Below are 144,179 nucleotides of genomic sequence, written 5' to 3' on the forward strand. Positions count from 1 at the left end.
GCTCTAACGGAAGATGGCGACATTACCCTAGAGGCAAGGAACAATAATTTTATAGATATCATTACTGAGTGCGCGGTAGAAGTAGGCGGTAGGATAGTTAAAGAGGATACCGGTAAGCTGTCTAAGGAGACGAACGATTTGATTACGAAACGCCAGAGTATGAAAGCTTCCAATCCAACAGACCAGATCGAATTGGCCGAGATATCAAAGCTAATCAATAAGCGCAAGGTGGCCGATATAAGGAAGTATAACATTGAGAAAATTGAGCATGCTGTAAAGAACGGGGGAAGCCTTAAAGCGATAAATAAGAAATTGGGGATAGGCAAAAACCAGGTGTATGGGATAAGGGACAAGACGGGCAACGTCATCACTAATATGGACAAGATAGTCAAAGTAGCGGAGGAGTTCTATACAGATCTCTACAGTAGCCAAAGCAGTCAGGACCGTATTGAGATTGGCGGTAGGGAAAAACAGTCAGACGTTCCACCAGTGATGAAGGACGAGGTCAAGAAAGCACTAGAAACTATGAAAAGGGGGAAATCAACTGGAGAGGATCAGATAAGTACAGATTTGCTGAAGGACAGGGGGATATCGTGCTAGAAAAACTGGCCACCCTGTATACGCAGTGCCTGGTGTCATCGACGGTACCGGAACCATGTAAGAATGCAAACATTATCCTCATTCATAAGAAAGGGGACTCTGAGGACCTTAAAAATTACAGACCAATCAGCTTACTATGTATTACGTATAAGGTATTTACTAAGGTAATCGCTAATAGAATCAGGACAACCTTAGATTGCAATCAAGCTAAGGATCAAGCAGGGTTTCAGAAACGGTACTCTACAACGATCATATCCATACCATCAATCAGGTGATAGAAAAATGCTCGGAATAAAACCAGCCCTTATGCATAGCATTCGTTGATTACGAAAAAGCATTTGACTCAGTTGAAACCTCGCCGGTGATGCAGGCATTGCGAAATCAGGGGGTAGACGAGCCGTACGTGAAAGTGCTGGAAGATATATATAGTGGCTGCACAGCAACTATAGTTCTGCATAAAGAAAGTAACAAAATTCTCACAAATGAAAGGTGTTAGGCAAGGAGACACAATCTTCCCAGTACTATTCACAGCATATTTAGAGGAAGTATTCAGAGACTTGGAATGGGAGCAGTTAGGGAGAAGGGTAGATAGAGAATACCTCAGTAATCTGCGATTTGCTGATGACATTGCCTTGCTAAGTAACTCGGGGGATGAACTGCAAATAATGATTGATGACCTAGACAGGAAAAGTAGAAAGGTAGGCTTGAAAATCAATATTGCCTCGAAACCTTCAAAACTGTATTTGTTGTTTTTTAACAGCCGCTGGCATACAGGCTTATCACTCTGATTTTGGACCGCGTACCAGTTCCGTAATCTTTGTTTGTTAATGATCGATGTCGCGAGTCACACCTTTATCAGTTTCGTTGTAGCGCAAGATGCACCGAGATCTGTCTCGAAGGTTCCGGCCACTCGGGTGTCTTTCCACAATGTTCCAGCCCGTGCTGGTAGCTGTTTGCGACGTTATCTAGATGGTTCGGTGCAGCCTTTAAATTGAGTGTTGACGAGTGTGACGAGCATTCTTTGTTCGACGATCGACGAGCGCGTTTGTTTCTATCGCCGCCGCCGAGTTGCTTAGTTCTTTTGCGGGCGCAAGTCAGCCCAAATAAAGAGTTTCTTTAGTGCAATCATCGACCCTTCATTTGTGTCGTCGACCTCGTCCCCACTACGTGACATCTGGTGGAGGTGCTGTCTTTGATCCTTCAAGCGAAGACCCAAGCCGTGTTCCTGTCGCCCTGGAAGACCAGCCTACAGGTCACCAAGCCAGCCGCTGACTTCAAGGCCTACAACTCAAACACGGTGTACTGCCTGACCGAATTCGATCTCGGAAGGCATCGACGAAGGCATCGACGATGCCTTTTTGGGACCGGTAAGCGCCAGCAGTTTCGCAGAACAACAGCGATCAGACCCTGAGCTGAAAGCGCTAGTCGATTACTTGCAAGGAAAGACCGCTTCCCCTCCTGGTGTGTTCAGGCGACATTTATCATCCTTCACATAAGGCAATGGCCTCCACGTGAAGAACTTCGCATCCAACAAGACCGCGCAGCTTCTTGTAGTGCCTATAACCCTTCGGCAAGAAATTCTGCAGGCGTTGCACGATGAGCCCACTGCAGGCCACCTCGGATTTGCGCGCACGTTGCGTCTAATCTAGGAGAAGTATTACTGGCTGCGACTGCCTGCCGAAGTTGCCCACTACGGGAAGACGTGTCGTGAGTGCCAACGACGCAAGACGCCGCCGATCAGACCAGCAGGACTACTAAACCCGATTCCGCCCCTATCCTGCCCTTTCAACAAATTGGGACGAATCTCCTCGGCCCCTTTCCATCTTCGTCTATGGGTAACAAGTGGATTATCGTGGCCACTGAATACCTTACCCGTTACGCCGAAACAAGAGCACTACGAAATGGTACCGCGGCAGAAGTCGCCAAATTTTTTGTCGAACAAATTCTCTTGTGACACGGCGCCCCAGAAGTGCTAATCACGGAATGGGGAACGGCGTTTACGGCAGAGTTGACGCAAGCCATCCTGGAATACAGTCACACAAGCCATCGATGAACAACTGCGTACCATCCCCAGACCAATGGCCTTACGGAGCGCCTGAATAAAACGATCGCGGACATGATCGCCATGTACGTCGACGCTGAACACAAGACCTGGGACGCCATCTTGCCGTACGTGATCTTCGCGTATAACACGGCAGTCCAGGAGACGACCAGAGCGACCCCGTTCAAGCTTGTGTATGGTAGGGAGCCCACGACGACGCTCGACGCAATGCTACCGCACGTAACCAACGAGGACAACCTCGACATCGCCGCCTACCTGCAGCGTGCAGAGGAAGCCCGACGACTCGCACGGCTACGTATTAAAGACCAACAGCGCATCGACAATCGACGATACAACTTACACAGTACAATCGAGGAGACCAAGTGTGGGTTTGGACGCCAATTCGCCGTCGCGGAATAAGTGAAAAGTTGTTGCGTCGATACTTTGGGCCGTACAAAGTCATTCGCCGCGTCGGACCACTGGACTATGAAGTCATTCCCGACGGAACGTCAGCATCACAACGGCGACGTGCCCGCCAGAAATTGTACATGTTGTACAACTGAAGCCATATTACGCGCGTTAAAGAATCTGTAGTGTTTAAACTTCACAGCGTTTATGTTTAAGTTGCTTTGTTTTAAAACATCGATGCGATGTTTTTTTAAGGGGGAGTAATGCCGCGAAACCTTAAAAACTGTATTTGTTGTTTTTTAACAGCCGCCGGCATACCGGCTTATCACTCTGATTCTGGACCGCGTATCAGTTCCGTAATCTTTGTTTGTTAATGCTCGATGTCGCGAGTCACACCTTTATCAGATTCGTTATAGCGCAAGATGCACCGAGATCTGTCTCGAAGGTTCTGGCCACTCGGGTGTCTTTCCACAATGTTTCAGCCCGTGCTGGTAGCTGTTTGCGACGTTATCTAGATTGTTCGGTGCAGCCTTTAAATTGAGCGTTGACGAGTGTGACAAGCATTCTTTGTTCGACGATCGACGAGCACGTTTGTTCCTATCGCCGCCGCTGAGCTGCTTAGTTCTTTTGCGGGCGCAAGTCAGCCCAAATAAAGAGTTTCTTTAGTGCAATCATCGACCCTTCATTTGTGTTGTCGACCTCGTCACCACTACGTGACAATATGCAGAAGACTAAGGTAATGTTCAACAGCCTCGGGAAGGAACAGCAGTTTGCATTAGGTAGTGAAACACTGGAAATAGTAGGCGAATATGTCTACTTAGGACAGGTTGTAACCGCAGTTCCGGACCATGAAAAGGAAATAAGAATAAGATTGGGATGGAGCACATTTGGCAAGCACTCGCAGATTATGACTGGCAGCTTACCGGTATTGCTCAAGAGGAAAATATACAACAGTTGCATCTTGCCTGTACTCACATATGGGGCTGAAACGTGGAGGCTAACCAAGAGAGTTCTACTTAAGTTGAGGAGTTGAGTTCCAGAGGGCTATGGAACGAAAAATGTTAGGGGTAACATTAAGAGATAGAAAGCGTGCAGAGTGGGTCAGGGAAATAACTCAAGTTATCGACATTCTAGTGGAAATTAAGAAGAAGAAATGGACATGGGCAGGACATGTAGTGCGAAGAGAGGATAACCGATGGTCGCTGAGGGTAACAAACTGGATTCTAAGGGAAGGAAAGTGTAGCAGGGGACGGCAGAAAGTTAGGTAGGCGGATGAGATTAAGAAGTTCGCAGGGGTCAAGTGGATGCAGCTAGCACAGAACCGGGTTAAGTGGAGAAATATGGGAGAGGCCTTCGCCCTGCAGTGGGTATAATCAGGCTGATGATAATGATGATGATTAATATTACTCATACTGAGATTGTACGTACAGTGTTTTCTCTCCATTTCTTTCTAATACTTTTAGAGCGTCAACGAAGCAGGAAGTGTCGATACGATTTGCCATATGTGGGAACGTCCATGCATGCGCGGACCGAAGTTTAATTTACCGCTCAATAACCCAGCTTTAATTTAGAACACTATTGTTAAACCGTTTAAGCGAAAGTATATGTTGCGATGCTTTGTATTAGTATAGCTTAAACGGCCTAGTGTATTTTTAAAGCGTATTTCGATGGAAGCGCGCACGCCATAGTCAATCTGAGTCACGTACGAGCCTTATTAAGCCGACGCTTATCGCTCATTAATTGCATCGCACTGCATGCGTGTCCTGCGCTAATTGTCTGTTTGAAGCCACTGTTTTTAAAACTAATACACTCGGGGGCAAAGAAATTTGCTAAAGCTTATGAAATTCTCTTCACCGAGAGCAGCAGGAATCGCGACGGGAGCAGCCATGGAAGAACCTAGACCATTGCCGAATAGAATACAAAAAATAGCAACCATTGCCTATGCACGATATATGACATGTGGTTTTGATTATTTATAATCTCCCGGTCGGCGTGGAGCTATTTATCGCAGCTGCCGCCCTGACGGACAAGCAAACGGTGGTGAACTTTTGTTATTTGCGCCATTGACCAATCGTCGGTCTCATCCAAATTTGTCAGAGTATACATGTGCATTGATTACAGTGCCAGCTTAAGTCAATGAAGATCTAGTGTTAAAGAACATGGTGTAATCCCAAGCAACATCAACAACAGCTAGGTAGGATTAAAGCAAACACGACGTAAACCAGCACCGCGGAACTATAACTATTTAGACACAAGATTTCCGAAGCATTTAAAATTGCAAAGGTAACCTGAAAACATCGATTATAACAGCACAGTTAACGACTCCAAATATTAAATGAGCCTAGCAACCGCAAAAGCAAGCTAATGCGGTTTCCCGCAGAATATTTCCACCAACATGCTAATTTGCATCTGATATTGACCAGTAGGAGAAATAGACAAGACAGTGTTGACTAAAGTGTAAGCCAATGCATCTGGCAGAACATGGTAACAGAACTGACAGTATTGTCCAGCATATGCCATATATTGGCCAACGTCAGTGGAGTAATGGCTAACGCTGTTCGATATGCCCATCCTTATGAAAGGGCAATGCCAATACCGTTGACATGTAAGGTATGCCAGTGTATTTATGACATTGGCGGGCCTATGTAACAGAGCTCAAATTCATCATCATCATCACCAGCCTGATTATACCTACTGCAGGGCGAAGGCCTCTCTCATATTTCTCCACTTGACCCGGTTCACATTATTGCTCACATTATTGTCCAGCATGTGTCGAATATTGGCCAACATCAGGGGACTGACGGCTAATGCTGACCGTTATAGCCATCTTTATCAAATGGCAGCGCCAACACCGGTGATACGCCTGATATCCAGGCCCATCATTGCCATCCTCGTATAATGGTACCACCGATATTGTGAGGGCATCGGATATGACGGACCAATGTTGTTATGATCATAATTAGGTACGACCAATACTGGTTACCAATGGAATCCTCAGGGCCAGTGTTGGACGTGATATAGAATGGCACAACCAATACCAGCCATAACATGGCAGCGCTGGGCCTACATAGAGCTGATCTCTGCCAACTCACTGACAATGTTGGACCGGGCTCTTGTGCTGCCTGGGTAGTAGTAGCTTCGGTGACAAAACTCCCTATTGTAGTCGGTGGATTTCTTATATGTCCACCAAAAATCTCATTTCGTACGCCTCTCATCAACGCGCGTACCTTTTTCTCCTCTGTAGCCCTAGGGTCGGCGCGAGAGCTCAAGGCCAGGACGTCTTCGACGAGACTTATCACGCTCTCCGCTGTGGCCTGAATACGAGTTTGCAGTAGCTCTTCTGCATGCTGACAAAGGTTTTGGTTCGCGAATGTGTGTAACAGTTCGCTATTGCACGTCTCCCAAGATGTCAACGAAGTTTCGTGGTTCTCGAACCAGTACTTCGCCGGTGCCTCCAACGAGAAGTAAATGTTTTGCAGGCATTGATCCGGTGTCCACCCGTTGTGGCGAGCAACCCGTTCATAATGGTTTACCCGTTCTTCAATGTCATCCAGGCCATTGCCAAGGAAAGGGGAGACAGTCCTTGATGTTACAGGCACGTATACTATCCGTGTCGCAGTCGCATTGTCAGGCTGTTGCAACTGGGAGGCCATGGTGACATTGGCCCGAAACATGTTCCGCTCGGCGAGGAGTCCAACTTCGGGCGCGTTGCCTAGCGGACGTCGGCTAGCGCGGATCTCAGGTGGAGTGCGGACTCCAAGAAAATCCAGCGGCCAGGACTTAATACTGAGCTCCAATTTCGTGTTGGGGTGCACTGCATAAAAATCCTTTCCCAGCACCGCCACCAATGTCACGTCCTGACACACAGGGACACGACGGCAGCAGAGACCTCGGGTCAAAAGGGCAACGGCACAGTGCAGCACTACAGCAGCGAAACCAGCCCGCGCGTGAGTCACGGCAGCAGCGTCGTCTTTTCCCTAGCGAATATATATATATATATATATATATATATATATATATATATATATATTGTTTGCCTTGCACTCGTAGACGGTTCGTTCCTTTAAATATATATATATATATATACCGGGTGTCCCAGCTAACTTGAACCAAGGAGTACAAAATAATATATTTGAGGTAGGTCAGTGAAACCAATTGCATTCAACTGCCAGCCTCCTTGGGCACTACAGGCAATTTTTTGTTTTGCAATTACTTAATTAGCTAATTATGTTAATTTACCTAATTTATTAAATATCAACTTTAGACCAAACATGTAAATTGGAAAGTTGTAGAGCACCTTCAGAAACCCCCATTTCATTAATTGCGATAAAGAAAGTCTCACTTGTATCGTTTTTTCCGGGCTCAGAAGAAAGCCCGCGAAATACAAATAATACCACGTGACTAGCGCATTTGTGCGCCGCGATTGTGGTGCTCTCAGTCGTGGTTTGAGCGAACGAAATCAGCTGCGGCCGTGTCTTCTTGGCCCCGTTAAAGCGGCAGGCCGATATGCCTGCGATGGCTTCTTCGCCCGCGTCAGACAGCCGGCCCACGTGACGGTGCAGTAGCAGCGAGAACGGCGAGCCGACACCACCGACATTCTAACACGGCCTCCTTCTCTCCCATCAGCGAACGTCGCGACAAACGAATGAGCGATAAGGTATCAGCCACTGAATCTACGCATACAGGCTTGGGTAAAGGGGCGAGATGACATCATGTGACTCGACTAAAATTAGCGCTGCACCTTCATTTGCCAGTTTTTATCGCCATCCGCCTGTCGTGATGCAGGCTGCTGCGGTGCGCAGGCGTGGCCAAAATCACGGTGGCGACGGGCGAGCTCGAGCTCGCTCGAACCATCGCCAACATTTCTGCCTGCCACTGCAACGGGACCATCGGGTCACAGACGCAGCTTATCGTTCGCTCAAACCACGACTGAGAGCACCACAATCGCGGCGCACAAATGCGCTAGTCACGTGGTATTATTTGTATTTCGCGCGCTTTCTTCTGAGCCCGAAAAAAAAGATACACGTGAGACTTTCTTTATCGAAGTTAATGGAATGGGGGTTTCTGAAGGTGCTCTACAACTTTCCAATTCACATGTTTGGTCTAAAGTCGATAATAAAAAAATTATAGAAATTAACATAATTAGCTAATTAAGTAAATGCAAAACAAAAAATTGCCTGTAGTGCGCGAACAGGCTGGCAGTTGTATGCATTTGGTTTCACTGACCTACCTCAAATACATTATTTTGTAACCCTTGGTTCAAGTTAGCTGGGACACCCGGTATATATGTAAAGAACGAATAGTCTACGAGTGCAAGGCAAACATTAAGTTTTCTTTTTTTATGTTTATACTGGTGGCATTGACAAGAATTAAGCTTTAGGGTGATTGGCGTTATAAAGAACAATAAATGCAACGCGGAAGAAAAAACAACGCCCCGATATATATATATATATATAAAGAAACAGGATGTCACACAACTTTCCCGATTATCTATTTTATTCCAACAGTTTCGGACAGTGGACCGCCCTCCTTTAAGGTAGAACTGAGAATGGAGAAAATATCCGCACATTACGCCACTGTTAGGAGAGGGAGAAGCAATTCTCGCTCTCCGTCTTTGGAGAAGCAAACATTACTGAATAGATAGAAAGGGTGAAAAGCTCCCGGTGATTATTGGCTGGTAATGCAACAAAGACGGAGAGAGGAGAAAAAAAAAAGGTAGGGGGGTGGGGGAGAGGGGCAAAAAGAGAAAGTGGAGAGCCGACTAATGTTAGATACGCGCCGTGCTTCCCCGAAGACGACACTAAAAGCAAGACAAGTCTCCCTCGAAGGAAGCCAGAAATTGACCGAAGATTCAGAATAACATTTAAAAAAAAGTGAAAAACAGACAACGCGAGCATGCATACCAGGACGGCCCGCTCCCCAGCGGTGCAGGTGTTCAAAAAACCGCTAGGATAAGAGTTATGTGTTCTAGACGAAGTTGTTCCACCCCGCGACGAGCCGGCAATCGGAGCCAGGGCAGCGCGCCGCCGCGGCGACGAAAGAGCCGTCGGCCAGACGCGCCCTCCTGAAACCCGATGCCGAAGCCGGGCATTCGCGTCAAGTCGTTCCCGCGAGCGTGTCCTAAGTGAAGACGTTTGTTGCGGCATAGAACACCGAAAAGAGGGGGGAGGCCAAGGAGCTAAATAACGAACAGTATAGTTTGCGTGAGAAGGAGGAAATTCATAGGAGTGGGCAAATTGAGATAAAGGCCTCGTCTATTAGTTGTGAAGGCTTTACAGAAAGGTAAAGTTGCCCAATATTTCATTAATTCCATGGGTTAGAGTCTGAAATTTCTGTATGAAGTACGATTCTCTTTGTTCTCTTTGTCGACTTTTTTGGAAGCCTGATTGAAGGAGAATGACCCGAATGTTTTCGACAGTGTGGGTTGGAAGGCACAGGTGCTTAAAAAGGGAGATTTGGCAGCGTGTGAACGTGGGCCTTGTGGATATTGAAACGAAACCTGACTGGTGTTTCGGTCTGGCCGACGTATGCCATGCCGCACACACCGCAGCTTAGCATGTATACCACACTGGCACTGTCGCAGTTCAAGGATTCTCTGATCTTAAAGGTGAAATCAGAGAAGTTGCCTTTTACAATATTTGTCGCCTGTACATGATTGCAAACTTTACAGCGTGGTTTTCCGCACGGTTGACATCCGGGGTTAGGGTTACTATTGGCGGTCGTTTTAGATTTAACTAAGCTGTCATTTAGGTTTCTAGAGGGCCGATACACTGCTCTCAGTGGCTGTTTGAAAATGGAAGACAAGTGACTGCTTTGCTAGATTATATTGAAACGTTTCGAGAGGATATTAATAACCCGTGGCATGTTTGAGGAATGTGTCAAAACAAGGTTTGTTGGCCTGTCGTTCTGCTGTGATTTTTCAAAGTTGATTATTTCATTTCTGTCGAAGCCTCGAGCTTTCCCAATAGCATCATCAACAATGAAGGGGAGGGGGTATTCTTTTTGCAGATTTGTTTTCAGTTGCTACGCATGGCGGTCAAAGTCCTCTAGCTCAGAGCAAATCCGTCGGAATCTATGGGCCTGTGAGTAGGGTATGCTGGTTTTACAGTGGTGTGGATGGCTGCTTTTGAAATATAGGTACTGCTGGCGGTTGGTAGGTTTCCGGTATAGGGTAGTCTTAAGAACGTTGCCGTTTCTCTGTATTGTAACGTCCATGAAGTTAATTAAGGATTTAGAAAAGCTGTGAGTGAACGATATGGATGGGTGAAATGAATTGTAATTTTGTATAAATGTTAACAGGCTGTCTTCGCCGTGGGGCGAAATGAGGAAAATGTCGTCAAGAAAACATTTATAGAGGAGGGGTTTCAGAGACTCAGTGTCCAGGACTCGCTTCTCGAGGGCCGCCATGAATATATTGGCATAGGCCGGTGCCACCTTAGTTCCCATCGCCGTACCGTTAACCTTAAATTAGAAGGTATTGTGATTAAGCACCAGGCTATGAAAAGTGGAGAGGGTTTCTTCATCCAGGTTCACGGAGGGGTCCGTCTTAAGATATGCATCCACTGCCGCGCGTATGCCGTCTGAATGGGGGATATTCGTGTACAGGGATGGTACGTCCATTGTGACTAAAAAGCTTTCCGTCGGAAATTCGAGGTTGGACACGACCCTGAGGAAATGATTTGTGTCCTTAATGTAGGCAGGGATAGTTGGTATAATGTCCTTAAAGAGGAAGTCAAGGACTGCGGAAATATTTTCGGTGAGTGTACTGTCACTTGACACAATTGGGCTGGCCGGGACGGTTGGGTTTGTGAATTTTCGGGAGGAGGTAGAATCGCCCGGGAACCGTTTTGATGGGCTTCATTGCTTTAAACATATCCTGGTATATCTTCTGCTTTTGAAACAGAGATTCTAATTGATTGTTGATTTTGGTTTCAAAATCTATTTTGGGATCGCTATCCAATTTAGTGTAGAAACGTTTATCCTCCAATTGTCGAAAACCTTCTGTTAAATATTCTGCCTTGTCCATAACAACAATAGCGCCGCCTTTGTCCGCAGGTTTGATGATGACGTCGGACCGCTGACTCAAAGCGTCGAGGGCTTGGCGCTCTTCAGGTGGCAGGTTGTTACGGACTGCATTAGGTTTTGATTTTGTATACGCAGCCAGAATATCCTTTTGAACAGCAGCGATGTACATATCTAAATGTCTCTGTATTCCCGTGGTGTCCATGATTTATTAGATATCCCAGGTATATTAATTTTGACGCTTCGTTTCGTGGTTACTGATGTATTCACGGAGACGCAGACGCCTTGCAAAGTTATATAAATCTTGCAATAACTGAAATTCATTGAATTTTCCTGTCGCAGGGCAGAATGTTAGACCCCTAAGGAGCAACTTTCGTTCCGAAAGAGAGAGCGGCAGACTCGACACATTCACTACATTATCAGTAGCCATGGTAGACTGGTTTCCAGCAGACCCGCAAGGCTGGCGAGGAGCTACTTTAGCCACAGGTGGGGCTGGTTTATCCTTGGCCACAGGCGGTGTTAAAGGATAGCTAGGCGTAGGGACCACACCATCCCGGCTGAGTTTTTTTATTTTCTTTTTGTTGATTTCTGTTGTTTTGCGATTTTCAAATTCGCGGAGCTCAATTAGTTCATTTTCCGTGAATGATTGTTCGCGGCGGCAGCATTCTTCCATATGTTCAAGTTCGAGAGCTTTTCGATGGCTGTGTCTTATGATTAGGTCCATAAGGCGCAATGAGCTGTCATGTAGAATGCCATTCTACTCCGCCTCTTCATCGTCGATCAGGATTGTCATAACCGGGGATAGCTGTAGCTGCAAACCCTTTGGTATTGTTTGCGATTCACAGTACTGCGCTAGTGTTGCAACGTGAGCGCGGTATCGGATGCGTTTTTCTGTAATCTTGTGGATTTTTAGGCATGAACGTGAATGCGTATTTGGAGAGCGGGCTGTACCTGTGGCAGTAGTGAGTCAATCGCTGCGGTGGCCGTGTAGTGCCGCCTCGCTGCAGGCCTTCCTGGTCATGTATCGGCGGCGGGGTGGCACGGGAGGTGTCTCGGGTTCCTGAGACAGCGGGCGAGGCCCAGTTGAATTCACTACTATCCTGCAGCCACATGAAGTCCTTGGCGTCGAATGTTGACGGAAGTTCCACCCTGTCGTCGGGGTCGAGGCGCCAAGTGTGCGTTTCACGTGTTCGCACACGATAGCCACGCCCTCGAAGCTCAGGTGAAACCCATCAGCCGCGAGGACCCTCCACGGTGGCAGCTCCTCGATTGCGTGGTTCAGGTATACCACACCTCTTCCGAGCTGTCGTCGGTGACACAGACGACGCACCTGGAACACATAATGGTGTATTTGTCCATTGAACCAGGTGACGAACCGCCGGTTGGATCCGTGGCGTCAGCGGTTCTGTGCACGGGGGAGAGGGAGGCTCATGCAGAGCCTGATCGAGGGCCGCTCACGGCTTATCCTTTTCACCAGCTCCCTCATAGATGACAAGGCATCCGAAGCACCGGCTGCAGCGATGTCCGCTTGTCCGACATGGAAAATCGCTTTCTGGATGGTCGTAGGAAAGTACTCCAGAAGGGCTGGGACATCGGAGAATGTTGCTCCCTTATAGATAATGAAGCCAGGTGTGTCAGGATGGTCCGGGTAGAAGTGTTGATATAAGTGCTTGAGAATTTCGCCACCAATAATAGCTGTGCGGGTGGGGCTTCTGGCAAGTGAATTGACAATCGTTCAGTTGTGTTGAAGCTGGCAGCCATAGCAGTGGAAATAGACATGGTTTGCTTGTTACTAATGGGCCAGAGCTAAATTCAAACAGGATGTCACACAACTTTCCCGATTATCTATTCCATTCCAACAGTTTCGGACGGTGGACCGTCGTTCTTCAAGGTAGAATTGAGAATGGAGAATATGTCCGCACATTACGCCACTGTTAGGAGAGGGAGAAGGAATTCTCGCTCTCCATCTTTGGAGAAGCAAACATTACTGAATAGATAGAAAGGGCGAAAAGCTCCCGTTGATTATTGGCTGGTAATGCAAAAAAGACGGAGATAGAAGAAATAAAAGGGGGGGGGGGAGAGGGGCAAAAAGAGAAAATGGAGAGCCGACGAATGTTACATACGCGCCGTGCTTCAACGAAGACGACACTAAAAACAAGGAAAATCTGCCTCGAAGGAAGCCAGAAAATGAGCAAAGGTTCAGAATAACATTAGAAACTAAGAAAGTGAAAAACTGACAACGCGAGCATGCATACCAGGACGGCCCGCTCCCCAGCAGTGCAGGTGTTCAAAACATTATTGGGATAAGAGTTATGTGTTCTAGACGAAGTAGTTCCACCCCGCGACGCGCCAGCGATCGGAGCCAGGGCAGCGCGCCGCCGCGGCGACGAAAGAGCCGTCGGCCAGACGCGCTCTCCCGAACCCGATGCCGCAGCCGGGCATTCGCGTCAAGTAGTTCCCGTGAGCGTGTCCCAAATGAAGACGTTTGTTGCGGGATAGAAAACCGACCAGAAGGGGGAGACCAAGGAGCTAAATAACGAACAGTATAGTTTGCGTGAGAAGGAGGAAATTCTTATGAGTGGGCAAATGTAGATAAAGGCTTCGTCTATTAGTTATGTGGGCTTTTCAGAAAGGCAGAATTGCCCAATGTTTTATTAATTCCATGGGTTAGATTTGTGAAATTTGTGTATGAAGTACGACTCTCTTTTTTCTCTTTGTCGATTTGTTTGGAAGCCTGATTGAAGGAGAATGACCCGAATGTTTTCGAAAGTGTGGTTTGTAAGGCACAGGTGCTTAGAAAAAGGGAGATTTGGCAGTATGTGGACGTGGGCCTTGTGGTTATTGAAACGAAACCTGAATGGTGTTTCGGTCTAGCCGACGTATTTCATGCCGCACACGCCACAGCTTAGCATGTATACCACATTGGCACTGTCGAAGTCCAAGGATTCTTTGATCTTAAAGGTGAAATCAGAGAAGTTGACTTTTACAATATTTGTCGCCTGCGCATGATTGCAAACTTTACAGAATGGTTTTCCGCACGGTTTACATCCGAGGTTAGGGTTACTATTGGTGATCGTTTTAGATTTAACTAACATGTCCTTTAGGTTTCTAGTGCGCCGATACACTGCTCTCGGTGGCTGTTTGAAAATGGAAGACAAGTGACTGCTTTGCTGGATTATGTTGAAATGTTTCGAGAGGATATTAATAACCCGTGGAATGTTTGAGGAATGTGAAAGAACGAGGTTTGTTGGCCTGTCGTTCTGCTGTGATTTTTCAAAGTTGATTATTTCATTTCAGCTTATTTCAGCTTCCTCAGGGGGTGAGCTCGGAAGTAGCTCCGCTAACCCTGCTGCGCCGTCCAGGGCACAATCAGTCTCGAACACATCAGCCTGCAAAGGTGGTTCGAGATTCAGTTGAGATTGATAACGATATGTTGATGATACCGGTGCCATCCAATACTCTAGCTGCATTCAGACAAATAGTGCTAAGCACAAAGAAAAGCGACGCACTACAAGCTCAACGTTAGCCGCACCTACTAGACTAGGTTAACGCGGCCAGAGAGCGTGGCGTCCTCTTCTGTTTGCCGTCATAGCAGTCACACTATGTCCTCTATATTGGTCATGGGTAATGCGCGGTAGCCTTTGTTAGCTTTAGCAGCACTTTGTGTGTGTGCTTTATAAGTTCACGCCGTGCAGTAAATGATGAAATGCGGCCGCACGTGACACTGTCTTACCCAAATTCGGGTAAGTACGGTTCATAAGAGTGCCTGTTGCCTGCTTGTTTTGTTCAGTCAGCGCTGCTATGGTTATGTAATGCCAGTCGCTCAGACAGGCGTACCAGTTTACCGACCGCGATTTGCCGCATGTGTATCCGAAATGTTCAGCCGTAGAGACTGGCAGAAGCGCTGTGGAGGTTATGTAACACCAGCCGGAAGAGCAGGCCTGTCGGGTACTACAAGGAACGGGTACAGCAAGAAACGAGCGGGAAAGAGTGAGCATTGTGCAGCAGCAGTTGCGATTTTTGAAGGAAACTGAGGGGAGGAAAGCCGGCTGTGAAGAACGAGCAGAGAGAGAAACAAGCGCGATATAGTACGAGAGTGCCACCGAGAATTCTGTACTGACAATCGGGGCAACTGAGAGAAATTGAGAGGAGGAAAGTTATTGAGGAAATGTCAGCAAGGGCTGGCTGCATGAAGCGGGAACAGCAACACTGTGCCAGTCAAACTTAGCTCTGTGTTTCGACGTCGGTTAGACAGGCAGTCCGGCAACAAGTTATTTACGCCAACTAAAACGCTGCCGATATGTGGTTTCCTCGTTGCCTCAATTGGCTCTTGCCGATGCGACCTCCTCAACTAAATTTCCCATCTGTTGAAAGTTTGCGGTGTGCAGCACCCAGTTTTAGTTCCAGGCAGGCCAGCCTTTGGCCTCTGTTTTGGCCACACTGCCGAGGAGAGCATATGGTCATATATTGGTAAGCCCCGCAGAGGCACCCGTAGTGTGGACGATACTTTGCGTGAATATTTTATGGATGCAACCGAGGTATTGGATGCTTTTGGTGCCACATCAGCCGTTGCTGCTATTGAATGAGTGTGGCCCATCATAAATAAATCGAATCACAGGAAAGTAAGCAAGCATTATCTGTTCAGATATGTGGCGCAAAAACACAAACACAGGAGAAGATACACAACACACGCGCACTACCAACTGTAATTAGAATTTGAAAACACTTCCTCTTCACCACGCCTCCTCTTCTACACTCAGGCATATATCATCCTCTTCTTCTCATCTTCCTCTTCTTTGCCAAGGGGATAATGGCAGTCTCTTCCTCGCAGACCTTAACATCGTCCAAACATGGTATTGACCAATCTCATCTTCCTCTTCTTCTCTTCTTCCTCTTCTTTATCAGGGGGATAGTGGCACTTTCTTCCTCACAGACCATATACCTCTTCCAAACATTACAGTCACAAATTCTCACTGTCTTGTTACCGCACACCTCTGCTTTGCCCAGTAACTCATACCATGCTGGAGAAGCAAATATCACCACATTGTCACATAGTCTTACACTAAACACCACCGCCACACATATCCAGTAGGTCATGTCCATCCACACCACATAACTTGTGTCCAAGAATAACAACTTTAGGCCAAGAATAACAGCTTGAGGCCCGATAGTAATCTCGTTCTTTGCATTACTCAGGAGGTTTGCTCAATAAAATTAAATTCTTTTCTACGTAAACTCAACGAAGCTTCACTAATGCATCTCTCTTCTTTCTTCTGTATCCAATACGCCTCTAAAATTTCGCATGCCATCTTATCCCGACTCTTGCCTAAAATGTTTAGCCTGCTAAAGAACGGCTCACACTTGCACTTTTGGCAGTACAAGGCTAAATTTGACCCTTTGCCATTTTCTATGGACTTCTCGTGTTCCCTCATTCTATCATTAACACATCTTCCTGTTTGCCCAATATATACTTTACCGCACGTCAGAGGAACCTCATAAATCACTCCCACCCGACATCCAATAAAACTCTTAACATGCTTCTTATCGCATTGGCCTATCTTTTTCCTCCCTATTAATGCACATAACCCACCCAGTTTTTTGGGGGCAGAAAACACAACTGGCACCTCAAACCTACCAGCCACCTTTTTCAGGCAATGTGCAACTCTATGTATATAGGGAATCACTTGTGGTCGTTTATTTCTCAACTTATCTGGCGATCTTCTTTTCCCTTTCATTTTCTGAAGCAAAGACTCTGCCACCCCACATATAGTCTTTGCTTCAGAAAATGAAAGGGAAAAGAAGATCGCCAGATAAGTTGAGAAATAAACGACCACAAGTGATTCCCTATATACATAGAGTTGCACACTGCCTGAAAAAGGTGGCTGGTAGGTTTGAGGTGCCAGTTGTGTTTTCTGCCCCCAAAAAACTGGGTGGGTTATGTGCATTAATAGGGAGGAAAAAGAAAGGCCAATGCGATAAGAAGCATGTTAAGAGTTTTATTCGATGTCGGATGGGAGTGATTTATGAGGTTCCTCTGACGTGCGGTAAAGTATATATTGGGCATACAGGAAGATGTGTTAATGGTAGAATGAGGGAACACGAGAAGTCCATAGAAAATGACAAAGGGTCAAATTTAGCCTTGCACTGCCAAAAGTGCAAATGTGAGCCGTTCTTTAGCAGGCTAAACATTTTAGGCAAGAGTCGGGATAAGATGGCACGCGAAATTTTAGAGGCGTATTGGATACAGAAGAAAGAAGAGAGATGCATTAGTGAAGCTTCGTTGAGTTTACGTAGAAAAGAATTTAATTTTATTGAGCAAACCTCCTGAGTAATGCAAAGAACGAGATTACTATCGGGCATCAAGCTGTTATTCTTGGCCTAAAGTTGTTATTCTTGGACACAAGTTATGTGGTGTGGATGGACATGTCCTACTGGATATGTGTGGCGGTGGTGTTTAGTGTATGACTATGTGACAATGTGGTGATATTTGCTTGTCCAGCATGGTATGAGTTACTGGGCAAAGCAGAGGTGTGCGGTAACAAGACAGTGAGAATTTGTGACTGTAATGTTTGGAAGAGGTATATGGTCTGTGAGGAAGAAAGTGCCACTATCCCCCTGATAAAGAAGAGGAAGAAGAGAAGAAGAGGAAGATGAGATTGGTCAATACCATGTTTGGACGATGTTAAGGTCTGCGAGGAAGAGAGTGCCATTATCCCTTTGGCAAAGAAGAGGAAGATGAGAAGAAGAGGACGATGAAATGTGCCTGAGTGTAGAAGAGGAGGCGTGGTAAAGAGGAAGTGTTTTCAAATTCTAATTACAGTTGGTAGTGCGCGTGTGTTGTGTATCTTCTCCTGTGTTTGTGTTTTTTGCGCCACATATCTGAATATGATCTAGCACCAACTAGCCCCTCAAGCCGTTATTTTAAGCATTATCTGTCACACTTGTTTCTGTGGGCACATGAACCGCGTCGTAATTGCCATACGAGGGAAATAGTGCGTGGTTCCGTTGCTGCGGTGCAGCATAAACCTACACATCATTCACAGGCTGATCAGCTGTCTGTAGATGTCGAACTTCAATGCCTACCTGCTCGACAGGAGAATGCTTCGCCTGTGACACGTGAAACCACTTTGAAAAATTCAGGGCCTCGGAAACAAGCGGGGTCCGATACAATTCCAGACCCATATTAGAGGCCCATTTAGGTTCTCGAACTGTCTGTGTAGGCTAGTATCACTTTGTAATGTAGTTCTCCAATTTTTACACAATATTTATGCATTTTGCATAGTTTCGCTACAGTACAGTATAGCGGACGGGAGGGATTACCCATGGGGCACGTGTCCTCAAAAATAGGGAACGAAGCGACGCCTCTGCAGTTGGCCTCTCTTGAACGCGTTCATAGGCGTTGCTATGACGTTTCCGAGTTCGGTTGCGAACAGAAGCGGTAAATTGTGCTGGACTGCGTGCGTGGAACGCACAATTGCGAAATATGTCTGTCTTTGGCTTGGTGGTAAGTACTCCGACACTGTTTTGAGAGCAAAACAGCAACTGCTCAAGCCCCATTGCGATTCATAAGTTTCTAGCGGCGCGTTAATCGCATTCTTGAAATTGGCACAATACAGGCAGCGTTTCTGGGGACGCGTGGAGGTTCCCGTTCGCTGTGCTAGATATTGCCGCGTGGGCGAGTCTCATCAACACCACCTAGACTACTACAAGGCCTGTGCAAGCTTATGTGACGTAATCGTAGTGAGATCATACTGAAAGGCTGCTTCACCCTACGAGGTTGCGTTTTTTTTTTATTCAACGCTGTTCTGGAGCTACCACTTGAAAATTTTAGTGCTAGCAATGAAGAGTGTTATACTTGTGTTGCCTGTGCTATCTATTATTGCCAGTCTTTTGAAGTATATGAGAAGTCTGACACAATCCACTTGGCATTTAGTTCAACGGTAGATATGAATTTGCGAGGAAATTTTCACCTTCATTTAGAGTTACTTGAATGAACACTAAGACAGGCACAAAATTCATCTGAGAGCAAGCTAAGAATGGTAGGCAGAGATATTACTCAGAATGGTGACCTTGATAACACTCGGTGTAGCTTGTCGTGAATACGAGGTCGATTTCACGGAAGTGCTGGTCAGAAAGCTGTAACGTAAATATAAAAAAGCTGCTTAAGCTGAGAGCAGCGATTGCCATCGGTATATTAATGCAGTGGACAGCTAACTCGGCTTTAAACCACTCATTTACTACGACAACTACGATTACGTGGCCACTAGTGAAATAAAATTGCTTACATCAGAAAATAATTTAGGTTGAAAAACAATTTTGTTCCGCACTCAACAGAGGGCGAATGCTACTCGTTTATTAGTAACTGTGCTGTCTAAATTGTGTGCTCGATATGAGCACGCCTACACTTAATTACACTGAGCTAAATCAAATAGTGGTGAACAGCAGCACGAGTATTAGGAAGCAATGCCGAAAGTTGGGCGAGTTGGTTAACATTCATGATGGAAAATAGCGCGAAAATAGCGCGTGTCTTACTTCCTTCCGTCCTTCGTGTACTTTCGCGCTATTTTCCATCATGAATATTAGGAAGCAAACAAGAACGCTTTCTTACCACAGTCACTTCATCGGTAATACGTTTTTCCACGGCACAGCCTTTGTCCATGCTGCATTTTGAGCCGAGTCCGACGAATACTTGTACACTTGCGCTTTGGATCCAGTGGCATAGTTACAGCGACAGTTTGGCGCACAAACCCAGACATTGTAGATACCTTGCTCGCAAGCGCATATGGAGCACGGATTAGGAACAAAGCAAACACAGGCTGAAAACACGCACACTCCGGCCGAGTCGTTTCAGATCGCCTTGCTTGCGTACGCTTGCGCTTGGCGCAGCTTATCTATCCTCAGATCTCACTGTCGTGAAGTAGGACTAGCGGAAAAGGGGACTTGTGCTGGCCTTCTCTTAGTCTAGAAGATGTTCGTCTTATGCGCCAACGGGAATGAGTCGACGTACCTGACATTCGACGCGAAGAGGCTAAATTTCCGTTCTGACTATCCCTCGGCTGTCTTGGCGTGCTTTCCAGTGCCGCCTCAGTCAATCCCCATTAAAAGCTTCTCCTTAGGAGCCCAAATGACCACGTGACAATGAGCTGGTTCACTGTAGTTCGGCTAAGCCCGCTTGGCTTCGTATCTAGATTCAGCGTCACGTTGGACAACTTTACACAGGAAAATTCATCGCTCTATTCTACAACCTTCCCCAATACGCGTTTATCTTCCTTTCGAAAACATATAGAGTTCAGAAATTCATGTCTTAAAACATAGGAGGGCGCTTAAGCTTCGCTTTTACGAGTTCAACGCGATAGCATTTAAACCCATATGCTTTGGAAAGGATGAATGTATGTACAAAGGTGCGAATCGGTCGGCGCCGCCCTAATCTGTTGCGGCAGCGCTGTACCTTATTCGTTTCCGCGGGTTTCCGCCTTTATTCTTCTTTAGCTTCTGATCTTGGCGTTACAACTACAACGCATACACCGGCTCTTCTGCGACACGGGACCCTTAACGCTATCGCAATAAAAATGCTTGCATGGCATCAGAAGGGGCATAAACGGTGACATACGGGAGACGATGGACGACTCTGCCATTATTATTTCGTCTCCGATCCTTTTGTTTATGCCTGAGCTGACGCCAAGCCCTCAGGCACATAATTTTTAATGTGCCAACCAGAACAGATCTGTTTCATAAACGTTTTTTTTATTTTTTTTGTGGTATTAGATGGCGAGTTGAAACTGTCCCGAGACATTTGGATTTGTCAACATTGAAAAGAAATATTGGTGAATAGAACTGAGACTGTCTGGCAGAGCATTTATTTAGCTTCAGAAAAACTCATTACGGTTCGGTATCAGCGACTTTATTGACGAATTTCACAGCCATACAATACTTTTAAGATTTACACTGTAAGATTTGAAAAACCCCCCTATTAAGTTTCATATTACTACAACAACTTAGTTTGGGTGACGTGTACGAATATTCTCTTGGATACGAGTAACAGGCTGAGTTAGCGGAGTGTTCAAAGTTAGTGTAACACAAAAAACTATATTTGCGTGTTTACTTGGGGCAGTATATCACTTCTTACGTATTCATCTTTAAAGCTTATTGCATTTTATGCTTTAACTGCACTGAAACGAGCACATAACACTGAAAAGCGGAAATATTCAAGGTTACTTGTTAAAAAACAAAAATATGAACAAAATGAAATACTAACTAGCAGTTCTGCATCAATCCCCCCCCCCCCCCCCCTCCTCCTGACTCTCACCGAAGCAATTTTTCAGAGTCGCTATAATAATCGAAACATCCAAGACCAGGTTCCATGTCATGGTCACCCGTACAGAACACAAATTGCAAAATGATTTTAATGCATGACATATACATGATAGACACTTTGGTGGCTGAACTTAGTGGCTAGCAAAAAGAATTTTTATTTAAAGGGCCTTCTAAATGCTGCTGGATGTAATAATCTAGCACAAGAAATCCATACAGGTGGTACTTATGATTATTTGAGTGAAACTGGAAAACTTTGCGTGGAGTATAATGTACAAAAAAAATAATTTAAATGTTCTCCTAACGACCGCTCGCGACCTACAGGGGCGACATCCTCGCGCGCGCCGCACGCAAATTTCCCATGTGCCCTCACATGGGCTTGCTGGGCGCGCCCATTCATCGCACCCAATGCTAAGCGGGCAGGACGGACGTACGTGATGGGGCGCCGTCGCCAACTTATTTACTTCTCTTTCTTGAGCGCCGGCGTGTGCTTTCAGAGGGAATAGGAGGAATGTCATTTTTGATCGCCCATATCTTTCAGGGCTACTAAAGGTAGAATAAGAATTTTTCGTTGAAGTGACGCATGATGGTATACCTATTGCTCGTGTCTGTTTTCTAGTTTTCGTACTTAGCTTTTAAGGGTTGAGTACAACAAAGAGAGATATGAAACGGAAAAGAGACAGGAAGCGTGACGAGTGGGTCAGAGAAATAACTCGAGTTAATAGCATTCTAGTGCAAAATCAAGAGAATGAAACGAGCGTTGGCAGAGCATGTAGTGCGTAAGGAGGATAACCAATGGTCGAAAACGGTAGCAATCGAATACCAAGGGAAGGAAAGCATAGCAAGGGGTGGAAGAAAGTAAGGTTGGCGGATGAGGTTAAGAAGTTCGCAGGGGCCAAGTGGATGCACCTAGCACAGGATCGGGTTAATCGGAGGAATATGGAAGAGGTCTTCGACCTGCTGTTGGTGCAGTCCGGCTGATGATGATAATGATGATGAGACACTTTCTCAACACAATAAAAGAGCTTTCGTTAGGCACAGATGAGAAACACTTTTCTCCATTTATGAGGGAACTTTTCGTCATCCTCTACAGTGATCAGATACCGCAGCAGCTGTTTGCGCGTGCGCAGATTATCCGGATGCGCTAGGTGTGGGCGCACAGCTGACAGTGCGCAAGCGCGGCTTGGTGCGGATCACAGAAGCAGAACGCAGATCGCAACATGCTAAAACGCCATTTTCAGAACTGTGCGATTTAACCAAATGACGCTCAAAATAGCACATCAAATATCAGTTCCGAGCACATGAAGAACTACAGAACAGCAGCAAATGAAGCAGGACAGATATAGGAGAAAGGTCATGGTCAGTAGCTTAAACTTTCCCGACTTGGGCCAGGCGTGCCTTCTGCAATTCAAGCATACACTAAGCAGGGCCAATAAATATATGCAGGTGAAATTGCCTAGGGACTTGACAAAACAAAAATGTTGATTTTCGCTCGATTCTTTGACCTCACTGATCTCACGCATATCGATGCATTTGGCAACCGGAGTTTTTTTTTTCTTGGTGTTCCTCCATCTCGAATTTGCTAACCTTTTTTTTTTTCTATTGTACAGAAAAAACGTCGATAAACATGTAATGGAAGCTTTTTTTTTTCTTGGCTTCGCGGCGCATTTTGGTCAAAGTTGTTTCGAGCGGCGTTACTTTATTCTGCAGTCCAGTGGCTCTGAAGGTCTCTTGCCTCAATGTACTTAGTCGAGGGAACTACAGAAGCGGTTCCCCTTCTCCCCTGTCCTAGCAGCATTGCGGATAGTCTTCTTCAGAGGATTTATGGCGTGCGCGCACATGGCGTCTAAGGTAGTACATGTCAGGCAAGCCGATTCCACAGTGCGGGCATTGCAGAGAGTACTGGCGTCGATGCACCAGTCTCTCGTGCCTGTTGACCTTATCGTGCCGCTTGAACGTTTTCCCGCACTGGGAGCAGGAATAGGGCTTTGCTGTCTTGTGTATCAGCATGTGCTTGTTAAGGCTCGTCCGCAGAGGAAACCGCTTTCCGCAGTGGAGACACGCGAGAGACGAAACTCCGCCGGCAACCGAGTGTTGCTGCCTGCGGTGACGTGTCGCATGATATGCTTTCCGGAAGCGTTGCCCGCACTCTGTGCACTCATGCGGTTTCTCCCCTGTGTGGATCAGCTGGTGGACGGCAAGACGCTCCCGCCGTAGGAAGCGCTTCTGGCACACACTGCACACGAAAGGGCGCTCGCCCGTGTGGGTCCGTTGGTGTCGTACAATGCGGTTCCTGTGTGACACGGCATGACATGAGAAAGGGAGAATGCCCCCCTTGAGCATATATTGACACTCCACTGACGGTGCGATGAAAAACGTATCTACAAATCTCATCATATGCACCACCTGCCGACTCACTGCCATTGATACGCCACTCGATCCTTCGTCTCAGAAGCAAGAAAGAAAAAAAAAGCGTTAGTTTCGGAATTACCCTTTGCGAGACGGCGCCTTCCCTGCTATAACCACAAAGTGTGCATTAACTAACCCGTCTTTGTCTCTTTTCCCGTGCGAAATACTCTACAATATATTTCGGCAGACACCCGAGCTCCACCTCCTTACCGACCTTTCGTCCAGACGCACGTTGTTACTGATTAATCTCTCTCAGTGATGAGCTTATACAGTCGTAAGATATCACGTTGTGTGTAGCACCATCCGGAGTATAGGCTCTGTCCTGATTAAGTCGCGACGTTGCACACGATTAGGAGACAGATTTCGGGGCATAAACTTTAGTTTTAAAATGCGAAGAGTTCGTTTGGCTCCGAACAAGCGAAGTGAGTGGAAGGGCTCGAGCTTATATAACAAGCGTCTCGGTATGTGACTTCTCCAGCTAATTGCAAAACATCACCTGGAATCACTGTTCTAGCGTTCGTTCTACTGTCGCATCAACACAGCTATGAAAAAGGAGTACACCCTCTAGCCCGTCCGCTCGATTCGCCTGTTCGAAGCACAACTAAACTCATCCCGTTGTGAAGCTAAAGGGTCTCTAACCATCTCCCGAAGTCAGTTTTCCAATCATGCGCGTGAAACGACACAGCTTGTGTCTCATAATAGACCCTGTAAGCCCACTTGAATCCAGCCGTATACGAACGTGGCTGCGTGGCATAAGGGTCTAACTGGGGATCCCGTGTTCGGCTGCAATTGCACAGTAGCTACCTGGGTTGGCCGCTTCTTCCAATTCGACAACGTCATGTGCTCGCCTGATGTCACACATCCACCAGCAAATAGCGTTCTCGGCCGTGCCACCCGCGAATTATACTAGCCAGACATGTTTATTGTTGGGAGACGCTTAAGTGCACCCTAAGCACGAAAGTACCACTATTCGGACGCCTAAGAATTCTCTTGCGCAACCTTCCGCAGACGTCAACGGGCGCTTTTACTTCGCTATCTTACTGCCACCCCGAATAACAAATACCTAGATATATAAGCACATGTGACAGGGCACATTGGCACGCAAAGCCTTCCTCCAGCGAAGATAACGGAACGTCCCTCAATGGCTTACGGGCTTCATGCATGATGCGACGCTTCCCAATTAATAGCGCCAGGCTCGATTCCACCTCCTGAATGCTCAAAGTTTAGGCAGAATGGATTCCCAGTCAAAACTACGGCAGTACCGTGTCAAAAATACGACAAAATAGCCTGTCGTTGTGAGGTTTACAACAAAATTTCTTTCGCAAACATCGGCATTTTCTCTACTTCTTATAACTCACCTGTGGTGCACAAAATATTTATGTAGTACTTTTCTGTAGTCTATGATACTTTCCGTTTGTAACTATAAAAACTTCTTGTGGTGCTTAAGAAATTCCGCGCACAGAAATTCTATTCTGACAAAAGAAAATTTTCTGTAGTTTTCTTTCCGCCTTGGGATTGAGCCATGATGGGACCTCATTGACAGGCAGTGTTCTGATGAGGTAGGCTCGGTGATTGCCGCGGAGCAGTTCTTAACATCTTTGTTTTCGCTGTGTAGATAGGCGCCTATCTCGTCAGCAACTTGCTAACCGTCAACGCCAAGCAATAAAAATGCACGTAATGTTTCCGCCCTCGCATTCCTTTTTTCTTCCCTACACAGTTGCCAACACACCCGTAGAAATATCAGAAATGCGTAAGCGCAACCTCTTAACACGATGTTTCTTGGAACGCGCGTGTCATCACTAATGTTAAACTCCAATTGAAGATCGCGAGCCCTTGGTTGGGTCGAAGACGAGAGCAACGCTCCGGTGGAGATCCCGTTCTCCAAATTCCCATTAGAATGCGCTCACTCTCGCGAGAGCATGATCACGGTGAACGTAAGCCAATCAGCGCGCCGAACTCCTTCTCTAGGCTCCATCCTCTGGAGTCGCCGCCTTTGCGGTGTTGCGAGCACATTTCTGCAATTGTCAGACTAAGCATGGCTAATAGCACAAATATTAGCGTTTATGATAAAGAATAACAAAATCTTATATCGAAGATGACGCATGTATTTCAAGCGGCAGAGGCGCCGTTTGAAAGAGCTTCCGACGACACCGAGCGCAGCGCGGGTGCCATCTCAAGTTAAGTAAATGCGTTTTAAGGGTATTGGCTTTATTGGCTCTTGCTCTATAGGATCGTTACGTGGGAGGGGATAGCTGGCAGCTGACATGTCCGAGCATTAACTGGATATAGCGATTCCTGACATTACTTTTGGCAGGAGCTGCCAACTCGGGCCTCTCCTTTCATATGGGAGGATATCAGAATCAGCCTGCCAAGAGCCTTGCATTCACGTTATCCCTAGGCCATGCAGGCATGGTCATACGGCTCGGATAAATCGGAGCTTTACATGTTGGCTGGTAACTCACACTCTCGCGTCATCGCAGGTGGGAGTGAAAACATAGAGAAAGAGATGCTGTAGTGAAGTGTGAGGGCTTCGGACCACCGTGAGATTAATTATTTCGCCTTATCGCAGTTTATGGATCCAAAGTGCCCCCTAGGAGTTTTTTTCCTCCCTGCGATGATTCAGGAACTCACTTGTTGTAATGCAAATAGCGTAAAGAATGCTTTGAAGCCGTATTCTCACGTCGGTTTGGATGCGGAAGCGTGTGCTAGATCCGAATGAGACAGAAATATGCTTCGAATATTTAAGTTGCTATGGCTGGATGCAGGGCTTTAGAGCGCTGCATTCGTCGGAGCAACGTTGAGAATGATGCGCACAGCGCACGTGATAAACCTTGTAAGGCCAACATAAAAAAAAAAATTCCTACGACAGTTCGTGCGACAACAGCCAGTATACGTCGGTGCTACTCAAACTTGCATGGTACCATCCTTCGATGTTTATAGACAAGCACTCTGTTATTTTTACGCTGCTTTGTCGACGTGTATGCTGTTTTGTTGCATGCTGTAGCGGCTTCTTATGCGTTGCTGCGACAGCTGCTCACTGCTATTATCCTCATTCCAGTATGCGCCGGTGGAGTCCGCTCCTTCCTCGCTTTAAGTATTCTCCGATGATTACAATACAGCTCGCAACAATTTTCACTGTGAGAATATCGCAATGCAAGTTCACTCTTTGGAGGTCTGCAGGCAGAAGATGCAGCGTTCGTATCAACTACAGCTGCTGGGATCACCGCACGTGTAGCGATGACAGAAAACAGGAAACAAGAGAACCATCATGCAGGCTTCTGGCCAAATCAACCGATTTCGAAGGAGCATATGCTGCTGTCACAGAGCGATCTGGGTTCTGGGATCGACGCCTCATCCTAATTGGTTATTGGCACAGAATCTCGATCCCATTCTGCCGTCGGAATCAAACTGCCCCAAACAGAGCAGACAGTTTTGATCCGAATGTACCTACGAAATTTAATTATAACTAAATGATAGATTTTCTCCAACGGAATACGCAGAATGCCCGCCATATGTAACACTACGTTAAAAATGATAGGCTATGCCAAACAACGGATATGCGTGGCCGATTCGGGGCTCGCATCACGCATACCTCATTCATGCATTATGATCATTTGAAAGCCGTGCATTTAGATTAATATGTGCGAAAATACTAATTCGGGGGTCCGATCTCTGCAAAATTGTCTAACGCTTGTGCCGTCTCTCTGAATGACTAATCTGTTACGTAAGGTTCCAACCGAGTGGCCACGCGCGGAAAATTGAAACTAAATCCGGTATAGCGGCTCCGGCGTGCTGGTCCCTCCGACGGGTCTTTCAAGTTCGCCAGTCAATAGCGAGAGTAAAGGAGTACTCACATAGCGGCAGCGCTTTTTATTTCGATGTCGCACCTCCAGCCTTGAGCTTTGTCGCAAGTTCGGTTTCGCATATCTTACTCAAACTCCATAAATTACAGCAGCAGCATATATATCTCTACGAACCAGCCATTCACTTCAAGCTGCGCGCCACCACACCCAGAATACCACCTTCCCTTCTTAAAGCAGAAACAAACTGGACCACTTGAATCCATGACGGTGACCTTCAAGCTGAGCCAAGTGCAAACTGCGACTTAGCCTTTCTTGCAACAAGTCTTGTCCAGTGCGTTACGCTATGGTAAGAGGGGCATAAACACATCACTGACTAGTCGAACACGACTAATGACTTGACCTTGAAAGGTGATTGATTCTCAATAACGGCAGGGATCACATGATAGGCATGAGGTGATGCCAGTGGAAAACATTCTATTAGCAAAACATCTGTGGCTCGTCAAATGTGGCTTAACTGCGCTTATACACTGCTGATTTTTCTTCCTAACAGTCGTAGGCTGGAATGAGCTTCCCGAATAAATCTCTACTACTAAATGCTTACCTTTATGTCTGAAACTCGTATAACTGGCCATGCTTTAAAACAGCTATTTACCAAGATGCTTATACAATATATATAAACGCACCCTTTATATGCAATGAGTTTACGAGGGACCTTGTGGGGGACCCGGTTACCTCTCTTAGTGTTTAAACTTCTCGCGCTCTTTTTCATTTGTCTTGGTGCACTCGAGTGTTGCAAGATTGAGCATGAGTAAGCTGTCAGTTGAGTTCGCGGCATGTCATTGGCGCGGCAGTTAGATAATGACGGCAGAAACGAGATAAAGGGTTTTCAGTGGGAGCCCTGCTGGGGGCGGTTACACGTTCGGCGAGCGGCATGGTTCAGCTTGATGTACACGGATTGTGGAGCGGACCAGGCAGTGTGCCTCCTGAGACAAATGAGGCGTTTGCATGAATTGCTACCACGCAAGTAGCAACGTTTCAGGACCGCTCGGAACCTTCTGGCCATATCGCATTGCCCTATTAGCGCCTCAGTGGGTTTCATTGAAGGCAAGCGCACCGTTTTGTTTGTCTTGGCATTGCGTTGCGCGAATGAGTCTCGACCGCGTGCCTTGCTGCGCAACGGCGACCAGTGTTGTGTGTTGGCAAAGTGGCTTTCGTTTATCCGGAATAGACCGGTGTTTTTAGACATAGTGAATTTTTTTTCACTCATCGGGCGAGACACATTCTGTGGAACCTTTAAATTCAAAATTTTAACTGAACAGTTATAATGACGTCACACCCCTCTAACCAATAAGGATTTTTTTCGATCCAGGTCGAAACTGGAGCTTGCGCCGAAAAACAGGTTTAAAGCTGTTGAGGTAGAGCTGTATTATTGCGGTGTACATTTAATCATTCAGTCAGTTCAGTCGTTCAGTCGTGTCCTACTCTTCGTGACCCTATGGACCATATCACGCCACGCTTTCCGGTCTTCCTAACATCACATAATTTCATCTGCAGTGCCTCGAGGATGCCATCTAACCATCGCGTTCCCTACCTACCCCTTCTCCGGCGACCCTCAACCTTTCCCAACATCAAATCTTTCCCCAGCGACTCCTCTCTTTTCATCAGATGACCAAAGTAGCATTGATCACTGCCACGACAAGGCAGTGATCCATGAAGGGGACATTTAATCATTACCACCCTTCAAAGTTCGTCAAGTGGCCGAACATTCGACATGCCTGTCATTGCTGGTGTAGGGGCAGTAAAAGCAGCAGTGCTTTCCAAATGGCCTCGGCGAATGGTTGCGCCGATGGTGTTCCTTCAAGGGGCCTTCCGCGGAGAAGAGCTCGCCACATACCTCGCAGGAGAAGTCTGGCTCAGCAGAGGACACACTGCTTCCGTCTCCTGATGGCAAACAGCGCATATGGTGATGTAACATTTGCAGAACGTATAAAGGTTTTAGTGCACTCTGTAATACTAGTCATTAAAATGCACGACAATTGTGACCAATATTTATATTCTCTTTATCAACGCCTAGTCTCTCTGTAGTCTCCTTATAAAGCGTTTATGTTGGTACATCTGCAGTGCAGAGAATGACTTCAGAGAGGCCAGCTGCTCTTTGCAATGAGTATCTCCTGTTTCCTTTACTCATGACTTTTTTAGCACAGCATGGCAAGTGCATATCAACGTTTCTCTTACCTTCATTCGCATGACCGTACCCCACTAGCCTTTAAGTTTGCAAATAAAGTGGAAATATTTTGGGTTTACCGTTGTGAAACCATGAATTGGACGGCACAGTAGAAAGCTCTTAGAGTGGAACTGTACTCTACGCATTGCAACGATGCTATATGTACCCTGCATGGTAACAAAGGCTGATGAGATGCTCGCATGTTCAAAACATGGCGGCTCATGCACACCCCAGCGTTCCTAATACTGATGCAAGTTAAATCTTGGGACATTGAATGACTCCATGCGGACGTGTGCTACAGGCGCGATTTATAAGGTGGCAATTATATGGTTCCACCTTATTTATTATAGCGTACTGTTGAAGGTGGCCCTTTAGCACTCGCCAGCCATTGTCATAACTTTGTGTTTAAATAGTGGTGTTTGAGTGCAGTTGACAATCAGGCAAATATTACTGGCAAAGAAGGCGGCATAGAAGGGAGAAAATGACTTCTTCCAAATGAAAACGTGCAAAATACCTATTACAAATTTCGTGCAGATAAGTTGTTGAGAACATAGCAAGTTATGACCCAGTAAAATGCTAGTTTAACTGCACATTTTGACAAAAAGTATGGGTCATATATATTTTTGTGCTTTATTACATCAACAACACAAGTAAAGCACACCAACAAAACCTACAACAAAGCCAGCACCGAAAAATATATATCAGCAACTAATGCCCATACGTAGAGCAGACTACACTTGCAAACGAGAGCTCATGTGTGCGAGTTCATCGAGAAACAAATACAGCGTGACACTTACGGTAGAGTCCTCACTGCTTCATGGCGCATCTTTCCTTCGCATATTGCGAACTTGTTTTTATAAGCGCCACGCACTTTGAAAGAAACCATAAGCATGCCACAGCGAAGCAACAAGACAGCGCTGGTCGCACGTAGCACGAGAAATACCAGACAAAACTCGGATACATCCTACCAAGGCAACTGAACAGCATGCAAGACGAAAACGTCACAATCGGCACATTTTGAGACAAGCGAGCTAACTGGCACCCATCCTGATAGCACCGGTATAGATAGCCAGATGGCAACGATAAAAAACTGCTTCGTTGCTTGCTTCGCAAGCACCGCAACGAGGCCTGCAGAATCTCACTAGGGCCAATGCAACATAGTCATCAAGAAATGATGCAACAAGCGCGTTGCAAAATTTTAAAAATTGATGTGCTCTAATAAAGCAACTTCTTTAAACAAGGTATTAAATATTTATTCTTTTTCTGTTGGCATAATATTTTCTAACTTATTGCTATTATCATCTGCGACCTGAGGCGTACCCTATTTACCCTTGTTCAGTTCTTTTTTTTACCGTGCAAACCATCTTCTTCCTTTCGTTCTACCTGAAAACTCCAAAACGTTATATATACATCACGACATAAGAACGCACTCCTGCAGATGTTTAAGGTCTCAAGCAAAAGCGTCATAAGCCCCGTACCGGTGTAGGCTATGTCGGCGCTGTCAGCAAAGAACCACGGACATGCCTATGGCAGGAGTCAGTTGCTATTTAAAACAGCTGGCCACTGACTGGTTGCCGGCCTGTGTTACACCACGAGACTGCTTGGCATTGCCAAGGTGTTGGCAGGAGTTGCCGTCAGCTGCTTTGAGATGGAGGCGTAAGAAATATAAGCAGCCCGGAACCCTAATGACCGCCAAGTCACGTAGGTACTTACGTTAGGCTTGGCTAAAGCAGGGATTTATGTCTATGACCAGTGGTCTTTGATACAGTGTGGCCGCTTAATTAGAAGGACTGTATATTAATAATGATGTGGGATAACGTACGCCCAAATTAGGAAAAAACACTTGAAAAATGCAGGTGAGCAAACAAGGAAAGTGGGGGCAGAAGGGAGCCATGAACTTTATCCCGTAAAACCCATAAGAGCGGAGCTTAAGTGTCCCAAAACTTTTTATTTTTAATAGAGCATTGCACGATCTTTTCCCCGTAATACTCACGCAAACGTGTAATTTATTCATTTTTGTTACCACTAGAGTGACAAGGGAAGACATTTTTCTAGACAGAAAGTGGAGCACCTTGTTCCTTTAGCTTTTTTTTACCCTTAAGAAGTACCATGCGTTCAACAAAAAAAAATTCTAGGAGGATCTTTAGACCTCTTAACAGGGATAAGGTGAATGCCTTTGAGGCTAGTTCTACTGCAGTGTTTATTGGATAGAACTGTTTTTAGACATACTTTGAGCAGATTTACTCTGGTTGCCGTTGCCAGATAGGAAGGCAACTTGCCACCTAAAAGTGCCGCTTCCAAATTTCGCACATAACCCATCAATATATCACCATCCATCCGACGTCCCCGACAAGACCCATTACCCCCCTGGTGGGGCGGAGACTTTTTATGAAGTACAACCCCTTGATCATTTGAATGTTTTGACAAAGTTTAAACTTTGCAGCCGCTACCCAACCTCCATGGCTCCTGCGCACCCCTTTTATGAAGGGAGGTTCTCGGCCCGCTTTCCTGCGCGACAATTGATCTCCCTGCATTTGGCCTTGGATTCGCGCTGATCCGGCGTTTTGCTTGTGTTTTTGTTTTTCATTCGCGCCATTATTCTCCAGGGCTCGGAAAGCGAATATTCTACGCTGTAGTTTCTTTGCAATGCGCAAGCTCTATGCCGTGCTGTTGCGGTTATAACTGCGGCAAACGGCCTGTAAATGGCTATGCCGTTTTCATGATACCACAAGGAAGAGTCACGGCTTGTGTAAAATGTAGTGGCTTCACAACCTTTGTCGAAAGAACTTCGTTTCGGCAAAAAATAGCGTTGTTTGCAGGATACGGTGCTTTCTCACTGCTCGTAATAAAGCGTCACCTAGCGCTGCTTTTTTATTCTCCCTGCTCTCTCCTTAATGTTCTTGCCGTATCAATTTGTGCGGTGCATAAAAATAAGGTTGTCCTCATCATGCTGAATATACGGTGGGGCTCCGTCATTTCGCACGTGGTCGCCTATTATACAGTCAGAAGTGCTGCACTTAAAGTGTGCTTTCTACTGTCAAGGATATGTGAGAAGGTACATCTTCTGAATTACATTTGTCGTGATCATGCTATAATAGCATGCTTCTTTTACTAAAAATTGAAATAGCGGCTTGCAGAGGATCTAGTGTTGCTAGCTTGTATTTAGAGGTATGCGTCGGCTGCTTAGGTATAATTAATGCTCCCAAGTAGCCCAAAGTGGTCTATAGGCAACCTGCACTGCTTAGGTGGCGCTGCAATTGTTCCACAGCGGGTCTGATGATTTTCAACGGCTCAACTGATCAGGGTCTTAAAACACAAGGCCATGAAATACCTAGAGCAGCAGAATATAAATATCTGGGGGCATGGGTAAACGAAGGATTGGCATATATTGGAAAGCATGAGCAATCACTTGAGGCCAAAGGGCGAAGGAATGCCGGGATAATGAAGCATAAGGCATTGTGGGGATACAATAGGTATGAGGTATTGAGGGGTATTTAGAAAGGAATTATGGTGCCCGGACTTACTTTCGGAAATGCGGTTTTGTGCCTAAAATTAGAGGTACAGTCGACATTAGAAATAAATCAGAGATCCGTTGGACGATTAGCACTAGGTGCCCACGGCAAAACTACAAATGAGGCGGTACAGGGAGATATGGGCTGGGCATCTTTCGAAGTGCGGGAAGCTCAGAGTGAAACATTATATGAGGAACGCCTGAGAAAATTGGACAGTAACAGATGGGCAGCTGAAGTATTTAAATACCTGTACTTAAAAAGCGTTGACTCACAATGGAGGAAAAGAACTAGGAAACTAACTAGTAACTGCTCCACTACTCGTTACTCGGAGGCTCCAAAATTACATGGAGGATGAAGACCTGTACCCCCACAGCATGTTCGGCTTCCGAGCTCACCTCTCCACGCAGGACGTCCTCATACAACTCAAAGAGGAAGTCCTCACCAATGTCCCGAGCGCTGGCGAGAACGCGGTCATGGCCCTTGATATTAAAGGGGCCTTTGACAACGTTAGCCACGCGGCTGTAATGGAAGGACTCGACAACCTCCACTGTGGCGAGAAGATTCACAGCTACGTGAAGGCCTTTCTTTCCAACCGAACTGCAACGGTTGGGCTCGGAGACCTTCGCAGTGATAAATTCTCGACCCCCAACAAAGGCACACCTCGAGGGTCCGTCATCTCGCCACTACTTTTTAATGTGGCTATGATCGGACTCGCTAGACAATTTGAGAAGATCGAAGACATACAGCACGCCATGTACGCTGACGACTTCACGGTTTGGGTTACCTCCGGATCGCTCGGCCAGAAAGAAGAACGGCTGCAAGCAGCGGCTACCTGCGTAGAAGAATATGTCCATGCACGAGGTCTCGCCTGCTCCACAGAAAAATCCGAACTCTTGCGAGTTCACAAAGGGAAACACAAAGAAGGGACCCTCAATGTCTCCCTCGAAGGAAAGCTACTTCCCGAACGAGACAAGATACGAGTCTTAGGAATGTGGCTTCAGAACAATAAGCGATGTAGCCATACGCTCGGCCTTCTCAAGCAATCGACCACTCAGGTCGCCAGGATGATCACGCGTGTGTCGCAGAAGCGGAGCTGTATGCGAGAGGGGGATACCCTGCGCCTGGTTCAGAGCCTGGTACTCAGACGCGTAGGCTACGCCCTCCCGTATTTCAACCTCAACAAAGGAGAAGTGGAAAGTGCAGATATCATCCGCAAAGCTTACAAGACAGCCCTGCACCTACCAATGAAGACCTCTAACGCAAAACGGCTAGCTCTTGGCGTTCACAACACCTTCGAAGAGATCAAAGAAGCCCAACTGGTCACGCAGATAACCAGGCTCCAGCAGACTCCTACGGGGCGCTCGCTTCTTAGGCGACTGGGGCTAGGTGCAACTGCGGAAATCGAGAACCGTACTGCGAGCATACCGGACGCAATTCGCCAGACGCTAAAGGTTAGCTCCCTTCCCCGGAACATGGACCCCAACTTGCATGTGGCCCGTAGAGCAGCCCGGGCGAAGTATGTACAACTAAATTTAGCTACAAGATCCACCACGGTATACACGGACGCGGCTCCGTATACAGGAAGCTCACATAATAGCGCCGTGGCGGTAGCTATTGATTCCAACCTAAAGGAACTAGCTAGCGCCTCAGTAAGGGAATGCACGGTAACCGAAGGGGAGGAGCTGGCCGTTGCTCTTGCGGTGGTAGCCTGGTATAGATGCAACACGTCCCTTACCATTCTTACAGATTCTAGAGAAGCGTGCCGTAACTACATGAACGGCCGCATAGGTCGCGCCGCCCTCAGGCTCCTCCATAGCACGACCCCATCAAAAGTCAAACACAACATCTACTGGGTGCCAGGACACACCGGCATAGCGGGGAACGAACGCGCCGATCAGGTAGCTCGAGGGTACACTAGCCGAGCTTCCTTCCAATCGGACGATCTACCTGAGGGAGTCGGCCCTACGTACTCCGACATTCTTAACTGCTATAAGGGGGTACGGATCCGCTATCCGCCGCCTCATCGGGATCTAAAACAACAAGAGGCCGTGTACTGGCGAAGACTGCAGACAGGAACATTCCCTAACCTGCATACCCTGAGCAAACTTTACCCGTCACAATATCGAGACACCTGCCCATGGTGTGGTAGCAAACCTTCGCTATACCACATCACGTGGCAATGTAAAAATAACGACAGCTTTCGTAAAGACCCGAGTGCGGAACAGTGGGAGAGCCGGCTCTCCAGCGGCGATTTGGATTGCCAACTAGGTTTAATCCAGCACGCCCAGCGAGCAGCGAAGCTCAGCGGAGCCCTGGAATAGGGGCACCGACCCTGTGAGAAGACGGAAGATGGAACTCTTCCGCTACTAGCACAAGACCCTCGTAGAGAAACTAACGTATTTCCTATCCTATCCTAGTAAGTATGCTAGTCACAAGGACGGAGAAATAAAGAGCATTAAGCAGCAAGTGAAAAAAAAAACACAGAAGGTAAAAATTGTATAAATTCGATGGAAAAGAAACAGAGTGCGGAATTATACCGAAAGTGGAAATGCAGATCAGGAAGGAAGATTTCTCAACAGGCAGTGCCCTACTTTTTGAAGCTAGATCAGGGTGCCTTAGAACACGCAGCTACAGAAAGAAATTTAACAATGGAGATGATGCATGTGCTGTATGTGGTAACTCCAGTGAAGCAATTGACCATATTATACTCGAATGTAATGGTATCCATCCGGAAGTTGATGCAGGCGCAGTCACTGTTCCTGAAGCTCTGGGGTTTAGAGATACCAGAGGCCGGGTGAATAAACCGGCGGTGGGAACTAGCAAAAAACGACTGGAAGATTGGTGGCTTAAAAGCAGAAAAGTGACATAATGTTGGTAATGTAGAAACAAAAATTTAATATATAGAATGATGGTTTAGTTAAGCAATCTAAATCAATACTAATTAAGACATAGGGAGAAAAATGAGCATGATAGCTACTTCTATCACCCCGTTCCAAAGGAGACGCTCCTATATTCCGTCCGTCCGTCCGTCCATCCATCCATCCATCCATCCATCCATCCATCCATCCATCCATCCATCCATCCATCCATCCATCCATCCATCCATCCATCCATCCATCCATCCATCCATCCATCCATCCATCCATCCATCCATCCATCCATCCATCCATCCATCCATCCATCCATCCATCCATCCATCCATCCATCCATCCATCCATCCATCCATCCATCGGGCCTCCAAAATGCTGCTGTTCGCTGCTTTCTTCGCGATAACGACCAAGGATATTCAGCAGCATTATAGTTACGCGTGTGACAGATAACGTGATTGCCCAGGCGCTCTCGATGTAGCCCAGTTATCTGACACATGCCATGCAAAGCTTCGACAGAGCGTGCAATCTGATCCCTGCAAGCTCATGCAGGTGGCGTGAAATCGCCCTACGAAAGCGCCTGAAAAGTATTTGCTCGTCTCGCTAGGATATGTGTTACGGCGCGTCGATTGACACAGCAAACTTCATTGCTGGCTGCCTATGACGTGGGGGCCCGCGTCGATCCCGTGAGGGCTGCCTATACGGGCCCCATGCGGGATTTGCAACACGTACCCAGAGTGGCCAGGCGTTGTCTGCCCAATTTCGCCGCGATAGGTCCCAATCTGTATCCGTGTGGGCAGCCTAAATAAGGCTTTCCGAATTCAGCCCAGATATACGAATGTGGGCAGAAAACCAGAATCACTAATGGGTCGTAATTTGTGCAGGCCCCATTGGTCAAGGTTTTAATTTTCAAGTCGATTAATTCCTCGTATACCTGAATTCTACTGGCGCGGACTTTGCGTAGGCCAGTTCGTTTCGAGCTGGCCCACGTGCTGTTCTCAAAGGTTGAATCTGGCATTTTCGGAGCTGCCCAAGTTCCATGAATTAAGGTTGAAACATTGAGCACTATTCCTCTACCTTTTTTCGCACTCAGTAACATAGGAGATATTTATATGGGGGCTGGCTATGTCACCCCCCAAATGTTGGTCTGAATATTTATTTCGGTAGCGCGTGTAGAATAAGGCAGGCAGGCAGGCAGGCAGGCAGGCAGGCAGGCAGGCAGGCAGGCAGGCAGGCAGGCAGGCAGGCAGGCAGGCAGGCAGGCAGGCAGGCAGGCAGGCAGGCAGGCAGGCAGGCAGGCAGGCAGGCAGGCAGGCAGGCAGGCAGGCAGGCAGGCAGGCAGGCAGGCAGGCAGGCAGGCAGGCAGGCAGGCAGGCAGGCAGGCAGGCAGGCAGGCAGGCAGGCAGGCAGGCAGGCAGGCAGGCAGGCAGGCAGGCAGGCAGGCAGGCAGGCAGGCAGGCAGGCAGGCAGGCAGGCAGGCAGGCAGGCAGGCAGGCAGGCAGGCAGGCAGGCAGGCAGGCAGGCAGGCAGGCAGGCAGGCAGGCAGGCAGGCAGGCAGGCAGGCAGGCAGGCAGGCAGGCAGGCAGGCAGGCAGGCAGGCAGGCAGGCAGGCAGGCAGGCAGGCAGGCAGGCAGGCAGGCAGGCAGGCAGGCAGGCAGGCAGGCAGGCAGGCAGGCAGGCAGGCAGGCAGGCAGGCAGGCAGGCAGGCAGGCAGGCAGGCAGGCAGGCAGGCAGGCAGGCAGGCAGGCAGGCAGGCAGGCAGGCAGGCAGGCAGGCAGGCAGGCAGGCAGGCAGGCAGGCAGGCAGGCAGGCAGGCAGGCAGGCAGGCAGGCAGGCAGGCAGGCAGGCAGGCAGGCAGGCAGGCAGGCAGGCAGGCAGGCAGGCAGGCAGGCAGGCAGGCAGGCAGGCAGGCAGGCAGGCAGGCAGGCAGGCAGGCAGGCAGGCAGGCAGGCAGGCAGGCAGGCAGGCAGGCAGGCAGGCAGGCAGGCAGGCAGGCAGGCAGGCAGGCAGGCAGGCAGGCAGGCAGGCAGGCAGGCAGGCAGGCAGGCAGGCAGGCAGGCAGGCAGGCAGGCAGGCAGGCAGGCAGGCAGGCAGGCAGGCAGGCAGGCAGGCAGGCAGGCAGGCAGGCAGGCAGGCAGGCAGGCAGGCAGGCAGGCAGGCAGGCAGGCAGGCAGGCAGGCAGGCAGGCAGGCAGGCAGGCAGGCAGGCAGGCAGGCAGGCAGGCAGGCAGGCAGGCAGGCAGGCAGGCAGGCAGGCAGGCAGGCAGGCAGGCAGGCAGGCAGGCAGGCAGGCAGGCAGGCAGGCAGGCAGGCAGGCAGGCAGGCAGGCAGGCAGGCAGGCAGGCAGGCAGGCAGGCAGGCAGGCAGGCAGGCAGGCAGGCAGGCAGGCAGGCAGGCAGGCAGGCAGGCAGGCAGGCAGGCAGGCAGGCAGGCAGGCAGGCAGGCAGGCAGGCAGGCAGGCAGGCAGGCAGGCAGGCAGGCAGGCAGGCAGGCAGGCAGGCAGGCAGGCAGGCAGGCAGGCAGGCAGGCAGGCAGGCAGGCAGGCAGGCAGGCAGGCAGGCAGGCAGGCAGGCAGGCAGGCAGGCAGGCAGGCAGGCAGGCAGGCAGGCAGGCAGGCAGGCAGGCAGGCAGGCAGGCAGGCAGGCAGGCAGGCAGGCAGGCAGGCAGGCAGGCAGGCAGGCAGGCAGGCAGGCAGGCAGGCAGGCAGGCAGGCAGGCAGGCAGGCAGGCAGGCAGGCAGGCAGGCAGGCAGGCAGGCAGGCAGGCAGGCAGGCAGGCAGGCAGGCAGGCAGGCAGGCAGGCAGGCAGGCAGGCAGGCAGGCAGGCAGGCAGGCAGGCAGGCAGGCAGGTTGGTTGGTTGGTTGGTTGGTTGTGACTGTAGCTGAGTCACCTCCACTGCGTCGTACGTACAGACGAAATAAAACAGAATAAAAATAAAGAAAAGGGAGAGAAAGACGCGCGTCGCAACGGCTGTCGTCCACGACCGAAGCGGTGGGTGTGCAGGAAAAATTTAGAGGTATAGTTCAGTACATAGTCGTAAAGCGGAACAGTTACTGCTGCACGTTTCTTGCCAATACTGCATAATTAACGTAGTTTTAGAGTAAAAATAGATAGTCTTTATTCATGGTATGAATGTGCTTAAGATAGGTATGTGAGACCTCCAGAAGAGGCAATTAGCGGGCGGCATAGGTTGAATTACATAAAATGATGCCTAAAAGATAGGGCGGAGACGATTCAGAACGGTAAGCCAGCCCAGGGCCAATTTGGTAGCCACTGCGGCCTTTCATGGGCAGCCCCCCTTAGTCTGACTTTATTTTTACCGCATGAAATGCGAAAGTATGGTGCATTTGGCCTCAAGTATCCCAATAAATACACGTGTAGGCGGCGTGGGGGCATGCCAGTTTTTCAGCCCGGCCGAAAAAGATGCGGGACCTATTCAGCTTTTGAGTGGGCAGCCCCATTAGGGCTAGCCCGTTTTCTATTTGCTTTCGGCCCACCATCTGCAGCGGATCTTCCCTAAAGTGCCCCGCAAGAGACCGATGCGGGCAGATGCGGGAAGGAGCACTTTTCTGCCCCACTGCAGGTCAAAATTATCTAGGTGTTTGGTGTGCAGCCACATTTGGGACAGCCCAGAATTTTTCTGCATGAAGCCTGCATTTCCGTTTTTCCTTCCCTCGAGTACCCCTCATTGGTTCCATGTAGACGATGTGCGGGCATATCCGTATTTAGCCCCGCCGCGGCCCATGCGCGACCTATTGCGCTTTTGAGTGTGCAGCCCTAATTAGATTAGCCCAGGCTTTCTCTACCCAAAGCCCAAATTTTCTGTGCATTGGCCCTAAAATTTCCCAAGCGGGACCTTGAGAGCCAGATTTCGAAATATGTACTCAGCCCTTTCCGCGCATATATGATGCCCAGATGGAAAAGGCAGGAGCCCAATTTGGGATTGCCCGCTTGATCCCTAAAGGAGCCCTCATTGGTGCTGTTGTGGTTGCCCAAGGCGAACTTGCCCGTAAGGGCAATAGGTGGGCCACGTAACGTGTGGCACTTGGGCCGGCCCTGCAATCCTTACTGGCAAGTAAACTCGCGGTATTGCGAATAATGGCTGCTCTGGGAGTTCAGTTTTTTTTTCCTGAATTCTTGAATGTGTCTTGCCATGCTTTCACACTTGAGAGGGTAACGAGTAGGGTTTGGCTTTTCAGAGATATGGGCAATCTGCACGAGGTGTTCACGCGATACACTCGCTTCATTTTGATCACGTCTACTAGGTGTTGGCCGGGAACCTTTGCTTTGAGAGGTGGTGCTTTAAAACTACTTTTTATTTTTTGAGTGAGAAATATTTTCCTACCAATAAAAAACCAGCCAGGATCATTGCATCAATTTTTTGTAATTACTAAGATTGAACAATCGATAACGAATATGGTTAACACCTAATAATAGGGGAATAGTTTGCTAGGAACAATTCTTACTACTGTAACAGATGAGGTATTTTTATTTTATGGAAGATATTTTCGTTTCATCCTGCCTGAGTGGATAATTCATCCCTGTGTGTTCAAGCTACATTTTAGTGAAGACCAGTTTGAGCCGCAACTGTTGCATTCAGATTACAGACTGCCGCACAAACTCCACTTTCACACTGAGAAAAGAATCCTCTGAATGGACGATGCACTCACGCTGATTTATTTTAAGCGGGCACACTCTGAATAAAACATGCTGAACCCAAGTATGCAAAAGCAAATTATTTCGAAGCAGTTACCTTCTTGAGCTTTTTTATAGAGTTCTCTGTTAGTTTATCTTTCAGTCTGGCTATCTAGCACTATGCATTTAAACTTGACCTTAGTTTTCCATCTACCGTACAGTTTAGTTTTAACTGTTATTAAATAGTAAAACATTATTTCGAGTAAATAACTTGCACAGCTAAATTGCACTCAACCATAGCTTTCCAATGTTATACGACTCGACGCAATAACGCAAATGGAGGTTTTGATTGCATATAGTTCATTATTGATAATTAATAAGGGTCGCTAACTAGTACACAGTATCTGCACTCATGATATGCTTTTCAGCTATAAATGACTTGATCTCATAATATAAATTTTGATTTAATATTCAATAAACTAATAAAAGCAGATTTTTGCAGATCGCTGTCTAGCAGTGCCATAACGCTTGGCCTAAGCTTTTCAATGGTATTTCCTCGATGGTGGAGCGGAAATATTTTCTCAATTGGAATTTACTGAATATCAATAATTTGGACCAGTGATTAGTCAGTGTATAATTAACCAATGATTCAAACTTATGGTTGGTCACGTGATATATGCTACCCTTAGATGCAGCTTAGATGCAGCCGCCCCGCAAAAAGTGTCGGGAAGGACAGCGTGGCGCGGAGGAGCCTGTCACTGCCTTCAAATTATCAAGGGGTTTATTACGCAGGGTGGAGGTCCTACCCACACCAGGGCAGCGACGCGCCATAAAAGCGGTCACCGGGCCCCCTTCTCGGACGTCAGTTCGAGTAAATCGAGTTGGTCGGTGCAGATCGCACAGGGCAGAAGAGCTGCTGCTTCGCTCCGGATTAGACGTCAGCAGCTCCACTGGGCGGCGATGGCTTGCGCTCATCACGCCACTTAAACTTCGGAAATGCCGGCAGATAGCTTGCGGCGATGGTCGATGCGTCGATGCTAACCGATGCGGGCTGTGCACGGCCCCACTGCCTCCTCACTGTCGTATCCCGCGTCCTATAATTACCACGTTACTCTCCCTTACATACTCTAGCGAGGTATAGTCGCGCCTCCTACGTTGCCATAGAGACAGTGGGCTTGCTTGACAAGGATATATACGATCTCTTCATCACGAGTTAGGCGACAAACCTGGGCTAGGATGGTTAGAGAGATGTCTTTACCTACACCAACACAACTTTGCAAGGTCTTCTTGCTTTCGAAGCTTATCTATGTCTATCAGGTGTTACATTATGCAAGAAACAAAGCACAGTCTGGGGATAGAATTTTTGTTACTTTTGTGTGGCGTACTCAGTAGGAGTCTATGCATCGGGACAATTTGTTTGTCCTTCTGGAGGCTGATGGAACGGGTCTTCAACACTTGTTTGTTCACCAGCTTGTTTCAATGTTTTTCTTTTTTAAAACAGCGAGCCATCCCTTCCTCCTAGCTGTGTTTAATAGACGATTAAGTCCTCATTTGCCTAATTTGTCTGTGCCCACTTGTCATAGGAGTGAAGGTCCTTTGAAGGGTTTTCCTAAGGAAGTTGCCGACATATCCCATTTTCTCATAGTAAGGGTTTCCTTGACAACCTATAGATTCTCTCTAGTAGACAGATGACAAAAGTTCTGATTGACAAATTATTTCCTGCACCGATCAACAGCCTTACTTCCCCTTTCTAGACAATAGTGCTTTAAAGCGGGTGCACCGGACCTATTTACAATCAGCCGCAAAGACTTTTTTTAAACTTCGCACGCCAACGTTGCCTATAAAAACGAGGCGTCATTCAAGAGGGACTTTTGTGCAACGGTAAGTGGATTCTCGCCTGTGTCAGCAGCCCTAAATTATAGATCATTGTTTTTCGTATTACCGTGATGCACCGTTTTCGGGACATTCCTCAACGCACTCTCAAAAAGGGCACAGATATTATGCACTACAAGATTTTTGCCTACGATGGAAGCTTCTGCGGTTCCACATGATCATTTTGTGCCCATGGGACTGCTTAGCCTGTGGAAATGGTGCATGACAGATTGTCACGCAGAGTCACCAGGTACATCATAAGTCTGTTCAGAGAATAGTGTGCTATGGTGCGGAGGTATATGCTGTGCAGGAGCGACCTCCTGCCTGGTGACCTTTACTCGATGCATGTATATGTCTTCCGCAATTTTGTTGTTGCGTTGCGTTTTATGACACAGGCGACTACGGTCATCATGCGCCAAAAGCAAGGTTTAAAAGCCGGACTTGGCAAAGGGCTTTAAAAAGTTTTTGTAGGTTCTACAGCTTGTTTAAAAACTTTTCCTCCTGTAGGAACGAAAATATGCAGGAAATATCAACGAGTAGCCTTTCTCCTAAGAGTAAGCTCAGGGGTAATTGTATATGCTTATTATAAATTTGTGAGAAGGGCTTCTGTCGTAGGTCTTCAGGTATTGTGCACGTGATTAGAAAATATTTGGCTGTGAACACCTCTCTATATTCTTCACAAGTAGGCTGATCGTGTTTCATTAGTAAAAAAGTTGCGTAAGATGTGTAACCGATACAAAGACGATACACAACCACTTCAATGAAACGCTCTTGCAGGCTACATGTTTTCTATTCTTCTGCCACTGTCTTCAGTACGTGCAATTTATTGTTGATTTCTTTGTCCCATGAATCCTGCCATTTGTCTAAATTTACTTTGAATATATTTTATGACATTTTAAAAGGTACATTTGCTCGTTGTGTTTTTGCATTCTGGGTGGCTGCAGCACATACATCAGCTCGTTCTTTCCACTTATCCCTAAGTGACTTGGCACCCAGCAAAATTCAATTTCGTGTCATATGCAATGTATTATATTTGCTAATAAGGTTTGCGTTGCATTTTTGGCGAGTAGTGCTGTGATTACACTGAGCGAGTCTGTGTACATTATACTCTTTTCAATTCTGCACTTACTACATTTTCCACAGCTAAGGAGATGGCGTAAAATTCGGCAGTAAAAATTATTGCACAACGAGGTAGCCTGTTTTTTCGACTTTTTCTTCTACTACGCCACTAATATAAAATTTGTTTTAGAACCATCTGTAAAGAATGCTGTGTGATTTTTGTACTTTTTGTTTAAGGCTAGGAACCTTTGTACTATATGTTCAGGTGGTGTTGCCTTTTTACCAAATTGTGTTAGTGTGAGGTCGCATGCAGAAGGGAAGCTGTATCAAGGGGGAATTAGTTCGGGATGATGGGCAATGTTTGGAACTGAATCAAATATGTTTACTTCTTGGCATGCTTGTTCAAAACGAATAATTAGTGGTCTTGTTGCCTGTCGTTTATTGTAAAAAGTGTTCTAGATGGGCACTTTGTGACTATAGAGTGTGAGAAGTGTTTTGTGATGAACCTTATCTTTAATACATATGCATACATAAGCATTTTTCTGCCTGCGAGGGATGGTTTGTTTGTTTCTAGATGGACGCTATTTATGGGGATGTTCTGTATGTACCAGCTGAAAGCCGCAGGCCAAGGGTTTGCACAGGATCTAGACGCTTTAAATAGGAGGGTCTTGCTGAACCGTACACAACACATTCATTGTCAAGAGAAGAGCGTACTACCGAGTGATAGACACGAAAAAGACAGGTTCTGTGAGAGCCCGATCGTTTGTGTGAAAGCACTCAGTATGTTAAGAATCAATAAGCCTTCTTTTTTAGGTTGTTGATATGTGGTAGGCAAGTGAGCTTCTTGTCAAATGTTTCACCGAGTAATTTGTACTCGTTTCATATTGGCAATATAATTTCATTTAGGTACAAGTTAGGATCGGTTTGTAGGCCTCGTCGCAAAGAGAATAGAACCGCCACTGTTTTTTTCAGTGAAAACTGAAATATATTTTTATCTGCGCATGTGGCTAGCTTGTTTATAGAAAGCTGCACTTGTTTTTTACTATTGATACATTGATATTGATACATTGGGAGTTGTGCATGCTATCTTTAGGTTATCGACGTACAGTAAATACATTACAGATTTCGGGAATATTTTGCTTAAGAAATTAATTTTTGTAACAAAGCGAGTTGTACTTAAGATACATACAGCCGTGTGGCACCCCATTATTCTGCACAAAGTTCCTCGAAAAGTTTGAGCCTAAACGCACACTAATGAACGATTCGACAAGAAATCCTTCAGACAGGTTAACAGCCTGCCGCGGATGCCCAAATCTGCTAGGTCGCGAAAGATGCCGAACCTGCATGTCGTATCGTATGCCTTCTCCATTTCGAAGACGGCAAAACAGTGCTGTTTATGTATATATCCCTCACAGACAGTGTTTTCAAGGCGGACTAAATAGTCTGTTGTAAAACATGCTTTTTTGAAACCACATTGGTGAATGTCTAAGAGTTCCTGAGATCGAAGGACAAAGGTTAGCCTAATGTTTAATACAATTTCAAATAAATTTGCAAGGCAACTTGTAAGGGCTATAGGTCTGTAACTACTGGGGACAACAGGGTGGCTTTCCTGGCTTCAGGAAAGGCACAATAAATGTTTTCTTCCATACCTCTGGAATTTTTCCAGATAGCCATATCTTATTGAAAAATTTCACAAGGGCTCCTATAGCAGGTGTGGAGAAATGTGCTAGCAATTCACAGTATTTCCTCCGGGCCAGGTACCGTCTTTTTACTAGCAGCTAAGAACGGTGTTTATTTCTTGTACTGTGATAAAAAATTCTAAAGTTCATTGCCACTCCTACTTGTTTTTCAGCTGCAGTTTGTATTTTAAGAAGAATTTTATGTACTGTAAAGAAATTAGTACCGAAGAAAAGTGTTCGTCTAAAATGTATGCCTGTTCTTCTATGCTTGGTTCAGTGATGGGATGTGTAATAAATGGAATTGTGCAAGGGAAGAAGCTTCTGTTAAGATTACGAACTTGCTAAAAGCTTTTTTTATGTGGTTCAACTATTCATGAAAGATATATATATATATATATATATATATATATATATATATATATATATATATATATATATATTTGCCATGAAGACCGTTCGGCATTGCGTCGGACATATCACGCTTCTGCTCTTGCCTGCTTGCAATTTACGAGATTTTCATCCGTGGGGTGCCTGCGAAAAATTCCTCAAACCTTGTTTTCCTTTATTTTTGCTTCCTTATATTCTCACAAATACCGGTTCTGGCGATTATTTGTCACAGCTCCCAGGGACTGCGGGATAGCGAGGTATGATACAGCCATGATTGATGTAAGTTGTAAAGTTTTCGTTCAGTTGATCTACGCTGAGGTGATCTGAACAAATTTGTTCGGGGTTAGCGTTTGAATGAAATAATCCGCAGTTAGCTAAGCGAAGCTTCTACCGTCGTGGTTTGTTAAGTGTGATGGTTGGCGAAGTTGTTAAACTGATTATTACACGGAAATGATCACTTCCCGGTGGGGTGTCCAGAACATCCCATTTGAACTCTGTAAAAATTGATGGTGAACTGAAAGAAAAATGTAAGCAGCTCATTGCTCCAGTACTTTGCGAGCAGCAAGAAGGCTTTACAGTATTCAGCAAGCGAACATCGTTGCACAAATTAAATTGTTCTAAAACACGGCCCTGCTATTTGTTTGTTCACTTCCCCTAAATGTATAATGTGCACTAAAATCTCTTTCTACCAGATGCGGCTCAAGTAGCTGCCTAAAAAGTGAAATCAGGTCATGAAGAGTGAAATTTTAAGGGGGTTCAAGGCATACAGAGTATAATGTTATTGTTCTGTAGTGAAGGCTAGTGACTGCAACAGCCTCATATTTCTTTTTAAGGTCAATTTGATGTTGCAACCAAATTTTGATTGATCGTAGTAACACCTCCGGATAGCCTATTTGCTTGCTGTTGATCGCAGCTGAAGAATATACTTTTTGTATAATGTTTGTGAGTTTGGAACCAAGGTTTGTCTCCTGTAAACTCAGAGCAACCGGGCCAAGTGAATTTAAAACCACTGTTACATCCCTGTAGTTCCTAATGAGTCCAAGGCAGTTCCAGTGGACCATAAATGCCATGTTTATTGATTTGTGAGGATGTAACTGAAAACTTCCTTTCCGGATAGTTTAGTCGTGTTATTTTATTTCGCTTTTTTTTTTTGCATTCAAGAGAGTGCCGCCGCTGGAGCGCGGACGAGTGAAGGATACTAATCGCCTGCTCGGAGGCGCTGGATGTTCGCAGGCAAGTGGCGGGAGCAGAGCTTTCAGCTTTCTTCCGCAAGCAAGCCTTGTGGAAGCCGGTTGAGCGGCCGGCGGGGCCTGTATCTCAGTTGACAGGACAGCTTTCGCTGTCCCTATGTGAGGCAGAGGTGGTCCTGCTTGAGACATTGCCTGGGCAGGAACCAGATCCAAGTGTGGCGCGTGCAGTCATAGTTGAGCTAAACTATCCAAATATACCTACCGCTTCATGCTGTAGCGTAAAGTTCAGTACTTCACCATAAGTTATGAGCTGTAATTACAACACGTTATTAGAACTGCTCAATTACAGCCGACGTGATCCACCAATGTAACACTTTTGTTGCTATGGCATGAAGCTGAAGGTCAAACAGACGTCATCCGCTGTTGCTCGACTTTTGCAAGGATAGAGCTACCAGTGATATTGAAGTGTCCTAGCCACTGACATGAATAGGCACCCATTGAGGGTCGCATGGGCTGGTTTGTAGCATTTCTGTCGTTCTTGAAAAGGAGACTTAATTGGCACCAATTAATTAGTATTTATCAGTAAGTACGGTACGATTTGTTTGCATTACATTCGTTGGGGTCACGAATAAAGTTTCAGCGGAGAATTCGCTACCGAAATATTTGTACCGAGCTACCATTTATGTAAAGAGGATTTGTCACTATCCATTAGCAAGTAGTTGAGATTCTAGAGACTATATTATTTGATCATATTATATTCATTAGCTTAAGGACCAAAGGATCAATTCCGAAATTGTTAGCGAAATATTTGCCTGAGCTACTATTTAAATAAATTGAAGTAAATTCTTCAAATAGCATCATCATCATCATCATCAGGGCGAATGCCTCTCCCATATTTCTCCACTTAACCCGGTTCTGTGCTAGCTGCATCCAATTGACCCCTGCGAACTTCTTAATCTCATCCGCCCACCTAATTTTTTACCGCCCCCTGCTACGCTTTCCTTCCCTTGGAATCCAGTTTGTTACCCTCAGCGACCATCGGTTATCCTCTCTTGGCACTACATGTCCTGCCCATGCCCATTTCTTCTTCTTAATTTCCACTAGAATGTCAGTAACTTGAGTTATTTCTCTGACCCATCCTGCCCGCTTCCTATCTCTCAATGTTACCCCTACCATTTTTCGTTCCGTAGCCCTCTGGGTTGTCCTCAACTTAAGTAGAACTCTCTTGGTTAGCCTCCACGTTTCAGCCCCATAGGTGAGTACAGGCAAGATGCAACCGTTGTATACTTTCCTCTTGAGCGATACCGGTAAGCTGCTAGTCATAATCTGCGAGTGCTTGCCAAATGCGCTTCATCCCAATCTTTTTCTTCTTGTTACTTCCTTTTCTTGGTCCGGATCTGCGGTTACTACCTGTCCTAAGTAGACATATTCGCCTACTACTTCCAGTACTTCGCTACCTAATGTAAACTGCTGTTCCTTCCCGAGGCTGTTGAACATTACCTTAGTCTTCTGCATATTGATTTTCAAACCTACCTTTCTACTTTTCCTGTCTAGGTCATCAATCATTATTTGAAGTGCATGCCCAGAGTTGCTTAGCAAGCAAGGCAAGCAATTAAAATATAACTCGCGTAATGAACAAACTAACGTAACAATGGTGCTACTCCAGCGACCCAAGACGTGTCAGAGAAAAAAATCCGCATTCACCTACAGCATTCTCCTAGATGGAGTTATGCGCGAGCAGCTGTTCGCGTGATAAAATTTCGAGGACACTGCAGAATCTGCAGTGGTGAAATCCGAAAGCCTGAGTGTTGCTGCTGCACAAGGCACACTGCGCACCTCTTGTCGAAAACAACAGGCGTTCCGATGAAAACAGGAAAGTTCACCGGTGTTTTACAATTGCTTTCCAAGAAAGAAAAGGCGCATTATCCGCCACTCGCGGACTCTCGCTCACGCATCTCGGAGACAAATCTCTCCGACGGGAGATTTTCACCAATGGCCTAGAAAGGCTCTCGCCTTTCAAATACTTGGGATATACTTATGAGCTAACGGGTAAGTCTGCTGATTTTTAAGACGATCTCCAGCTTCTTCTTATCGCCTTGTTCTTCAATGCGATAATTAAAAAGTAAGCTATTAATTTCATACTAGAGAAATAACTATAAAGGACTAAATTATAAGGGGGATTATTTCACGTGACTATCAACGCGTGCGTGCTTTAAAGGTTTAGTCGCAATCAGCGAGGATACCTAGCCTACAGCCTTCTGAACCTGTGCACACGTTGCAATGTTTGAATGATAAACCGCAACGCGGTAAGTCCTAGCGACTTATATATTCGACGCAAGTTTTACACTTGAGCACTTCGCAAAGCCCAGGGCGCCTTCAATGACTGGTCATAAACTTCTCAATGCAAGGCACAGAGCAGAATGTTCAGCTCATTTGCGACTGTTCCTTCCCGACGATTAACGAATAATCGCTTACCCTTCAAGGGCGACCCCGAATCTTGTGGCTTGCACATCACCCCAAGCTCCCGGGCAAATTCTGTGCCGTACCACAAGAAAAGCTCCTCGCCGGCTCTCACAGCCTTGGATGTGCGGTAGTAGATGTCGCCGTGATGCCTGTAGGCCAACAAGTTCTGTTCTTTCGGAGTGGCTGCGCAGTTGACGTAGCGCATCCAGTTGGATTTGTCCAGGGGACGGCCGTCCAGCAGGGACACTTTGCCGTCTTTGCGAACCTGCCGTGACCGTGAAGACAACCGCCTGGATGTTAGGTCCTCAGCTTTCACTCGAAGGGAGATTCACAGGGGCGATGCAATCACTATTTAGGCGAAAACGATAGCAAACTCGTCCTATCATCGAGAGGTAGTGCTAGAATCAGCTTCCTATTTTTGCTCTGGCAGCCGTTACCGACATATAAGGGATGGTTTGTTCCGCTGGCACGAAACATGCCCGTTTCGCTGGGCGATGTACCGACACTGCACATATCTTGATTATTATCATAGTGGTTACGGTCAAAAAATTACTCGTTTTCCACACCCTCTTGTACGGGGCACTCTGTGGAGCCGACATTAGGCAGCAAGCGGTAACGGACTTCTGGCAACTTTTTCCTTTTCAACTTTTTGCCCTCTCGGCGGCTACTAGTTTACTATGTGAATCGCGAACCTGGGAAGAGTTTAGATGCCCGGTAACATCGTTACATTCCGCTCCCCGTCTCTTTATGTAGGCCGTTCTTCTCCACACACCTTTATTATTCTCCACGCCATTAGCTCGATGACGCTTCCTCTGCCTCTGTGCCGCGTTTTACGTGGGCAGATGGAAGCCTAGGAGGACACCATTGTTATCAAATAAACCATGGGCAAAAATATACACGGTCGCAGGAAGCACGTGGAAGACGAACCGCAATGTTCCTACAAGAGATAAACTGAGCCGGAGGTGGTGGCAGCAGAATTTTGGCATCGGCGGAGAGCACAATGGACCTTTTTTGCGATTAATGCTACAGCGCAAGCGCAATGCCTTCTCGGCCGCTATTTCTGTTCGTATGCGATTAGAAAATAGGGGGGAGTCCTCTTCACGTGCTTTTTCCCGAAATGACGTCCCTCGATTCATCTACGTGACGCACTGTTGCAAACTGCGTGTGGTGCTAGCATATTGAAGGCCTTAGGAATGAACGATTTGCGTTGCACTTCCTCCCGTAGTGAGCCTCAAGCAAGATGCGGGCCGTTTCGCTGTTTTACTATGGTCATGAGTTAACAGGGAGTGTGAGCAGGATTGTTTGTAGTGGTGAGTCCACATATGACTAACGCGCATCGCAGCCCATAATAGGCGAAAACTTGCCCTGCACTCAGCGACTGCTAGGAAAAATATTGGAACCTTGAAACCACTGAAGTCATCATCATCATCAGCCTGATTATACCCACTGCAGGGCGAAGGCCTCTCCCATATTTCTCCACTTAACCCGGATCTGTGCTAGCTGCATCCACTTGACCCCTGCGAACTTCTTAATCTCATCCGCCCACCTAACTTTCTGTCGCCCCCTGCTACGCTTTCCTTCCCTTGGAATCCAGATTGTTACCCTCAGCGACCATCGGTTATCCTCTCTTCGCACTACATGTCCTGCCCATGTCCATTTCTTCTTCTTAATTTCTACTAGAATGTCGGTAACTTGAGTTATTTCTCTGACCCACTCTGCACTTTTCCTATCTGTTAATGTTACCCCTACCATTTTTCGTTCCATAGCGCTCTGGGTTGTCCTCAACTTAAGTAGAACTCTCTTGGTTAGCCTCCACGTTTCAGCCCCATTGGTGAGTACAAGCAAGATGCAACTGTTGTATACTTTCCTCTTGAGCGATACCGGTAAGCTGCTAGTCATAATCTGCGAGTGCTTGCCGAATGCGCTCCATCCCAATCGTATTCTTCCTGTTATTTCCTTTTCGTGGTCCGGATCTGCGGATACTACCTGTCCTAAGTAGACATATTCGCCTACTACTTCCAGTATTTCGCTACCTAATGTAAACTGCTGCTCCTTCCCGAGGCTGTTGAACATTACCTTAGTCTTCTGCATATTGATTTTCAAGCCTACCTTTCTACTTTTCCTGTCTAGGTCATCAATCATTATTTGCAGTTCATCCCCCGAGTTGCTTAGCAAGGCAATGTCATCAGCAAATCGCAGATTACTGAGGTATTCTCCATCTACCCTTATCCCTAACTGCTCCCATTCCAAGTCTCTGAATACTTCCTCTAAACAAGCTGTGAATAGTACTGGGGAGATTGTGCCTCCTTGCCTAACACCTTTCTTTATGGGAATTTTGTTACTTTCTTTATGCAGAACTATGGTTGCTGTGCAGCCACTATATATATCTTCCAGCACATTCACGTACGGCTCGTCTACCCCCTAATTTCGCAATGCCTGCATCACCGCCGAGGTTTCAACTGAGTCAAACGTTTTTTCGTAATCAATGAATGCTATGTATAAGGGCTGGTTATATTCCGAGCGTTTTTCTATCACCTGATTGATGGTATGGATATGATCGATAGTAGAGTACCGTTTCCGAAACCCTGCTTGATCCTTTGCTTGACTGCAGTCTAAAGTTGTCCTGATTCTATTAGCGATTACCTTAGTAAATACCTTATACGTAACAGACAGTAAGCTGATTGGTCTGTAATTTTTAAGGTCCTTAGAGTCCCCTTTCTTGTGAATGAGGATAATTTTTGCATTGTTCCAAGGTTCCGGTACCGTCGATGACACCAGGCACTGCGTATACAGGGTGGCCAGTTTTTCTAGCACGATATCCCCCGCGTCCTTCAGCAAATCTGTAGTTATCTGATCCTCTCCAGCTGATTTCCCCCTTTTCATAGTTTCTAGTGCTTTCTTGACCTCGTCCTTTGTTACTGGTGGAACGTCTGACTGTTTTTCCCTACCGCCAATTTCATTACGGTCCTGACTACTTTGGCTACTGTAGAGATCTGTATAGAACTCCTCGGCTACTTTGACTATCTTTTCCATATTAGTGATGACGTTGCCCGCCTTGTCCCTTATCGCATACATCTGGTTTTTGCCTATGCCCAATTTCTTCTTTACTGCTTTAAGGCTTCCCCCGTTCTTTACAGCATGCTCAATTTTCTCCATGTTATACTTCCTTATATCGGCCACCTTCGCTTATTGATTTGCTTTGATATCTCGGCCAATTCGATCTGGTCTGTTGGATTGGAAGCTTTCATACTCCGCGTTGAGAAGCAGGCAAAGAGGTCTTGGCTCTTCGCGGCTTCTTCCGCCAGGCGGATGGCTGGTTGCTGTGGAGCAGGGACCTCGCTTCGCAGCAGGGCTTCCCAGACTTCTCTACAAGTTATATTTGTTTTAGCCCCTGGAGAGCTAGCACATTCCCAGATTATATGGTCGAGGGTCCGTCTCTCCCCCAGTGCTTGCATTTATCGTTTTTTCTATCGTCCATCTGGACATAATATGACCAGACCGGGTTTACAAAATTCCCATCTTGCAGACGCCGCCATACGACTGCCACCCTATTGTTTAGACTTTTGTCCGGTGGTGGCGCCAGTCTCCTGCTTAACCTGCAATTTTGAAGAATCTCCGTATAATTTTGCCTACGCTCGTCCATGTTCCGGCAGTCGGGCGGCTCCGCAGTTGCCCGAAGTCTCGAGGTGATGACGTCACAGTCTCACAATATCCCCCGGAATCTCACGAATAAAATGTTACACTTATCCCGAACGCACTGCCCAGTGATTCATGAGCCATAAATGGCTTCCGCCTTAATAAGCACATCCCACTAGAATGAATGAATTTCTGCACAGTTTCAAGATACCTGATTCCGTCAACTACACTTCGATGTGGGGTACGCTACTGAAATAGGTCCACTCCCCTCACCGCCGCCGAAAGAGAATTGGAAACTGCATCGCAGTGCAACGTGTCGAAGGCGCGATGGTAGGATGTGTGCGCAGTAACTTTTGCTTAGATAAATAGAGATTCACTCTCCTGTGTGAGCCAGCTAGCCTCGAGGTTCATTGCGACTTCCTGGGCTTTTATAAAGTGCACAGACAGGGACATAATTTCAGTTTTTTGCAACAAATCCCAGGACCTTTGACTCCGCTGTTGACTGACCGGTAGCCTAATGACACAATCATGGGGCTCACGGGTGCTTGACGGTCGAACTTCTCCATTAAGCTACCGCGGCGGGTATCACTGTCAAGAAAGCATTTCTTGTCCCTCCCTATGCAACCATTACGGTTTAAACGCCTCGCGGGAGACATACCTGCCAGGTGTAGCCGTTTCTCCCGTCGATATCCACCACAACTCCCTCAAAGGGACCGAAGCAGACCCTCTTTGGCAGAGGTTTTAGTGTAAATACACCGAGCTGGGCCCCCTTGATAGTAGAACGCCGTATGGACAGGCCTTCAGGGAGAGTCTTGTTGGCGCGCAGCGGGTCGCCGAATTCTACCTGTAAATGGTGCGTCCTCTCTTACGTCTCCAGTGCTGATAGCTCTTAGTCCTCTCGGTGCCAAAGGTGACAGCAATTGTCAAAATCAGCAAATCATAGTCAGATACAGCTTAAACCAGTAATAACTGACACACACATTTTCAACAAAACAAAGTTGTCCATGTAGGCTTTTCTGGTTAGGTAATTCTAAAGAAAATCATCAGAGGAGATTAAAAGCGAAATAATTTAGATGCCTCTTGTTTGGTATTGTCAAAAAATGAAATCTGATTGTGTTGAATGTTCGACTGATTAAGGCACTTGCCATCTGCCACTGCCCATATCTAACAACTACTGTTTTCAAAGTTGTAGGCTACTTCAAATATCCATACAGTAGAGCTATTATCATTTGTATTAGCATGAACGCTGCGTGTTGTTAACGTGGGATGAAATAAAAAATAAAGCCTTGTAAAGCTGTTAGGATGGTCACAAGATAAAGTTAACGAACACTTGAGTCTTGCCTTCAAGAGTATGATGAAAGTCTTATTGGCTACCGCCTGCGGCTCTTTGCGAACCTTCGTTCGCATCCGAGAACATTGCAACTTGCTTAATTATTATCTCTTAATATGCGCCTCTATTATCTCACGCATACTAGTAAGCGTGCAATCATAAGCTATTTACTATATAAGATGGGGAAACACCCGGCACAGATATAGTAAGTCATGTTTATTCAAGCCATACAAATCTACGTGCGCGGCCTAGGAGCAAGCCTGATTTGGGATGCATGACTGCTGGAAGGTTTTATTTCCGTTTTATCTGAAGTATTATTCTCGACTTGGCAGCTCCTGCCAAATTGTTCACGTCAAGCTGTCGCGCGACATCGCTCAATCATACGGCAATTAAGCACCAGGTCAATACTGCTGCCAGCTGTCACATGCCAGAGCCATGGCCTCGAATTTTCGCCCACAAAACCGATACAGGATTTTCTGGAGATCGGGTCCTCTAATAGCGTTAACAGAAACACAGATTAAGGCGCCTGTTGTAGCCTTAGTCGCTTTGGGACGTTAAATCCCACAAGCAAAAATTAAAGAGCATGTTTGGGTACAAGGATCCGCATACAGGAAGAATGAGCGCTTTCACATCATGCTCCTAAAGACGTAGCTGAAGTGTGCGGGACTAGGTAAAGTGTGAACTCTACTACTAGAATTCTTCAAGGTGACATTATTTCGCAAATTTACCTTTTGTCATAGATCGCATAGCAACGGCGCGTACCACTATAGCTAGCGACAACAGCTTAATACAATACCTGTTCGACAGATGGCGTCACGGTTATGGTTTGGTTTGTGGGGTTTAACGTCCCAAACCAACTCAGGTTATAAGAGACGGCATAGTGGAAGACTGGAAATTTAGACGACCTAAGGTTCTTTAACGTACACTGACATCGCACAGCACAGGGGTGCCTTGCTTTTCGCCTCCATCGAAAAGCAGCCCGCATCTTTGGAAAAAGTAGTCGAGCGCCGTAACCCCTGCGCCACCCCGGCTGGGCAAGGGGGCATTTTGGACACCTAAACTGTTATGGTGATGCATGTGTCTGACAGGCGGTGTCACATGTTTCCATGCCGTGCGCCTGCCTTGCACTTGTTGACTCGTTGTAACATTGCTGTATCAGTTTGTCATCGTGATAAACAGCCTGTGTGGAAAGATCGAATAATTTTCAACGCTCGATATTCATCGCCGCATCGCCGTTGCGTCTTTTTTCATGCGTGCGCTTGCTATCATAAGCCAGACTATATACACTGCATGGCGAAGGCCTCCTCCATATTCTTCCGAATACCCGGGTCTTGTGCTAGCTGTATCCCCTTAACCCCTGCGAATTTAACCTCGTCCGCCCTCCTAACTTTCTGCCGCCCACTGGTATACTTTTCTTCCCTTGGAGTCTGATTTATTACCCTAAACGACCATTGATTATCCTCGTTTCTCACAACGTTCCGTGCCCATGCCCATTTCTTTTTGATTTAGCTAGAATGTCATTAACTCGAGTTATTTCCCTCACCTACTTTGCAAGCTTTCTTAACGTTACACCTAGCATTTTTTGTTCCATAGCCCTTGTGTTCTCCTCAACTTAACTGGAACTCTTCTTAGCCTGCAGGTTTCAGCCCCATATAGGTGAGTACCGGTAAGATGAAAGTGTTTTATATTTTCCTCTTGAGCGATACCGGTAACCTGCCAGTCATAATCTGCAAGACCTCTGCAAATGTTCACCATGCAAATTTGATTATCTTGGTTTCACCCCTATCATGACCTGGATCTGCGGCTACTACCTGTGTTAAATAGACATATTCACGACTTCCAGTGCTTCACTACCCAATTAAACTGATCTTCCTTCCCTAGGCTGTTGAACCTTACCTGTTATACATATACCGAATGTCTCAGCTAACATGGACCAAGGTTTTAAGAAGTATGCTTTGCCTTAGCACAGTGAAACAAATTAGAATAGAGTATAGAACAAGTATTAAAGCGGAGACCTCAGGACAGATTCACTGTCCTCCAAATCGTACATGTTTTTCACTCACCACGGTGTCCTTGATATGTACTAACGGCCCGTGCTCAGGACAATCACCGGGGTGGTCCATCCCGCAGTCGTCGCAAACTGTAAGCACAGCACCGAGGCCGGTGTTTTTCTTGCAACAAAGGTTGAGTCAAGATATGTAGTAGTGGGAATTAGACACGTGCGCGCGAAATATACATGCCTTTGTGATGTCAAGCCTCATCAGGTAAGGACAAAGAAGGCATTCATTATGCAGTTAGCTTTTTCATAGCGCGTGAGCAAAAACACTGATCATGGCGGATGCTATGCAGGTCCAGCTATGAACAAATTGCTAAGAAATGGGATTCAAGACATGCCATCCATCAGTACACTGATGTCCGTTCACTTGCTATTAGAAGAAGCTTAAAATAAAAAAAAGATAAAGCGAAGTGTTATAATTGTACTGGAGTCTATTATAGCTGCTATGTTTTGTAGACAGCTCACACAGGTATTCTTCTTGAGAGTTTCCTTCGGGCGTTTCCACATAGCTGACCTCTTTCCTCTGGCGTCTCGGGTAGCGGGACTCGCTTGGAACTTCTTCGCGGAAGGCTGCGGTTCATAAAAAGGTTCTTAATGAAAGTGTGAACTTTAGCATAAAATTCACTCGAGCATTCTTGCCTGATCTTCAGTATTATGTGCTATGAACAAGACTGCAGGCTGTAGCGTTGTCGACGACTTATGGTACAGACTAGATTACAAGGACAAAAACTATCACCATTCGCACGAGAAAGCATCAAATGTACATAAGCTAGAAGTAAATAGCATTACAAAACAGTCTTCGCTGGGACAAAGAAATTCGATTCCTGGGCAGCACTGGCGACTTTTTCTGGTTATTGCATTGTAATGTGTGGTGATCGTCATTATCATCATCATCAACAACCCGACTATATCCACTGCAGGGCGAAGACCTCTCTCATATTCCTCCAATTAACCCGGTCCTGAGCTAGCTGCATCCACTTCACCCCTCAAACGTCTTATCCGTCCACGTTTTTGCCGCCCCCTGCTACGCTTCCCTTCCCTTGAAATCCAGTTTGTTATCCTAAGCGGCCATCGGTTATCCTCTCCTCGTACTTCATGCGTTGCCCATGACGATTTCTTCTATATCAGTAACCTGAGGTATTTCTCAGACCCACTATGCCCTTTTCCTATCTCGTAATATTACCCCTACTATTTTTGTTCCATAGCCCTCTGCGTTGTCCTCAACTTAAGTAGAACTCTTTTGGTTAGCCTCCACGTTTCAGTCCCATAGGTGAGTACAGGTAAGATGCAACTGTTGTAGGCGTTCCTCTTGAGCGATACCGGTAACCTGCTAGTCATATTCTGCGAGTGCTTGCCAAATGCGCTCCATCCCAATTTTATTCTTCTTGTTATTTCCTTTTCATGGTCCGGATCTGTGGGTACCACCTGCCCTAAGTAGACATATTCGCCTACTACTTCCAGTATTTCGCTACCTAATGTAAACTGCTGTTCCTTCCCGAGGCTGTTGAACATTACCTTAGTCTTCTGCATATTGATTTTCAAGCCTACCTTTCTACTTTCCCTGTCTAGGTCATGAATGAATATTTTCCGTTCATCCCTTGAGTTACTTAGCAAGGCAATGTTATCAAGAAATCAGATTACTGAGGTATTCTCCACCTACCCTTATCCTTTGCTCCCATTTCAAGTCTCTGAATACTTCCTCTAAGCAAGCTGTGAATAGTACTGGGGAGATTGTATCTCCTTGCCTAACACCATTCTTTATGGGAATTTTATTACTTTCTTACAGCAGAACTATGGTTGCTGTGCAGCCACTATATATATCTTCCAGCACTTTCACGCACGGCTCGTCTACACCCCGATTTCGCAATGGCTGCATGACCGCCGAGGTTTCTACCGAGTCAAAAGCTTTTTCGTAATCGATGAATGCTATGTATAAGGGCTGTTTATATTCCGAGCATTTTTCTATCACCTGGTTGATGGTACAGATATGATCGATAGTAGCGTACCCTTTCCGGAAACCTGCTTGATATTTTACTTAGCTGCAGTCTAAGGTTGTCCTGATTCTATTAGCGATTACTTTGGTAAATACCTCATACGAAACGGACAGTAAGCTGATTGGTCTAATTTTCAAGTCCTCAGCGTCCCCTTTCTTATGAATTCAGATAATGTTTGCGTTCTTCCATGGTTCCTGTAGCGACGATGACGCCAGGCACTGTATATACAGGGTGCCCTGTTTTCTAGCATGATATCCCTCCGTCCTTCAACCTGATCCCCTCCTGCTGCTTTCCCCCTTTTCTTAGCTTGTAATGCTTTCTTAACTTTGTCCTTCGTCACTAGTGAAAAGTCTGGCTGCATTTTCCTACCGCCAATGTCATTATTGTCGTGACTTCTTTGGTTGCTGTAGAGATCTGTATAGAACTCCTCGGCTACTCTGACGATCTTGTCTATATTCGTGATGACATTGCCCGATTTGTTTCCTTATCGCATACATCTTGTTTTTGCCTATGCCCAATTTCTTCCTTACCGTTTTTAGGTTTCTCCAGTTCTTTACAGCATGCTCAATTTTCTCCATATTATACTTCCTTATATCGGCCACTTTTGCGCTCATTCAGTAGCTTTGATATCTTTTCCAATTCAATCCGGTCTGTTTGAAAGCTTTCATACTTTGGCGTTTCTTAATCAAATTTCTCGTCACCTTGGATAGCTTAGCAGTATCCTCATAACTACATCACCATCAGGACTACATGTAGGTGCATAGGCCTGTACAACATTACGTTAAGACCGCTTATTAAGCATAAATACGATGCCTGTCACCCTTTCAGTAATGCTATAGAGTGCGGGCGTACATGTGCGGACATACGTATACAAAGCACGCTTTTCTCTTCAAATTAAAATCGCTCATCCTGCGCTGGAGATAAGACAGCAATATTTGCCGACGTCAAAAGGTACTGGGGACTACTACCATTCCCACATACCACGACAGCCAGATTGAACCAAGCAAGGCGTGAAAAGTTTTATAAAGAAATATCATGCTCGGTTTACTTTTTTTCTCACCGGTACATTTTACTGTAATGCTTTGTCACAGGCTCAATACAATAAAGCACGGATAGCTTCGTGCTATACTTGTTCGACACCCTATTGCGGATTATGTGGTTACGGCAGCGCTTTACAGATCATGCTGTGCAATTATGCTGTGCCTGTACCTTTGGTTGATGTGCTGGCTTGCTCCCTTTCAGTCCCGTCTTCTAGTTGCTGGGATGGACTGTAAACTGCACGCAAACAGCAGCATTAGAGCCCATTAGAATGACAAAGGTTGGCGAGCGCCGAAAGGCACCCTTCAAAAGGACGTCCCCCCCCCAAAAAAAAAAAAAAAAATGTCCCTGTTTGCGAAGTAGGGGACAGCGTTTTTCGTGGCGAGCTACATTATGTATCCAACAGCGCTCCCATCCGTCGGCTTGGAACTAATTGAACATCAAACTGATGCGAGCGTTCATAGAAAAATTATAACATTGCTAATAAAGTGACAGAACTCGTCTTCGCCTTATGTGTGGGCAAATGCGTACTGATTACCTGCATTAGTGAACCGCAAACTTGGAACGAAGCGTTAGGGTAACAGTGGTCAACAACCGGTAAAGCCTCAGCCTTCTTTCCCTAATACTGCATCTCTATCACCACCGGAAGGAAGCGCAGCAAAGATCCTACACCATCATCAGAGGAAGGATCGATTTGTCACAGGAAGGTCTTCGATTAGTTCTAAAGAAGCTTTCTGCATTGGGCGGTTTTCCATGACTACCATTAAACAAGCCGCTTGTACCTTTCTCAGAAGCTAATGTTAAAGAGCTCATTAAACCTGTCTTAATGATTGCTGACGAGCTGAAGAGATCGGAACCACGCAACGTATGAAGAGACAGATGGCTATTCCATCATGCTTCTTCTCAGTATATGTGAACACTTCAGGCGCCCAGAGGACTCATGTTCTGAATTATGGTTACATTTATCTCAAAACAAAGAATGGAATAAAATAGTCAAGTTTTGCAATCCGAATTCCGGAATAATTGATTCTTAGGTCGCATGTTAGCCTTGGGGACGTTTTTTCCTAGTCGCCGCTTTCACAGGGGCCTTTTCTTCCGTGGTCGATTTTACAAACAATCGGATAGATGCTAAAAAAAATGACACTATAATTGGCGCCAGTGTTGTAAGTACACCTGACGTCGTTGAACGTCACTAACTTTAGCTGGCCACCGAATGTTGAGGGGCGCTGGAATGCCCATAAGCCACCATGTTTTGTACGTATGGACGTCAATGGAGCCTTCGCAGTCAGTGTAGATATTTATTTATTTATTTCTTACAAATACCTCCTGCGCCCATTGGGTATTATCGTAGGGGGGTTAGTTGCAAACATAAAGAAAAAACAAACAGAAAAGCGTAAGCGAATGCATACAATCAGTTTTAAAGTAAAACAAATCAAACCGGCGTTTTAGCAAAAAGGAGAAAGCATATCCAACGCCAAGTGTAAAAGACACATTGGAGATATACCTTTACTCCCCTCGTGTGCGGATCAATATGCACCCGTATATCTTCCTTTTTCAGTTTTTATTAATGCAAAAATGCATAAAATTTCTCCACACAAATTTATTACCTGTTTCTGGTTAGCTGCTGTTGTGGCTCCCAAGAGGATGGTAAACATTAGTATATAAAGGTAAACTGATTATAGAATACCTGGCGCAATAGATATGTTGTGTGTTCGCAACCGCTAACTTTTGGTCACCGCGTGTCAGCCACACGTCAAAGCAATGTACTACATTGTTTCTATTGATTTTCGATGGCAGATGATGAATGAGGTTCTATCAAAGGGTTGGACAAGAGACGAGAGAACTACACCAGCGATACCATAAACAAACAAGAGCAAGGTGCACAACCGTGGGATGAAAGTGGTAATATAGCGAACTGCCAACCTCAAGATTTTTTTTGCGACAGAACTGGGTGAAACCAGCGCGTTATTTATTTCCCTTAATTACCGTACCGGAAAAGAATTAGGTTAACGCATAAAAGCTTCAGCTACGCAGCCCGCTCGGTGTTTTTAACGCATCGACGGCGACATAAATGATACTTTGAACGACATTACTACTTGCACTATTTGTTTAGGCTGTCTTAGCGAACCTGGTCCTTCACTTTGTGTCGCTTATACAGAACAAGTCAGTTTCAGGCGCAATCAACGTCGCACCCTATTAACCAATTATAGCACAGCGGCGTTGAAGTACGGCATTCTCTACTAGTTAAGAATATGCACATGGTCCTGCTATCGTCGTAAACATGCTCTAGCACACCCAGTCAATTTATGATGTTGTAACACCACTGCACGGCGCTTAGACCATGAAGTCATCTAAACAGCCGGGTATTTGCGTGCGCAGTCTACTGCAGTTTTCGCTGATTAAGCCTTAGGATTATTTAAGGCTGACGGCAGTATAACGTTAGCGACCACACAATAATTGATACTGCTCTGAACAAGCGCGTGCAGACAGTGTACAAAACTCGCCGTTCAGACGGCGGCCGTGCCTAGCGGTCTGGAACGGAAATGGCACCCGCGGCGCTTCTTTGCGGTACTCTGGAAATTTTCGAGTGACTCTAGCCTTCAGCGATGTTTGATGGCCTTAAAGGTGGTAAGTGCAAACGGAGGTTTTAGACGGATTCCGTTTGCCGGCTCCGGACCGGGACCATCGTGTCGCGACCTAACAGGGCAATGCCACGGGAGATCAAACGGCTGTGACTGATTCCTGAAGCCCTTCGGTCATCCTACAGCCGAGGAGAAATTGCCTTACCTGCCTCTTTGTGCCGCTCATTCTTATAGGCTTCTTTTTTCTCCTGCTGGGCCAGGCGTTCGTTGAGAGGTGCCGAAGGCGCCGAGTAACGGCCCGAACGGGCAGCATTCCGTTGGCTCCTCCTCGTCGGCGCCTCGGCTGCCGGAATCGCTGAAGGTGTAATTCCGACGTTTTAGGACATGTGGTGCAGAGGCAGATACAGATGCGGACAGAAGTAAAGGGAACGGGGCTTTAGAAAAAGCGTCGGACCAGCGCCGCCTAGCCGAGCAGGCCGAATGCATAAAATCGCCGCGCGCATTTTCACGCCCTCCGGCCGTGCGGCCGTCCGATTGCTACACTTGTTTTGCATTAGGCAGTCATCAGTGTTTCGCTGATGATGATAGGTTAGGATGGTAACACTCGTTTTAGCGAGCGGGAATTTCTTAACGTGCATCCCGCTCATTGCTTGATGGATCAGAAGTCGCATTGCTGTGTTGCTACCATTATTCTGCTTCGTACCAATTTCCGTATTCCTGCGGTAGACGAGCTTGCAACAAAGATGGCCGAAGTTTTTTAACGCGATAGGGTTAAGGATCCTGTATCGCAGAAAAGCCAGTGTCGGTGTTATGGTCGTAATGCGAAAATTGGAAGGAAGTAAAGAAAGAATAAAAGTTTTGTGGAAACCCGCGGAGTCGAACAGCTCTTTTGCAATGCGAGGCGAGGACGTCACCATTCTGCCATACAACCGCATTGCTTCTCTTTCGAATAAATGTGAACCAAACGTATGCATTGCCTTATGACTGAGCTAATGTTAAGCTGCATCATTAGAAAGAAACTAATTACGGAAGTAATATATAAGCTTGTAACAATACAATTTCGCTTTCTTACCGGCGATGCGGTGGTCACTGTAAAATCTCTTGACGTCCTCAATCTCAAGCTAAATATTACAGCAACAGTTTCTTGGGTGCCTGTACAAGCAGGCATTGAAGGCAACGAGTGGGCCAACAGTGAGGCAGCCGCACACAAAACATCAACAGCGCCGAACGCACCATATATTGGGTACCCGTTGGAACCCTTGACCTTCAAAGAAATGGCCAGAAGCGACGGCACAAGGCCCTTGAGCACCTCTGAAATGGAGGAGAGGAACGCTCCGAGGAACAGGCACGCCCGATTCCCCCTATGCTGGAGGAGGTATCGAGGGAAACGCAGAAATTGGTCCGCCGCCTCGCGACTAACACTTCGTTGACCCCATCAATGAGGCAAAAACTATTTCGCAAAGAACCCGACGAAGAGATGTCGCTGCCCAAGTCCAGCGACCACTGCCCATATAATATGGGACTGCCAAGAGCTTTCTGACATTCGAATCATGGCTCTGGCCGGAATTCTAACTGCCATCCGCCCAGCCAGCTTCATCGACTGGGTCCTTCTGCTGTCTACAGACAACGCGGCCGTCCCTATGCTCTGCTCAACACTTGGACAGTTTGTTGGCTTAGGCTCCAGAGCCATGGCTCTACGGCAGATGTCCAAGGCATTCAAACCAGGACACTCCTCGGCCGCCATGACTGCGATTAGGCCAGATGCCCGCACAGATGCCAGCAGCAAAATTGCATGACAGCTAGGGCTGTCAATAAACGTATTTCAATCCATCAATCAATCCCATGACGCTGCCGCAACCGATGGCGCGAACCAATAAACGATTCAAAGCCTCATATATCCATCTAAAGTTTTCAAAGCACTTAGGCTAAGAACAGCAAAGTTATCGCATTTAACTCTTAAAGCAACACCTAAACATCCCCAAATTTTTTTATTTTTTTATTTCCCCTGGGACTGGATTTCGCCTCGCTAGTGACCAAACGTGCTAGAAATAATCGAACTGCCGCCAACGTTTCTGGCTCCTTCAATGAAGTTAACATTCCCGCTTTCCACCAAAGAGGCGCCGTAGAAGCAGCAATGTATCCATCCTGACTGCGCGTTCGGAAATCTACTGTTTCTGCACTGAAACGACCTCATTCGCCAATCCTTCAGCTTAAAATTAGAGGAAACCTGAGCTCCTGGTGATTTTACTGCGAAGGTAGTGCTCCACACAGAAACCTGCCGCACAAAGGGGAAATGTATGAATCATCGGCACCTCACCTTTCTTAGGGGATGCTGGCAAGGGCAGTTCATAATCGGAGCTGCGGTCGGACAAATTTTCTTGGGCAGCATGCAATATTGTGTTTGACCTTATATACTTTGATGTTGTCCACTCTCGAATTGTACTTGCCCCACCTGAATCTACGAACGCCCAATAGCTGTTAGGCGCATACATAAATCAGATTTGAACCACTCTCAAATTGTCTTTTTCTTTACTCAAATCGACATTTGAGCCCAACCCACGACCAAACTCTATTACGCCCACATGGACTTGGTCCCCACCAAACATTTACTGAGCCATTTGACCGCAAGGTGCAGAACACCGCGGGAGAAAATGATCACGACTAAACAAAGTGACGGCATGCGTCCCGAAGCAACAGTCCTAGTGTGCGGAGAAGGTTGCGTCATGTAGGAGCCACTGAGCCGAGAGGTTCCCAACACAACGGGGCAAAATGTTTCTCACACAATAGAATGACGGCGAAAGTCTTGAAGTTCATTGCTTTTAGGAACAAGCTGAAGATTAATGGCAAATATAAAAGAAAGAAGACGAAACCTCGGTGACCGGTCGAGTATTTTGAGCGTGTTCAGTCGCTAGCGGGAAGCACATGTGTCCCTGAGGAAACAATTTCCGGGGGGCACTTTGTTTTCTGGGGTTTAACGTCGCAAAGCGACTCAGTCTATGAGAGAAGCCGTAGTGGAGGACTCCGTAAATTTCGACCACCTGAGGTTCTTAACGTGCCCTGACATCGCACAGCACCCGAGCGCCTTGCTTTTCTCCTCCATCGAAAAGCGGCAGTCGAGGCTGGGTTCTATCTGGCATCCTTGGAAATAGTAATCGAGCGCCGTAATCATTGCGCCACCCCGGCGGGGCAAGGCGGACTTTGGATCACTAAACTGCGATGAGGAGAAAGGCTCCATAGCGCGTTGGTCCGATGGCCTCTGCTACAGCACCTCATCTCCCTTTTTTCACTCCCACCTTCCTCCTCCTTACGGCTCGGGGAAGGTGTCCGTGGAAAATTTCTGCGGATACTGCGTCTTTTCTGTCCTGAAAACCAATTTGAAAAGCTGCTGCTGTACTGAGTCTACTTCTGTATGCTATGCGGTGCGGCGTTTGAGGAAGCGCCAAATAAAATGCGCCGCCCAGACGCCTGGATTGATAGTGTGAATTGCCTGGTGACGTCAAGGTCAGTCATCATCACTGTCACAATCACCAACTGTCATTATCGGTCACTATTTACCACAAACCTGCGGCGGCGGTCTCTATGGCAACCGCGCTGGCATTAAAATTGACAAGGGGAACTAAGATACGCTTCTCACGTACCCGGCGTGAATAACTCAGGATGATTGACAGCTGTCACGTATGTCTGGTGGCAAAGAAAGGATTCATATTATTATTGTTGCTACTATAGTGCGACCGGACGGCCGACAGTATGAGACACTGAAGGCTGTCGTCTTAAAAATTAAAAACATGCGGGCCACTATACTGGTCAGAGGCGGGCTAGTTCGTAACTAGTATTAGAATGCATCATGAAAAATCGCCGAATACAAGGGACAGGGAAGAAGGCGACGGGACAAAGCGCGAAACTTGAACTAGTTTATTACCACTGTGCGTCATATTTTATACAATCATCGCAATGTACACTATGACCTAACAAACGATCTCCCGTAATACTGCTGCAGAGGCGTATACGAGACATCATGCTATCTAGATATGCAAACTCTTTATCTGACACGTTAACCGAAGTTTTACTGACACGAGCAAAATGTTCCGCTGAAATTTTGCTGACGAGGTTTTGCTGACAGAAGGAATCCGGCTCATATGTCGGCAAAGCCTCAGTAAACTTATGAGGCAAATAGTTTGCATATATGGATAGCAATATGTCCTGTACACGCCTGCGCACCAGTGTTAAGTGATGATCGTTTGTTAGGTTATAGTACGATTGCGATTATTGTATAAAATGTGACGCACCATGCTAATAAACTAGATGAAGTTCCGCACTTTGTCCCGTCGCCATTTTCCTTGTCCTTTGTATTTGCGCGGTTTTATGATGCATTCCAATGCGGGGCGGTGGGAAAGCGCTCAGAGCGATCGAAGTGGCTCAACGATAGCGCCGCATTAGAAGGCTCTACCGCATCCAGGTCGGAGCATTCAAAAATGCCAGCTCGCAAAAAAGGGCGCGACCATTTCATCTTTTATTAAGTAGCAGTAAAGTGACGCCGACCGAATAAAAAATTCCGAGAGCACTGTGGAAACTACACTGCACAAATTCGACAGACTATGCGAGGCCAGTGCACCACGTTTGCGCTCGTTATCATTACCACCTAAATGCGCCGTCCTCATAATTGCTAATGTCATCATTGTCATTATCGCTAATTTCAGCGTAATTGTAATCTCTACTATTATCCTCACGGTAGATATAAGGACAATAATAATGTGGGTTTCACGATCACAGGCGCGGCGGAGTTGGTTAAAGCGCTCTGGTGACGACCGAAGGGATGGAGATGCGAAACACAGTGAAGAGAGGATTTATTTAGTTTTAACTATCTTCATCTCGGAAGGCTGGCCGATGACGTCATTGGGTGATGACATTACAATCTCATGGTATCCCGCGGAATATCGCAAATAAGTGTAACACTTCTGGCCGGGTAAACAGGGTCATGGAATCGCGTATGAGACATTAAACGCATTCGCCTTAAAACGAATACGCCTCTGAGACGTCCACATGTGAGGGCCGATTTTATATTTCGGCCACCTCGGACAGGCGGCGCTGATACGGAGTTTTTCCTAATTTATGAAGCTAACGGCGGGTGCTTTAGAGCATGGAGCTACGAAAATAAATCTAAGAAAAAAGTTGCCGCGTGAGCAGTATTAAACCCGTAGCAGCAACTGGGCATCTTATACTCGAATGCGATGGTATTCATTCGGCTCCCAATGCAGGCCAATCAATTCCGCCTGCGGTCATAGGGTATACACTGGTCGCGAGACCTATCCTAGACAATTCGCCAATTTGTTCAAATTGTGACGTACACATGATGTATGCAGTAGGACTGTGCCAGGTTACGCATGCTGAAGAAAAAAATGATAATAAACACTGTCGTTTGTAGTACATTGCTTTGATGTGTGCCAGCCACACATCAAAGCAATGTACTACATTAGTTTCTGCCGATTTTTGACGGCAGATGATTAACGAGGTTCTAGCAAAGGTACAATGGAACTACATTTGCGATACCATGAACGAACAAGTGCAATGCACAACCGCGTGACTAAAGAGATGACGTAGACAACTGCCAGCCTCACGATTTTTTGCAATAAAAATGGTGAGTCCGGCGCGTTACTTTGTCTTCCCTTAATTACAGTACCGAAAAAAATTAAGTTCACGAAAACAAATACCATTCAGCTATGTAGCCCACTCGGTGTTCTTGGCGCAGCGATGGCGACATAAATGATACTTTGGACGACATTACTACATGTATGGTTGCTTACGCTGTCTTGGGTGCTTCACTTTGCATCGCTTATACTGAACAAGTCACAGTTTCAGGCCTTAATCAACTTCGCACCCCATCCACCGCCTGTGATGCAGCGGCGTTGAAGTACGGCATTTTCTATGACTTCACAATATACATAGGGCATGCTGTCGTCATAGGCGTGCTCTAACGCACCCAGTCTCTTTACGCTGTTCCAACACAACTGCACTTCGCTTAGATCATGACGTGATCCAAACGGAAGGTTTATTGCGTGTGCAGGCTGCTGCAATTCTCGCTGATTAAGTCGTGGACTTATTTAATGCTTGCGGCAGTATAATGTTAGCGACCACACAATCCTTAATGATACTTCTCTCAATAAGCGCGTCAGAATCTTTCAGTTCTGCTGAGCTTAAATAATTTTCCAAGCCTACAAAGGCGGTCACTCGTCGTTGAGACGGCGGCTATGCCTGGCTTTCTGGAAGGTAAATGGCGCCCGCGGAACATCTGAGCAATGCTCTGAAAATTTCCAGTGACTCTTGAGCGATGTTTGGTAAAGTGGGGGCCTTACACGCTTCCTTTCGCCGGCTCAGACCACGGTGTTGGGAATTAACGGGAGATCAAGCGGCTGCGACACGCTCATCCTACATCCGCAGAAAAGAAGATTTGCCTTACCTGTCTCTTCGTGCCGCTTATTCTTAGAGGCTTCTTTTCTCTCTTGCCGGGCCAGGCGTTCGTTCACAGGGGTCGAAGGTGCCGAGTAACGGCGCGGTAGGGCAGCATTCCGTTGGCTCCTCCTCGTCTGCGCCGGCATCGCTGAAGGTGAAATTCTGGCGTTTTAGTAAAGGTGGTGTAGAGACAGATACAGATGCGGACAGAAGTAAAGGGAACGGGGTTTTACAACGGGGACGCTATTCTCATGGAGGAAGGAAAAGTGAGGAGAGAGCGTGACGTCGCACAGCCAACCTTCGCAAGCCAAGCGCAGAGGGAGCAGTTCCCTCGCCAGTTTTTTCGCTCTCCCAGTCTGTCCCTATGCTTTGATGTCGGTATGTTTCAATGCGCACGTCTGCCTTGGCACGGGCGCGCGGCTGTCTGAGTTGCATTGGTTATCGCTGGGTTATCGGAGCATGGGTTATCGTTATGACTCCAGGGTGCTGCGCGCACGTCAAATCCCGCGCGGTGCCGATTCGCACATCCGCGATACGCAGCGGTAGTAGATATCACCGCACGCTATCACGTAGTCTAATCACGTCAAGACCGACTCGCTACCTTTCATTTTTTATGACTAGGCTTCAAGAGTATTGCCGCGCGCTCCCTTCTTAGTTTTCCTTCCTCCATGGCTATTCTAGACAGTTCGCCGTTTTGTTGGAATTGTGACGTACACGTGAACCGCGCAGTATGACTGTGCCAGGTTACGTATTCTGAAGATAAAAAAAAAAACGGAGTTGTCTGCTACTTTATATTGTTGCTGGCGCATCGTGCCATAGCGGACTCTATACCGTCGGTGACCACATTACTTTCCGCAGCACTTTCACATGCGATCTCCTATTTCCCTGTGTTGTCTGCCTTACGCGTGAGCATTGGTAACTTACATATTTTGGCCAGTGCTGGCGTTTTTTACATTGTCCCCATATTCTTTATCACAGTATTTGTTGGCTAATTAATACAATAAAGCTCAGATATTTTTAAGTTATACTTGTTCGACACTCAATTGCGGATTGTGCTTTTTCGCCAGCGCTTTACAGATCATGCTGTGAAATTATGCAGAGCCTGTCGCTTTGGAAGAGGTGCTGGTTTGCTCCCTTCCTGTTCCGTCTACTAGTTGCCGTGTTGGACTGCACTCAAACAGCAGCATTGCAGCCCACTAGAATGACACAGGTTGGCGAGGTCCGAAAGGCGCCCTTGAAAACGACTGTCTCAAAATACAACAGGGTGCATTCTGTTTTCGGATAAAATGTCCGCAGAAAAAAACGTCCCCGAAAAAAAAGACCACGGAGGAATTGTCCACAGAAAACAAGGCATAGGAAAAAAAACTCCTATTCGCGAAAAAGGAAAAAAAATGTCCCCAAGCGGGGACTGCATTTTTCGTGGCGGGCTACAGGATGTATGCAACAGCGCTCCCACCCGTCGGCTTGGAACTGACTGAACGTGAAACTGATGCGGGCGTTCATAACAAAATGGTTTGGTTTTGGTTTGTGCGGTTTAACGTCCCAAAGCGACTGAGGCTATGAGAGACGCCGTAGTGGAGGACTCCGGTAATTTCTACCACCTGGGGTTCTTTAATGTGCACTGACATTGCACAGCACACGGGCGCCTAAATATAATATTGGTATTACAGTGACATCAGTCGTCTTCGCCTTATATGTGGGCAATTGCGAGCTTACCACGAGTATCGAAAACTGGGCGAGTTGGATTGGATTCATCTTAAAGCAGCACGAAACACATGACGAAAAGGAACAAGAGACGACACGAGCGCTTTCTAAGAACTGATTTTTTTATTCCTAGAAAGGCAGTTAAATTGCAACTAAACACACAGATAAAATCAAAACAAGACTCGTGAAAACACTGAGAAGCCCTTTTGAAAACAGTACGCTTGCGCAAAGTGAGAATTAAACACGTCAACCAAATAACAAAACTATCAACCTCCCACATGACAAGCACCCGCTAACACCTAGTCGCCGAATATTCACCGAGAGCGTGAATCTGTTTCCTGAAAGATTATCGGAAGGTGTGCCTACGCAAGCAATTAACTCTTTACTTACCAGAAATGCCTCGACCAGCTCTCTGCATATCCGATCTGGGTGACTGAACAAGATATTTGTCCGATCCAAATGGCGTAAACAAGCTTTACACTCCCGGCAGTGAGCGGCAAGGTGGGATGACACGGCTCCTTTCACTGATCTGCGGTGTTCAAACAAGCGCTCAATAATACATCGGTATGTCTAAGAAATGTACGATTTACCGTACGAAAGCGAGATAGAATATACCACAGCGGTGCCGCAGCCAATCAGCGGTTTTCTCTGCTGACCATCTGCTTTAGTGAACCAGAAGCACGGATCGATACGTTAGGGTAACCGTGGGCAACCACCGGTAAAGCCCCAGCCTTCCTTCCCCAATACTGCATCTCTATCACCACCGGAAGGAAGCGCCGCAAAGATTCTACACCATCACCAGAAGAAGGGTTGACTCGTCACCGGAAGGTTTTCGTTGTTCTAGAGAAACTTTCCCCTTTGGGTGCTTTCCAATGGCTACCATGCTCCGAGCCGGATATACATTTCTCAGAATATTAACGCGCTCATTAAACCTGCCTTTATGATTGCTGAACGTGCTGAAGAGGTCGACACCATGCAAAGTATGAACAGTTAGACGGCTATTTCAGCATGCTTTTAATAAGCACATGTATCAGGCGCCCAGAGGAACCACCTCCTGTATGGTGATTACATTTATCTGATAGCCCACAAAAAATTTAATAAAGCATGCAATTGTTGATATCGAAATTCCGGAAGAATTCATTCTTAGGCCGCCATTTAGCCTGTGGGAGGTTTTTACCTACACCTGGTTTTATCCAGAAAAATGACAATATTTCGCGCCAATGTTGAACGTAAACCTGACGTCATTCATCGTCACTAACTTTAGTTCGCCCCTGAATTTTGAGTGAAGCTGGAGTGCCCAAAAGCCGCCATGTTTTGAACGTACGGTGGTGCATGGAGCCTTCGCCACCAGTGTAGATATACCTTAACTCTGTTCGTACGTGTTCGGATCAAAGTGCATATCTTCCTTTTCAATTTCTCTCGTAATTCCGAAGATACGTGAAATCTATCAGCAAAAATTAGCTATTTATTTCTGGTTAGCTGTTTTTGCGATTCCCAACAGGGTTATAGTGATAAAGGTAAAGTTATTATAGAAAAACTGGCGCAACAGATTTGCTGTGTCTTCGCAGCCGCTAACTTCTGTTCACTGTGTTTCAGCCACACATCAAAGTTTCTGCTGATTTTTGACGGCAAATGGTGAACGAGGGCGGATAAGGTAGGATGGAACTACATTTGCGATACCATCAACGAACACTGCAATGTACAGAACCGCGTGACGAAAGAGATTATGTAGGCACCTGCCTACATCGAAATTTATTTGCGATAAAAATGGGTGAGTCCAGCGCGTTACTTTGTCTTCCTGTAATTACAGTACCGAAAAAAAAAATTACGTTCAAGAAAACGCCCTTCAGCTTGGCAGCCTGCTCGGTGTTCTTGGTGCAGCGATGATGACAAACGATACTTTGAACGATATTACTACATATATGGTTGTCTACGCTGTCTTGGCAAACCTAGAGCTTCTCTTTCTGTCGCTTATATATACAGAACAAGTCATTATTTCAGGGCCTAATCAACGTCCAATGCGTCTGGCAAGGTGGCGTTGAAGTACGGTATTCTCTACGAGTTAAGAATATACACATGGCCCTCCTATCGTCGTAGGAAGCCTCTATCATACCCATTCATTTTATGATGTTCTAATACAGCTGCACTACGCTTGGATCATGATGTGATCCAAACGGCGTGGTATTTGCGTGTGCAGGCGACATGCCGTTTTTGCTGATTACACCCTAGTCTTATTTAATGCAGATGATAGTATAATATTAGCGACCGCGCAATCATCATCGATACTGCTCTGAATAAGCACGTCTCAGTTCTGCTGGGCTTAAATCATCTTCGAATCCTACAAAGGCGGTCACTCGTCGTTCAAACGGCGGCCGTGCCCGGTGGTATGGTGGGGAAATTACTCTCGCAGCGCATCTTTGCGGTGAATCTTGCCTTCAGCGATGTTTGGTTTCCGGGGGCGCCTTACACGCTTCATTTCGCCGGCTCCGCACCGGGACAACAGTTTCGGGACTCAACAGAGCATTGCTACGGGAGGTCAAGCGGCTGTAAGGCTGATCCCTGAAGCCTTTCGGTCATGCTAAAGCCGAAAAGAGAAGAAATTGCCTTACCTCTCTCGTTGTGCAGCGCATTCTTAGAGGCTTCTTTTTTCTCTTGCTGGGCCGGGCGTTCGTTGTCAGGTGCTGACGGAGCCGAGTAACGGTCCGAGAGGGCAGCAATCCTTCGGCGCCTCCTTGTCTGCACCTCGGTTTCTGCCATTGCTGAAGGTGAAATTCCCGCCGTTTCAGGAGAGGTGGTGTAGAGACAGATTGAAACAGAAGTAAGGGGAAAGGGGCTTTAGAAAAACGTCCGGTCTGCGCCGCCTAGCCGGGCCGGCCGGAAACAAAATCGCAGCGCTCATTTTCACGCCCTCAGGCGGCGTGGCCGTCCCATTGCTCCTAAAACCTCTCAATAAACTAAATGTAGCGCCATCTCCTCTCTCCTCCTGCGGCGGCGCCGCTCCTCCTCTCGCATTTCGACCGTGGCTCCACCTACGGGGTGCGCGACTAGCGCGCGCTCTCCGGAGCAGGCGCCCTTCACAGCCGTCTCGATCAGCGCCGCGCGCGTGCCGATCGAGGCGGCCGTGCGCCGGGTCTCACCAGAGCCTTGCATTTTGTCGCAATGTGTTCAGGTTAAAATATTACTCACTGCTGAAACATAATTACCGAATGTTGACAGGGATTTCCCGCCAGAATAGTTTCAGCTGTGAGTGTCATACACCACATATACGCGATTTCGGCGTTGGTTCAACTCGCCGTCATCTCCGTGTGTCCGTAGTTCGTCACATTTGGCCACTCAGCGGCATGCTTTATAAAATTTGTAACTAGGCGGCGGACAGGAACAATTTTGGAACAGTCTGTGTATGGTTTCTTTGCAGGGTTGACTGGATTGCGAGCTGCCGGTAAACTTGAGAAGTGTGGCAGCAGCTGTCTTCCTTGTATTTTCAACTTCAGCTGCAGATCAATTAACCATAGGCGGCGGAAGCTGCAGTCTGTGTGGAGTCTTTGCAGCTTTGATTGACTTGTGAGCTACCGGTAAACTTGGGGAGGGAGGTAGCAGTTATTTTTTGTTATATTTGGCGTTGAGACGGTGCCGTGTTCAGCTGCCATGGTGTGTCACCATACGTACACGATTTTGGCGTCGATTTAACTCGCCTTCACCTCCTTGAGTCCGTCAGCCGTTGACAAAAGTGCGCAACATGCTTGAAAAAAAATTCACTAGGCTGCGGAAGCTGCAGTCTGTGTGGTTTCTTTGCAGGTTGGACTGAATTGTAAGCTACCGTGAAACTTAAGAAGCGTGGTAGCAGTTTTTTTTTTATATTTTGCGCTGAAACGGTTCCGTTTTCAACTGTCAGTGTGTGACACCATTTGTACGCGATGTCTGCGTTGGTTGAACTCGCCTTCACCACTGTGCTTCTATCAGCCGCCGGCCAAAGAGCGCAACATGCTTGAAAAAAAATTAAATAGCCAGCAGGAACGATTTAGTAGCAGTCCGCGTGGCAGCAAAACACACGGCAATATGTGCCGCGCGCGCGCCGCCCGCCCCGCTGGAAAGGAGGAAGCTGCACGCCCAGCAAAAAAAAAAAAAAAAAGCGCGCGCGCGCACGTGACGGCGCTCGGCCAATGAGAGGGTCGAACGACGAAGGAGAGCGCAGGAGAGGAGGTGGGCGGCAAACTTCACATGTTGGCGCTACTTTTAGTTTATTGAGGGGTTTTAATTGCTCCACTTGTCTTGCACTCGGCCGGCATTAGTGTTGCGCTGATGAAGATAGGACAGAATGCTCGCGCCTGTTTTATCGAGCGGGCGTTTCCCAACATGCAGCCCGCTTATTAACTGGATAGACCTGAGGCCACAATGTTGTGGTGCTACCATTAAGCTGCTTCGTCTGAGACACGTTGTTGTTGCTATTCCCCTCTAATTTGAATCCACATACCCACACAGGGGGATCGGCAAAGAATCGGGGTGCAGAGATATTACAATTTGAGATGTATAATTACACCGCAAAAAATAATAAATAGAAACGATTGCTAGGGAACAGAGAAGGAAATTTAATTATGAAAAACCAAAATAAAGGTGGGTAATTACTAACGCACGCAGTAGGAGAATACTGAGATTTATATGTACAGAATAAAAATGCAAAACATATTAGCAAGACACATGTTTTGTTTCCATTAAGAAGTTTTGAATGGCGTTAAAAACAGACCTGTGGCTGTACCCAAGCATGGTTGCACCGAACGATAATAAAATCTGGCTGCTCAAATTAAGACCCAGATGTTGTAACGGTTTCTCCATATACCGTTTTCTCATCATGGTAAAACGGCGGCAAATTAGCAAGAAATTATATATTGTTTCCGGTTCCCCGCAGAATGCGCTGACGGGAGAGAGCGCCAAACCAAACCTGTGCATATAAATACTTAGGGGCGGAATACGACAGCGCAGCCTGGTTAGAGAGACCTCAGTCTGCCTTGTTTGACATAATTTCCTATTCCAGGAATACTTGAGATGCAGGTAGTCGTCCGATGATAAAACAGATCCAGACTGTGTGCTTAATAAGGAACGCCTACAAAATCGTGCTGCTGTTATGTACGCTGTTGCCGGGAGGATAGGCAACACAGGGTCATTCAGAGATGCTTTAGCTAGTCTATCAGCAACCTCATTGGCTGTCACATTACTGTGGCCTGGTACCCACACTATATATATGAGGCTCAAATGTGAGGGGAGCAATGAAAGAAAGGTGTTTAATATTGGCGAATCCATATTCGAAGAAAGCGACAAGCAAAAGGAATATAAGTCTGCAATTACAGGCACTGTTGAGTATGGTGGGTCTAGTTTGCGAAGAGCAAGCACCACCGCCAGCAACTCCGCCTGGAAAATTGGGGTAAAATCCGGAAGACGGACTGAAAAAGTCCAGTCTTAAAGCGGACACTATATTCCAACGCCGGCCTTTTCATGAAATTGAAAAGCATCAGTTGCTATCAATATTCTTTGCAAATGATCCTCTAATAATCCAATTAAAATTCGAGGTGATAAGTGGTTTGCATTATTTGGAAAAATGTCTTCATAGACAATTTGAACCGAAGATCCACTTACTTTTGTTGGAAGGATGTTTGAAAGGACTACATGCAAAGGTTGTACCAGATTTTGGACTAGTATTACTACCTGCGGGTTATAAAACCGAGGCCATCTGACTCCAAAAAAGGAGGCTGCCTCGCAACAAAAAATTGATAGGGAGCGATGAAATTGTGATTCTTTTTTAGATACGTCTAGACGGTCAAGAATTGTAATCTAGCTAACAACGGTGGTATTCTGGCTTCAAGGTATAATACATTGTTAGCCACAAATTTAGGGAGCCCAAGGTACAATCTTAGCCCTTCCCGCTCTAATAGAACAAGCGGACGAATTTTGTAAGCCGGTGAACCAGAAAATAACACAGATCCAAATTGTATAATTGGGCGGACATACATAACATAAATCATTAAAAGTGCGTCTCGCCGCATCCCAGACCTTGGATTGCTTAACCTGCGCAACATACCCACAGCACGAGCCCCTTTCGCTGCAACATGTTCAATGTGATCCCTCCATGCCAGATGGTCATCGTAAATCACCCCTAGATATTTCAAAGGCTTAACTTGAGACACGTCATTCCGTTTCCTCAGTGGTAGGGTGCCGCAACTTCTTTCTCCTCCCTGGTTGCCTCTCAGCGGGTTAAATGGCGACTTTGCTGAAAGGTGCAGTAGAACGCAACCCAAAGGTAACCTACACTCATAGTAGGCGGCAAATAAGTACGATGACTAAATAAATAGCGTTACCGTTGTAATGCCGTCATGTCGTGGCTATGTTCACGACTGGTTTTGAGGCTATTACGAATTTAAAAAATTTTGTAATGCAACCTAAAGGGGAACGCGCCCCAGGAAAGATTGTGGTAGCTTTATTTAACGTTGCGATTTCAAAAAAATCATAGAAAACGTTCCACTGACAGGAATTGAACAGACGTTTTATTCGATCAGTGCTCCGGTAGGTAGTGTCACTCTATTGCGCCATACTCGTTGTATCACTGGTTCTATGTCGGTTGTCAGTGTGCCACTGATGCAACGAGTATGGCAGGCTTTAAATGCGCTCTTATTTATTTTTACACTACCTCCGCTATCCGTTTCCAGGTGACGCTGCTTAGAAGACCCTACTATTGAGAGAACGGGGATCTGAGACACCAGTAGTGACGGGCTTATACCGAAGATGGCCCACGTTGTTTTGCGCAATTGAGTTAAAGGCCCAGTGTCGCAGAAAAGTCTTCTACTCAATCAGTGAAGGCCTATCTCGGCGTAATCGGAAAATAAGAAATAGCTTTGGGAAAAAAATGAACCGATTGTAACGATATCATAGAATGTAAAGCAAACGAAGGCCACATCAGCATGCTGACGCGCAGCGCTCTTAGCCGCAATCAACAGCAATCCTAAATATAAAAGCGCGCAGTAAAGTCAACGTTTTCACAAACTGGAAGCTTTTCTACTCGCTTATCAGCCCCATATCGCCGTCATAACACAGACATGGCTGTACTCCAACATTTTGAAGCAAGAAATCGTGCCGCCGCAGTATGCGGTTGGGCGCAAGAAGGACCGGGAAACGAGAGGTTGGGGGGGGGGGGGGGGGGGGAGCGGTCTTTGTTATTTAGGCGAATAATATCATTCAGTGTCATGCCCAAGGCTACCCGGATCGACGCAGTTTGGTGTACCGTCCGCCTAAAAAAATTAAAGGTGGCTTAGCTCCGCTATGCCTGAATATACATAGCGAAAAGCAGTGACTATTTTGGGATCAGAAGAAGTTAACTTGTCCAGTCTTCTGCGCCGTTCGCCAGCAGCTAAACTCTCCTTGGCTTTCATATCGAGCGCGTCTAAGTTCACCGGCGTTCTATAATTGGTTTACAGGAAAGGAAAGGCGCAGCATCTGTCACTCGCGGAAGGCAAGAAGCGCCGCCCGGCGGAGTTGGAGCGCACTCGTTCCCACTTGGTCCTTATATCTGACGGCAGATGGGTGACGTATCAAGCTTGAGTCTTTGATACTTTCAAATTGCGTTCCAGTTGCAGTATCTGTCACTCGCGGAATCCCGCTATCATCCTCACGGTAGACAAGCGGAATTATGGTACAAAAGATACAAGAGATACAAAAGAACCAGACCGACACGACGTAAGCGCGCCCTCATACAAGAAGAATTCTTTTATAACGATGATGCTTTTCGCTTTCCTTATTTTCCACGAGTTGTGCTGGAACGAAATTCCTTAAACATTGCTACTACTGCCTAGCCTACAAAAGAAAAATTGGCCTGTGCTCTGGAAGAAACAGCGTGACGAAATCTTGTTTTTTTTCTTACAGTTAACATCTGTGAAGAACCGCTGTGAAAACCAATGTAATATACCAGGTACTGTAACCGCTTGTGTTTCATGTATGTTTGGTTTTTGTCTTTTGCCTGACCTATATTGTAGCTGTTTTAAGATTATCATGCTCCCACTCCTCTAATAATAAGAATCAGGATTGACAGTATTTTGAAATAAAATAAATCAGCTATCCAGCGATATATGATTTTGTGTTTTAGCGTAAAAGTGTGTTAAGTTACAGTTACTGCAAATAATTAGGATATGCATATAATACAGTGTCATTTAACTCGACAGAAGTTATCCAACAATATCGACTCAATTCTGTAGCTTCATGTTATACTTAATCAGAATTAGCTAATTAGTGGTAGGTAACTGAGACCTACAATTATTAAAATTGAATAATTGCCGACATAAGCTACCTAACGATATAATGTGTGGCTATTATACATGTGTGGCAATTATACATGTGTAGCTATTATACTAAACGTAAGATACACAACCACTCCGGACAAATTCTGTGGATACATTTTATACAAATCCCGCATGAGCCAAGTAATGATGCGCATTAATAAATAACTGCCGCGAAATCTTCAAAACTGTATTTGTCGTTTTTTAACAGCCGCCGGCATGCGGGCTTATTACTGTGATTCTGGCACGCATATCAATTCTGTATCCCGTGTTTCTTCATGCTCGTTGTCCCTATACGACGCGTTATCATTTTCTTTGTCGCGAAAGATGCGCCGAGATCTGTCTCGAAGATTCCGATCACTTGCGTATGCTTCTACAATGTCCCAGGTTGTACTAGTAGCAGTTTGCGACGTTATCTAGATTGTTCTGAGCAGCCTTTAAATTGAGCGTTGACGAGTGTGACGGGCATTCTTTGTTCGACGATCGACGAGCCCGTTTGTTGCTATCGCCGCCGCCGAGTCGCTTAGTCCTTTTGCGGGCGCAAGTCAGCCCAATAAAGAGTTAAATTCAGTACCATAAAGCCTGTGTCTTTTTTTGGTGTCTACGGCCTTGTCGCCACTACGTGACAATACTAAGAAGCTGGCTTCATGACTTCGTTTCCCTGGTTATCCTTAGTTCCTTTTGCGTGTATCGAAGGTACACAGCAATATACTGGTACCACAGACGACGCGAAATGCCAACTTGCGCGTCGATAATTCTGTACTGTTATATTGAGTGGTATTCAGAATCCCCCAGCATGGCCGAAACTTGCGCGATGTGTGCAAGTGGTCGCCGGTTTTTACACAAGGTCTGTAGGGCCTCAATGCAGTCTAGAGCACTTTCAAGGTTATCGCGCGAGCGTCGACAGCCGAGCTTTCCAGGCGCCAAGCGGCAGGTTATTTAACAGGGAAAATCGCGATTTCGCATTTTCCTCTCCTTCGTTCGGTGTTTTGTTGTACAGCCAGCACTGCCGCGTCGAACTCACCCCCCTTTCTCTATATTCTAAGCTTTTCATTCGTTGTGATAAAGTGGAACTTCGTAGACGATAGCAAAATTCATGGGAAACATTTGATAAAGCCAGTGCTTGGCGGGCATGGTTTAATATTTAAAGTACTCTTCAGGGCGACCAATAATTCCTGCCTCAGCAGCGATGACGGTACACACGCCATATAGAGCTTCAAACATCCTGTTCCAGATAATACCAAAAAATACATTGCACGCAATACGATCACTGCCTGTTTCCCTAAACAAAGAAAAATGAAAATTTAAAAGAGAGTGAAATAAATACATTGTGGTGGCTTCTTAAGGAAGAGCAAAGTCTGTGAAGCTGGTCTGATCTCTCACTCGCCACGGAAGAGGATTTTGGGCCATGGCACTGTTCATGATCTCAATCGACACTCGCGCATGCAATAGCCTTCAAATCACGCTCTCCTGTATCTGCCGATGCTGTTTATCATCGGGAGCGTACAATTTTCAGCCTCGGGCAGTCCCCGGCCCACAGTACAGATCCCGGGCCGGCGGCCATATTGCGTTAGACTGCGAGCGTGTACAGACAACTTTTCGTTTCACCACAATTTCACCAAACACGGAAGCGTCCCTAGTTACAAGCACGCATTGTTTTTCGTGCCAGCCAGAAGTTCTTAACCTCTTTCGCGATCTTTTCAGCGCGCAGGCCTGGAATCATCGCAAGCAAAGCTCAGTGTGCTGAAACAGCCAACGCTTGTCGCAAATGCTTTTGAGAATGTTTTTCTTCTGCTTTTGAGCACAGTGATATGGGCCCTAATAGGAAGAACTTCGCGAGCAGCAACGGCTATCAAATCCTGCCAAACTGAGTTCTGTAAGATGCTTCGTATTCAAGAATGTCACACTCCGTACACAAAAATTCCCAATTTATCGCGCCTTTTATTTATATTTCATATTACACGCATCCGTGACCCCGGGGTAGAGTACCCGCCTCGGCTTCGGTAGGTGATGGGTTAGACTCCCACTGTCGACTAACCATCCATCGGCTTTATCAAATTGGTACCAGCTATTGCCCGGCCTGGTGCTCGGCTTACCAGGGCTCGTACCTTGAGAGAGGAGCCCGCGCCTTCAAAGCCTGTACCCACTGAAAACCGGTGGGTACCTGGCGGTGACGGCGGTCGCACTTGGTACCTCTCGAATGCAAGACAGATGCTCAACCGCAATGCCACCGCTTCGGCGAGGCGTCACTGTGAAAGAACTGCGTCGTGGTGACGGATGATTGGCATCGTCTGCTAAAAATAAACAATCTAGGAAGCTTTGCAAGGCGAAGTTGCCATAAGGCTACTTCCTGCCGGAGCGGAAGCCGCGACTTGCCCGAAAGTAGTCCAGGACTGGAAAATCCAACGTACTCATCTTCGACGCCCCAAATACTTTGCAATCAATAACAAGGTGCGCATTCGCAGCTTTTTCGGGACATGCTGCTGTACCTTCCACAGGCGCGGTCCGGGGAAGAAACAGCTCCCCTTCTGTCCCTCCGCCTTTAATCCCCTTGTCGCCCACTCCCTCTCCTGTACACGTCCCCTTCCCCGCTGAATAGGAGGATTAGTTAGGGACGGAGGGAAATTACTTGAACATCAAGCTTCCTACATGCCCCGCCTTCCAGACGCCAGTTCGTACGCGTCATGCGCTCGTCGCCGCCATGGAGACGCCCTTGCCGGGGTGTCAAAGAAAAAAAATGCGACAACAGAGAAGGAAGAAAGACGACGACAACTGCGCAGCCTTTCTGTTGTCTGTGTTGCGAATCTTTATTTTAGATCATGCAACAACTAGCCCCGCCCCCCGTGCATTACTAGGCCGCCATACAGGGTCTTTACATGAATCCGACAATGTAAAGTTCACTCGGCCTGTCGGGCTCAGAACGGTGTCGTGACGCTGGGGCTAAGTCGACCCGGCCTTCACTTGGTAGCGTGCAGAGACTCCGGGTTCATGAAGGATTGAATCTTCGAAGTAGGTAAAATATTTACAAGCAGGTTTAATGGCACTTTGAGAAAACTTATTTACATGATTATTTACACGAAAAAGAAGGGTACATCAGCAAAATGGCAAGCGTTAAGAGTTCATAGCGAGAAGCGACAGGATGAGCCGTTTACCCAGGGCTCAGAGCGTCATTTCGTGCTCTGCAGCGTCCTTAAAACCCCCTATGTCCAGCCCCTCTCTGAAGATGCTGACCAACCAGTTCCAGGGCACGCCCCTCAGATATCGGCATCCAATCGAACACATCACTGCACTGATGATCTGATGCACTGACTGGTCCGGCATTGTTTCGTTGGGCGTGGTCACTTGTTGGCGGGAAGAGCTTGGGAACGGCGAGGAGGTACATTTCTATTCTTCAGCAAAGATCCGGTAGGCTGGTTCCGGTAAGTGGATTTCCTTCTCAGAAACCCAAGTGCACGTGCGGGCCACATACTGCTCCCAGCATTGTCCCTTTCCAGCAATTGCAAATCTTTCCTGCATTCCCGGGAAATCCTCTAATGGCCGTAATCACCTTGCTCCTTTCTTGTCCTGTACGTCAGCAGACGTGTCACTCTGTCGTCTCCTTTGGACAGTAGGCATTCCTTACTGGACAATAGCGCTTCTCGACGGGAAGGGTGAACAATTGAACGAAAGCACTTCCAGCTATTTCCCGCAGGGGGACATTTCTTAGTATTTTTCTAGACGTTCCCTTGACAGGGCCAATTTGGCATTTGCAGGGTCTCAACATAGCAAAACAGGCTTACAAAAAAGGATTCATGGAAACAGGCTCACTTAGAGCCATTGTACCAACAGCACATATCCACAGCACTTATCCATGCCCACAGGCGAACAATAGAGCGCGCAAATGCGGATGATGCACGGTCGTAACAACGGCTAAGCTAAATACCGTCGAACCGGACTGAGGCAGCTTAACTGTCGGGGCTAGGTTGGATCAACCAGTCTTCTGGCAAAGCACGTAGGGTTAGCCTCACTTGCATGCTTGCTGGTCGGGCACAGAAAGCAGCAGAAGGGACAGGTAGCTGCTGCTGTTGTTTGCCGAATAACATATGGAACATACTCACACAGGGAAATTGACCAAATTTAGAGCAGTAGAGAGTTTTTCTATGAACTCCCTTATATTCCCTCTCCAACCTGCGCGCATTTCGCTTGCTCGACGCGAAGTGTAGCGGCAATCTAGGCCCGACGAAAGGCGCGACTAGGGTGCTCGATAGCCAGCGCCACATCAAGGCACCCTAAGCCCGGCAGAAACGAATTCTCAAGCCATACGGGTCGATTAGCAGATAAAGCCTGACTTCCGGCGCCCGCCGGTACTCACTCGTCTCCTGTAGTCGACCGCTGCTGGATCCGCGCCAGCGCCGACTGGTACCCCGAATTTAACAGAACGTCGAGTTCTTGAGCTTTCGACGAAGATCGGTTATCGGTCGATATTCAATCGGGAAGTCGACACCTGAAATTACGCCGCGAGAACACTGCTACAAAGACCGAGGTTGGTACAATAAGTATGTCAAGTTACGTTTACTGGTGTGCTGCACCGCCCTGACGGAAAAGTAAGGTTACTACCAGCGGTGATGATAAGCGGGCTTTCCCAAGAAGTCGTGCCTAATTTGAGATGGCAGCGAACGAACAACTGACGCCTGAGTATCGGGATCCTGTGTCAGCCAAAGTGATAACCACTTGAATGTAGACAGCAACTTAACGTCGCTTGATAGTGTCGTCGAATTGCGTGTTGGTCCTAATGTCCGGTCTCAGCTCTGTCGGATATGCTAAGGTCGCAGCGGGGGCACACTGTAGTCACTTCAGTGGGTGGAGGTATGAGTTTGAAATTTCGTCGCGTGGTCATCGGTGCTGTCTTCATGTGCAGCAATTGTGTAAATGTCACAACGTCATCACGTGTCGTCGGAAGTGGAGGGTTTTCTTTAGTTTGTCCTGTAGCATCCTGTCTTCTAAAGATCGTTGTTCCCTTTAGTTTCCCCGTACTGGGTTTAGAGGACCTCCCTCGGACGTAACTGTGCCTCGGTTACCCAAAAATGAAAGATGGCTTAGCTCTGCTATGCCTGGATATACGTAGCAAAAAGAAGTGACTACGTCGGGAAGTTCGAACTTATATCTTGTGACCTGTTTGTTTTTTTTTTCTCCTTAAATGTTCTCTTGGTGTGCGTCAGCCCCTTTTCATTTATTTTCAATTGGTTTTGCATCAATAACCTCTGGTTCTGTGCCGGCTTCCTCTTCCATTAGGTTTTTTCCTACGTACTTGTAGTTTTAGATTAAAGAGTCATTGGTTGAATGAGTGGCTGGCACCAAGGGGCGGTGCACAAGAGCAGATTTTTCGCGTATAAGGGAGCTTGAAGGGTCTCGACGGAGAGCAGGATGGCGCCACGAGTTAACACTATTCGTCGCTGTGGCTATTTGTGTCCGAGCCGTTGCGTAACGAACGCCCAGTGCTTGCTGAATTTCTTCACGGATGACATACAAAATTTAGGCTCCATTGGAAATAATGAGATTTGGCGGAGGCTTTCGAGAACTACCTCCCAAATATAGTCTCGCAGGCTGCCTCTGCGTGCAGACGCTTCATTGAACTGGCTTACTCGTGCAGTTTCAAATGGCTGGTAGGATTTCGGAGTCCGGACGTCCATACTTTTCTCGATTGTGGGCACTTCTATTTCAAATTCAGATTTCTGACTAGGCCGGCAAAAAGCATCTATTTTAGGACTAGCATAAAAGCTTCACTTTGTAATTTTAGATGTCATGTTTAGGTTGGAGTGGCGGAAGCGGTGCTTTATTCTTCACGTAGGCGAGCACGGACCAATTTGGAAATTCCATCCTTGGTTGAAGGATAAGATAGGCTCTGTATTCTTTTATGACATTTGTAAAACTCTTCAAAAGCTTCATCATGACTGCGTCCCAAAGCTTCGCCGCACGATTCTCAAGCCAGATTCTGGCAGATCACTGAAGTGTAACGTAGACTCCTTTCTTCATTATTCTAGGTTCTAAAATTTGCCACGCACTCGAACAGGCTGCGCAACTCTTCAGTATTTCGTCAGGTGGTCCTTGGAAAGCTGAGGGCTCACGGGGTTTAATGAGAACAATTGGCAATGTCTGTTTAGAGGACTCCATCGTCAAGGGGTTATCGGGCAGGCGGCATTCTGCACCTCCATGAGATGTCACGTGGCGGGGACAATGTCGTGGACACAAAAGAACAGAGAAGCGTTGCAGTGCTGAAATAAACTCTTTATTGGGCTGACTTACACACGCAAAAGAAGTAAGCTAATCAGCGGCAGCGGCAAGCGTGCTAAGCTCTCGTCGATCTACGAATGGCAGTCGGCAGTGCTCACTTTAAAGTCGGCGTAGAAATTTCATCTCGATAAACAAGCTAAGGGATAGAGGAAAAGCCTAGAATAATGCCGAAACAGTTTTGCTTCCCTGAAACATTCCGGACTAATATCAGCGCATCTCGTTGTACAAAAAAAAAGAAAACTATAAAATTGCGTTCGCGACCACAAGCGTAAACGAAGAATGAGCACATAGTCGTTCCGTGATATGGCCACATGTCGGCAGCTGTTGAAAACCACAAATGAATTTAAAAGGCTGGCGGCACTATGGTGTAATACAGGTAAACGCACCTTGACGTACTGAACTCGCACCAAAAGCTGTGTGCATTGAGCGCCCACGTTAACGCGCTCTGTATTACACACGAGCACACATTCAGTTCTAACACCGCTGTCGCTGGATGTGAAGTCTCTCAAAACGCCACAAATAAAACAAACGATATCTAAACGCAGCCGAGGAGGTAGAGAGGAAGACAAACTTGTCGGAATGCATAGAATGCGTATGGGCACAAAGGCTGAGTGAGGGTATCGAACGAACATTGCGAGCCAGGCATCCAAAGCGCGGACGGCCGACGGAGGTGTAGCAGGCCGCTATCTGGACGGGGTACTACCGAAATAAAAAATCCCTCTTCACGTGGGAATAAAGAAATAATTAATGCAATCACTAGAATCTGTTACTCTTAGTTATAAGTCGCGGTGGAGTTGATTTTGGCTTCATAAAATCAGGTGTGTTAGTTTCGAAAAAAAAAAAGAAAGATGGCTTAGCTCTGCTATGCCTGGATTCACGTAGCGAAAAGCAGTGCCTACCTCGGGATCAGACGAAGTTAATTTCTCCAGTCTTCTGCGTCAGTCGCCAGCAGCAAAACTCTCCTTGGCTTTCATATCGAGCGCGTCTAAGTTCACCGGCGTTCTATAATTCGTTTACAGGAAAGGCGCAGCATCTGTCACTTGCGCAATCGCGCTATCATCCTCACCGTATATAGACTACCCGAATTAGTTTTAAGACCCTGGGCATGGCACGGCAGTAAACAGCTCGGCTGGGGATCCAAGGGATGGTGGATCGATTCCCAGATGCAGAGTAATGCTTTTTTTTTATCAGGAGGGGTCGCACACTTCTTATGCTTTGCTATGCAACGCCGGCAGAGCTTGACGAAAGGGCTGCGCAGCAGGCCTTGGCTGCGACGTCACTCGGTCGCGGCAAACCCGAAGCTCCGAGCCTCCTAGTGAAGCTTTTCGCTTCAAGAGCACGCGTAACTCTCGGATCCGTTTTCCGTTAACTACCGCCCAGATTTGCTGCACGGATTCCCGACACAGCTGCTCTGAATAAAAGCAGTCAGGATAGCTTGCTTACCCGAGTCGTCGACGAGGTCATGTTTTTAGTTCATGCTCAGCGAGCACAACTTCAAATATTCGGCCTTTGCGCGAAGACATGGGTGCTGCCGAATGAGGTCGCATGGTTATACGCCGCCTAGTTTTGACTTCGACGGCAGCCGCTGCTACGTGTCTAGCTGCGAATTACTAGCTAGAGGTTAAGGCAAAAGAGTTGAGTGTATGTGAGAAAATTTGTTTTTTCTGCTATGATGTTCCATTTAAAAGAGTAGACACATTACAATTTTTGACTTATTTATTTTCTTTTGAATAGTGTGCTAGACGATAGCGTACATGGATCACCCCGTGGCAATCGCTTGCGCCAGTTAAAAAAGTCATAAACTCATTGCAGTGCGGGAGCGTGGCCGCCGCCATATTTGAGCGCATGATCCCGCCACCATTACGCGCCTCCCGTAACGGCGACTATCGGTGAGCTTGTGCCGTGCGGCAAGATGCACTTCGAACTTTCGCGAGCAGTGCAAAATCGCTCTTTGGATACTTATTCTTGGGGTAAATTCTTTTATCAGTCTCATTATTTATTCACCTCTATCTCCGATGACTGCCTGGTTCGGTTGTAACAAGATTACAAACGCGAAGCCCCGCATAAAATTGTAGATTTGCAATCATTTTTTTTTTCATTTATTATGTGACAGCTCTAATGTAAAAGAAAAATACTTTTAAATTTAGCGCATCGCAGATTAAAAGCTTCTTATCTAGTGTTCTGCATTTTAGCCGCTGGAAGAAAGCACGCGGAGTTTTTCACACACCTAATATTGTATGAAATAACTTGCAATTGAATATGTACGCGCATATGATCGCCTATGCGTACTGCCCGCATATTATTTTAGCTGCCAACAAAGCACCAACCAGCTTTCACGGAGAAAAAAAAAAACAAGTTGATAGAGCTGCTTTAAGGACTCCGCAGTTCAAAAAAAGGTCTAAAACGGACAACATTGTGTGTCTCAGTTTGGGATCAGCTCGCTACATAATCCGTTGCGCTATACTTCTTCGTGGATCACTGACTAGCCCGCACCTTTACCCAAGTTGTTCTGTGGACGAATGCACAATATTGCCTCTTTAAATTTCGCTATTACGTCCCATAAGCGTCGTTTTTCATATAGAACGAGTTTCTATGAACAGTCATGTCGAAACTGGGGCGCTGTCGAAGGTTACGAACTAAATGCACAATAGGTCGTGCTTTTTCCCCCTCAGGCAGATATCCAAGAACAAAATGGAGAAAAGGAGTTCGATAGAGCCCTCCCACCTCATCTCTTTTGAGGCAAGGAAATACCTCGAGCTCCTTCTGAAAATAAAAAAAGACTTACGACCCTGCATCGCGCAATTTTACTTAATAGAGGCTCTGAGGATACTGGAAACAGCAAGGTCTTTGGAACAGTTGAACAATTATGTAGCTAAAAAGGTATTATATCCTGCTGCAGGCGTGATTCGGGCTCACTCGCTCCCACAAATATTTACATCGATGAGCAGCGTGAACACAACGAGGAAAAAATGCAGATCGGACAGATCTATCTCCCAGATTAGGCGAGCAGTGAAATTAGTCACCGGATAGAAGTTAGGCATTTCCTGCAATTTCTGTTCCGGCGCCAATAACTAGCCAACGTGCTATCTTCACGGAAACATACGCGGTAGAAAAAACGAGAAAAAAACATAATGAAAACAAATGTGAGCCCAGGGAATCCCTGCACGTGAGACGCTCCGTAAAATTTGTCGACGATCCAACAAAAGTTTTTCTGAACTTCACTGACCATTTCTTTAGGAAAAAAAAAAAGCAACTGTTATAGTTATTGTTAAGGATGAGCATAATATACGTGTGCTGCCTAGAAGTGATAGTTTTCATGCACCAAATTGAGCTACGAGTGATACAGGCAAAGTCAAATGACGTGTTGAGAAAGGCCTGCTAAGGCATCATTTGCAGTCGATTGCACGATCAAACTCTTTGCTGTTTGGCAGATGTGGTTTGGGAACCTGGATGACATCGGTGCTCTGTTATCATATTCGCATCTACACCGATCGGCAGGGTTTTCTTAAAGACAGTAAAATTTTGGCTTCTTTGAAGACGCGATAGGAGTACGAGTCTCAACAACCCACCAACGAGGCTACCAGTTTTGTTTCCGTCACTCAATTTTTTTAATACCACACAAAGCTAGGCTTAGCGAGGCGACGCAATCTGTTGTCTGCTGGTGATCGCAGCAATAGTAAAGGTGAAGATTGCCCCGCTTAGGGCGCTCGACTACTGCGCCTAAGGATGCGGGATCGAATCCCGGCCGCCGCTTTTCGATGGAGGTGGAAAGCAAAGCGCTCGTGTGCTGTTCGTTGTCAGTGCACGTTAAGAAACCATATGTTTTCACTGAGCCCTGTACTAAGGCGTCTCTCATAGCCTGAGTCGCTTTGGGACGTTAAACCCCACAAACCGAACCAAAGGTGAAGATCGCCGAACATTTTCCCCATAACATCTACCTGTTCAAAACGCCCTTGACATGCGGCAAAAGCAGTACACAAGCAGTTTTCGGCTCGAAATGGCGGCCTATTGCGCGAGTACCGCTGAAGACTTCTGTTTTGCGCAAATCAAACTGCTCTCTCCAGACGAGCTATATCTTTTTTACTCGGGCTGCATTGGCTTCTGTTTCAGCTGTGACGTCATGCACGCGCTTAGGTCACCTAAGTGGTGAAGAAAACAGATATAAAAGCGGCTTACTCAGTTTTGTAACTAACTCTCTGGTAGGCTTGCGTAACCATTCGCGCGAAATCAAATTAACAAAGCAATAATAATTATTGCCCTTTTTGAAAGCCTCACATGACATGAGCGCGTCTACGAAATCACAGCCGTATTTCCACGCTTGAAGCCAAAACTGCATGCCAAAAAAAAAATAATCAGTTATAATATGATTACCTCCAGTATTTCCACATCTAAATTAGGTTGCTCTACGGCTACTTTCGCTCCCATGCGATGTTCAGGCGGTGTTTCGAATATGAAAACTGCAACGGGTTAAATACACCTGCACATAGTGAATTGTATTCCGATGCGGGGTAAAAATCATTACTTGCGAACTTTCGCTTGTATGTCGGGCATGTAGGCGCCGTTATTGGCGCGTATATTATTTTGTTAATCAGCAAGGTTAAAGAACTATCGGATCCCAATGTTAGTAGCGAGTTCTCGTCTATGTGTAAGCCTCAGAATATCTCGTTCATCATGAGGTATATGCCTATGACTGGTAAATAATTTATAATTCAATTCTTTTTTCTCTCAGTTTCGGCTTCATCAACAGAGCGGGGACATCACGTGCAAGGAGGTAGGTCACGTAAGGCCTTCTTAAGCCCCAACATGTTTCCTTCACGCCTCATGTGACCTACAAACAGCGCGTTGCAGCCACCATTCACTTTATAAACCGAAATCAAATCAACAAACGAAACAAATCAATTGAAAGTTATTTAGTGAAAGTTGACACGCGCCACTTCGTGAGGCATTAGGCCTTATTCGAAAACACATCCTTTTAAAAAGAAAACATGAGACTAAAATCGGGCGTTTACATATTTATCTTCTCCGTGTCGGAATTGAGTGAGGGTAAAAATGTGACGCATGGAGTAGTGTTTTACGGAGCAGTGCAAAGATAATGCAGCACAAATGACTGCATTACGTTACTGCATGCTGTTGTGCCGATCTACTCTCGTTCATTACCGAAGCTACTCAAGTTTTTGCATTGGGCGATTTTCGTTCAATCTCGAGTTGCATGACGCCCTTATCTGACAAAATCCTACACATCATAAAAGCGATGAAAAAAAAGCTGCAGTCGAGCCGTCAAAATTCTGCAAGTCTAACTAAATTATATTTTGCTCCCTTTCATTGAGCGTTTAACAGAGGGGTGTAATTCAAGCTGGTTATCCATGGTGCAAATGTGATGTACAGGGTGGTCCTAAATATGTGCGAACAACACGAAGTGTGGCCGCGCTCTGCGGAGCGTCAGCGCATCCGGTGCGGTCGCGCATCGAAGCAAAGTGACGCAGGCGCACAGGGGAAGCAACTAAGGAAAAAGTGGCTTTCGTACTTTTAAAATTGATAGCGTGTCGATTGTCAGACAATGAACGTACAGATGACATGGAACGAGCTTTGTCAAATGATCCGAACACCACTCACTGCGGCAGACTAGCACTTAGCTTAGCACTCATTTTTGCAGGGGCTTATCAGCCTCGCTGCCGGATAAGACATTGCCATGCTCAAGCTAGTATGACAGGCCAATTGATAGACTTCCATAGGACTGAGCAAACGCTCCACTGAGTGAAACGTGATAACGCCATCTCGGCGCGTTTGGCCGCTGCCAGTACACAGTTACGTGCGCTTCTCAGTAAAGAAACAATGCGATTTCGTGCTGTAGAAGACGACACGAAGCACCTCCTCCAAACTGCTGTGCGCTTGCGCAACTTTGGTTCTATGCGCGGTTGCTCCAGATGTGCTGACGCTCCGCGGAGCTCGGCCACGCTTCGGGGTGTTAGCACATATTTGCACCACTCTGCACGTATGGGCCTAGTGCGCTGGTATGGAGGCGCCACTGCTCCGGAACAAGTAGCGCCACCTCCCGCCGGCGCACCCATATGTGGTATGTCTGCTCGTCGGAGAGAGGCGGCGGAGCGAACGCGAAGTCTACTCTTCTCGGCAGAAATCTTGTGAGAAGAAAACTTTTGTCGGTCATTTCCTGCCTCGTGTCACACGCGTACATAACTGACACATGTACCATGTGTGTGTGTTGAAAAATAAACCAAAAGCAAAGCGAAGAAAGCCGCTACCCATTCATGCCGTCTGGTAGAAGGCCGCCGGCGCTTTGGGCGCAGCGCAATTAACGTCGGCGCGCGAGCGCGTCTGCTGGCGGTTCTATGGTTTTTTTTTTTTTTTCCTTTGAAGTAGGAATTCTGAACCCGAACAATATGGCAGTTTGAAAGGAAAGACATAAATAAAACAAAAACTAAGCCAGTGTGCAATGCTCAGCACTGGCTTTTCCCCTCGGTGGCTGTGTATGTGGAAACGGCATGCTAGACCCCCCCCCCCCAGAAGCGACAGCCGAGAGCTGGGCTCCGTTGGTCAATAGAAAGCCTCTTAAAAAAAAAAAAAGAAAAAGAAAAAAAATCACGTTTTCCCTAGGTCGGGACGAGCAGGCTGTATATGGAGATGTACCCTAAGGCGTCGGGCCTTGCGTGCACGTGCTTTTTCGGCGCTCGGCAGTTCTACCGTAGATTTTATTTTCTACTCGATGCGTCGAAATAAGTGGTGACGGTTCAGTGCGCGGAAAAACAGCCATGGCTGAGCAAGCTCCACAGCGCGTGCTGTTCGGGGGATTTCGCGTGATCGGGAATGTTGAGACTTAATTTAAGAATAACTGCTTGGTGCGCGGTCAGAAACTGTACGAAGCCAGCATGTGCGTGGAGTGCGCGGGGAACTTCACGGTGCAGAAGGGCCCTCGGATAACTTCAGAAAATGCGCTAACGAAATGAAAACCGCCTTCTACGACGTCAGCTTGGAGGTACGTTTTATTCGGCCCTTTCGGCGTCTCTTCACCACATATGTAATTGATTTTTTTTTATGTAGTCGCTGGCAAACCCACGCAATATCACGGATGCCAGTTGCATCTGCAAGGCCGGGTGCCACTGTTAATGATGCGACACATCGCTCTCGTATGATTTCCAAGGAAACCGCAAAAAAAAAACTTGATTTTCGATTGCCTCCCGACGGTTTTTTTTATAACTATTATGACACCTATAAACACAACAGCAGATCGAGCTGTTAGTTTAAAAGGACGTTTTCTCTTTGCGGGGAGCCATGAACGTGTGTCATCAGAAAGCGCGCACTCCTGCAATGTGCTTCGCTCTCCATGTCGTGCTTCTACGTCTTCTACGTCAGGCTAGACTTCCGAAAAGCTAGCGCCGAGAACAGCTAGAAACTATCATTAGGAAGTCGTTAGAAAAAAAAAAAAAAAAAAAAAAAAGCTCCCGTTGGGCAGGAAGGCTCCGCGCTCTCTACAACACAGGCCGTGTCCGAAGACCTGCCAGCGCTGGTTACAACAACTTTTAGTAGTTGTTACAACTTGTAGAGCTCGAGTTTGGTCCAAAAGTAAAAAAAAAAAAAAAGAAAAAAAAAAAGCTCCTGATGGGCAGGAAGGCTCCGCGCTCTCTACAACACAGGCCGTGTCCGAAGACCTGCCAGTGCTGGTTACAACAACTTTTAGTAGTTGTTACTTGTAGAGCTCGAGTTGGGTCCAAAAGTAAAAAAAAAAAAAAAAAAAAAAAAAGCTCCTGTTGGGCAGGAAGGCTCCGCGCTCTCTACAAACAAGGCCGTGTCCGAAGACCTGCCAGCGCTGGTTACAACAGCTTTTAGTAGTTGTTACAACTTGTAGAGCTCGAGTTGGGTCCAAAAGTAAAAAAAAAAAAAAAAAAAAAAAGCTCCCGTTGGGAAGGAAGGCTCCGCGCTCTCTACAACACAGGCCGTGTCCGAAGACCTGCCAGCGCTGGTTACAACTTTTAGTAGTTGTTACAACTTGTAGAGCTCGAGTTTGGTCCAAAAGTAAAAAAAAAAAAAAAAAAAAAAAAAGCTCCTGATGGGCAGGAAGGCTCCGCGCTCTCTACAACACAGGCCGTGTCCGAAGACCTGCCAGCGCTGGTTACAACAGCTTTTAGTAGTTGTTACAACTTGTAGAGCTCGAGTTGGGTCCAAAAGTAAAAAAAAAAAAAAAAAAAAAAGCTCCCGTTGGGAAGGAAGGCTCCGCGCTCTCTACAACACAGGCCGTGTCCGAAGACCTGCCAGCGCTGGTTACAACAGCTTTTAGTAGTTGTTACAACTTGTAGAGCTCGAGTTGGGTCCAAAAGTAAAAAAAAAAAAAAAAAAAAAAAAGCTCCTGTTGGGCAGGAAGGCTCCGCGCTCTCTACAACACAGGCCGTGTCCGAAGACCTGCCAGCGCTGGTTACAACAGCTTTTAGTAGTTGTTACAACTTGTAGAGCTCGAGTTGGGTCCAAAAGTAAAAAAAAAAAAAAAAGCTGTTGGGCAGGAAGGCTCCACGCTCTCTACAACACAGGCCGTGTCCGAAGACCTGCCAGCGCTGGTTACAACAACTTTTAGTAGTTGTTACAACTTGTAGAGCTCGAGTTGGGTCCAAAAGTAAAAAAAAAAAAAAAAAAGACCCGTTTTTTTTTGTGTGTTTTTCGCGTGTTGCGCGCTCGATACAAACAAGCGATCGCTCGTGCATTCTTGAAAGAAACCTAGCGTCAAGTACTGTACAAAAAAAAAAAAAAGAAAAGTGGGAAATGCGCAGCCGAAACGAAAAGCAATGGGTGCGATATGAGATTCGAAATGCCTAAGTAAGTACAGGCCCTTGTTTCAGTCGGCGTTTATTTTTTTATTCTTACGGGGAACCAAAAAGAAATCGGAACACAGCGTCGGCGCTACACACGGTTGCGGATCTAGACAGCCGCCTTTTACAGCGGCGCCTTCCAGACGGCGCCACATGTTCGGCCAAAGCTGCAGCGCACCAGGCCCATACATACTAAGAACCGAGGTGGCCGTGACAAGTCTGGTGCGAAACGAATGGTGCCCTAAAAAAAATTAGAAGAAGCCAAACAAGCGGCCGTTCAACTGGAGTTTGTTCAGGAGTCGCTTACGTTTGCTCTGGTACCATGACTCTCAAGCAAGAAGTTGACCGTCCTTGAGTTTCGCTGCTGCGCTGTTCGTAAACATGACGACGTATGCAATGTCACTAAAGTTCCGTGATCCGATCCCACAAAAGAAAGAAACTCAATAATAAAGTGATTTCTACACAATCTTTTTGAGGTATACATATTCTTCCCCTGAGTCTCCAAGCAGCTTTGAACGATTCTTGATGGCTTTAAAGCAGTCGCAAGCATTTCTTTGGTGGGGCCGATCAGCGCGCAGCTACCTTCCAAACGCCCACACCCCGCCGGGGTGGCGCAGTGGTTACGGCGCCCGACTACTGTTTCCAAAGATGCGGGATCAAATCCCGGCCTCGGTGGCAGCTTTTCGATGGAGGCGAAAAGCAAGGTGCCCGTGTGCTGTGCGATGTCGGTGCACGTTAAAGAACCCCAGGTGGTCGAAATTTCCGGAGTCCTCCACTACGGCGTCTTTCATAGCCTGAGTCGCTTTGGGACGTTAAACCCTCCAAAACCAACCTTCCAAACGCCCACCGCTTCAAAGTCCGCTCTGAAGCCAACCGAGTATCTAGTTGCTTTCAATTTAGCCATGACTTCATTTCATTTTCTGCATTGCAAGCATAGAGAAACATTCTTACGTAAAGAGCAGACACTCGAGCTGTTTCGCGGCCTAGAAAGGTAGACAGCTTATCATACATACACCGCATTGCATCTACGCTTCCACTCTCCTTACCCATTCCATATAAACGTTGATGCTACGCCAGTCATGTGCCGCTCGGTACGCCCACCTTACAGTGCTTTTCAATGCGTCGCCTCGTTTTACCGGTAACTTATTTCATTTTGCTGCACAATTATTTTGGTGCTTCTTGAGCACAGAATGATTTAAGTAAGTCATTTGTTGCGCTGCGTGAGCGTATTTTCCCCATGTAACATATAACATGAGCCATGACGCCCTTTTAACGGGCAGTGTGTAGCTACTGTTTGTGTTTTGATCGTGTTTTTCTGAAGAACATGTGCTTCCTTCCATTGCGTAATCTTCTAAAGTAACCCGTAACACCTGCGGTTTAAAACACAGAATTTACCGGTGGCTCACATGTATCATAACGAAGACATTCATTTGGCACTACAAGAACACTGTATTGCGCATTTGAGATCGTCTTGTGAATGATGTTCGCTGTATTTTCACAACGCATGTGCGTTTGAAGGTTCTTAAGCACCATTTTTACATGCCGAGTTCTTTGTCATGGCTAAAACATCCTCGTTGTGGTCTCAAAAGCGCTGCTGCCTGTTCGTGGCCTGCATTTTTGAAGGCATCTACTGCTATTAGCCGCGTACAGTGGGCTCCATGTAGTGCCTTTGTCATACGGGAAGAGCGCAGTTTTGATAGCTATCAGAAGTATAATCATATTATTGGGATGCTATTATGTATTCAGTGTGTTGTGTTTAAATGTTTGAACAGCATATATTGCTCTAGGTGGAAGAATAGAAATTCCGCGTGGGCTGGGGCTCAAATTATTCCTCCTTGTGTCTAGCCGTTCACAACTCCTTTTGTGTTGCTTTCACTGGTGACGTTTTGGAGGAGAAACACGCGGCGGCTACGCGCAATTTTTTTTATTTTCTTCGTGACACTGTGCACCATGCTTTACCGTGCCTGCTTTCTTATAACTTTTTGTGATTTATGCATTTTCTAAAATGTGTGATCCAGTATTCTTTTTGTACAATTCAAAATAAAAACAAGAGAAATAAACTTTTTGCGTGGAACCCATGCCTCCTATATGTTCAACTGAGCAAACCGGCTAAATCACATAAAAAAGTACAATAAGAACGACCTCTATCGTAATATTCCAACATGCATGAACAAAGTAAGCTGCGCTTAGGTTCTTCGAGAACCTTGTTGGTTATTTCTTGTAAAAAGGCTGCGATCCGCGAACTTATTACGTCTGTCTGCATGGCATCATTAAAGACCTTACGCGCCACTATAGACGTTGTAGTTGAATATTTTAACAGCCAAAGGTAAAACAGAATCTAAAGCATTGCTATCGAAACCAAAACCGAAACAGAGCAAAAGCACGCGCATAAAATCTTGGAGGACGTAATTAGCGGTCTGACCAGTCGCTCGGGGCGCTGGCGCTAGTGCAGTAGCTCGGCCGCAGGGCCCTATGGAAGTGTCCGCTCTTTACGTAAGTATGTTTCTCTACGTTGCTAGCCCGTAATAACATGCGTTATCATAATCGGTCTGAAGGATTGTTGGAACGTCGTATCTCCTTTCCCTTTGTAAATCGAATTTATGTTCTTTGTCGCCAGCTGTGCGTAATTTGTTATGAATGACGGCTTCTGACGGGGTTGACTCAATTTCCTTGCCTTCCGGACCAAGCTCATTAATTTGCTTGACTAATTTCATCCAACCCTGCGGGCGGATGGGTGAGTGGGTAGTAGTGAGTAATATATTTTGTACTTTTTCTTGCCTTCAGTTTAGCTGCCTTCGGTTTAGCTGCCAGTCAGCTAACCTATGTTTGTTTATTTACGCCTATTCAAAGTCAATTTTTTTCTCCAATCTCTATAAACCCTAATATTTCGATTAAATCATCCTCATTCTCTTGGACTGCATGGAAGCGCCCTTTACAGGTGATTATCAGGCGTTCAGCTGCTTCCTCTTTTCCGTGCGCACCGCTTAACGTGTATACATCATCATCATCATCATCATCATCAGCCTGATTATACCCACTGCAGGGCGAAGGCCTCTCCCATATTTCTCCACTTAACCCGGTTCTGTGCTAGCTGCATCCACTTGACCCCTGCGAACTTCTTAATCTCATCCGCCCACCTAACTTTCTGCCGCCCCCTGCTACGCTTTCCTTCCCTTGGAATCCAGTTTGTTACCCTCAGCGACCATCGGTTATCCTCTCTTCGCCCTACGTGTCCTGCCCATGTCCATTTCTTCTTCTTAATTTCCACTAGAATATCGGTAACTTGAGTTATTTCTCTGACCCACTCTGCACGCTTTCTATCTCTTAATGTTACCCCTACCATTTTTCGTTCCATAGCCCTCTGGGTTGTCCTCAACTTAAGTAGAACTCTCTTGGTTAGCCTCCACGTTTCAGCCCCATAGGTGAGTACAGGCAAGATGCAACTGTTGTATACTTTCCTCTTGAGCGATACCGGTAAGCTGCTAGTCATAATCTGCGAGTGCTTGCCAAATGCGCACCATCCCAATCTTATTCTTCTTGTTATTTCCTTTTCATGGTCCGGATCTGCGGTTACTACCTGTCCTAAGTAGACATATTCGCCTACTACTTCCAGTATTTCGCTACCTAATGTAAACTGCTGTTTCTTCCCGAGGCTGTTGAACATTGCCTTAGTCTTCTGCATATTGATTTTCAAGCCTACCTTTCTACTTTTTCTGTCTAGGTCATCAATCATTATTTGCAGTTCATCCCCGGAGTTGCTTAGCAAGGCAATGTCATCAGCAAATCGCAGATTACTGAGGTATTCTCCATCTACCCTTATCCCTAACTGCTCCCATTCCAAGTCTCTGAATACTTCCTCTAAACAAGCTGTGAATAGTACTGGGGAGATTGTGTCTCCTTGCCTAACACCTTTCTCTATGGGAATTTCTCTGGTGTATACATCGCTTCGTGCTTAACTTGGTACGTCTCAGTCCGCAAACTCCGATGCTATAGCCTCGTACAACAATGAGAAACTCCGAAAATTTTCGTGGAGGCAATGTCATACTTGCATAATAAGTTAAGATCCACAATTTATCACGAACAGAATGATGTTCATGCCGGATTAATTTTAGCACATTCTAGCCAACGGCTCAGTTGGCAAGCTAGGAGATAAAGAAGTTTTGGATTGCTACGGATTTCGTCTCGCTGGCTCCGATCGAATATCTTGAGCAGGATCCGAATGACGTTGAGTGAAAACAAATAATGCACGTTCATTTCCCCTAAAACCAACTTAGATAAAAATGCACGTCTGGCAACTGAATCAGAGTACCATGTTCGATCCCAACCGCCGGCGGCTGCGTTTCGATGGAGGCGAAACGGATAGGCTTCTGTATGCTGAGCGATGTCAATGCACTTTAAAGACCCCCCAGGTTGTCGAAAACTACTCCGAAGCTATCCACTACGGCACCTCTTTCCCTTTTTTCAATCTTACCTCCCTTCCTTTCTTTGCAGCACGGTTAAGACACCCACGGAGATATGCGACTCGTACTGCGACTTTCCTTGTTATACACCAATTTAAATTTACAAAAAAATGTCAAAACTTTCGGATTAAAAGGTGGTGTAAGGACGCTGCCGTATCTTGTTTAAGGTGAAACATGAGCGTCCGCCCAACTGCAACTGTCAAGGTATACGTACAACTTGCTAAACCATGCAAACCGAGATTAAAAGATTTCGCTTCTCTTGGCCGAACTTAACCGCTCCTGTTAGCAAGTGGTGATTTCCAAATCACAGAAACAAAGCATGACGGTAACTACTCACAAGACTTTTTTCTTGTCTACAGACTGCCTTTTGAAATTTCTTCCGTCCCAGATATTTTCCAAACTATCATGGACACAATGCTGTTTTTCTGTTACCTGGGCGGCATTCTTGTAAGAGGAATGGCCACCGAAGGTCATTTACCCAATCTCGAGGATTTATTAAAGCACTTGGACAATAAAATGGTGCTTTAGACCGCAGCTCTCTGGCGCCCGTACAAGCGGTTCGCGGCATTGGCGTCGGCCTCGTAACCAGCTTCGCCCCACTCTTCTCCCGTGGCGGCGACCGCGCGTGTTATCTGATTGCTGCGCGTGCTCTTGCTACCCCCCGCTCGCCGCTGCGTATACCACCCCTTCTTCCTGCGAGGGCATCCCTCCTTCCTCCGTGGCGGCAATCTGCGATTGCTGCACGCCATCCTGCCACACCGTTCGCCGCGCGCGTACCCCCCCATCTTTCTTTGTGGTGGCGACGGTGTTCGTTTGCCGAAGCGCCGGCTCGCTATCAGCGGATCACGGTGCGTGCATCCCAGGCGGAAACGCAAAGCCACGCTGTCTTCATTCGCTAGCAGCGTCAGGGGCATCAGTCAGTCGCTGCTATCTCTTCGCCGCACAACTTTCCTATGAGCCCACGCGCTACCTCCCGCAACCTCACGATAACTTAATTGCTCTCTTCATTTCTCCAACCACAAAGCTTCCTTCATGACAGTCAAGGACTGTTAGTGGAGTGTCTCTTGAAGGAATATGTATGAAAATTTTAAAAACTGGTCTATAATTGCACTTGCATGTCTTGCTCGAAATCGTTGCCTCAGTCTATTGAAAAGGTGAAACAGCTAATGAGGTACGATCGAATTTCGCATTAGGAAGTAGCGTAATCATCTGCAAATGTTTTTTGGAAAGACCTTCGCTACATGGGACACAAAATCAGTGCTGACGTCGATTCCCCTCCATCGGATAAAGTCGATGCACTACACTACACCCCCCCCCCCCTCCCCGCATGCTCCAAAACCACAAAGAAAAAGCTGCAATCGTTCATAGGCTTCGTCAACTACTACGGCAAGTTTTTCCTCCGTTGGGCATCTGCCGCGCAATTATTTTACATACTGCTGCAGGAAAAGGTAGCATGGAATCAGGGTGCACGTTGTCGGGACCCTTTCCGTCAAGTTAAATCCTTGCGTCATAACCTTCGTTCGTACAATATGGCCGTGAAAAGAAACTACAGCTTTCATTCGACGCCTACCGTTATGGCGTCGGAACACTCTTTTCTTCATGTTCTCGTGTATGGCAGTGTCCGGCCGGTTGCTTACACTTCGAGAATGCAAACTAAAAATATGGCGAGTTCAAAAAACAAAGGCTAGCTATTATTTCTACAGTAAAAAAATTTCACTTACATATAAAGCCGCTTCACCACACCACCACAGACCATAAGCCGCCACAGACATTCGTGGGCGCGAAAACCGGCGTTCCAGTGATCGCGGCTGCTCACTTGAGGCGATGTGTCGTGTCGCGGTCGGCATACTCGTACGATCTTATCTTCAAGCAAAGCAGTCGAGTGAAAACGCGTAATCTGATTTCTGTTCGCGCCTGCCGCATCTTGACGATGATGGGCATGATACAAGCATTTTATTTTTTATGGTTAAAGTCGCTGCCTGCTTCGAGCCGCCACATCGCCAACGCCACATGTAAATACCAAATGTTCTGTCAAGTGCAGGAATTCACGTGTGCGACTGGCCTGCTTCTCTCACTGACAAAGATTTGAAGTTTTTTTAGTACATGCTTGAAAAGCTAACCAATCATCATGGCAGTGTAATGCTTGTCACAAGAGTGGTTCTGCCCGGAAAACTGCAAAGTTTTCTCTGAGATGAACTTTACGACGGCCTTCCCTGCATTGTACACAGTAAGGAAGTAGCGGGAAGTTACATGTGGTGTCCATCCCTTTGGATGGGTCTAGAGTGCCGCATTAGGAGCTGCGGGAGGGGTCGACAGTAACGTAACGTTTCAGTGAACGCCCCGCTACAGCAATAGGCGTGACCTACATCCGCTTGACAACGAGTCTACATCCAATTTGTTGGCCCTATTCAGGAGAAAATAGGGCCACTCTTTAACCTACACTAGCAAACTTTAATAGCTTCTGTTACGACCAAGTATCCGCATTTGCGCGCTCTATTGTTCGCCTGTGGGCATGGATAAGTGCTGTGAATATGTGGTGATGGTCCAATGGCTCTAAGTGAGCCTGTTTCCAGGAATCCTGTTTTGTAAGCCTGTTTTGCTTTGTGGACACTCTGCAAATGCCAAATTGACCCTGCCAAGAGAACGTCTGGAAAAACACAAAGAAACGTCCCCCTGCGGGAAATACAGGAAGTGCTTTCTTTCTTTTGTTCACCCTTCCAGTCGATAAGCCCTATCGTCCAGTGAGGAATGCCTACTTTCCAAAGGAGACGACAGAGTGACATGTCCGCTGACGTGCAGGACAAGAAAGGAGCATGACGCATACAGCCATTAAGTGATTTCCCAGGAATGCAGGAAAGATTTGCAATTGTCGAAAACGGACAATGCTGGGAGCGGATGCGGCGCCACGTGCACTCGGGTTTCTGAGAAGTAAAACCACTTGTCAGAACCAGCCTGTGGTTTCTTTACTGAAGAATAGAAATGTACCTCCTCTCCTCGCCGTTCCCAAGCTTTTCCCGCCAACAAGTGATCACGCCCAACGAATGAATGCCGGACCAGTCAGTGCTTCAGACCATCAGTGCAGTGATGTGTTCGATTGGATGCCGATACCTGAGGGGCGTGCCCTGGATTTGGTTGGTCAGCATCTTCAGAGAGGGGCTGGACATAGGGGGTTTTAAGGACGCTGCAGAGCACGAAATGTCGCTCTGGGCCCTGGGTAAACGGCTCATCCAGTCGCTTCTCGCTATGAACTCTTAACGCTTGCCATTTTGCTGATGTACCCTTCTTTTTCGTGTAAATAATCTTGTAAATAAGTTTCTCAAAGTGCCATTAAACCTGCTTGTACATATTTTACCAACTTCGAAGATTCAATCCGTCATCAACCCCGAGTCTCTGCACGCTACCAAGTGAAGGCCGGGTCGACATAGCCCCAGCGTCACGACAACTGGTGACCAGCGGTGGGATCTGAATCTACAAGCCACAACATCTGATGACTGGAGGTGGGATCTGGATCTACAAGCTACAACATCTGGTGATTCGAGGTGGATCAGAATCTACAAGCCACATCTTGTGATCGGAGGTGGCATCTCAAGCAACAAGCAGGCGCAACAATCGGCCAACAAGAGAGCAGCTCGGAACATCGATCGCATGTGTGGGTGAGTGCTTGGCTTTTCTTCTGATGTGGACCAGGTTCTAGAACAGGGTTAGATTTTAGAACTGGTAAAAAGTGTTGAAACGCCTTTAGGTTTGGTAGTTTGCACTGTTGTTTTGGAAGTAGCCGACACTCGGAGCGATCATGGACCTACAAAAGCTGCAGAAACCGGAACTGTTGCAATTGTGTGAGGAATTGGGAATTGATACAAGAGGTTTGGCACGAAAACCTTTGATTATAAAGGCAATCACAGATTTGGGAGCCGATGATGAGGAGCTCAGTGAAGCATGGAACCTCATCGCCCAAAAAAAGGAGGAGCAGCTCAGACAGCAGAAAGAGCGGGAAAAAGAGGAAAAGAGGCGTGAGCGTGAACTTGAGAGGGAAAAAGAGGAAAGGGAGCGCGAACGTCAGAGGGAAAAAGAGGAAAGGGAGCGCGAACGTCAGAGGGAAAAAGAGGAAAGGGAGCGTGAACTTGAGAGGGAAAAAGAGGAAAGGGAGCACGAACGTGAGAAGCTTGAAAGAGAAGCAAAAAAGCTGGACCAAGAAATTGAGCTCCGGAAATTAGAACTAGAGTTGAGCAAGAGGTCGGGCGATTGTCCCCAGCTAGCGGTACCTCATCTCAACAAGGAGGCAGATTTCAAGATGTCAAAGTACATGCAGCCATATGTGATAACAGGGGATATCGGTCTGTATCTGGCTAACTTTGAGCGAACCTGCGAAAAACTGTCCTTCCAGCGAGACACTTGGTCTCAGAGATTATTGACGGTTCTGCCCAGCGAGGCAGCGGAGGTTGTCGCGCGGCTAAACAAGGAGGACGCGGACAACTACGAGAAGGTCAAAGCTTGCCTTCTGAGAAAGTATAGGTTTAGCGCCGAGGCGTTCAGACAACGTTTTCGGAACGCTACTAAGTCCAGGGACGAGCGTTACCCTGAATTCCTGTACAATTTAAGAGTTAATTTGGGCGAGTGGCTAAAGAGCACTGATTCCTACAGTGATAGGGACGCTGTAGTCGAGCGAATTCTTTTGGAGCAGTTTTATAGCTGCCTCCCAGAAAAAGAAAGAAATTGGTTGCAGGACCGAGGCGACATTAAGTCGGCAACTGAAGCTGCCGAACTCATTGAGGAGTACGCTTCGCGCCGACAATTCAGCAACCCAGCAGTGGATAGGCCCCGCAATCCCAAGTTCAGTGTAAATAACCGTCAGAAAAGGCACTTTACTAGATTTGCAAACGAAGAAAGGAAGGCTTCTTCAGGCAAACGCCCTAGAAAGGACGCCAGTGAGAAAAGTGGGGAAGTGACCAACGCGCAGAACACAAAGAATAAGCTTGAGGCTAGGAAGCCGCTCACATGCTTTAGGTGTAATGAGCAGGGTCACATTGCCGTCAACTGCCGGAAAGAAAAGATTGCTTTCTCGTATGTCAGGGACTGCGATGAAAATATGCAGCTTTTAGAACCCTACCTGCATGACCTAGTAGTCAACGGGAAGCCTTGCAAGGTACTGCGCGATTCGGCCGCAACGATGGATGTTGTCCATCCGGCGTATGTGTCGCCTTCCGACTATACAGGACAGTGTGCATGGATCCGACAGGTAGTTGAGGAACAGTGTGCTTGCCATTCGCGAATGTGGTCATCGAGGGCCCTTTCGGCGAGTTAACAACCGAGGCTGCCGTTTCAGGAAAGCTTCCTAAGTGCTATCCGTATTTGTTTTCCAACAAATCGGACATGCTGCTGCGAAAGAGGGGCATCCTTTTCGGAGACAGAGTTGTGCAAGCCTTAACACGTTCAAAGGCGAGAGAACTAGCTACACTGCTAATTCCAGAAAAATCCACCGCGGAGGAAACGACAGCTAAAACAGTGGTCGATGTAGAAGATAGCGGGTCAGAAAACTTTGAGAGCGAGGCATCTCAGATAAGTCAACATGAAAGTGAGCTTGATGAGACGCGGAATGAGGACGTTCTTGAAAGTAACCTCTTGCCGCCAGTGTCTAGTAATCTCACGAGACTTTTAAGTGGAACCCGAGAGGACTTAGCTATAGAGCAAGCCAATGATCCCAAGATACAGGAGATAAGGGAGCGCCACCGCGCCACTAAGACAGCAAACAATATTTCTTTCGAGATGAGAAAGGGAGTGCTGTATCGCTTATTCAAGGATAAGCGCGGAGTAGAGCGGGACCAATTAGTCGTTCCCCAAAAGTATCGCGGAGACTTACTGCGACTTTCCCATGGCAGCTCGTGGTCATGTCACCTTGGAATAAAGAAAACAAAGCAGAGGCTGTTGCAAGAATACTATTGGCCTGGATGTTTTAAGGACACGGAAAATTTTGTACGATCATGCGACACGTGCCAGCGGGTTGGAAAGGCGCAAGATAAGTGGAAAGCTCCGATGGTGTTAGTACCAATCATTACCGAGCCGTTTCACCGGTTAGTAATAGATGTAGTTGGGCCACTTCCTGTGACAGAGTCAGGGTACCGTTATATCCTCACTATGTTATGCCCAGCCACAAAGTTTCCAGAGGCTGTTCCGCTGCGCGAGGTGACGTCCGAGAGTGTAGTGGATTCGCTGCTGTCAGTGTTTGCACGAGTTGGATTCCCTTCCGAGGTCCAAAGTGATCAGGGTAGCGTTTTCACGAGTGTCCTCACCACCTCATTTCTCGAGCGATGCGGCATTAAGGTAGTGCATAGCTCGATCCATCATCCGCAGAGCAACAGCGTAGAAAGATGGCACTCTGTTCTCAAACGAGTCCTGAGGGGACTGTGCTATGAAAACAAGCGCGAATGGGATACCTGCCTGCCTGCAGCGCTTTTCGCTTTGCGGTCAGTGCCGCACGAATCCACTGGATTTAGCCCAGCCGAGTTGGTGTACGGAAGGTCACTGCGCTCACCTTTGCGAATGGTGCGCGAAGCCTGGGAGGGGCGCGGAGAAGACCCAACAGTAGTAGAATTCATTCTGAACCTCTTGAATCGCTTACATAACACTAAGGAACTCGTTGAGGCCAGCATGAAGTCAGCCCAGGCTCGTTCCAAGGTGTACTATGATAAGACAGCCCGTCAAAGGACCTTTTGTATCGGGGACCAGGTGATGTTGCTGAGAAGTTCAAGGCAGAATAAGCTCGAAGTACAGTGGGAAGGACCGGCTGAAGTCGTTGCAAAACTTTCTAACACTAACTACGCAGTGAAAATTCCCGGTAGGCGTAAAGAAGTGCGCATTTATCATTGCAATCTTATGAAGCCTTATGTGCAGAGGGAAGCCGTGGTAAATCTAACGTTAAACCTTCCCGAGGAAATGGGGGACAACTTGATTTGCCTCAGCGGAAAAGGAAGCAACGCTCAGGAGCTTCTCAAAAAGACGGAGCAGAGAGGAGAACTAAAGAAATCCCAGCTGTCCGATCTGGGCGAGATAATAACAGAGTTTGAGGCCTGCTTCGTGGACAGGCCAGGCAGAACTGATTTGACTGAGCACGATATTGAGCTGACTTCAGACGTGCCAGTGCGATCAAGGTGCTACCGATTTTCTCCAAGGCAAAGAGAAATTCTGGATAGGGAAGTAACTCGCATGCTGGAATTGGGAGTAATAAAACCCTCGGAAAGCGATTATGCTTCGCCTATGATCTTAGTAGAAGCTCCAGGTAAAGACCCTAGGCCTGTGGTAGACTACCGAAAGCTAAATTCTCTCACCAGGGATCAAGTGTATCCTATTCCGAATATTGAGGAGAGAGTAGAACAGGTCAGTAGAGCGGCATATGTGACTACGCTGGACCTTACTCGAGGATACTGGCAAGTACCGCTCACTGAACGCGCCAGCAGATACGCGGCTTTCGTCACTCCGACGGGCAGCTACCAGCCAACAATGATGAGTTTCGGGCTCAAAAATGCTCCATTTTGTTTTTCCCGACTCCTGGATAGGGTTTTAAAGGGGTGTGAAACATTCGCGGTGCCTTATTTAGACGACATTGCGGTTTTATCCGACTCATGGGCGGACCATATGGTACATCTAAGAGCTGTACTGAGCCTTTTGCGTCAAGCTGGACTAACCGTAAAGGCCGAGAAATGTTGCCTGGCAAGGGCGACCGTGGACTACTTGGGTCACAATGTAGGTCAAGGTTTCAGGAAACCCAGCGAGATTAAGATTTCTGCGGTAGCAGACTACCCGCGGCCGAGCACGAAGACGGAAATTCGAGCATTCCTGGGTCTGACTGGGTACTACAATCACTACATCCCTAACTATTCAGCTTTGGCTAGCCCTCTGACCGACGCTCTCCGCAAGACAGAACCGAAAAATGTAGTCTGGGACGAACAAAAGGAAGCCTCCTTCGTAAACCTGAAGGCTGTGCTGATTAGCCGTCCGGTATTGCGAGCTCCAGACTATGGCCGAGAATTCACGGTCCAGTGTGATGCCAGTGATCGAGGGTTAGGTGCTGTTCTCTGCCAGAGAGATGACGACGGTAATGAGCACCCCGTGCTCTACTTGAGCAGAAAACTGAGTACTAGAGAGAGGGCTTATTGCGCGTCAGAGAAAGAATGCGCTTGCATTGTATGGGCCATTCAAAAATTGCAGTGCTATCTTGGAGGGGCCAAATTCACCGTAGAGACGGACCATTGTCCCCTGGCTTGGCTGCAAACTGCGACATCGAAGAACAGTCGCCTTCTTAGGTGGAGCTTGATTTTACAGCAGTACAATTTTGAAATAAGATACAAAAAGGGGAAGTTAAATGGGAATGCGGACGCGCTTAGCCGCTCTTTCTAAGCGGTTCGAGATGTTCCTCACCATGTATCCAAATTGATAATCAGGTTTTTTTTTTTCGTGCGCTTGTATATGTGTGGCTATGTAAAGCAGCACGTTTGGTTTTCTAGGAATACGTGGGTCCTGAACGTCTTGAGAGTGGGCTTTTCTCGAACAACAATGGCAGTTTTCTTTTAACCTGGTCTCTTCAGACGGGAGCCGACTGCTTGCTTCGACATGTGGTTGAGTTTCAGACAGCTCGAGCAATTTGGCCTACAACAATCAAGACAACGCGACAAGCAACAGCGAGCTTCAAGCGTTCACGTGCAGGCCATTAAGTCGTCTCTTCATGCAGCAGCTGGGACTGCTGCCCTCCGAGACTCTTCTGGCGGGGGAGGAGGCTGTTACGACCAAGTATCCGCATTTGCGCGCTCTATTGTTCGCCTGTGGGCATGGATAAGTGCTGTGAATATGTGGTGATGGTCCAATGGCTCTAAGTGAGCCTGTTTCCAGGAATCCTGTTTTGTAAGCCTGTTTTGCTTTGTGGACACTCTGCAAATGCCAAATTGACCCTGCCAAGAGAACGTCTGGAAAAACACAAAGAAACGTCCCCCTGCGGGAAATGCAGGAAGTGCTTTCTTTCTTTTGTTCACCCTTCCAGTCGATAAGCCCTATCGTCCAGTGAGGAATGCCTACTTTCCAAAGGAGACGACAGAGTGACATGTCCGCTGACGTGCAGGACAAGAAAGGAGCATGACGCATACAGCCATTAAGTGATTTCCCAGGAATGCAGGAAAGATTTGCAATTGTCGAAAACGGACAATGCAGGGAGCGGATGCGGCGCCACGTGCACTCGGGTTTCTGAGAAGTAAAACCACTTGTCAGAACCAGCCTGTGGTTTCTTTACTGAAGAATAGAAATGTACCTCCTCTCCTCGCCGTTCCCAAGCTTTTCCCGCCAACAAGTGATCACGCCCAACGAATGAATGCCGGACCAGTCAGTGCTTCAGACCATCAGTGCAGTGATGTGTTCGATTGGATGCCGATACCTGAGGGGCGTGCCCTGGATTTGGTTGGTCAGCATCTTCAGAGAGGGGCTGGACATAGGGGGTTTTAAGGACGCTGCAGAGCACGAAATGTCGCTCTGGGCCCTGGGTAAACGGCTCATCCAGTCGCTTCTCGCTATGAACTCTTAACGCTTGCCATTTTGCTGATGTACCCTTCTTTTTCGTGTAAATAATCTTGTAAATGAGTTTCTCAAAGTGCCATTAAACCTGCTTGTACATATTTTACCAACTTCGAAGATTCAATCCGTCATCAACCCCGAGTCTCTGCACGCTACCAAGTGAAGGCCGGGTCGACATAGCCCCAGCGTCACGACACTTCAGTGATGTTTACTACCCCAGTGTGCGTTTGTAGGGGTGGTAGAAAGAAGGAAGGCTACGACTATTGGACGCGCAACAGCCTCTGTGTGCTTTCTGATATGAGTGGATGTTAAATAGCAGAAACTATACTCCAGCCCTGCACTACCTGTTACCGCGTTCTTCTGTCACACTGACCTTCCTTCCTTAAAGGCCCACTGTCCACCCTCCGGTCGAAAATATTTTCTTCCCCGGTGACTGTGAGACTTCGCCCCTAAACGCAAGGCCGCAAAATGTTTTTGAAAAGAGTAACTAATAACGCAGCTACAGCCACCACAATCACCCGATTCTGTCATGCTTCTCTCCTTCCGTTCCCTCGCAAAGGTTTTTCACTCTCCTGCCCGAGGTCGTCTAGCCTCCGCAAGACAAATTCCCCTTCCTCCTCCGCGTTTGGCGGGAGGTGGGGCGTGGCACCCCGCGAGCGCGAAAAAAAAAACGGCCGAAGGAGCGCGCGCTGCTGGATTCAGTCTGGCCGTGGCGAGGGAAAAGCGCGCAGCGAGCGGTAGACACCCATCCTTCTCCCCTCAGTCAGCGAGACGGACCAATGGACATCGTTCGCGGTACGTACGTCATTATTGTGGCCCGTCGGGCCAGCGCAGGAAACGGGGAAGCTGGCTTCCCAAAGGAGAGCATGAGAGAGCTTTGAATTGTATTTTCGATGCTTTGCGGCGCGCGTGTCACTGTAGCATTTTGCACAGACTATCTCCGGTACCTGGTCGAAACGTTGGGCTCCTTTGCTTAAAAGGGCCTTCCCTGGACAGTGGCCCTTTAAAGCCGCGGTTTAGATGACAGCCTCAAAGAGGTCGCATACATATGGAATCGCTCAGGTAATTAAAACTAAGTCAGGTATAGCTGCTCCTATGTACGAGTCTCTCCGACGGGACTCTCAAGTTCGCCAGCGAATAGAAAGAAAGTGACGGAGCCTATAACCCCTTGCAGTGATTTCATAGGTAAAATCAATCGCAGCAAATTCGGAATCTAATTCAGTAGCCGAGCGTATTAACTACTGAGCCATCGCGGCGGTGGATTTCGTGCTCTATAACCGGGTTTAAGTAGGGTTAAAGCTCCGCCATTTGACACGGCGGATCCCACATTACGGCACAAGGGGGGGGGGGGGGTTATACCCGTGACCTCCGCAATCAAGCGCACCGTTGCCCGCTTATGTTATTGCAGAGGCCGTGGTTAAGCCTCCGTCATTTGACACGGCGACTGCGAGATGTCGACACTTGCACAGCTGAAACGACAGCGCCCATATGGCTATTGAAAGTTTGTATTAGGTAAGCGTCGTCTATTAGACGCAATAGACGATAGCGAAACTTCCTGGTGGTCTGGAACCACCACGGCCGCAGCTTCCGGTTGCCATCTTATGCCCCTGCCAAACGGGAAATTGAATTTCATTCCTAACGAAAGCCACTTTTTTGGTTTAATGTCAATTCGTGGACGCGCGGCTACACGACCAAAACTAATGTCATTTGCAAATGATGGCAATTGCGATGGATGCACTAATGTTGGTACACCTTCAATTCCTTGCGAAAATTACTGCGCTGTGAACGAAAGCAGCCTTTAAACTCATATTCATGACTTGCATGCCTCATAACCAACCTGTTGATTACGACTACCCATTACGAAGTTAGCTGCTGTGTCGGTGGCGTTTGTTTACGAAGGGGTAGGGGTCGAAGGTGCGCATGTCGGCGCCCGGGTGGGAAAAACGCACGAGTTGTCTTAACAATGCCTCAACAATCATCCGACGGCGCAGCGTACCACAGCGCCGTCGAGTTCCGTCTTCGCCAGATCGCTTGCTCGGGGTAAATGCCCGTCAAAAAACACCAGACCCCAGACTCATCAAAAAAGCAGACGAAAGAATCGCAACGGCTGCTATTGCGCTGTAAGGAGAAAATTGCTCTGGTTACATATCAGCAATCTTCAGTGAATAAACTTTTTATATTCCTTTATCCGAGCGTGTATTTAAGGTGCACAGCTTTTAATATGTTTTTCTGACGGTGCCGAAAGAGATTCGCCGTTTCGGCGCCGATAGACTGCGGCAAGCGCGGCCGTTGCTGCACGCGCAGAGTTCGGTGGCTGGTTGGCTGGTAGCGAGGGTTGCTTTTTTTCGTGAGGCTATTTGTCATGTTTCCCATACTTTATTGACTAGCTATAAAATTATAGACGCCCAGTAGTATTATTGTGCCTGCGGCGTCTCTGTAGTTTACTTTGAGTGTGTGTTCTCACCGATACCCTGGGCCGGCTTGCACGATAAAGTCCGAGCTAAGTCCAGACTTAAATGGTGTCTTTAGAAAGACCAAGCTTATTTAAGACGGCTCGTGTTCCGAACGTCGAACGCTTCGGGTTCATGTTCATCAGAGTGGCTTCCCAGAACGGCCTCAGCAACCACTTGGGGCATTTTTCCTCGGAACACAATGTTAAGCCGCAAAAAGCAATGGCACGGATTTTACACAACGCAAAATTGACGAAATGTGTACATCTTAAAGCAGGGACAGTGCCAGCGCATCCCTGTATTTCCCTAATTTCTCTACTTAGACACCTGGCGTCCTTGTGTCTTAACCAAGACAGCACTAGAGTCGTAATCATACAAGCGACTTATTGAAGTCAGGACTGAAGCCCAGTCTTGACTGCAGTCTTAAGCGGCCATGCTAGTGGCCTATTCTTTAGACTCCAGTTAAGTCTGGACTTAGCTAAGACAGTCTTAAGATTGTTTTGTGCAAGCGGGCCCTGGTGTCGAGATAACACATATCCTCGCTGATCGCATTCGAATGAGTTCCTCACACGCATTCGATGCACAATGTCGTTTTCATCAACTTTCCTTATATTTTTCGTGTGACAGCAAACAAATGTCATTTTGAACGAATGTCATTCAATGGAAAAGCCATTCAACTTGCCATGTGGCAGCGGTATTAGTTCGGTCGAGCGGCCGTTCCGTCGGCATTCCGTCATCCAGGGGCCCTAGCTGTTCCCGACGCGCGTGGTTTCCGCTCTGCGGCTTATTGTATCTCTCATTGGTTCTCAGAATATAGTGACGTGTTTCAAGTTTGTAGCTCGCAGTTTTGAGCTGTCGAAATGGCTTTTTGCTATCACGACAAAATGATAACCTTGAAAACAGATTTTTATCACAGCTATTCATGCTTCCGTGATGGTAAATATAAGTAATTGTGGGAGAAATGGTATATATTGTAGGGAGGAAAGCACTTGTGCGTGTAATTGAATGGGGTGAAATGTACTGCTTGCTGTCAAGGAAATATGTCATGCGTGAACATGGGGTGATGTCATAATTACATTTAGTGACATAAAATATGCGCTGTCATTGCCGTAAATGGCGGAAGTTAGGCGCCATACCCCGTCGTGGGAGTGCAGTGGTCAAGATGGCCGACTACTCTGCAGGAGTACTTGGTTCGATCCCAACCCCCGGCGACTGCGTTTCGATGGAGTCAAAACGGAGAGTCTTCCGTGCACTGTGCGATGTCAGTGCCCATTAAGGATCCCCAGGTGGTCGAAATTACTCCGTAGCCCTCCATTACGGCTATTCATTCTCACTCTCTACTTTCACTCCACCTTCCTTCCTTTCTTTACAGCGCGGTTCAGGTGTTCACAGAGGAAGTGTGACAGATACAGCGCCTTTTCTTTCCTGTGAACCAATTATTATTATTATTATTATTATTATTATTATTATTATTATTATTATTATTATTTTTTTTTTTTTTGAAAGCCAAGTTTAGGACCACATTGAGACAAGCGCTAAAATCATGGTGAATTTGACGTTGAGGTGGCTGTAAGCACTCTGCAGTTTGGCTGGCAATTACTCTCAGTCGTGAAGTAAACAGAGCCATCTTCTAATTGTAGAAAACACTGAAACGACATCATCAGTGTACTTTTCAGCTGCACAGCCTTATAGATGAATAATTATGATGACACAAAATCATAGCCGCACGAGGGCCTTAGCTACCCTCCCGCTGCAAACGCTTTGCAATCCAGAAGAACCATCGATCCGCGCGGTTATCGTTAAACGCAGCAATGGCGGTCTTCGAACTCAAGCGGTTATTCTGCGCGAGACGAGGCATTTCAGTGAGCCCCGCGATGGTATCGAATTATCTGTCAGGACAGCTTGTGAGTTCGACAACCCGAGGAGGCATATGGTGCGATGGCTCTGCAAGGAACGTCGCGGCGACAGGCAGCGAGGGGTCACCAAGGACTGCCTTATATGTCGGCCCCAGACATTGATTATTTTGTCAAGCACAATGCATATACTGCAATATTAATAAAATGACGAGGCTTCCATGCAAAATTACTGACAGCTTCATTTTTGTACAGCCCAGTAAAAAAAAAAGTACAGAACTGTGTCAGAAATACGACAAAATATCCTGTAGTTCTGTCGTAACCATCAGATTTTTCTGTAGTACTTTTGTGCAGTTATGTAGTTTTTCCGTAGTATATTTCTGTTGTCTGTAGTTCTGTAGCACTTTCCTGTTGTAACTACAGAAATTTCTGATGTTACGACAGAATGTTCTGTTGTCCCAAAAGGTTTCCCGTCAAAAACCGTACGGAAATTCTGTCGTAACATCAGAAAACTTTTTGTAGTTTTTTCCGACAGGGAGGTGCCTTTACATATGGCACATCTTTTCTTGCCATATGTGATGTGTTACATGTAACCTTTTGCTCATGTATGCATGCAGGGTCACCATTTGCTTATTTGTTAGAAACCAAAAATAAGTGCTCCAGAGCACGTTATGACGTACGCTTTAATCTTATGATGTTGTTATTTGACTTGTTGTGTTGATTGCTTTTTTAATACAATAAGAAAATAATCCCTTTTTATTGCTTTGCATTTTATCGTTTCGACAGCAAGGGATACGCGCACGCGGTGTCGCCTTACGTCCATGCCGCGATTTTCTCAGTTATCTTCCGCTTTCTTTCCTTTTGTTCCATTGACTCCCCTCTGCACGTGTTCGGTAGCCTACCAGACATTTAACCCGACTGCTATTCCGTTCTTCCCCCTCCCTCTCTCTCTCTCTCTGCACGCGCTCGCGAGGGAGTTGTGTGTGTGCTTTCCATGTTCTACACAACTCAAGCCGGCACAAGATGTTAGAAACTTAAGCAGACTTGCTGACCTGACGGTGGCTGGCCATAACGCGGCTGCGAGCGTTGTCCTCGGACATTGACATGCATGGCGCCTGTGCGGGCGCCTCTTTGCCAGCGCTGTTGGCACTTCACAAATCTGCTGATCCCTTCTGTGTACAACGAGGTGCTTAAACGTTTTATTTCCTTCGTTCAAATGTCGCTGATAAGAGAAAGGGAGGGATCGCCGGGGCTCATGAGCAGCAATGCCGGTTCCGCAACCATTTTTGGCCACTGCGAATATTGCTCTTCAGCTGTAACGCACCTCGCGTCTCGTAAACTCGTTAAGCCTCTCCGTCCATATACCTGCTGCCGTACCGCAAGCGTGTCATGGTACACTGAGACCGCAACATATTTCACTCTCCCTCACTGCGACCCGAGGCGTCCGCATCGCGGAATGCCCCGTAGGGTTCCGGCAGAGTAGTTGTTTTCCATACTTGGCGCCACACACCGCACCGCTTTTCATCATTTTCTTCTATTTTGCTTCAGAATGTATCACCCTATTGTGTTCTTAACTAATCTAGCTGTGTCCTACTGTACACGTCACAAGTCAATAGTCTAGAATAGGAATGAGAAAACACTCCAGGGGGTAATGCACGGCGAAGAGGTTGTCCAACACATTTGTAGCGCTAGCATGGTACTTCCACGGATGCCTGTACTCATTAGTGGGCTTTTGCTAAATAAATTAGCTAACTATTTTCACTTTACTCGCACAAATGACTGCAAAAAGTAAATCTGTGCAACCATTAAAAATGAAAAATTTTAACATTGCATTGTCCACAGTTGCAAAATTGAGTGACATAAGGCTGATAAAGGTGTACTTGTAATAATTTCGTACCGCTTTGTCAGCGGTACGTGTTCGGTACGTGCCGCAATTTACTACGCGAAGCATATACTGCTCGAGTCGTTTACTGTGCGTACAATGACTGATAGTAATTCTTGTGTGCGCGTTGGTCGATCACGTGCTAGAAATTCGATTGTCGGAGGGGTCGGCAGTTTAGTGCCCGCTTCTGGAGTCCACGTTGGACACCCGAAACTCTCAGAGAATCCAAAGCTCGTGCAAGGTGCAGTCAGCGGGCCGTGCAAGAGCGGGCTTACTTTCGCTCGAAGTTCAAGAACACATCCGTCCCTTTCACGTGACATCCCATTAATTATTTTGCCCAATAGGTTCAGTAGTTAAACACGCAGTTTTTCTGCCTCTCGATACATGTCATGCGGTCAACCGCTGTCTTATTCACCGAGTTTCAGCAAATTGGCACTGTTGTGTGCAAAACAAAATGCCGAAAGTCATCAGGCATTTTCTTCACGTGCGAGGATTTTTTTGCACTTAAAATGGACCTATCTCCCTATCTGCGTTTATTATCCGGCTGTATTTCTACAAACATTTTCACGTCCCACTCTTTGGGGCTTTTGGTTGTATTAACTGTATGCCATCAGAAGGGCGTGCTTTCTTGATACCGGGGAAACTCGTGAATATCTCGATAACAGTTTTAAGAGATACGTTTTAGCCGCAGCTCTGTCTGCAGTGTTCACCTTTCGCCGATTCCAGATACTTTCTCGTCCTTAAAGCCGCGATGGCATGCATTCTACCGCACCTTCTGCTTAGCTTAATATTTGGCGTTGACAATGGCAGAAATACACAGAATCGGCATAAACCATGTCGAAATTGGCCCCGATGTTGTTTCAATGCGCGCAGTTACACAATGCTTCAACCTTCGCGAATTACCATTACTGGTTATTCTGAAGCAAGCCATTAAATTCTTTTGAGGTATTGAGCAGTTATTTTACTCGGCTTGCGCATATGCATTATCCAGAGCAACTTTTGTAGCAGTGTGTATATTTTTGTGCGCGGGAGCCTTATAGTATCCGCGTGCACTGCAGTACGGTCGTTAGCGAGCTTTGGCTCCGCTACGTAATGCTAATATTCATTCAAGAATATGCTGTGATGAACATCGGCTTTTTAGCACCACATTTACAAAGACCGGGTAGTTTGTTGTGCTGGTTTGTGCTGTTTAGAATAATTCTAGTGTATGTGAATATTATTTTCAATACTCTGAGCAACGTCGCAGCAGTTTCTTGAATTGCTATTTGCGATGTCGTTGCGACCTTCGCTACTACAATAAAAAGCGCGCTTGATAAATTAGCGTACGGCAGTTCCTGTTTTCGCTAAAATCGTGCGTGCAAGCATAAAGTCCGCATGATTTAGCGGCTTCTCCATCTATTTTTCTTTACTACCAGAGTTGTACAAAGAAGGAATATTTTTTTTACGGAGCAAACAGGTCGCCGCTTGCAGCAACATTAATATAGTTGGATGGCTTGAAACGTTTTCAGTACACTGTCATATTTTAAAACGTGTTTCTTGAGTCCGGCACAATATAATAGCTTTTTGCAAGTGAAAGACATGTACAAATACAATCTATGTCTCGCATTAATCAAGGGAAGAAAGCAGAATAGTAATATCCTAACAAATTTAGGAAACTTAACTCCCAAAGTTTCGTCTGGACATTTTACGCGGAAACCCGAAATCTGGAAAGTTGATTTCAGTAGAACGAATTACGGTGCGCAAACACTAAAATATTGTATCCCATCGCTTTTAAATTCCTATTTGTCTAATAATACGACATTTTACAGCTGAATGTTAAGCAGCTGAAGAACATTTTTATTCGGTGTTAGTATTGTATAACTTTTGGAAATGATATGACTTTCTTGTGGTGTTATCCTTTCTGATGCATTAGTATACTCCTTTTTTTTCCCCCTTTGTTTTGGAATGCTGTGTGTGCATGTGGCTAAACTGATTTCAAATGCAAGAGAGTTGCATATATTATCTCCTTTTTCAAGGTTACCTAATTTTTCGATTTCTTAGACTCCACTATGGGCCTAGAATTTTTGTTTGCCACTGCACATTGCTGTCGTCCTTGTCAGTGCCCACGCCAATATCTTTTGTGTAACCAGTATTTTTGATTGGTATTGTATGCCTTGCTGTCAAGTGCCACCTGTCACTCTGTCGCTCTTATATGTAGGGGGGGCGAGGACCAGTCAAGCTGCGGCCGCAGCTTTTAGCCTCGTCTCCCTCCATCTTTGATGGAAAATAAAGCTTATCGTATCGTAACCGGGTTTTGAACGAATTCGAAGCGACTGAATCTAGCGACAGTAGACACCTTGAAAAAAAATGAAACATTGCACACGTCTCTGAACTAAGTAGCATAAATCGGCACGTGCTTCGTCAGCTTACGGCATGACCGATCGAGATTTGTAGGTGGAGCGCACTGAGGGCGTATGGGCCCGATTTGCCAGAAAATATAATTAGAACTTTTCGTTGGGGCCGCCGGCCGCACTTAAGCTTGAGAACCGGCTATGCCGGGCGAAAGAAAAACATTTCACTGTGTCGTTATCCGATCAGGCGAATATTGCAGCGAACAATTCAAATCTTTACTTGTTTCTTTTCGACAGCATCCGGCACGCAGCCTTATCATTGTAATTCCAGCGCCCTGATCATTTCTGTATTCTTTGTTCGTTCATGCTCGCTGTCGTGAGACGCCGCTTTATCATTTTCATTGCCGCGCAAGATGCGTCCAGATGTATCTGGAAGGTTCTAGCCATTGGCGTGGGTTGCAACAATGTTCTAGGTTATGATAGTCACCATTTGCGACTTTATCTAGATGTTTCTTTGTCACCTTTAAATTGAGCTTTGATGTGTGCGAGAGGTATTCTTTGTTCGACGACCAGCGAAAACCTTTGCTGTTATTGCCGCCGCCAAATCGCTTATTTATTTTGCGAGCACTGATCAACCCAATAAAGAGTCTCATTCCAGCGCTACGCTTACCTGTCGGTTCTTTGTGGTTTGCGGCATTGTCACCACGTGACAATATGCTCGGTCGGAAAGGTAATAAGCATGCAAGTTGGCTCCTCTTTTGCTTACAGATAACAAATAGCGCAGTCTGTATCGTATTGTTAATGTGAGTAGAATGCATTCTTTTCAAGTATCGAAGTGCGCTGTTACTGCGGACACAAAAATCAAATATCATAGTGAAGTACCATTGGTGAGCAAACTGGTTCAACATTATTTTAAAACTGCGCCAGAACATGGATAGATAGAGAAAAACACACATTGCGCTGAACTGATAACTGAACTTTATTCATGAAGCGTTTTTTTTATACACATAAGCTGATAAAAAGTCGACAAACAGTCCCTTCACATGTCCTAATAAGTCACTCTCTTCCTTCGAAAAAAAGCCCTTGCTTGCCTGTTTCCAAAGGACGAAGTAATAGGCCGAAACCAAGACCAAATATCATGAGAAATTATTGAGGCCGTACACATAGCAGATTAAAAAGAAGCATTATTAAGCAGCACTTCCCTGACACTTCAAGCGAAGGAAAGGGCTTTTTGGGAATGGAGATGGTGACGTATTAGGATATGAGACGGGACTGTTTGTGGGATTTTTATCAGCCGCTGTGTAAAAAGAAGCGCTTCGTGAATAAGAATTTAGTTGTTAGTTCAGCGAAATGTGCGTTTGTCTCCTTCTATCTGTTCGTGTTCTAGCTCTGTTTTAAAATAAAATAAAGACAAATATCATGTTTCATCAAGCACCCATCTGCTGGTTGGCATGCTAAATTTGTCGATCAGTCTTCACAAAAAGGGGAGGGCACTTAAGCTTCGGCTTTAAGTGCAGGGCACGGCTACGTTAATGTGTCCTGTTCGCGGCTCGATTCCATGGCAGTTTTTTGTTGAAGTTCATGTATTTTGCTGGTAGCTTATTTACTATACTCCACAGAAAATTGTGGCTATGCAGACAAAACTACACAGCTGAAATGCATCAGCTGTGTGCGAAGCGGAATATAGTCCTTTAAAAAATTTCTGGGATTACTGTGCTCCGAATATTCTATCATGGAAATATTCATGTTGCTAATAAATCAAGATCGTGCAGTTATACAGGCCAGTACATGGTTAGTGCAGTGTGATTTAAAATGGGTACACTACGTCGCGCAAATGCGATGAGTGCACCATCTGTCGGGAATTCCACGAAGGATAAGTCATCTGTTTCTGCTGGGGCTACCAGCCGGTTTATGTACGCTTTCGCAATTAACTTGCTTTGACAACTTACGCAACTTAGAATATTAACCGCCAGTTTACGTTCACTTCTGCTAACAGTCGTGTAAAAACATTGCTACTCCCTTGATACCTCGAAAACTATGATTTTATGTAAATGCGGGACTGAATCTGAATCAAAAACTGAGGCCAGATATGCCGAAACTACTTCGTATAGTAAGCACCGTGACAAAAGCTCTACCCTGTAACCTTGTCTGCCTAACCACAAAATGTTGTTCGGTAGTATAGCCCCGTAATTTGTGCCTCAAACATGTTCTCCACACTCACTGGGATGCACCGTAGGCTGAAGCTCTATGCCAAAGACGGCCCGACCTTAGGGCCCACTTACTCCAAGCTGCACAAACGTTCCTATCACTGTGTCCAAGGGATTTCAGGCTTGATTTCCGTTTCGCACTCCACAAAGCTCCAGGCAACAGGCTGAAGGACACGTGACGTCACCCACTCCCACTGCTCGGACCCACAACGCTTACGATATTTCGCTCGAGGCGCCGTCTATAGCTACAGTGCATGCCGAAGTAGGGGTTTTCAGTGAACTAGAGGGTCAGCGCTGTCCCGTTAAAAAATGGTCCAAGGACAGTGGCGACAGCTTCAGATTGGAGCAAGGGCAGGCTACGCAATCACATTTACCTTCACGTTCATCTGAACCTGAACAAAAAGCTCGGCAAATTTGAATGCCCAGTATTTGCCCCGCCGCGGTAGCGCACACGTGAAGAGGCCTGACTACTGATACGGAGTACGCGGGCTCGAACCCGATTGCCGGCACCTGCGTCTGCATGAGGCGAAACAAAGAGGCGTACGTGTGCTCCGCGATGTCAGTGCCAAATCCCCAGATGGCCGAAATTAGTCCGTTGCCCTTCACTACGGCACCTCTTTTTCATGCATCAGCATTAATAAGCAGCACTTCTCTGATGCATGCGTGCAGTGTAAAGAATGTGTCCGTTATGGATGTCTGTAGCCTATGTCGAGTATAATAGCCAAACGTTTGGTTGGTTTGATTGGGGGTATAACGTCCCAAAACGACTCAGGCTATGAGAGACGCCGTAGTGGAAGGCTCCGAAACTTTCGATCCCCTAGGCTTCTTTAACGTGCACTGACATCGCACAGAGAACGGGTGCCTTGCTTTTCACCTGCAAAGAAAAGCAGCCGCCTCGGCTGGGATTTGATCATGCATCCTTGGGCATAGCAATCGAGCGCCCGGGTCTTTGATCGCCCTAACAATTGCAACACTGCCGCGGTGCATACTAGACAAAAGATTTATATTTCTGAATAGCTTAGTCGAGTATGATTGTATTTGGACTAATTGTAGGTTTGAATTATTTCCCGCCAATGAGTTAATTGTGCTAAATAGAACTAAAACGCTCTACAAATAGTTTATATATCGTTTGATAGGTGATATCGTCTAGAAGTTTACTACACTAATCACAGGTCTTAGATAATTACTTCGAATAGGTAACTGTGATTCAAAATTGTTATTTAGCCTACAACATTAAGCCCTAATTGTTGAAAAGGTCTCGAGAAGTAAAATCCAAAATCAAATGCTGAACCACGCAAAAGCTATGTAAAACCGAGCTAGCGCTCGTCTAATACCCTAGTCAGACGGGCGTGCTTCAATGCGGTTACGGTAACCGCGGTTATCGGTAACCACAATTACAGTTGCTCTCACGGTGTAATGGGACACGGTTAGCCTGCTAACCACGGTTGGCGCGAACCGAGCTTGGCAACCTCGGTTTTGTCGCTCCAGGCATAAACCAGAATAAACATGGCGGCTGCCCCTAGCGATACGTGTGTCCTGCCTTCGGCACCTCCGGCTTCAGCTAAGTGACTTCCTTGATCGCATCATTCTACCATGACCCTAATGCGATTACGGGAAGAAAGGCTCTATTTATTGCGGGCGTGTACAAGGAACGTACGCATTTGTGCGTCGATTGCAGCGGACTTTAATGCTGGGTTGCAAGGCATGGACGAGGATCTATACAGAGCGAAGCACGTATCGGTAAGTGAAGTTGTAATCTCTACGCATGCTGCTTTCGAGTGCGGGCCAGGGGATGATGGGCTGCGTAGCGGATGAGCTGCCTAGCGGGTGCAGCCATGTATCGTGCACTTGTTTTACTGCTTGCGGATGAGTGCGAGGAATAGAAGGAGATGCGTGTGCCCGTTTTGCCACCTGCTGGTCTGATGTGCTTAGACTGCTGCTGCATCACGAACACCGCGTGCTTTGTTATCACACATATATTTGCTTATTTGCAGAACAAAAACCTTTATTATGGAAATTCAATTTTAGAATCCTAGGTTTTGATCTTTTGATTTTTCGGAATATCTCTGAAGTGCCACAATACTGCTCAGCGTGTATAGCATTGACGAGATTTTATTCCGCATTTACAATTTAAATGGCAGTATTCTTGAGTATATTATTATTACTTGCATGTGTGTAAATATGGTAATTATTTTACTGCATCCAAAAAACTGAAACGCTGCGGCATGACCACTGCCTCAGGTGAGCAAGACTGGCCATTCTACTGGCACGTTCATAAATGTCTGGGAATTGTGGGTGATTCCTCTGCCCGAGGAAGACGCAAGACAAACACACACAGCGGGCCATGGTAGAAACATCTTTTATCTAGCTCACTTCAGAAAGGGTCCGTCCATGGCGGTGCGGGAGGTCAGTGGGGTCGTCGTTGGGAGCAGCCAGGCCGCGTTGCGCAGGGAATCTAGGAGCCCAAGAGAGAGAGAGGCGACGGCGTGCGCCTTCCTTTATTGCCCCCGAGCGGGACCGCTTATCCCGGAACGAGCGGGGAGAGGGAAGGGGCAAAGCGGCGACGCATCAGTAGCCGCGGGAAATGCTGTCCCTTAAGTAGAGGCTGGAGCGGTTCCTACAGAACACTTCCCATGAATGATGATCTTCTAATTGAAGAGAAGGTGTAGGTACGCTCTAATTATAAAACTCCCTCAAACAGCACTCTATAGGAATGATTGTGCCCGCTGTTGTAATAAATGCAGATAACAAATAGACGATGGCTTAAAAGGATTTTACATATTACTATCAGCGAGGTTTAATTGCAAACATAAAATTGTGCCCCATTAATTTAATAGCAACTAATGAGGACATCTTGAGATCATGAATTTTTCTGGACACTAAACCTCTTCACTCTATGTTTGGCCTGTTCATATGAAGCCTCATTTGCTTGGGCTTCGGAAGGTGAACAGGCTCAGAGCCCATTGTTGCACATGTGCTTTCATCACTGTAACATGTACAGCGTCAATAACGTTGTCTATAGCGCTACAACAGTGCAGAGAAGTAATACTGTAAGGCAGGTACTGACATTTACTGATAAAACATGTACCCCATGCAGCTATAAAGCCATGCAAACAGCAAAGGCATAAATGCATTGCCTATGAAAGAAGCAACTAGATTAAGAATTGACTTAAATGCTACACAGCACACCGGCAAATGTGACGGAGTCTGCACCGTAACAAAGTGAAAAACTGCTGTTTCATCTTCAGTTTAGAACAACACTTAAATGCAGAAAGTTCAGAAGGCGCAATGAAGGATTACTGTTTCATGCTTTTGAGTGGAAAGGAGCTCTTTTCACGTGCCTTTCCACTCACCTATTGCATGAGCAGCTCTGCAACGTCTATACTGAAAGCCACAACTGGCAGCTAGCTGTCCAAGGTATATGTACTATGGTAGCGAAGGCTCCATAGACGCCCATACGTACAAAACATGGCGGCTCATGGGCTCCAGCGACCAATGAAAATTGGGGGGCCATGACGACAAATGACGTCACGCATACATTCACTTTGGCGCGAATTATAAACAAATTTAAAAAAAGACCGCCGCGTTGCATTGACGAGCCTGCATCTTTTGAAGGTTGTTGCCTTTCAGCGCGCGCCAACCTTTGCCATCTAAAAGAACTCGAGTTTCTGTTGTTTACGCCCTTGTTTATAAGCAGTTGCTCCAGCACAATCAAAGTGGTTGGCCAAGGTAGCGGCATAAAAAGGCAGCAACACTTCCAAATAGAGACCACGCATGCAAATTCATAATACAAATACTGCTGCAAGTCATGCAAGCATTTTGGCCATTTACTTTGTCCCTCAGCACAGTAAGGTGCGGTCCAGAAACACTGGTGCAACGGGGCAGTCGTGCCCCGTTCGCAACATAGTGTACCAAGTGAACAATTATGGTTTTCATATTCATGATTTATTGCATCAACCAATAAAATACAGCAACAAATCACAACAATAAAAATGCATGTCGCAGACAGAAATAGTAGCGCTGTTTAAGCGGGCTAGTCATCTTAATGATCACAGCCGAGACATGGAAAAGGCTTGAAGATACTGCCACAAAACGAAACATGCATGTACAGAAAACAAAGCTATGACAGCTGCAGTTGGAATAAAAATGTCATGAATTAGTAGGTGCATCAAAATATACGTGGAGCATAGAGCCCTGGAATCACTCTGCACATATAAATGCTTCGGCAGAAAGTATACAGCAGTTTTCAAGGCAATTTCAAGGTTGCACCAGTCCAGACAGCTTTAGCATCAACAAACGTGCTTAACACAGGAGCATTAGAGCATACATTGAGTCTGTGTGCAACCTCCAGGTCTGCTCACCGGTGAAAGTAAGCCGGGAAGCGGTAAGACACCGACGGTTGAGTCCACACTGTCGCAACGTGCCATAGCATCGCTTCCTCACTTTGTGCGGGCTCATCTTGCTATAAAACGCTAAGCGCAATACACTGCTGCAAAAAGACTTTGCACTGCCCGCACCACGAAGGGGACGAAAGCAAAAAAAAAAAAAAAACAGCTGCAGGGGATATTAAATCTCACCAAATGGTGACACAGCAGCGACCAGCAAGGACGTCGAAATCTTCGCAAAAAGGACATTTTCCGACTTGGGAACTAAATTACGCTTTCCCGGGTGCACCAAGGCCCGCACCACAGCAGACGAGCAGCAGACAGCGATAAGAAACCGTTTCGTGCTTCGTCAGCTTCGTTATCTCCGTTGCCTTGGTTACCTCTGGCAGTGCCTCCTGACCGATACAACATCAACGGGGTGGCAAGGTCTATCTACAACTGGTCGCGCAACTTGGAAGAAAACGCGTGCAGCTGCCTACTGCCGGCAGCATCAACTCGATGATGAGGACTCCTGCGAACTGTGAGGCAAATTGCTAGCACACAGAAAATAAGATCTGCCAGAACTCCAAAGAACTAGAAAGTAAACATAATATTCGCGCTAGTTTTTGTTTCTTGCGTAATTAAAAACGCGTCACCTTTATAATAATATTTTAACTTGTTTCTAACGGCCTCTCTCGGCCATTTATTATCCGCTGGTGGTTGCCCAAAGCTCAGAAATGGCTCACACCGCGGTATGGGTGCGTCATCGGCCCCGGTTCAACGTTCATCGTTGCGTGCTGCGTACAGAGTGGGTTATCTGTATCAGTCAGTATTTCATTCTGCTGGTTGTGGTAGAGCTTTACAGCAAGGCGAAGACTGTGTGTGCTCGATGAGAAACTGATTGCCGCTGCATGTGCGCATTTCCGGACGATGGGACAATGCTGCGTCACAGCTCGGCGGCTCGGCTCGGCCTCCCAGGCACGTCGCAAAAGTGGTGGCTTGTTTTACGGATACACGTCTGCATGAGCGGCGTATCGCTGCATCTTTTAATTGAACGTTGAAGGTGAGATTTTATTGCCCCCAAGACGCGTGTCGCATTGCTCAAAGCCTTCCGTTCCGCTCCCTTTGCTGCGTGTTTTGCTTACTGCGTCGTATTACCGCACCAACGTTCGCTGAACGTGCTTTAGCTGTTATCACAGTGATGTTCCTATTGTCAATGGGATCTTCCTCATGAACATGTTAAATGCTTAAGTTGTAAACTTGTAACCTCACATTGACTGCTGAGTAAAATAATGGAATCGTAAACAGGGCGAGATTTATTGGAGCGAAGCTATATCGTAGATATTTTCACTTCTCAGACGCATTAACTTCTAAATACTAGCAATCGCAATTTGAATTGCTTACCTAAGCTCTTACAGGTCGGCGTTCTAGCGCTTTCGTTAGTTATTCCGTTCGTTTGTTTTTTGTTCTTTGACACTGATATGTACTTTGTTTGTTAGCAAGATCTTTTACCCTTTTGTAATCTCACCGCGTCTCGTTTGGAGACCTACGCTCAGGTCATTTTGTTATCACGAGGATTTCATGAAGACCGTGACGAATGAGCGGTGGTCGCTTTCCTACACTTAAAGGGACACTAAAGACAGCCAAAGATGGTATGAAAATCTAATAAACTACATTCGGTGACACTGTCGCCGCATATCCAGCAGCAAAAAATCGAATAATTGCTGAGATATTGCGATAAGATTTTCTTGTTCCCGCCGGTCAAATTCAAACTGTGCCCTCCGACTACGTAGTTGGAGTTGAGTGACGCACACTATGACGTAAGCGGAGACTCCGTGATAGCTAGCGAGCCGGCGCGGCCCGCGGCGCAACATCCCTCAAGGGCCAACATGCAACAGCGTACTCGCAATGACGGCCTCAGCCGAAATAAATAAAACGATGAAGAAAGTAATTTACCTAGCGATGGGCCATAAAGGAAGAAAAGAAAAACATAGAGCGCTTGTAATGCACAATACTTTACATGTTTCTCAAGCTTTTGCGCTCCTTGCACTGTGTATAAACAAACCGAGCCCTCGGTCATCGCAACGCTTCCTGACATGTTTACATACAAATAAGATTTAGTTACCAGCAAAATAGTGTCCTCGCTGCTGCGCTTGTCAGTTTTGAAGCTTCGTCGCACTTTTTTCCTTCAAGGTTTGTGCTACAGCTCCGTGTTCAGCGAAAATTACGTCCACGGTGGCAGAACATGACCGAAGTGCCGGTGCCACTACATTTGCCAGCGCTGTGAAATTCCACATGTTAAAATGGATCCAGTGCACAATATAGTGCGCATAGGCATCCAGAACATTAGTTGCAAGACGTGAGAGCAGGTAGCATGCGCCAATGATCAAGAAGTTGTAATTTTTAGACCGGCAGCAGAAACACTTTATTGTAAATGGGGCCATGACATAAACACTAGAAATATTTCCAAGCTTCCTGTGACGCGGAGCGGCGTAGCCGAGCGGTTAGCGCCGAACGTTACTGAGCAAGCAATAGCGAGTTCGAGTCTTACCGCTTCTGGCGTTTTTTTTTTTTTTTTTTTACAAATCGTTTTTTTTTTTAACTTTTGTAATGTATTTCTGGTGCTTCGTTATTTTTAGCTTTTACTTTTTACCCGAGGCCCTTTTTTTCGCCGGGCGACGAGCGCAATATATCGACGCTCTCCTTGGTATGAGCGGCAAATATGCCCCTTTTGTTTTCGACGCCTGCAAATAGCACGTTGAAGGTCTTGTTGACGCAGTATATGTTGGTCAGATGTGCCATGATTTAGTGAACAATTGAATGATACTGCGTTTTTCCTTCGGTACTTAGCATATGTATGCTTTTCGTGGCGTATGTAGCTGCAGTCAAGCGGTCAGGTCGCAATCGAAGCGGCAACGGCGGCGATATGTTGGCGCAGAAGTGTGAACGAAGGAGCGTGTCGGCGGTAGCGGATTTCGCTCGCTTGTGCCTCCGAATGCTCAAATGGGAACCATCAAGGCGCATCTGCTGCTCCAAGCTCGTAATTCAGGCGCTGCAGGTTCAAACAAACTATCCGAGTGCGCACGAAATGCCTGAGCCGAAACATAACCAAAACTGAAGTGGGCGCCTGTGGCGCCTCCAAGTATATTTTTGTATTTGCCTTGCAACGTTTACGTTGTCTTTTCGCCGTCGTTTACGTATGATAAAAGCGTGTTATCATGTTTGAGAAAAAACGTACTACCGCATTCAAACATGCAACGTTATTCACATTTGTCAGCCTCCGGGATCCCTAGCGCGTCACGTGATTTGTAGTTGCGAGCCTCGGCCGTTTGGCTGTGGTGGCGATACCTGTATTTCTGTTATTCTTCTTTGCTACCTTATAACAGCTCTGTTTTCAGCAAGAGTGGTCTTTTTGTAATCAGGAACTGGCATTCTATTAATGCAAACCCACTTCCTTTCTCTCTTTAGTGTCCCTTTAAAGATTTCATTGTCGTAAAGCGTCTATGTAAGTAATCGTGAAATAATAAAGCCTGGCTTTCTATGCAGCACAGCTTCACTCCTTTATGCCCTTAGTGAAATGCCTCAAGCCATGTGATTCTATCCATGTGCCTGCCGAATTCACTTGAAGGCCCTTGTTCACAAACGTGCCCGAAGAAATAAGCCCCAGAATGTGTTTACATGACGCGCGACGAAAGACTAGGCTAACGACGACGGAGGCAGAACGATGCTATGATAAGGTGGTTTAAGATGCCGTAACATTTCAGTTAACGTAAAGCTTGACAGTAGAAATCCATATCCAAGTAAAGTTGGCTGAACAGTTACGTGTCCATTTTTCTGCCTTATTCGAGCATCGTTCTGCCTCCGTCGTTGTTGGCCTTGCTTTTCGTTCATAAGTACAAAGACAATCGAATTCCCCGCCAAAAGTACGTCACTGTGACGTCACAAGCAACGTCACGTGTTTGATTTGCCTCACAGTTTGCAGGGGGTGCCGGGAAACTAAAGCCTCGCTCAGAGTCGACACGCAGGCTTCTATGGGAGTTACGCTACCATTTGTTCTTATACCATGGGGGTGGGGCGATAAGAGTATTGCAACATTTAAAAAAAAATTAAGAATGTATTTATAAAATACCTTACCTCATTTACAAGCGAAGTTATAAAAATGCCTATTCTTTTTATGTTGATTGATGCTTTTTAATTTGTAGTAGTATAATTTCTTAATCTGAGTGGTTGGCCCCCCGACCTGTGACTATGCTGCGGTACCGCTGAACCGCTTTTGGGCCCAGCCTTAGCCACCATTCTACTTCCGCCATGAGCTGTCCGCATAGTAGCTATAAAGGTATGTAGTAATGGTAGTGTAGGAAAGGCTGGAAGACCATTTATATGGGGTTCTGAAAATTCCTTTTCATTCATATCATATTCGCGATTTCAGCAATCTATGCGGTACCTGGCGGCGCAACCATGCAACGAGCCAAAGAGGTCCAGTATACAGAAGCCCCTTGCTCGCGCTATGGAAACCCGCTCGCACAGCGCTTGTATCACCATGAAAAAGAAACAAAAACCAGCGACAAACCAATTCTGCAGCATTGCGCAGTGCGTAACAGCGCTATAGCACTAAGGCACTTAGTTTCATGCATTTCCTCCTTGCTTTAGCGATCGGTTCTAGATTGTCGATGCATTTCCAATCACCGCAGAACGCATTGAAAGCGCCGTCGAAAATTTTTATTTAAGCTCGTCAGTTTTTGTTGTACGATTTCTTTCCTGGTATCAACTGTCTTCTACTAAGCTTCCTAAGGCACGGAACACCTACGGATAAGTACAAGTAAACATCACTACGCACCTAATTGCTCGAAGCATTCTCGCGTCGCGTACAAAAATCGATTGGCACACACACAAACAACTCTTAGCTGTGACAGGTTGATCAAAGCGCTTTTTAAGCTCGTTCTGCCAAAACCGTCATCAGCAAATGCACGTAAGGGAGCAATCTGCGATGAACCGCTGGTTTCTTCGCGTCAAGCTGGCGTCTCGATCGAGATCTTGAGGCCACGCAGCGAGTGACACTATGCTCGATTCTTGAACCGCGCATGTTACGTTTCGTGATCGTTCGCCTAAGCGGACGCTCACTTTCCGCGTTGCAGCTTATCGCACTTAAATAAGATCCCCGAATCGATGTAATTTTGGCGGCGACAGGTCTTTGACGACGTGCGCAGTGAACTGATCGAGCAGGCACCTTTTTTTTAATGTATTCCCAAATTAACTAATTCGTCGAGGACAAGGCGCACTTGCAAGGAGCCAATTTGGTCAAGTGCTTGCATGATGCATATCATGCCTCGCCAATCACCGAAGCAGCAGTAAATGCAGTTACACATGTACGTACACACATCAGATCCAGAATTAGCTTAAATACTATATTAATCAAACAATCAAGGGGTCGTTGAGTTACATGAAAAATATTGATATCAACAGCTTATATGCCTGTCCTCAAAATGAAACTTCGATGAGCTCTTCTTTTGAACTCAAGTTCTTGATAGCCATTCATACTTGCTTTTCATTCTTTTTGCCACAATGAAGTTTAGTTCTAGTCATTTCATACATGTGCTATATGCTGAAGTAAAAGCGAAGTAAACATTGCACATAAACAAAAGGATATCAGTAAAACAAATGAAAGACTTTGCAGATATATAAACACATTACCTTGTCAACTGCAGCATAAATGACTCCTGAGAATATGTGAAATTGAATGCAGATTGGCCATACAAAATGATAAACACAAGTGCGCTTTTTTGGACGCCTGGCAATTAATTGCAAGAAAAGATTTGCGGCTGTTCGAAAGGCTATGACTCATAAAGCAGCTTTCAAGTGGAGCATGACAGGAAGAGGCCCATCAGCCCTACGTGAAAGTTTTCGCACTTCTCAGTTTTTCATGTTTCATGACACACTATTAAAGGTGATGGCTTTCTGCACAGCAGCTAATGTTTCATTAATTTCACGCCTTTTTGAAAGTTGTTCCCCCTATGCAGTGAATGAGAGTATTGCAAGTGTGCATAAGCACTCACTAGAATGAGAGGACGATATATACACAGTATCAAAGGAAAACCAAACAAGGATTGAGCATGAACCTCTGTTCACAGGCAAATATTTCAACAAGTGGATAAGTTTACACTTGGACCGAAGAGCTGTCGTCTCCTTGAAATTTTTGCTTGCGAACTGAGGCTTCCCCTCAACCCATGTTTTATATATATATATATGTCCAATGCTTCCATTTGTCACTTTTCAAATGCTCTATTTTCACACTACTAAATACAAGGTTAAAGGCACATCATCTGGCACAAACAGTAATTGTCGTGTGCCTCCTGCACTTAATATCAGATCTCTTGTTCTGCTTAGAGCAAAGCTTTTTCAGCATTTACACCCAGCCGAAAATGCTGTTGCATCCTTCTAAGCCTAAATAAGCCACAGGGTCTCGGCAACAATTTAGCTCAGAAAGGTGCCACAAACTGCTTTCAGTAAACTTGCTCGCTTGTGTTAACAGAGCACTATAGCACCAATGCCTAAATAGTAGCGCCATACTGTGCATAATTACGTGTCTGCGCCTGACATAAAGTTCTCTTGAAAAGTATTGCTTTCTGCACCTTTCTCACTTTTCCAGTTTTCACCTTTTGAAGCTAAATAAACAACAGCGGCAAGTGTGGTATTGTTCGAATTGTGTGATATATAAATGAGTATCGGGTAAATAAACAAAACATGAAATATTGCCGCTATGTATCATAAAGCATAAGTACACAATATTAGTTGCTCTACAGTGCAGCTTACATGAAAGGCAAAACTACTTACCACGTACAGATAAGATAATTAGCCCACCCTTGGCTATAACATAGTGTTTCCACAGTCACTGAAGCCATGCTATATGCTTTCATTTGGGGTTCACACATGTGTACTATCTATGAATATTTAATTTTTAGAGCAGTGTTCTACTGCTACAACCACGGCATTGCAACGATCAGATTGCAGTGAGCAGGAACTGCATTGTTTTCCCATGAGAACATGAGAACGCATACTCAGACACTATAGATGAATCATTTTATTACAAACGAGGGAATGAGATACAAGTTTAGAGCATATATTTAGTGCATCCCTACTGAAACATCCTGTATAAAATTCGTACAGGAAATCGTATACAGATTTACTGTACAGGATCTGGGATACAGGATTGTGGGCTATTTCAGGAAATACGTGTACTGCCCTGGAAAGTCCGGAATGAAAACGCGCGGAGCTTTGATACCGGAATGGCCTGTGTGGATGATGGCCCTTGTTTCCGGAAAGAAACGCGTCGCCAGGGTGGAAAAAGCATGCAACAATATAAAACAACACGACTACATTTAAAATAAAAAATAAAATAAAAAACAAAGAAAAAGCTTTTCCTACAGAGTATGGAATCGAACCTGGGTTCTCACGGTCTTCAGACTGGCACCTTAACCACTACTCTACGGGTTATTTTTTTTCTTTTTTTTTCTTTATTGCCTGTTTGTCGCGATACGAGATATTTCACTAGGGATAGTATATATTGAAAACAAAACTGGAAGGGCACAAATGAATTAACAAAAATAACTACTTTGTGCTACTTTGCATATAAACCTAAATGTTTAAGGCCTATATACCTAACCGTGTTACATAATTAGGCATGGAGTACAAGCTCAGAATGTACAGGACTAACCTTACTTCAATCACTTGATTAACAAAGAAATAAGGGAGTAGTTTTTAGTGGCCAGCCCTACAAGTCAATTCGTATTGCTAGTGGGGCCCTACCCAGGGCCAAAGTATACAAACTACATCATAAACAAATACAGCAGCACTATCTCTAGTAAGGGTACAGAAGCATCTCCCGACGGGATGCTGTCTCCCAATTTACCCCCTGCCCACCGTCGCCTCATCCACAAAAACACTGTTAGTCAAATTCTTTCCACTAATGCGCTCCCAGGCATCATCCATGCTTGTCTTCTTAACAACATAGAAAGGGTTGCAAAGCGCTATGCTGAAGGCGATTGGGGGTTCAGAGTAGGAGAGAAGGGGAGATTCGGATTCCAAATCTTTGTGCTGTCACAGAGTGATGTTGCTATAGTGGAGAAGCTAAGAAGAATTCCCATTTTCCGTGGCACTCGGTTATGTTGTTACAAGAGCACCTCAAGGGCTTTTCTGAGTGCTAATTTCTTTGATCCCTGAATGGCGCCCATGTTAGTCCATGCAGCGGCATTTGTGGCTGAACGTCTTCCCAAGACTGAGGGGTGTGCTTTGTCCAAAATAGAGGAAGTAGCTTTAGCGGGTGCTGGAGGCATACATCTGCATATGAGCAGCAGACCTACAGAATTCCTACGGCGCAACAATGACATACATTTTAACTGGCAACGTATTATCGCAGTCGCCAAAGTATTGCGTTAAAAATGAACACCAATCTCCATCAGCAGTTGCCATGCGACACTCGTGAAAATCCAAGCTAAGAGAAATGTCAGCAGAATGAAATATACTGTAAGAACTTCGATAAAACAAATCTTTGCTGGGCTTAACAAAACAAACAGCAGAAGGCTTGAAGAAATTGAGTTAAATATCTGAACGGCATATGACAATAAGCTTGACAATAAGCTAATGGGCTTGTATAAAGACTTTATGAAACCTGCTCGCCTGCATAGATCATTCTTAAATTCAGAACCCAAGCTTAAGACCATATTATACAGTGTCTGGGGTATGCGAGGTAGAAGAAAATGGTTAAATGAAAAATTGTCACTGTATGTCCTACAGATTTAAACATTATATCGAGTGGGGCTTTACTGCACAAAATTATGAAGTATTTATAATCATAGATAAGTACAATACTGAGCTCCACGGAGGCTACTTGGGCAGTCTAACAGTTTGTGAACTACCTTAATGAAAATCTGGTGCCAGAATAAATATTTTTTCTTCCTCCCAGAGTCGCGTAGGAATGCCCGATATCACTTGTGAAGGAACTGTGATAATTCGTGCCCAGTACGCTTTACAAACAAGTCTTTAGGTGCCTGAAGTGCAGCACCATCATCGCACAGATTCACCGAATATTGCCACGTAGTGGTGATAAGCCCGGTAGCCACGTGTCAAGACACTTGCGCTAGACTTCACTGGACTCTTTATTGGGCTGACTTGCGCCCTCAAAAGAACTAAGCAAATCGGCGGCGGCGACAACAAGAATCGCGCTCGTCGATCGTCGAACTAAGAATGCCGTCACACCGAGCAGCGCTCATTTAAAGGCGGCGAGGAAGCATCTAGATAAAGCCGCAAACGGTTACTAGTACAACCTTGAATATTGCAGAAGCATACTCAAGTGGCAGGAATCTCCGAGACACATCTCAGAAGCATCTTCGGCAACAGAGAAAATGACAAAGCTGCGCCTCGCTACAACGAGCATGAACAAACAAAGAATACAGAGTTGATTTGCGTGTCAGAATCAGAGTGCTAAGGCCGCATGCCGGCAGCTGTCGAAAAAAGATCAAATAAAGATTTCAAACGATCTAAGCATTACTCCCTCCTTCAAAAAAGCCATATTGTAAAGAAAATACGAGATATTAAAACAACTATGTCTTTAGCGCGCATAATAAAGCTTTAGGCGCACGAAGGAAACGATTTGTGGGTACGTCCTCCGCTGCCAAGATGTGGTCGTGCCGTCTAAGATGAATTCATAATTAAGTGGTCCGATGCTCCGTAGGAATCTGTGTGGACCGTAGTACCGCCGGAAGAGCCTTTCACTCAGTCTGCGGTGGCGTAATGGCGTCCAAACCCACGCTTCATCTTCCGGCCCGGCGTCGCGTCGTCGCAAGTTGTACCGCTGGGCGTCGGTGCGTTGCTGGTCTTTGATGCGCAACCAGGCGAGTCGTCGGGCTTCCTCTGGACGCTGCAGGTAGGAGGCGACGTCCGAGTTGTGTTTTGTCACGCGCAACAGCATCGCGTCAAGCGTCGAAGTGGGCTCACTGCCGTACACAAGCTTGAACGGCGTCGCTCTGGCTGTCTTCCTCGCCCATCCCATGGTCGCGTTACGTGGAACCAAACGGGGCAGAAACCTATTGCCACCGACACCAATCACTTGGAAGGACATTTTCAAACGGGGTTATAAATATTATACCTACTGAGTAAAAAACAAAATAACATTTTCACGTTCTTATGTGTATGAAATTTTGCTTCTTGATTTCTTTAAAAAAACGCGACACTGTTACTGTGCAGTAATTATAGTGCAACGTTTTTTAGCTGCCTTTCGTGATCTTGTAATCCCAGGCGGAACCTTCCAGAACGCGATGGGCTGACGTGCTGGAAGACGACGGTTGAGCAGTGTCTTCGTAGTATCGTCCCAAGGAGGAAGAAAATGTAACGTCATGTCTTCTTGCCATTTGGAAGCGGCACGCAACATGAACGTAGTTTCTAATGTGTCAGACGTAGCCGAACGTCGTTGTCTTGGTTGCGGTTTATCGTAGAAAGCTTCTCGGGCGGTGCTACGCTAGCGCTTCTCCGCAGGGACCTTCCGTCACTGCAAGTGGCGGCATGCACTGCTCGAATGGCGCCTTGAATCGCTTTGGAAGCTTAACACGGAAGGTGAACAGGCGAGCATTTAAGTTCCATTCTGGGCGCGCGTGGAATTCTGTACAGCCTTTCGCCTTTTATCCTTGCGGCTCATTTCGGTTACTGCGTCGCATTAACCAGTATTGCATGAATTTGCTTGATGAGTTGCTACTGACGGGTAGGCGTGTGAACCATAGCTTTACGTGGATTTAATCAAATATTATCTCCGAAGAAGTTTTGTTGATAAATGACGCTGCCTAGACGGCGGTGACGTTTCGCGTCTCTGCAAATCCAGCAGCATTGTTGACGTTCCTGAGTTCTCGTTTCTGTTACGTTTTATAATATATTAATATGAAATGTGGATTTAATGGTTGGCTGGAACGTCTAGCACTGGCAGTACTTCTGGCACAGCAGGGTCGAATTACCAGCCGCAGGGCACGGCTTCAGCGCGAGCGAGATGGGCGCCGGAGACAAGCGATGGTGATGGCGATGCCGCAGCGTTTTTCTGCTCTTTGTCTTCTTTACATTTCCCCCGCGTGAAGAAGTCGCCATCCTGGCGACTCAGGGAGAAGAGACGACGAGAGGGTTGTAATATGGCTTGAGGCGGCTAACGTGCACAACCTCGCGGCCGCGACGGCGGTGGTCGGAAGAAGGGGTGACTGGCTCGATGACGTAGTTCACAGGGGATGTGCGTTCCAAGACGCGATAAGGTCCGTGGTATTTGGTGTCTAGTTTGTTGGTGGCAGGAACGCACAGCCAAACGAAGCTGTCGGCCAGGAACGTGGGAGCAGGGGTATCGGTATCATGCTGATCTTTGCGATAGCCTTGAGTGTTGGAGGTAAACGTGCGAGCAAGCTGACGGCATTCCTCGGCCTTCTGTGCAATATCTGACAAAGCACTGTACTCAGAGGCATCTGGATTGTATGGCAAAATTGTGTCCAGAGTACAAGATGGTTCACGGCCATATAAGAGAAAGAAGGGCGAAAACCCAGTTGTTGCTTGGGTGGCAGTGTTGTACGCGAACGTTACGAATGGCAGTACCTGGTCCCAGTTGGAGCTTCCCGATTCAGATGTAACATACATTGCGAGCATGTCCCCAAGCGTACGGTTGAAGCGCTCCGTGAGGCCGTTTGTTTGCGGGTGATACGCGGTTGTAGCCCGATGTATCGATTTGCAAGACGACAGGAGCTCTTGAACTACTTCGGAAAGAAAGACACGACCTCTGTCACTCAGTAGCTCGCGAGGGGCGCCGTGTCGAAGAATGAAGTGGTGTAGAAGAAAATGAGCTACCTCTCGGGCTGTCGCCGCGGAAAGTGCAGCAGTCTCGGCGTAACGGGTCAGGTGATCGACTGCGACGATGACCCATCGATTACCAGCGGCAGTGCATGGTAACGGACCATAAAGGTCGATTCCCACGCGATTAAACGGGCTAGCTGGACAAGGTAAAGGCTGGAGAGGGCCAGCGGGGTGGCGAGGAATCTTGCGTTGTTGACAGGCGGTACAAGAGCGAATGTAGCGCCGTACGAAATTGTACATTCCCCGCCAGTAGTACCTCTGACGAATTCGATCATAGGTTTTGAGGACGCCGGCATGAGCGCTTTGAGGGTCAATGTGATGGTGGGCACAAACCTCGGAGCGGAGGTGGCGCGGAATGACAAGAAGCCATGTTCTGCCGTCTGAGTTGTAGTTCCTGCGGTAGAGAAGGCCGTCCCGAATGGCGAAATGGGAGGCCTGTCGGCGGAGTGCCCGAGGATGCGTAGCCGCGGAAGTAGTGCCAAGGATATCCAGCAGGTTAGAAACCCAAGGATCTTGTCGTTGCTCGAAAGGCATATCCTCAATGGTGAGTGCTGACAAGAATGCTTGAGGAGGGGATGATGAGTTAGGCGAGCGCACCGGTGACCGAGAAAGAGCGTCGGCGTCAGAGTGCTTGCGGCCAGAGCGGTACACTACACGGATGTCGTATTCCTGAAGCCTGAGAGCCCAGCGCCCGAGACGGCCAGACGGATCCTTGAGAGACGCGAGCCAGCAGAGAGCGTGATGATCTGTAACTACCTCGAAGGAGTGGCCGTATAAGTAAGGGCGGAACTTCGTTACAGCCCACACGATTGCTAAGCACTCCTTTTCGGTAACGGAGTAGTTGGACTCGGCTTTGGTGAGAGCACGGCTTGCGTAGGCGACAACGTATTCGGAGAAGCCAGGCTTGCGCTGGGCGAGGACGGCGCCGAGGCCGACACCACTGGCATCGGTGTGAAGTTCTGTAGGTGCAGTAGGGTCGTAATGGCGAAGGATTGGTGGTGACGTCAGAACATTGCGCAGTGTCGCGAATGCATCATCGCAGGCTGGCGACCAAGAGGAGAGGTTAGGGGTGCCTTTCAAGAGCTGTGTAAGGGGGGCTATGATGGTTGCGAAATTCCGAACAAAACGACGAAAGTACGAGCAGAGGCCCACGAAGCTTCGCAGTTGTTTCAAAGTGGTCGGTTTCGGAAAGTCAGCGACGGCGCGCAGCTTCTCAGGATCAGGCAGAACGCCATCTTTACACACAACATGTCCGAGTATTGTGAGCTGGCGGGCACCGAAGCGGCACTTTTTGAGGTTCAGTTGAAGACCGGCGCGGGTTAGGCAGGTGAAGACCTGGCGAAGCCGAGTCAGGTGGGTCGGGAAGTCGGTTGAAAAGACGACGATATCATCGAGGTAGCATAAACAGATGTTCCATTTCAGGCCGCGCAGTACAGTGTCCATCATTCTTTCAAATGTGGCTGGGGCGTTACAGAGTCCGAATGGCATAACATTAAATTCGTATAGTCCGTCTGGAGTAATAAAGGCGGTCTTAGGACGATCCGCCTCTGCCATGGGCACCTGCCAATACCCGGAGCGTAAATCGAGTGAAGAAAAGAATTCTGCGCCTTGCAAACAGTCTAGGGCATCGTCGATTCGTGGGAGGGGGTAAACATCACGACGAGTGATTTTGTTGAGGCGGCGATAATCAACACAAAATCGTATGGAGCCATCCTTCTTTTTCACTAGGACCACAGGAGACGACCATGGGCTACAGGATTCTCTAATTACTCCGCGTTGCAGCATGTCATCGACTTGTTGGGCAATAACACGGCGCTCAGTCGGGGACACCCGATACGGCCGCTGATGGAGAGGTGGGTGAGCGCCAGTGTCGATGAGGTGGGAAACGGTCGTCGTGCGGCCCAAGGAAGATTGCGGAATGTCGAAGGAGGCGCGGAATTGGTGTAGAAGGTCAAGAAGTTGCTCGCGGTGGCGCGGTTCTAGAGCGCTGTCCACGGAATGGTCAAAAAGGTCCCGCTGTAGCGGATCTGAAGCCACACGAGTTGGAGTCAAGGCGTCAACTTGGCAAACAGGGAATGACACATCATCAAAGGTGAACAGAAGGTCCACGGGCTCGATGCGGCCGAGGCACTCCCCTTCGATCAACATAGCGGGAGACGGAAGAGGATTGGCTACCAGAAGTGTGCTAGCGCCGTTTTTCATGTCAAGGACGGCAAACGGCAGCGGTAAGTGGCGGCGGCGGCAGGCAACGTTAGAGGGCACAAAGAGGACTGTCGCGGCGGTGGTAAAAGAGGCAGTGAGGGGAACCAGAACAGCGCTAACGGGTGGGATGGTTGTGTCATGTGCTACGAGGAGTTTGGTCGCAAAACGAGGACACGGCTCCTGGAGCAGGGCATCAGACGGTGCATCACTCGATTCAATGAGCTCTACTTGAGGACTGGCGCAGTCAATGATAGCATGATGCTGGGACAGGAAATCCCAGCCGAGAATGACGTCATGAGAACATGTGGGGAGAACGACGAATTCGATTATGTACAAGGCTGCAGCAATGACGACGCGAGCAGTGCAGATAGCTGTCGGCTGTATACTGTGAGCGGATGCGGTACGAAGCGATAGTCCCTCGAGAGGCGTAGTCACCTTTCGGATGGAGCGGCAGAGTTTTTGGCTGATAACTGATACAGCGGCACCGGTGTCGACGAGCGCAAGAGTATGAACACCTTCAACGATGACAGGAATAACATTCGCGGGATTAAGACGAGGACTTTGAAATTCGGTCGGATACGCAGTTCGTGCCTCGCGAACTGCGGCGGTTAGTTTTCCGGCTGGGTAGCGGGTCGTCGGCGCATTGGCGAAATGGAGCGGCGACGTGGTGATGGCGAACGACGAGGGCGGAAGTCCGGAGGTTCAGGGGGTGCTGTTGGAGGACCCGATGGGACTGGGAACTGGGGGGCCAAATAAGGTGGCGCAGGCCGCGCAGCAAAGGCCATATTTATTCGGCGCCTGCAGTAGCGTGTAGTGTGCCCAGGGATGCCGCAGTGGTAGCAAATAGGCCTGTTGTCTGATGTGCGCCATGGAGATCGTGTCGGAAGCAAGGGGGGAGCAAAAGTTGTTTCTGCCGACCGCATGGGGGGCGAAGCATAGGCATATGCTGGCTCAGGCGGTGGACTTGAAGTGACTTCGGCATACGTGCGGCGCAATACTTGAGGAGGAGCCGGCGCGAATGCTGGAGCGTAGCTCAGTGGCGCAACGCCGGACGATGAAACTGTGGGCGTGAGTAACGGCATTGAAGGTGCGACCGGAGCTGGCTGAGGAACAGGATTAGGGAGGACTTCAGATAGCTCAGTGGCGCAACGCCGGACGATGAAACTGTGGGCGTGAGTAACGGCATTGAAGGTGCGACCGGAGCTGGCTGAGGAACAGGATTAGGGAGGACTTCAGATACATGCTGTTGGATTGCATGGCGAAGCTCCGGAACAAGGCCAGTTGTTGACGACTCCTTAACATAGGGCTGCAGGGACAGTTGCCGCGCGACTTCCTGGCGTACAAAAGCCTTGATGTCTTCAGAGAGGGTAGATGACTCCCTCTCCGCGGCTAGTCCAGCAAGTGATGTATGAGGCTGGCGAATCAAAGCACGCTCCCTCCGGAGCTCGTCGTAGCTTTGACAGAGGTCATAGATTTCCTTGACCGTAGTGGGGCCTTTCGCGATGAGCATGTGAAAAGCGCCGTCATCAATTCCTGTAAGGACATGACGTATTTTAGCGGCCTCGGTCATGGTCGGGTCAACGCGACGACACATATCAACAAGGTCCTCAATGTAACTGGTGAACGTTTCACCGGGCAGCTGCAGTCGCGACCGAAGACGCTGTTCCGCGCGGAGTTTTCGGACGGCGGGGCGGCCAAAGACATCAGAAAATTTCGTCTTGAAATTCGCCCAGGTGCCAAAGTCCGACTCGTGGTTTCGAAACCACAGATTAGCGACGTCGCTCAAGTAAAAGATGACATTGTTGAGCTTACGGTTGTCGTCCCAGTTATTGTGACGGCTGACCCGTTCGTAAGTGGTCAGCCAATCGTCGACGTCGTCATCGCTGCTTCCACTGAAGGTAGCCGGGTCCCGTTGACGAACGGCACCTGTGCAGGTGACTGGCGGAGGTAGGTGCAATAAAGTCGGCTCCGTCATTGGGGTAGTCAATGTTCTGCTGCGAAGTTCCAGGGCGAGATTGGTACAGGGAACCTCAGATTGACCTCCACCAAGTGAAATGTGGATTTAATGGTTGGCTGGAACGTCTAGCACTGGCAGTACTTCTGGCACAGCAGGGTCGAATTACCAGCCGCAGGGCACGGCTTCAGCGCGAGCGAGATGGGCGCCGGAGACAAGCGATGGTGATGGCGATGCCGCAGCGTTTTTCTGCTCTTTGTCTTCTTTACAATAGAATATACACTTGGTCCTCTGTGACTTTATAGCACGTTTTATATATAGTGCTAGGATAGAACTTTAAATAAAGCGCACAAGTTCTAAGAACAGCAATAGAAGTGTTAATTAATGTTTATTTAAATGTCTTCTTTCCTTTTATTGCGCCTAATAATGAGCTACAGAGATGATTATTAGCGGCTTGATAAATGCATACTATACATGAGATGTGCTGGCAGCGACAAGCCTCAGTCAATATGTCTGTTTGGTTTTAACCTCGGATGTTATGCAGTGTGGCACGCATTTCTCTCAATTGCTTTGAATGCATCTTCCAGCTTCCTGAACTGGCCGCCGTTCTGCCACCAGGAACATCCCCAGCCTCGAAAGAAGTACCAGCTGTTTCATTAGCGCATTCATAAACTTTAGCAGTCCACACAACAACGTCGCCAGAGGACCATGGCCGAGATAGTAGATGATATAAGCACACATGTATTGTTATCAGTTGCTGCACAGGTTGAAGCTCAACAGCGTTAAATGCTGTGGTTTCCTTTGCAGCAGCTGCAGCAAAGCATTTAACCTGGAACTTCACTTTCATCCTAAAAGGTCTATAGATAATTTGGACAGTTTTTCATGTGAACATAAGTCAGGACATTGCAGCTCTGGTTGAAAATGTGTTGTCTTGAAAATAATACTCCTGTCATAAGAGCACATTTAATGTCATTTGTATCGAATGACATTAGCATCTAATGTCATTATTCCCCTGCTACACCAAAAAATTTAATGTCATTAGGTTCGAATGACATTCTTCATCGAATGAGTTTGGGGAACTCATTCGCATTCGATCGCGAACCGAATGTGTACCCTTGACGCCAGATACGCAGCAGAAACATGTAACGCAGCAGCATATTCTGCGCACAGTGAAATTAAACAATTATATTTTCTAGAGTTTTGTTTTAAAACCTGTTAATTTAGGTGTAAAATTATTCGTCCTGCAGGCTCTCGCGGAACGGCATTACTCTCGGTCACAGCAGTGGTCCAGTCACGGCAGCAACACACGATCATTTTGGACTCTTTGTTTTTTGGTGGCCGCATCTCGCCGTTTGTTTATCTCGGAACTATTTAAAGTTATGGCTGAGCTTCTCACTGTTTGGACGTCAGTTACATGCTCTACGTGTCTCCGTGCGTCTCCGCACTGTGTCTCCGCACTTCGCTGTGCTCAGCCATATTGTTTGTTTACATTTAATAAATTTGGGAGTGGCTCGATACTTGGCTTAGAATTTTATGGCTAAAGTGCTACAGCCCAGCCAAAGTAATGTTATTCGCTTGAATTGTCTTTGAGAAATGTTTGTTCAGCATTAAAATGTTACACAGTGAATTCAGACGTCTTTTATATGGGCACTCATGTTCCTTAAGTGCAGTATTTTTTTATAGCTGATCGTAACACCCATCATTTGCGAATGACATTATAGTTTATCGTGTAGCACCGAAAGAAACCGAATGACATTCGATGCATCGAATGACATTCGATTCCAATGACATTAAATCTGCTCGTGTGACAGAGGTATAAGCTTTTCCTGAAATACTTGAACTAGTAAGAAGCAAACAGCTTCGTTTTCGGCACCCGGGCGTGCATGCACTATAATCTTTGACAAGATCTACATTCAGGAAACGTCCTGCAACACACTTTCGATGCGTTTGAAGGTCTTGTATATTACTATGCATGCAGGGGTGGAATATTTGCGATAAGACACAGGTGTTCATGGCTAAAGGCATTGGAACATAATGTGAACAGCTTCTTACTTAGTTTTAGTGCGTGTGAATGCATTTTTAAGGCTTTTGTTGAGAGACTTGTGTCTAGAGACGTCGGCAAAGTTCTTTCTTTGATCCATCTTTGATGAAAAAGTAGAACATTCTTGGCAGTGTGCAGCGGTGCTGTATATGATGAAATGTTTTCCTTCTTCACATGAATTAGGCTTCATTGATTTGCGAGGCAAAGGAAGGCCAAAGTTTGTTACGGGGTTGCTCATTGGGTCTAAATTCAGTTGTCCGTCGTTTTACTGCGGTTGATAGTGAAGGGTGGTTTTGTGGCATGTATATATTTCATTTGCGTAATATTTGGGTTGATGGGAATCTCACTGCCTTGACATGATGTGTGCAAGCCGACTGCTATTTGTAAACAGATAATTCTACCAAATACAATACGCTTTCATGTAATAATGTATTTGTACAGAGTGCTATCATTAATTGTTGTTTGTTTCCATTTGTGCTCTCCTTTACTTGTATCCCCTGATTATGGGGGCGTATAGCTGAGCACAATAACTTTACAGATGAAAATAGATGTGCTAACAGTACGGGCTTTGTTATGTGTATTTTTCATCTTCATGTTGGGCCGTACCACTGATGCGACATACTACTTTGCGTTATTATTGGAGCTGCATAATCCACCTTGTTTTAAGGTCTTCTGTTTCTTTTACGGCACCATGTTTCTGCTTGATCATGTCCTAGAGCTGACATTAAACTGCTGCTGATTCTCCAACCCTCTATTCTGCCTTTGTGTTGCACACCACGGTGCATTTGTGACTCATCAGGCCACTGCATGCCTGAAGAATGAATGTGGATGTAACTAGTGGTGTAAAGCTAGATGCTTTTACATCACTCGCACAGAAAGGCAAGGCCAACGACGACGGAGACTGAGCGATGCTTGGACAAGTCGGCGAAGAATAGGCCCTGTTCAACACAAACAGTTGCCTTAAATTGGTTGTCAAATTTTCTGCCAAACTATATTTCCACAACAGCTAAGGGTCAATTTCTTTGCGGACTTGGTGGAGCATCGTTCGGTCTTCGTCGTCGTTGGCCTTGTCTTTTGTGTTTAGGAGAAAAAAAAATCGAAGTCCGCGCCAAATATGCGTCACTGTGACCCCATGCTTTTTCGTTTGTTCTTTATTAGCACTATTATTTAGAACCATTCGCAGAGGGCGTGGCGGTGAAAAGAAACTCGTGCCTCACTTAGTCGGTCCAAATGGGATGTATGTATATTTCGCTACCATGGGATCTACCTTGGACACTCTACGAAGGAAAAAAGAAAAAAAGCAAAAGGGGGTGGCTGTTTGCATCATATGGAGGTAGAGCAATAAAGCCACAGAGCCTACCACTGACGCAGTTTTGCAGGTGGCGCCATCTAGAAAGTATAGGTGAATGGAGCAGCGCAGTTTTGGTAGCTTTCATTGCAAAAACTCCTTTGTAATAGTTGCCTAAGTAATCAGCTGCAGCGATTATATCACTTGATTGCTGAACGAGGGTTTTTCCTTCTTTGTTTTCACCTGCGTGAACAGATGGTCCTCTGTGTTCTGTGCGTTGGCACAGGTAGAATGTAGCGCGGGATACAAAACCACATCGTGTCTGCTAACTGGAAAACAAGTTCCTACAAAGTGCGCAATCTTGTGCAAAATTCAAGAGGGAGTAACAGCGGTTTCACTAGCGACGCAAAAATAACATATACAAATAAAAAACAGATGCAGATCGAATTGTTTGCCAAACTTTCGAGGTTTTCTACAGTAATGTAGTTTACTGCGGCATTGTTTGCTAAAAAAAATGTTGACTAAAAAATATTAGGTGCACACCAATTTAAGCTCCAAAATAAGATGCATTAAGATATTCTGCGTAAACAAGTAACTGGCAGTGGAAGCGCCTCTTTGATAGAAGTATGAACTTATGGCGCCGCAGGCGAAACACGAAAATTAAAACTTGTGGCATTTATTGCGCTGGCTTTTAAAGAGTTGACACGAACATTTTGAGACGTATTTTCTTCGCAGTAATGCGCAGCACGATACTGTACATGATCAACCGCGCGGAATCAGTCTACGCTAGCAAAATTAAGTTATGATAGAACTTTCTCGTCCAGTTTCGGTTTTGTTCTTGGCCGCTGAGTGAGGGTCATGATGTCTTACACGCATTTTGGTCATGTGAGAGATAAAGAAAGCTGAAGTATAACCGTTTTTAATCATTTTTATGAGGAGCTGCCAACTCAGGCTTGTGTTTATCTTGAATGGCTGAAACCCCCGGGAGCAGTGAATCCCGAACCAGGTCTGTCACATGAATAATGTTGGAATACTTTACACTTAAGTTAACTTAGGACTCTGTTCTAATAGGTATATGCGAAATAATAGAACCACAAATTAAGTCATTTACGTATTTGTTGAGCGCCGTGTACGAGAACGAGGGTCCGCAAGGGAAGTCCACAGACGGGAGGCGTTAACGCCGTCATAAAACTTAGTAATTAAAAGCTCAGTGCCCCCGCATCACAGTTTTTCGCTAATTTGCTATGATAATTTCCTGACATTTTTCTTTTTCAAGAAAAAATGGAAATGAACGCATTTCTCTTGTAGCTTCTAAAGGTGCGGAAACGAATCTCTAAGCTTGCAAAAACGCAAAAAGCTGGTATGTGACTTCAACAGCTAGGGCGCTCGCCTTTGTGTACCTGCCGCTATAGTGTAACGCATTTGAAAAAAAAAACAACAACAGTAGTTGCTATATAATTACAGGGACTATAGTACCTGGCCAGTGTATTTATTACTCCGTGAAATAGTAATTAGCCAAATCGGGTTTTGAAATTTAGCTCCGCTGAAGAAGCAGAGGCATCGAAGTTCTTGACCTGCGTGGTAATGGCGTCTGATGCAAAGCTTCTTATTTAGGCTGTTTGACATGATCCTGGTTTCGCTGCAAGATGCTTGCAAAGTATTTGTGTGGGGTGGTTACCGCATGAAGACGAGTTGTATCCTGCTATAGGTTGCAGGACATTACCTCGCTCACGGCGGCCTCGTTACGATGGAGCTGAAAGAAACTCCCGTTTATTGTGCGACGCTAGAACAGATTAAAAACAGGAGGCTATCTAAATTATTCCAAAGCTTTCAAGTCGAGCATCCCTGACAGCAGCTCACCGAAGGCCCGCGCGCGCAGCCGAAAGCCAAGACAGACGTGCGCCTCTTTGTGTGAGCACTTGGAACTTTTCGAAACTGTTCGTGCTCTTGTTTCGACTGAAGCGCGCTTGTAGTCTCGCTTCCGATGTATTTTGTGAGTTGCAGAGGTTAGAACAGTAAATAAGCATGCAACGTCTAATATCTTGAAAATTGGGTAAAATAAA

The 144,179-nt window shown here is 46.6% G+C and overlaps 1 protein-coding gene across 2 annotated transcripts; it reads right to left on the minus strand.

Moving 5' to 3' along the window:
* Window positions 1-29,165: 29,165 nt before the first annotated feature.
* On the minus strand, window positions 29,166-99,974 carry LOC146182702 (histone-lysine N-methyltransferase PRDM9-like). Of its 2 annotated transcripts, none has more exons than XM_084608905.1 (10): window positions 99,847-99,974; window positions 72,877-73,026; window positions 68,571-68,711; window positions 62,322-62,471; window positions 59,706-59,771; window positions 56,968-57,072; window positions 56,510-56,586; window positions 53,775-53,960; window positions 49,493-49,745; window positions 29,166-29,535 (listed from the first exon to the last, which is right to left on the minus strand). In XM_084608905.1, the coding sequence occupies exons 2-10, from the start codon at window positions 73,022-73,024 to the stop codon at window positions 29,345-29,347; spliced, it is 1,317 nt and encodes a 438-aa protein (XP_084465031.1). In that variant the 5' UTR covers window positions 73,025-73,026; window positions 99,847-99,974; the 3' UTR covers window positions 29,166-29,344. The 2 variants fall into 2 exon arrangements, with proteins under 2 accessions (XP_084465031.1, XP_084465032.1); XM_084608906.1 differs by lacking the exon at window positions 29,166-29,535 and adding an exon at window positions 46,899-47,209.
* Between the last annotated feature and the right edge of the window lie 44,205 nt (window positions 99,975-144,179).

Source organism: Amblyomma maculatum, chromosome 7, assembly GCF_055883805.1.
Source record: "Amblyomma maculatum isolate TAMU_Amacu chromosome 7, ASM5588380v1, whole genome shotgun sequence".
Lineage (NCBI taxonomy): Eukaryota > Metazoa > Arthropoda > Arachnida > Ixodida > Ixodidae > Amblyomma > Amblyomma maculatum.

Excerpts from the sequence above, each read along its gene's own strand:
- LOC146182702 (XM_084608905.1), bottom strand. The coding sequence starts at position 73,024 with ATGGCAGAAACCGAGGTGCAGACAAGGAGGCGCCGAAGGATTGCTGCC. Across the intron at positions 68,712-72,876 it reads TGCGCTGCACAACGAGAGAG|CGATGCCGGCGCAGACGAGG; the intron begins GTAAGGCAATTT and ends TTTCACCTTCAG. Across the intron at positions 57,073-59,705 it reads AGCCAGCACATCAACCAAAG|CCTTCCGCGAAGAAGTTCCA; the intron begins GTACAGGCACAG and ends TATGAACCGCAG.